We start from the raw sequence: 136,771 nt of genomic DNA on the forward strand, positions 1-136,771 counted from the left end.
CTGTTGAATACAAATGTGAGTGGAGCATGAATCCAAAAGCATCCGTCTCACCGTTAAGAGCAATCCAATCAAAACACCCACAGACAGCAATGATCTGTCACGGAAATTGCTTTAAAAAGACACGAAGCTCACGAAGCTCAACTTTTATGTACTTTAGATTCTGGTCTCTCACATAATTCCATCACGCCGGGGTCTAACTGCTCCCAGATTCTTTTGGCAGCAGGACAACAAACTCAAAAATACAGCCAGAGTCATGAAGACTCACAAAAAGAGTCCTCGGCCCAAAGACAGAGACCTGGTCTCAGCTTCACGGACTCCATCTGGAGCTGAGCCGGTCGAAAGTCGAGTTCATCACACTTTATATGAAGCCAGCTGTGAAGAAAAATTAATCAATAAACACAACTACATGCAGGTATTCACAATTTAAGCTCTTTACTTCCTGAAACATTTCCACAGCACAAATTACTTTAAAATCCAATCTGTAATCATCTGCAAAGTGAAATTATCTAAGTGTTTGTTTTCATAATAGAGACAGCAGTCATCATCTATGTCAACTATAGTGGTACTGGTAGTATTAGAAATGTTGTTTATAATATTAAATAGTTTATATAAAAGTTGTTGTGTTTGTGTTTGTGTTGTGTAACGTTCAGGGACATTACACGTTGTGTAACGTTCAGGGACATTACGCAACTCCGCTGCTAACGCAAAAGTCCGGCCAACCGAAGAGAGCTAACCGTCTCCGGGCTTCAGGAGTGAGTCTGCCTCGGTGTTGATGGTTTCCTCCTCCAGGCTCCGACTGGTTTGGCGTCATTTTGTCAGCAGCCGGATGGGGGACATGGCGGCCAAAACCCAGATGCCGACCCCGGAATCGGCGCTTCCCGGGCGGACCGACGGCCTCAAAGTGTCCGGTAAGAGTCGCGGAGCTCCGGTTAGCATTAGCATGCTAGCTGCCCTTCACGTAACTTTCAGACAGAGAGACAAATAACCCGTTTTGTGTTTGTTTGCTGGGTTTGTCCTTTTTATTTTGTGCTCGATGTTTTGCTCACAGATCAGCAACAGTTTCAGTTTTAAAACAAGAAGTGACGTAATTTAAAGGGATTGTTAGCTTTTAGCACCAGCTGCTAACTTCAGGTGAAGTTTGTCTCCTGATAAAAAGGAAAATAAACCGAAATTTGAATTTATTTACTGTTAATATTAACTGTTGGAGCTCACAGCCAGTTCCATGCACAGTGTGCCAATGTATTCATTGATTTCCATAAATATGGAAAATATAAGAGAAATCAGCCAATAAAGCTGCAGTTAGTGTGTGTTTCAGTAATAATAATAATAATAATAATAATAATAATAATAATAATAATCTGTGTGTTCATCACATTAACCAATACACACACAGTGTCACAGCGACTGATGTCATTATCACAACAACAAACTTTTATTTTAACTTTTTTCTACCTGCTGATTCAATACAAATACCCAGCCCTTCAAAATAAAAGCCTGGAAAGCTAAAGATGAAGGTGATAGATGTAGATCAGCTATAATAATGATTATGATCATACAAAAGTCTCTTATGAAGGTGACATGTGGGGAGGAGACAGAGGGAGCGCCTCTCAGTACAGGACACACTGCAGCATTTTTCTGTTTAGACCTTTATCATTCAAAAGGAGGGAGCAGAAATGGGACAGAGAGAGGAAAGGACAAACCAGAGTGTGACCTCATACGCCCTGACCACTCAGCATATCTGTTTACCTAAGAGTGAGGTAGGTGTCACTTTTGGTCCCAGGTCATTATGACCTTCACCCACCATAATGGTGTTAGACTAAACGGGTAACTGTTTACACGTCGTCCTGATTTAGAGTGGACATTAGGAGACACTTTCCTGATCTGTTCCTCGGGGTAACCAAGGTCTTACAGATCAGGAGGAAGAGAAAAGCATGATTTGAGCTTATTTGCTTTAATCTGTGCCAACCTGACGAGACTCCTTCTTCACTCAAAGGTTTAACAAAGTAGTTGTAGTAGTAGTTTAACAAACTAATCTTTTAATTATACGTAAAACAACAAGTCATGTTGTTAATGTGTGACAACCTGTAAAACCAATCCAAGCTCACTCTTACCTTCAAATCATAAATCCACAATCACAGTAAAGACTTTCAGTTCAAATCATTCATCAGCTCAATAAATTATTATATCTAGTGAAAATATGAGTGCAAAAAATGGCAACGACAAGATTCTTGTTTTATTTTATGAAGAACATGATAGTTGGATTTTGCTATCTGATATTTTCTTAGGAACAATGATCAGACACTTACTGAAAGTTAAAGAGATTGTGTTTAAGTGTTTAAGGATAAACAAATATTATGTAGTAATATATGTTGTCTCAACATCCTAAGATGTCCTGTAGTGTGTCTTCTTGGCAGCGAGACAACAGTTAATTGGTCTGGTGTGTCCCGCTCTGAGGAGGCAGGCCAGATCTAAGTAGCACCATTCAGAGACAAGACAACGCTTCGCTTCACTGAGGCGTACATTAAGAGCACGACATTAGAATGATATTAAAGTGGCTTTTATAAACACAATGAAAACACGGCCGTTTAAAGTTGCTTTTCAGAGGCACAAAAAATGCATTAAGAATGCATTAAATTTGAATTCAAAAGAAAATGAAAATGGAAACGAGAGAAAGGAAATAAATAGTTAGTCTAATTAGAAATTAGGAATTTGATTCATTAGGAAGCTTTAATTGTAGACCTTGGTTAGAGCTGCTTCTCCTTAAAATCCATGCTTTGATACAGACAATGAATTCAGTCTGCTTGTTTTTTTTTTTTGGTAAAAACCAAAAACACCTCAACCTGATGGACTGGTTTAAAGATGATGAAATGAAGAAGCAACAGACATGCTGACTGTAAATCTCCCTTGAATGTCTTTCAGCCCGGGTTTTGTTGGTAGATTGTGTTTTCCCCGTTTGCTTCCTGTCTGTTGAATGTGTGATGTACATGCGCTGCCGAACGAGCCAAACAGATCAGGAGAAGTCACAAATTGGAAAATTCAGGCCTAATCGGTTAAATCAGTCAAACTTAGCTCAGTTCAGTGATGTAACTTATCAGGCTGTCCTTCATTATATCAGACAATTTTTTTACCCATCAGGAAAAAACTTTTAATGATGTCTTTAACAGTTTTACGATCATTTGCATTATCACTTTTAAATGAAGACTTATCACTATAATCATGAAGGATAGTACTGAATGAATAAGGCAATAAATATCTGATATTAAGAACATCACTTCATAATTATCAGTATTGGCTTTTATTAGATTGATTAAAGGGAACTTTGGATTTAGGATGTCCCACGTCTCACTGAATAACTTACTTTTTTACAGCATGTGTCCACAGCCCAGATAGTCACAGCTTTGTTACAGCTACTAACATTTAGGACGCACCAGTTAAGAGCCATCACTTATCAATAAAATATTAGGAACTAGTTTAAATGACTTTTCTTTGTGCTTGCTGGAGATGATGGTGATGTTTAATGATTTATCCAACCAAAAGTGCACATCCATAATCAATACAGCTGTTGATTTATTTATTTATTCTGAAAGTGTCAGTCCAAACATGCAAATGGTGAAGATAAAAGTGTGTTCATGTGTGTGTGAGAGGGAGTCGGAGAGTTTTCTGTGTGTGTAAACAGCACTAAGTTGGCAGTCGGGGCGATTGGCACCAACCTGGACCCTCTTCACTACAAGTGAGGGCACTGAGTCTTGGCACATGATGAATAGATCTGCACTGGCACTGAACAAAAGACCCAAGACACACACACACTTGTGCACTCAAACGCACACACACACAGACACACACTGCCCTTTAACATTATAAAGAGGAAGAGGAATGAAACAAGCTGTAAGGGTTGTGTGGTGAACACGTTGAGGATCCTGACTCTGTGGTATTTGGTTGAACGTTGAAAAGACGGAGAGAGAAACGGTGAGAATGAAACGTCTGAGTGATTTTCTTTAAGATTTAGTTTGTGTGTGTTTCATATTTTGGCATGAGTGGAGTGGGTTGGACCGAGGGAAGGAGGATGTGGGTGTGGAGGGGTTAGGAGGGTGGGGGTCCACCGCGAAAGGACGATCGGGATGGATGCAAGGGTTGAGACGGTGTGGCAGACATGCTGGAGTATCGCCAAAGCTTCTCGGGAACGCTGCCACAGTTGAGAGAGACGACGAAAGAGCAAGGGAGCAGGGAGGAGAGGAAAAAGCCAAGCCTGGAGTGGAGAGACTTGGCAGGGCTTCCGCTCCTTTGTCTGTCTGGCTCAGGGCTGCAGCGCCAGAGGAAATCAAAAAATGTCCAGGCATGGTCGTGGTGCTGGTGGATGGGGACAAGCTCTGCCTCGACTCCGAAAAGGACAAGAGAGGGGAAAAAGTACTTCCAACCGACGGAAAACTCTGCTTCGGAACGCGCTGTGGAAATCAAAAATACAAACAAAACGAGCGATTTTCTCCTTTTAAATGAAATTCCGCATTGGAGCGATTTGGACCCGACCAGGTTTCGGAGACTCAATGTTACGTGACCACAATATCACATGAGCTGACCCACAATTTTAAAGGTAACAAAGAGAATACTGTATTTGTATTTTTTGTCTGGACAGCCAAACAATTTGATTGAACCAGATAAAGACGGATGTTTGACTTCCAACGAGTCCACTAGTAACCACAGGAAGGCCAAGCCTGCACCATGCAAGGTCTGTGTATTCATGCTTGTTGGGCCATTTGTCTAGAAGACTTGAATTAAGGTTTAGTGGTTTTGCGGAAAGTCTCGAGTGCGAAACATTTTTTTATGAGACGAAAAGTCGGGTACGTTTTTCATTTATCTGGTTGTTTGGTGTTTTTGGAGGACACGAAGGATCTCAAAGCAGCCTGAGTGAGGCCAGAGTCGTCAAAACGAAATATAAACCACTGGATTGTCAGGATTTTTTGGTCTTGGTTTTTTCCATCTGGAACTTTTGGAGTTAAGGTTCAACAGTCTCGCCTTAAAGTCCATTTAGGGGCTCTTCTGGGGCGTTTCAGTTGGCTCCCCTCAGGCACTGGAGGAGTTTCTCCTCTCTGAAGTTTGAAGAAGTTTGATTTCTAATTTTCTCTTAGATAGCCAACTTTGTTTAACACCTTTACACCGAGTGTGCCGGTAACTGCACTTCAAATTACCGTAATTTCGCGAATGTTTGCTCCATCTGAGAAAGCTGAGAAGTTGCGCTTCGCAGCCAGTATTTAGTCATTAAGTAATTCCATTTCCACAGCCAGAGAATCTGCTCCTTTGTTGTTACTTTTAATACATTCTTTCAACCTACAGTAAACTGCTGGAAGTCGAAGGATCTAGATGTTCTGGAGAAATGGGCAAAAGCTTTTACTGACACTTTCTGGCCCTTTTTGTGGGCAAATTAAGCAAAAAGTGGTGGACGATATGAATCTTTGGTGTCTTACACAAATTAATGAAAATGCTTTCAGTTGGGCTGAACTTCTCTGAAGGAATTGCTTTGTCTGCAAAATATGGAAACCATTCGAACATTTGTGACACTGTCACCTGCAAAAAAGCAGTTTATGCATCAGGGCATGGCCACCGTCAGGAAGGAGCACAGATCCTCACCTCCACTTTCAGGAAATCAGGGTTGCGCCCAACATACAAACTCGAGGGACAGTTAATGACGTAAACATTCCCTCGTTTGTTACCCGAGTGTTACTAGATGTTGTCAGCTGCTCTCTGATCATCCTCCACTTCCCTGTCTAGATGGAAATAAGCAAAAGAAAGAGCTAATGAAGAAGGTAATGTCTTCCTCACCACGGCCTAATGCAGATGTGTGCAGACATCCAACAGCTGCCGTGTGCGACTCTCTTAATTAGCAGGTGTACTTGTGGATATAAATCATTCTTCCTGCAGCTCGCTGTCACAGGACTTGTCGTTTTGATGGAGAATATTGAAAATAAAAATTTCAGGCTGATAAAAATATCAGGAGTCATTATAGGGACGTGATATGAAGAAATCAGGTTTATTTATAAGACAAGTCATTTCTTGGCACTGCAGGCTGTGAGCTGAGAGCATCACTGACCAAATATCCGCTCAGCTCTAGCTGCTGAAGATAAAGTGGACATATTTCTTTTTATTTTTTGTGTTTGCAAGCAAAACGCAGGAGTCGCTCAGAGTGAAAGACAAAAAAACAAAATCTCGGTTAATCTCGGTAATCAGTCAGTTCTTGGATATATGGAGTATACAGTAACAAACACCAAACATTTGTTTGCGGCAGCGTCTCAGATGTGATGATGTGGTATTCTTTCTCTCATATTGTTGTTAATGGAACATCTGTGTGTTTTCACGGCTCTGATGAATCAGCCCGTTTAAAGACAGCCATTTATCAATGTTTGTGACAACTGAAGGATTCAGGGATGGATTGAATAATTAATCACTGTCGTCATAAAAATGGAAATGATAGCAGCTGCTTGTCTGCCCCCCTTATTTCAATAGATACAAACCATGTGCTTCAAACAGCCATTCACAGTGAAGACGTGCTTTGTTAGGCGTTAGATTAAAGACCTTTAGTTAAGATGGTTAACGTTTTTACACTTTTGAAGCTTTTTGTAGTTTGAGCTTGACACTTCAGTTCCACTTAAGGAAAATCTTCATTCTTATGCATCAAAATGAAGTTCCTGAAGTAAATCGCAGTTGACTGTGTTGGGCAGAGCTCATTGTTTTACACTGAGAGCATCAGTAATCACGCTAACGCTTTTGTCCACATACTTTTGGCTACATATCGCATTCAGAGATCAGGTGGGTCCAGGTGAGGCTGATGTTGTCCATCACATCTCTGACACGTGCTAAATGACCGTGCAGGGTTATCGGGTTCAGGCTGGCTCTCTCCTCTCCATCTACCCTTGTCACAGCCGTTACCACGACAACACAGAAGGATGTCGGCGAACGAATGAATGAACGAACGACCGTGTGTCTGTCTATGATTCCATCAGCGGGGCTCTTTGTTGTTTACACAGTCTCTGATAACCTTGATGGACAAAATGACGGTGTGAGTGCAGCGGACGACCGAAGGAGGAACAAGTGAAAACGCCGTGGTTCAAAATAAGCAGTTAGGCCCATGAATGTCTGGGACTTCTGGGAAATGGTGTTTATTACAGGTCACTGAAAACTTCAATATTTAATAGACAATTCTATCTAAAAAAAACAAACATTTTCTTAATATTTGTGGCACAGGACGTGCTGTTGGGAAAAGATGCTCCGCAGCTTCCAGATGAATAATTCTGGAAAAAGGATTCTGAGTGAGCTTCGCTCTTTTCTTGCTTCATTTCTCCGTCGTTTTGGTTTTACTGCAGATTTATTGTCTTGTATAGTCTCCTGCTCCGAATCAGCAGGCGTTACATCCAAAACCGCTGTCAATACCTTCAGATACAACTCAGAAATATTAATGTTTCTCTGCTGCTGTCGGATGTAAAGAGCTTTTTGCCAACACATTTTCTGCATTAACGTCGTGATTAATGAGGGGGGGGGCAGTAATGAGATTCATACAGCTTTGAGCTTCCAAATCTGCATACAGTGACATTTATTTGGCTCTTAAATCCAACACTGTTTGTATCAACGCTTAAAATGGGCTCTCCATAGGCCACTGCAGTTAGGACTAAACTTCTGTGGTACCTGCTGCACGTGCTGCGCGACAGGGTGCCCCATAACCGCTTTTTACTGGTCTGGCAGGAGTTGTAAGCATTAAACAAAGGAGCTATTTGGCTTTTTACAAGAGAGGGGAAATTAATGTGATGAGGAGCGCTCACGTATATATTGATGCTAATAAAAGCCCATAGACATGTTGTGATACAGTCTCCTGGCTTGTTTGTATATTAAACACAATTCACAGGCTCGTCTCGTATGTCTGATGCTAAATATCACAGAAGCTGAGCACCTCAGAACTACATGACTTTACTGTGAATCCCCCAAAGCAGTTTTTTTTTTTTTTTTCCTTTACAAGCAGTCAAGTCGTAACCAGCAATTTCACAGAATCCACGTCTGAAAGGGTCCAATCAGTCCATCTTTTAAGTGCAAAGTGCATTAAGTCCTATTTCCTTCCCCCAACCCTCAGACCACACACTGTCTCACTGTTAATGGCTTGGAGTGATTGATCGAGTGAAATCCACAGGGAACACACACACACACTCTCACAAAACCTCATATTAGGGTTTCACAAAGCATTTTCTTAGAGTAGGATTAAAATATATATTTAAAATACTGCTATAATATTGATTCACTTCTGGATTCTGGGTACGTTTTGGATGAATGCAGTAACTGCAGCTGCAGCTGATGGCCTCTGATTCATCTGATGATTATTTTCAGCCCATACTGAGTCAAATCCCGTTTTGTTTTTTGTTTTCTTCTGACCAGCAGTCAAAAATCCAAAGGCATTGAGATCACTGTCATATTTTAGCGTAACCAGTACATGTTCAACTTCACGATTGTCAGAATAGTTTCTGACCTATCAACAAATTCATTTATTGCGCGTAGACGCGGCTGCCTCGAGACGGTCTGTGTTGTGAGAAGAGCAGCAGAACAAGTAAGGATAATGCTGATGGCTGTAATGATGCGCAGTAATAAAAATGACGATGGCAATCAGAGCAGCTGATTGAGAGGCTCGGGAGAAATGAACGGATGGAGGGATGGGCGGAGGAGGGAGATGTAAAGGGAGGATGGTACAGAAAAGGAGGAGCATGAGGAGGATGAAGAAACCAGGCAATCAGAGAGAGAGGAGGACAGAGTGGGGGGAGGTTACTTTGTAGATTTAATTGCAGCTCAGTTGAGGCAATCTTTTTGTGTGTGTGTGTGTGTGTGTGTGTGTGTGTGCAGACTCTCCAATCTCCCCAAGCCAGACATTAGCTGCAGTGTTCATCCATCACTGTCAGGTCTGGAGCTCCAGGGGGAGGAGAAGGGGGGAGTCCCGAGCGTTAAGCCCAGGTCGTGGCTCCTCTCCCGGTCTCAGGCAGCAATGGGAGGCCTCGGCCTCTCCGAACTCAGCTAGAGGAAGAGATGTAGGAAAGCGTGCCGCTGATTTTTACTCGTTTTGACTTTCAACAGCAGAACGTGTCAAATAGAATGTGAATCAAACTTTAGGAGTGAATGTTAGGTTGTTAAACGTTATGAATATATATCTATTAATGCATCCAGCAAGCATTTCCGTCATCAATTAGGCCTCAAGGATGTAAAAAAGAATTTGGTAGAAATTATAAAATGACAAAAGATGAAAGATGATTTTCGCACAGGCCAAAGTCGTGTCAGTTCAAAATAACGGTTAAAACCAGGTTCATGACAAAATAATGGATTGGTGCCGTTTGTGAGGAGGCAGAAACAGGAAATATTTGATAATTAAAATGGCTGCCACTTAACTGAGCCATGTGTCTCGGTGTCTTAGTGACTGTGAAAACTTTTCTCAATCGGAAGCAGCGGAGATCCGTCCTGACTGACTCATTTTGTGAGGGCGACATGGAAAGGAGAAAACACGCCGGCCATCACTCCCTCAGTCGTGGACATTCACAGAAGTAACCTGGATCATGGCGGCTCCGTCCAAAAATAGATGAAAGAGCCAGTGATGGAGTCTGACTCAGCACTCTGCGTGCAATCTGATGTGGAGACTTCTGGTTTATCTCTTCCTGGCAGAGACGTCTCTTTGGGCCGATAATCAATGTTTACGATGCAAATTCAGAGTCTAAACCGTGACGATTTGTAGATTTCGTCTATGACAGAATTCAGTGCTGACCTCTTTATTTGTCTGCGTCTCTGCGTGTTTTGTTTCTTATTGTTTCTCTGCAGAAAATCAAAAAGTCCTGAAGGAAACAATGAAAGTGCGCTGAGTCTGTGATTGGCTCATTCTGGAGAAATTCTGCCTGCCTTCACACACGTCGGCCTGAGCTGAAATAGAGCAGCACTAATGGTCTTGTGTGTGTGTGTGTGTGTGTGTGTGTGTGTGTGTGTGTGTGTGTGCGTGCGTGCGTGTGTTTGTGTGTCACAGATGTCACCATGGATAAAGGCCTGTTCTGTGATCAGGCTTATTATTGTGACAGGATTTAGGGAGCTAGAGAGTAGACTGGGAGGCATGCTGGTTAGTCACACACACACACACACACACACACACACACACAAAGTGCGCCTGAAATGAAGTGGTTTGCTGTTTTATGTGAAGGATCCTGAAGTGTTTTCTAACCTCGTTCACCGCTCTTTACTGCCAAATAAAAGAAAATTAGCCGCCAATACAAATAGTCGCAAACTGGTTTTTGCAGTTGAAACAAACAAAAAATTCTGCTCATGGAGAGAAAAATAAATCTTTCTCTATATAAGTGGCAGATTTTACTGTCTTAACCGTCCTCCTAAAGTCTAAATGTGTGTGTAATACAGAGTATTTTAGCAGAAGTGGCAGTTGTGTGGCACGACACATGTTTTTTATTTTTCAAGTGCGCATCCTCCAGAATTTCTACGACTTTGGTCTGCTCAGAATGCTAATGCAAGGTTAAACAATCCTGTGAGTCCCACACATACACACACACACACACACAGTTGTGTTTGACCTCACAAAAGAATATGAATTCAATTAATCAACAAGAAGCGTTGTTATCATTCCCAGCGAGATAAAGGCAACCACGAGAACAGGCATTTCAAAGGAGCGCTGCTCGAAATAATTACTCTCCAGAAAAATGCTGCTGTATATACAGAATAAAACGTATGTGTGTGTGTGTGTGTGTGTGAAGGAACAGATAACTGTGGAATATTAATGAATATTGTAGTGTTATTAATTTTATATCTCTCGCTTTCTTGTGTTTGGGAAATTATTTATCCCTCATTTTAGCCTCATCGGTCTCATCACAGTTTTTCTTTTCATATTTTTATTTCACTTGTGTAATTTTTCTGGTTGCGTGTTTGGATGAGGTTGTGTGTGTGTGTGTGTGGGGGGGGGGGGGGGGGGGGGGCGGTGGTTGCGTGTTCTCACAAGCCCAAGACGTGCACGTTTAGGTTGATTATTTGTCTGGCGATCTCGCCGCGGTTTAGTTTAGCGTCAGCTGGGAATGGCTCCGGCTTCCATCTACGGATGAATTGAAAGACACAAGTGCACCAGGATGAGCTTGGAAACAAAAGCTGAGCCTGCATTCAGGCCCGTGAAGACCTTTTTGATGGTTCTGTTGGGTCCGAGGCCCGTGAGGGATCCTGGTTAGATAAATCAGGTGACCCGAGGTGATAGTCAGGTTTATTTTCTTATCAGTACTCAACACAGGTTCAGGAGTTTATCAGTTCTCTCTATTTTTTAATCACCATGCTGGAAAGTAATGAATTCAGAGCAGGACTAGAATTAATTCATCATTTCACATAACAAAATATCACTTGGAATCAGCAACAGTGAAGTTTGAAAACATCTTTAGTCTTTATAAATGAAAATATCTCCCTGTAAAGAAATGTAAAATGAATTGTCTTCCTGTAATGAAAGCGCTGAGTGAAGTTTAAAAAGAACAAAAAGCCAACAGTGATCATTAAAGGTGAGGCTGATGGGGGAAGGAGGGGGAGGTGTCTCTTAGACAAAACCTCGGCAAGAATTTGATAAAAAAAAAAAAGATCCATTACTAATTAGGCTTCACGCTCACAGCGTTCATTTTTTCTGAGGGTCTGAAAACAGGAAGTCTGCTTTAGGGTTTAGACTTGGTCGAAGTTAGAGAGCAGGGATGAGGAATGCACCAAGTCAGTGACGGGTCCCCACGGGACAGCCCTTCAGGAGTGTGTGGTTGTGCGTCCTGTGTGTGTTTGTCAACAGTCATTATCTTACTGAGGTGTGTGTATTTCAGAACATACATGTGTTAAGAGGTACAGTAGGAAACAGATGACAGACTGCTGATTTGCATCTTCTGCTACCAGCTTTTGTTTTTTATTTTGTTCCCTGTACACACAGACACACACAAACACACACGCACACACACACACACACACACACACACACACACACAGCAGTTACACTCATTAGTATTCTGTCTGGATGTATTGTCTTCCCCCACTGACATTTACATTTAAATTGTTTATCTCTCTGCGTGATTGTGTGTTTGCGTGTGTCTGTGTGCATGTATCTATGTGTGTTTGTGTGTAGCCAGTAATGAACATGCCTTCGCTTGTCCCTGAAGGCAGCCATTACTAAGACACAGAAGATAATGTGAGAGGAGGCAGAAGGAGGAGGCAGCGTATCTGTACCAGTATCAAGATGGAGGATCTTTAATTGTCATTTAAGATCACAGAGACGTTCATGTTGTTGACGGCCGACGCTTGTTGAGGTGAAGCTCGGTTTGTGCCGATTTTCATCAGGCTTGAATTGCTCTTAGTCAGCGTTCATCCTTTAAAGTCAAAGTTGTTTGTTGGTGTGTGAAAACTGACACAGCAAAGACCTGCAGCTGTGTCACAGTTAATGATATTATGGCCATTATGGAGCCATTTATCATGAAAATAGATATAAAAAAAAAAAGAAACATTTTTCCTGTACTGATTTTCTCATCATTGTTTTTCTTTAATTGATTTTAACTTTTCTTCAACTACTTTCAAGATCGGGAAGAAGCCTCATCGATCGATGTAGAATGAATGAATGAATGACTGCCTGTTTATAAACATGGATACTTTTGAGTGTGTAAAGAGATTGAGCTTTAAAATGAATCTCAAAGAAATGTTGAAAAATGTATTGAATTGAAGGATTTTGCTCATTTTAACATTTCTTTTGACCAAATGAAGTGGACATCTCTTCCTCCTGCGGACAGTGTTACTGTATGATGGAGGCTACATTAACAGGTCTGTGAGGGGACTGAAGCTGTTTCCTCCGAATGTTCCTCCCTCAGAGTTCAGAGGAAGATGAAGATGATGATGATGATGATGATGATGAAATCAACTTGTTGTCAGACTGATGATAAATATTTTTTTGATGATTGGTTGGCACTGTCTATCTGGCTGATTTTGTGTATGGGCACACTGCCTCTCGTGATGATTATGCTTCCATGCATGAAGATGGTGTGTGTGTGTGTGTGTGTGTGTGTGTGTGTGTGTGTGTGTGTGTGTGTGTGTGTGTGTGTGTGTGTGTGTGTGTGTAATAAAGGGGAGAATGTAATGGGGGGAGGAGCCAGATGTTGGGTTCTTCCTTGTCCTCCTCTGCCCCATTCCATTTATTTTATTCTATCTCCCTCCCCCCACAGCGTTGTACAGCAAGCCATCTGCACACTTACACACAATCACTCACTCACTCAGACACACACACACACGCACACACACACAGCCCCAAAGCATCCTAACACTGATGTGTGTTAGCTCAACCAGGTGGCAGGGTGGCCTCAAATGGTCCTCATGCACCTCTGGCTCTCTGCTGATTGGAGTGAATGCAGCTGCTATGAAATTATGCAGAGCTGCTCTCAACTGTTTAAGTGGGTCACTGTGTGTGTGTGTGTGTGTGTGTGTGTGTGTGTGTGTGCGCACGTGCACTTACCTCTCATGTGAATTCAGGACTGTAGTTTGTATTCTTTTGGCAGTGCAGCCATCTGAGTTCGACAATCCAACGATGGTATAAAACTGAAATTTCACCAAACTGCTTTTTTGTCCCAGAAAAAATCATCTCTCAAAACCTTCAACTGTATACTTTTAGATGCATCTAGTCAGAAAGTAAACAATAAACAGAATAAATAGTCCTTCGTCAGACACATCTATGGTGATTCTCTTATTATGGATGATGTCAAAGAGCCAAATTTGACGCCACACCTGCGATCATTAGAATATGTTTAGACTGAACAGTGCAGAGAGAGAATTTAGCAAAAAGTCATTTGTAAAAATATCTGCTTTATTCTTAATGTTCATTACTTCTGTCTCTTTCTCACTTTCTCCTGCAGACAAGCACGACGTGAACGGCAACAAGACCACTCCCCCGTTCCCTGACGGGACAGAGATGGTCATGTTTGGTGAGTGTTCGTGGGTCAAAACGCTGCACGTATGCGACAGTTTCTCTGGTGAATTAAATGCAGAAGGAAACTCTCGTAGTTTGATTGAGTCTCAGTCAACATCTGCTGCACTGTCTTTTCTTTACTGCGTAATTCTAACAAATTTGATATCACATTAGGAAAGCAATACTGAATGTGTGACGTTTGCTTTGGACAGATAAGACGTCTTCATATCTGTGTTCTGTGAGGGAAGTAACTAATCAGTGACTCAGGAAATAATGCCCACATTTATTTGTTTCTTTTTTTAGGGTAACCTGCACCAAACTGCATTTTCAAAAGCAAATATTTCTTATAGAGAGAAGAAGGATACAAGCATCTGCTCTCCAATATTCTCTGTTTCACCGTATTCAACGGGGAGTTTAGTAAATGAGTCACAATATTCGGCTGTAATTTGAGCTCAAATTTTTTTTAACCTTTCTGGGATTTCTCACTTTTTGCATGCAAATTAAAATTATAGAGCAATATAGTGTTTATGTTTATTTTGTAGTAGATTGTTATTTATTGTTCTTTGCCATGGAAGCGTTTCCTTTGAGGTGATACCTCTTTTCTCTGCTAACAAACTTGATTTCAGTTGCGTTAAACCTTTCTGTCTAGTTGGTCTCACTTAACAGGCAGTAATGAGGAACGGTGATTTAACAGAATTCAGTTTGAGAATTAAATAAAATTATGACATGAATCTGAGCTCCTTTAATGTGCTTAAGCAAAGACAGCCGTTTTTCTTTTTTCTTTTTGTGACGCAGTTTTTGTTTTTCCTGTCTTGAAGGCATGGGCTGTTTCTGGGGAGCAGAGAGGAAGTTGTGGAGACAAAAAGGGGTTTATTCCACCCAAGTGGGCTATTCTGGAGGATACACACCCAACCCCACCTACAAGGAAGTCTGCACAGGTAGCCGACACACACCCATACAGTAGCGTACGACGCACATAAACAGAAGAGTGACTCATTTTCCCCCAGGCCGTATTATACCGGGGCGCGGATTAGGCCGCTATTAGGCCTGACCGCTCTGAGCAGACTGTGCTGGTGTGTGTACGACCTCTCAGCCGGTAACGAGTCCATCACCGCCCGTCTCTCTAACTTCGTATTCTTTCACACACTCGGGAGGTACAGTGAAAACAAATGTCTGTCAAACAGGCTGAAGAGTTTGGGTGATTGATTGACAGGAAATGTCTCCGTTGCTGCGTGTGCAGCGTCACAATCAACCACATGAACGTTGGAGGCAGCAGGTGGAATTTCATTTCTTTTTTTATAGTTTTATTGGAAAATGTGAACGGTATTAAATGAAACACAACAAAATCAAAATTGGTGACAACAAAACAAAACATTTTGTAATTTGGAAAAAAAAATGGGGAGAGTATTTCGATTCGGGGAAAAAGAATTTGCTTTCTCCTGAATCTGCTTCATAAATGTAGAAAAACAAGCGTTTTGGGAAATAAAGAATAGGACTTAAGTGCAACGATTGATGCGACGGGCTGTAGAAGAAGCCCAACACACTGACTCAATCAATCTTTGTCTTCAAGAGGGAAAAAATGGAGAAAACGCTGTAATCACACAGATTTTTACCACCAAGAAGCTTTCTGATCAGACATTTTCTAACTTTCTATCTCCTTAAATCTTTCTCTCTCATTTTGTCGTAGTTTATGTGAAGACTGTCTGTTAACTGCACACGTTTATGACACAAACACATTTTGACTATCCTGTGGATTCTTTTAATGCACATTCACTTGTCATCTACATATTCAACAAGATATTCCCTTTTCCCTTTATGATTTTACACACTGATTAGACTTCATTCCAAACCAGCACACAGATGAAGTTCTAACCCCCCTGCTGTCACCGTCTCTAAAAAAAAAAAAAAAAAAAAAACACATTTAGTTACAAGAACTAGATGTGAACCTGGTTTGAACTGCTGGATGTGTTTTTTTTAATTAGCACAGCGTCTTGGCAGAGCGTTGAAAAAAGTGTGCTTGGATAATTGAAGTGCTCCTCACACCTTCACATCTCCACCAGAGACAGAAACAAACGACTGATCTGAATATTCATTGTTGGTTAAATATTTACACTTGGTTCAATTTGGGTTCAAGATGCGGTTATGAAATTTGCATGATTTCCTTTCAAGAGAAAAAAAAACAAAAAACAAAACCTAACCTGTATTACAAAGTTTAAAGACACCTTTTTCCTCATTTCCAGACCTGCTGTCTGCGTCTCACTCTTGGCTTTCTCCACAGAGAAAGAGTTCTTGTGTTTGACTCTCAGTGGTTGAAGGACTAAAACGCTGCAGCGTTCGGCTCGTTTGGAGCACGAAGGTCCAACGAGATCAGAGGGGTGAAAATTTGTTGCCTTGTTCAGCGCCCTGCGAAGGTTTGGATGGAGACGCCTGACGGCCTGTAGGGAGGGAATGTTTAGTCAGTTGTAACCGTCAACAGGATGTTGGGTGTGTTAGTTCAAGAAAGAATTAAGGCTGCTGACTTTTGTTATTGGATGAAAGCCGTGTGCACAAATGTCCCACAGTCAACATCCAGAACAATCACATTCATCCTTTACTTCTTCAGAGATACGACAGTTTTGACAGAATTTATTCAGACCAAGTTCCTTTTTGGCAGCTTGTGCAACATTTAACACTTTTAATAAAGCTGCAACAATAAATATTTTCATATGAAGAATATGAGATTGTAGCAGTTTATAGATGGTGGAGAGCAAAACAGAGCAATAAGATGGTCAGTAACACGCCTGCTGAATCTGTTACTGGCAGCTGTTTGCTGAAACATTAATACAGTAATTCTATGCCAGTGCTGTGCATACAGCCATCAAATAACAGGAAGACAAGACAGAAACAGCAATTTTTGAGGTTTATGTGGTTGTGATGTGGCTAGAAACATTACAACAAATAGGATGTTATTTTTGCTTCATCTTGTACCAAACAAATATTTTTCTTTGCTTGTAATCCGCGCAGTATTTATGGTCTATTAGACACATTTCACCTTAAACACACTTGACCCCTCAAAAATATGCTCTTGGACATTTTAACTTATGTGTGCAGTCCTTATTGTTATAATAAAAAATGTAAAGGCGATCACAGGTAATTATTTTATTGTATTTCCCTAAGAAAAAATGAAACATGTATTTGCATCAGTAAAGTAAAGCTCCAGTGTCATATCAGTGGGTTTACATTTTTAAACGTCATCAAACTTCCAGATTATTCTTAAACTTTAGCAACTAACAATTAAACCTTCTGTGGTTAACGATTGACATTCAACTAAAATAATGACATAATGAGAATGAAAAATACTTTTTTCAGTTAAATGTACATTAAGTGGGCAGAGGCTCTCTGCAGCTTTATTTTCCATCCTACTTTCAACCAACACTTTATTTCTCATCCTGCCCAAGATGAATTTATTCCTCCGAGATAGGCCGGGCGAAGTATTAATTTAATATCGACCGCTGCTTTGTCTCTGTTCGCCAATATCTAGCATAGGAATCCATAACTCCTGATATTAAAAAAGTAATAAGACAGGGAGAGCGATAAGAGGGAAAGTAGGGGGAGAAATGAGGGGGGCATGATGAGGTGCAGCCTAATGAGTCATGCTCATTACCAACACCAGCTGCTTTCTGTCCATCTGCAGGAGTCATCGTTTGTTAGCGCTACAATTAGCATTGGAATGAATTTAAGCTTTCTTTTCAGAAGGGGGAAGCTTTTTAAGTGCAAAAACTGTGAATTTATATCCACAATCAATTCTAAAAAAACTCAAGTATCATGAACTTGATTGTGTAAATTGGCCGTCGCTGTCTTGGTTTGAAACCAGAAGGAAACCATCTTTGGAGGAGAAGGTGGAGCTGAGGAGGAGCGTCATCGAGAAAATTAACATCATGTAGTATTTGAGAAAAACTGAAACTACAGCCTGAGACTTTAAACTCAAAAGGAAAACCTTTACTGAGAAAATAAATCAAGTAGGAAGAAGAACCATTTATAAATTGAAGATGTCTTGCAGGGAGGACCGGCCACACTGAGGTGGTGAGAGCTGTCTTCCATCCAGACCAGATCAGCTTCCCCAACCTGCTCAAGGTTTTCTGGGAAAGTCACGACCCGACTCAAGGTACACCGTCACGCACAACTTCAGGAAATCCTTCACTGATAGGAGGCAGGAGGAACGATTTCAGTGACAGACCAAGTTTCATTAACCTGAAGTTTACTGGTGTCTCTAAAGTTGTTGTTGTTTGCCGCATAGTAAATCTAAGTATTTTACCTCAAGTCGTGGTTTTTTTATAGCACCCTTGAGGGAAATCTGTAGGAGAACGAGATAAACGGTCCGCTGCTTTGCAGGCGGCGAGGCAGCGATGCTCATTACACACCAGAAAACTAGTTGGGTGTTAGAAAAGTGTAGAGAACATGTTGTTATTCTTTCCCACTATGGGGTATAAACATGCTAAGTTCAACTTAAAGGAAGTTTTTACTGAATTCAATGCAAATTAAAGACTCGGTTTGATGGATTGAACTTTTTTCAGCCTCAATCTCAGCTTGGGTTTAACTTTACATGACACTGAATCCTAACAACAGCTTGTTAGCAAGTTGTCTTTAGCCATCTTCTCAGCAGCAGCCATTAGCTCCAGTTTGTACCTGTTTTAGCACATATTTGAGTCCCATAGGGGATGAAAATCATCCTATGGGTTAAATTATAATTTATATTTTTTGAGATTTAGCTCTCCCCGAGTTGCGGCTCGGTTTCTGAATCAAAACAAAGAGGGCCTCCTGGAAGGAAAGGAAGCTTCAAAATTGGTTTAAAAAATCTTTTAGAAAGTAAAATATTTTTTTCATCTTGATGGTTTGAAGCATCCTTGAAGTTTCTACCAGAAACATTTAACTTTTTTAAACAGCGTCTGGGTCACTTGTTCATTATCAGTCCGTCCATTTTCGTGCACAGTCTGTGCATGTTACATGTTGAGACAGCTGAGACAGCTGAAGTCATTATCAGTCCTGGTTCCACGTGGAACAGAGTAAACAGGCAACATGAAGAATGAAGATCAGAAAAAGAAAATGCTAAGCTGTGAGATAAACATTCATTATTTTATTTGTTAAGTATTACAGTTGTGATCTGTCAGTAGTTTGAGTCGAGGACTTTGATCTAAATCTCAAGGCTGCCAAAATCGTTAGGATTTGTACCAAAAAATATTTTTCTTTTGACTGAACTGTGGGATCAGGCGACACACGCAGATACGGCTAAAACCTTTGAGCTAACGTGGTCGACAATCTGCCATAGACATCATAATGAGATGACCAGATCACACTGAAAAAAAAAAAAACGAAAAAAAACCCAAAGCAAATAAATAAATAAAAATTTAGTGTTCAGTTCTGCCAAGATGAGTCATATTTTTGGAAATGCTGTCAGCTGTTGCTTTCAGATGACGTGATGCTCGCTGTGCCAGGACGGAGCCGCCTCATCTCAGCTCAGATCCTAGAATCTGAACGCTCACGTTTTATTTCTGTATATCTGCACAGGGATGCGTCAGGGGAACGATGTTGGGACATCGTACCGCTCTGCCATCTACACTTACACAGAGCAGCAACTCCAGGAAGCTCTGGCCTCCAAAGATCAATACCAGAAGGTACAGAACCATCAATGCTTCATCATCCTCTCTGCCTTTGAGCTGTTCATCTGTCTTTCCTTCCTCTGACTCAGTTTCCCAGCATCCCTCTCTGCTGCTGCTTGCCCCGCTTCCCTTCAGTCTGTATCAGAAACAGCTTTCGCAGCAGCAGATGAAAGCAGGAATATAATGTGTCTGTGTACGAGGAGCATTCGTTGTATTCACCAATATGCTTTTCTGAAGTGAACACAAACACACACACACACAAAAGATGTTCACACACTCGCTCTCTTGAACTGTCTCCTGCTGAGACTTCTGCACCACCATCCCACCAACAGGGCTTGTTGCCATGGAAACTGGAAGGAAGAGGTTACTCTATTCTGTTCTTCGATTCTTTTAAATTCTATTCTATTTGAGTCCGGTCTTCTCTTTTTTTCCCCACGTTTCTTCTTCGCGTTAATCGCTCCTTTTTGCTCTAAAACCAGCAGGATTCGTCTCTTAGAGCCTCAGCAGCAAAATCCAGAAAAAGAAACGTCCCGTTTTTGAAACAGGAAACATAGAAGTCTGTATAATAAATCTTTTTTTTTTTTTTTCAATTTGGTGTGACAGAAACAAAATGAGAACCAACTTCACGAAATAACTCATCTCACCGCTTCCTGCTTAATTCTAAACACTCAATCCAATATCATCTATCAACTTTTATGCCTGTTACCTAGCAACTAATGCTACTTTTCTCACCTCATTTCAGTAACTCATCAGATTTGTTATTGAAACATACAGAAAAAAATGTCCGCTGGACTTCAGCAGAAAATAAATAAATGAGGCACATACACAGACGAGTCGGCCTCTTCTGAATTTCTCTTTTTCTCTGTAGAAGCAGAAAAAGTTAGCTCAGCGGTGGAGAAGGAAAGAAACTCCATACAGATTAAGAGTGATCCTGAAGTATCATATAAGTATTAGAGATTTTAGGAACAGCGACACAGGAGACTGAACATAACTGGAAATCTGATGGGAAGAAGTGAAAAAAAGAAAAATCTGTATAAAAATAACCAAACTTTTGAACGTGCTGCAATAACTGTTGAATTTTGGTATTTTTGATTGTGAAATGAAACGTTTCAGACAGCCACACAGTATATCCCCACTAAGTTCAATTTTACTACTGTGGCAAAGACAATTATTGAATTGAATGTTTTTAAAACTGAGAAAAAAATTATTTTACCAACTTTGTACACAAAGTATGAACTACTGGTTCTGGTAAAATGACTGAATCTGTCCTTTGGTCAAAATTCAGCGCGTCAACAACAAACATCAACAAACATCATCACCTTCAGTGAAATTTAATGTTGACGTTGACAATCTCAACTTCCTCAGCTCAGAGACATCTGTTATTTTTTAGTGTTTTCTTTTAACCTCTCTGCTGCTGCCGCCTGCTCATTTGCATTATTTAACGCTGTTAAATGTTTTTTTCTGGGAGAAGCCGAAAGACAAACTTCCACTGAGTTACGCAACAAAGCCAGTGACGTTCAGTATTGTGCCGTCCTGCCAGCAGTCATGTATTGTAAAGTGAAGCATTGTGAGCATTGTTGTCTATGTACATACAATCTCTTTAAAAAAACAAACTGCACTCTCTTTTGGTTTCAGAGAGGATCAAATTGCTGCAGCTGCCAATAGAAAAGCAACGATTGACATTTTAGTTTTTTTTACGCAGTGGATATGTGTGTGTGTGTGTGTGTGTCTTTGATTAGTTCTGGCCAGAAGCTTCTGCCCATTCTGGCCATAGATGGACAGATGCTCATCATCTCGATCCGTCTTTAAACTGCGGTTCTCATCCTGTGGACAGACGAGTGGCTGCACAGATAGTCTCCTCATTGAACCACCGTGTCTAAAATCTCTCTCTAGGTTTTGTTTCCTCTCTTGTTTTTTTTTTTTTTTCTCACCAGATTGCCTCCCCCTCCCTCTCCCATCTGTGTGTGTGTGTGTGTGTGTGTGAGTGAGTGTGTGAGAAGTTGGCCTATAGCAAACACACTCCATGCCAAACCATCTGGGCCTTAAATCTGTCCTCCACAAAAATCGCTTTAGTTGCAAAACTAACACACACACACACACACACACACACACGCACACACATTGACTGTTAGGCTTCAGATCTCGTTATGTTTTTTTTTATGTTCTTATCATTATATCTGCTCTGAGGTCGTCTGTATCCAAAGTTAAAACCTGAATCCGAGCAGAGAAGACGAGACATTTTCCCCCTCTGCGTTTCGTTTTCAGTTTTTTCTCCGTTGAGAGTAGAGGCACCTCCACTCACTGACTTCTCTTGTGCAGTCCCATCGTTAAAATATTAATGAGTTTATGCTCCCAAAAATCTTGGGTGGAGTCTTTCTTGTCGATGAAGCCTTTTTTTTTTATCCCTCCTTCTCTTTGTCTCTGCATTTGCGATGACCGTGGCGGCTCACGCTCAGATGCCCTGTTGTCCTTGTTCTTTCCCAATAAACTGAAAATGTAAAATTCATCACAGCACGGAGGATTTTCCCAGGGCACGCCTACATAGACACTTCCTGAATACTTATTAATATCCAAGCTAATCCTCAGAGTCTTCATCTTTTCCAGCCACATTTCATCCACGCCAACATAAAGAAATGTAGAAAGAAGTGAAGGAGGAGGGAGGGAAAGTTCAGGTGAGGAGAGGAGATGAAGACACACAGGAAGGTGAAAAAGAGAGAATAGTGTGTTTAATTTGGAGTCAGGGCACTGACTATGTTCGCTTCGCCGCCTGGCTTGATTGTATTGTTCACACACAGAGAGTGATTGGGGAATTTGGTGTGTATGTGTATGTATGTGTGTGTCTGTGTTGCTCTGTGTGTGTGTGTGTGCGTGTAAGGTACAACAGCACTGCAGATAATTACCTTGCAGGCGGCTGGCAGTTGTCTGCAGCATGAAAGGAGCCTCCCTTTTCTTCTCCTGCCTCCTACCCATCATTAGGGTGTGCACTGCGTCTAAAATGGCAGGTGGAAGTGGAAACAGTGTGTGTGTGTGTGTGTGTGCGCTTGCTTTATGTAATAATGTGTGCTCACTCTGTAGGTGCTAAAGCAGTGTATGCTCATTGTTCTGGCATCTCTCCCCCTCTCCTGATACACCTTTCTGGCTCAGTTTCCTTTTCATGAAGGTTCATGTATCTTCTCCTGAACACCAAACAGCCGCTTTTCCTTTATTTCACTTCTCTCTCTATTTTCCATCTCTCGTGCTCTCTAACGTGCCAACTTCACCTTTTTTCCAATCCATTTTTTTTCTTTCCTTGTTCCTCTCTCTGTCTCGTGGGTGCTTATCAGTGGCGTTCACGTTTCTCTGCTTTACCAGAGCAGTCAAGGTATTTGCATTCCAAATGAGCAATCTACTTCTCTGACATGCAAATTAATGGATGTGAATTATGCATTTATAGCAGGCTGCTAACACGGCAGAAGGACTGGTCCAAACAGACACACACTGAAACACTGACAAGACGGGGAGGAGGTTGAGGATGCCATTAGACCAGTACAATGGAGGATGCAGCCATTTTGGTTTGGTATAATCATGTGTGGACTCATCATGTTAAAGGAATAGTCCGCCAAAATGGTTATAGAGTAAAATCCCCTGCTGACTTAAAGATAGGCTGCTACAGCAGTTTTCAGCGCCGACCTAGAAAAACATGTTAGACGTGTTCAGCTGTTTTTCTGGATGTTTTATGTTCTTCGTGTTGGTCCATCTTCCCATTCTTGTGCATGTGAAAACCTCATTAACGCCAGGAGTGAATTTCTTAAGCAACATTTAAGAATGAGCTGAAGTGAATGTTCGAAGGTCACGTTTCGACACCATGTGTTCTCCCCCCCCCCCCCCCCCCCAGCTCTGCTCGGGCTTTCGGGGCTGATGTCGTAGAGGTGTCGTGCTGTGCAGCCCTCAGAGGGGCGTAACGTGAACTCAAACTAGGATGAACAAAGTGCTGACATTTTAAACCCTAAAGGTCAAAGGTGATGTAATTCAGGAGCGCCTTGATGTGACAGATTCAACTCAGGTTGAAATAAACCGGATTGAGTCGTGTGGTGTGTGAGATAAAACCTGGATGGACCAGAGCAGAGTTGAGCCTGTACATCCCCAACATTTCTGTCCTGTTCTGACACATTGAAGTTCATTTTCTGCTGCACAGCGTTGCTTTGTTCGTGGTTGTTCTTGTGTTTCTGCAGCATGAAACGGGGCCCGATTGACCCCGCGGTTCTGTATCTGCACTGGACTCGGTCCAGGCGACTCACTTTGGAGCTGAGAAGTCAACAGCTTCGTGCTTCAGAGTCGCAACTGCTATTATTGACACCACTGACACCATCTTATCAGGAGAACGTTTGGTATTTCCTCTGTGGCTGATGGTGCCTCTTTAAATCTCATTGGCTCTGTGTTCCCATGAACTGTGAGTGGCAGCCACAGTCATCGGACGTCCAGATGGACTGAACAATGAAACTGTGCACTCCCTTGTCTTGTTTTTTCACAGAAACACCTTGTTGACTGTAAAAGTTACGTGAAAGTGCTGCAGGCGTCTGCATGCTGGGCAGGAAAGCGCGTTACTCAAGATGACAGCGGGGACAAGTTGTGTGTCAAAGAGTTTTGATTTGTAAATATTCCAAAAAAATGTTTTAAGCCTAAATGGTTGAAATGATAATAAACCCTCCGAGCACCCAAAGCCCTCAGGCACAAGTTTGTTTTTGTTCAGAAGGTTACGCACCAGCAATTTGTACAATCCACAAAGTCTTACTGAAAGAACTCTAATCTGTCCTAAATCAAGGCCCCACAGCATAATGTTTTTAGGGCTATTTATTATTTTGTGTTTGTGTTGCACTATTTTTATTTTACCTGATTATGTTCTATTTTAAGTTGCTTTGTCTGGTCTGTCTTCTGAAAAACGCTCCTCTTTCTTCGTTCTTTGCCTTTGAAGGGTATTATATAAATGAAAATGGCGCCTGTATGTAAAAATGTGTCCAGCCTGAATGAGAAAGTGCAGCTGCAGCAAAAAGAAGGGATTCGTGCTCTAACTGCTGCGGTCCACCTCCACCCTACTTAGTCAAATTAAACTGTGGTGTCAGTACAGTCATGGTGGGAAATCTTTACAGGAACTGATGAATCAAACAGCGGGGAGCAAACTCTCTGTCCATTAGAGGCTCAACCTGCCGACGCTACATCTTTAGTCTCAGTGTCTCTTCGGTATTTCTGCTATAAAAGCGCCGCAGAGCCTCCCGGTTGGTTTGCTGACATCCTCTTCAAAAACTTCCGAACGCTGACGTCAATGAAGCTAAAACGGTTTTCTAACAATTAACCTCTCACAAACTATTAGAAGCACCAATGTGTGAAATTACCCAGCAGAGCTTTAGGTCTGATTGTTTTAGTGCTAAAAATAAGCAGAGAACTTTTTAGTGTTTCCCTGGGAGGTTCGCTTCAACTGCAAGTGCAAGTTTAGATATAAAAATAAACCTGCATCTCTGCAGCATGATGCCATCACACGTTCTGCCATGTTTACCACACATCTACTTTTAGAACGGTTTGAAATCTTTGACTGTTGTGCGTTGAATGTTTATTTTTGCATAGTCGTCGACAGTCATGTTGTGATTCACTGGACTTTACACTGTCATTTGTTGCAACTGAGAAAAGAGAATATGATAAAAACAGCAAATTCAGTCTTCAAGATGATTGTTTAGAAGATGATATTAAGACTGCCTCATCCATGGATGAACACTTGCACCGTTGCAAATGTTGAATCTAATTTATCAAATCAGAAGCTCTGCTTTAAACACGCATATGCACGTGCTAAAAAATAATACGTTCCATCCTCCATCAGGGATGAAAGTTTCGTAAATGTGTTTGTCTTTTCATGTGCACAATGTCTCTTTGTCTTTTAATTTACCCACACACCATCTGGTTGAGTAATTTCTAACACACGGAGAAGAGTTTGTCATCACCGACTGACTCTGCTGTGAATGTGTATGTGTATAGGCAACACAAACGCTTCTCTGTGTGGTGACCGCGTGTCTTTGTTGCTGCTTCCTCCAGGTTCTAACGGAGGAAGGTTTCGGTCCGATCACAACAGAAATTGTTGCAGCCAAGCCGTTCTACTACGCTGAGGATTACCACCAACAATACCTGAGCAAAAACCCCGACGGGTACTGCGGCCTGAGCGGGACCGGAGTCTCCTGTCCAATGGGAATCAAGGCAAAGGTTTAAATCTCCAACAGCAGCCGAGAACCATCTTATAATCTGTGCAATGATGATCCAAAGGAGTTATTTTTCTGCTTGGGGGTGCTTAGGGATGCAGTACTTCAGGGTTTAAAATATTACTGTTTATTGTATTTTCACGGCGCATTAAGGTCCATCTGATAAAAAAAACTCACGGGAGCTCCAGTAATTCTCAGAATTCAGTTCATATTTCTGCTGATTATTCCAGAGAAATGACAAACGCACTTACATCAATGCACCACAGATTTCATCATCTGTTCTTGTTAAGAAATGTGATGATTTTTAGCTCAGCTGGTGCTGCAGGAATTAAACACTCCTTTAGTTTTGCAGAACGGTCAATGGACTGCACTGGAATAGAGCTTTTCTTGTCTTATCGACCACTCAGAGTGTGAACAATGGAGGCCACGTTCACCCAAAACTACCAGCACTCATATAGAAGAAACGTGAATCCAGTGAAACATTTGCTGTCTTTGCTCAGCTCTGTGTCAGCACCTGAAAATGTACGTTGTTTGTATGCTTTGGAACTGATGCAGTTTGCTTATTAAACCTTTTGCAGACAAATATACCATTAAAAACTGCTGAAATTAAGATGTGTGTGTTTTCTGATATCTGTAACTATACACGCAGTACAGACACCATTTTTAGTGCAGTGTCAAATTTAACAACTTCACTTCAGTTGCAGTGATGTCACTTTATAGCAGTCAGGACCGCCCACCAGTATTTGGTTTCTTTCAGTATTCACCTCAAATTTTTCTTTAAGCACTCAAACAACAAACATTCTATAATTCAACCAAAAGTTCACGTGCTGATGTGTGTTTGGCCTCCGTAGTGTCACTGGAGCTCACCGGCAGGTTCAGACAACGGGAGCGGGAATCAGGAGGAAGGCTGATACGGACAGCTGGGTGATGAGAGAGCAGGAACAGGTGGGTGCTCGGCTTCAGGGGATCGGGAATGGTGGGAAAAGTTGACTGGAGCAGGTGGGGCAGCCAGAGGGCATCTGGTGGGCAGGTGGAAAACAGCAGGCCTGAAATCACAACTGAGGACGAACTGTAATAATATTTTTCTTTTTCTGCTCACTGGCCTAGTTAGATATTAGATAGATAGGACACGCAGGAGGGCGAAGGTTTGTTGTTAGGGAGCAGTGATAGTTTGACGTTTGGTGTGAGTTTTAGAGTCTGGTACTTTTTTTGTCGCACAAGTTTCTTGTGTTTACTCTAAATTTTCTGATTTCAGTGGAGAGTTTGTGATGGAAAAAAAAAAAAAACATTCATGCTTGTGTTTGCTCTTTGGTCAGGATTCTCCTTCCTCTGCTCTTTGCCCAAAGCCATGTTTCAGCCCATGACTCATCTGTCCTCGCTGCTAATCTGCATACACGTGTGTTTGTACGGTATATGTGTTTTCATTGGTACAGCATCCAAACACACACATCAGCAGGAGGAGACTGCTCAGTGCCAGGCCCTCCAAAGTTAGGCATCGTCATCACAGAGTGGAGAAAACAAACAAAACAAAAAAAACAAGGAGGAGATCAGTCACTTTGGAAACGGCAGCGCGCCACCTTGGCTCTCTGCTGTGTTGGACCGCCTCCATGATGCAGGACTGCGGCTCAACCAGGCCTCGGAAAGGCAGTTTTTTGGAGGAAATTCTGCTGATGATGGTCGAGATGGCTTTTGTACATTAAATATGAAACACAAAATACAACAACATCAGTGAAACCACTTTCAGAAGAGCTGAATTTGTCTTCAGACTCGTTAAAGTGAGTTAACCCGACTGAAACATCCGCAGTGTGTGAAACAAAAATGGGATCATGAGAGTCGAGGTCAGAGTCAGTTTCATAAGCAAAGAAAGAACGGACACATGCAACAAAGACAACGACACAAATCTCTTCCTAACCTGCGCTCACTGCCCACACATGGAAATGAGGTGATTTAACAGGTTTACAGCATCAGTAGAGTCTAGAAGGGTTAAAATGGTTTTCAGAGACCAAACATGAAGTGCATTGAAGTGGAGAGGTGGATGTGTGTGGGTGAGGTCAGTGAACATAACACTGTGTGTGTGTGTGTGTGTGTATACACAGTGTTATCTTACCTATTTTATTCATATTACTTATATATGTGTTTATATAGATACTCTGTGTGAGAAATGAAACCATATAATCTTTAATATAATGTTAGTAGTCTTATTCAGTTCTAGCTGATTCATTTTGGATTTCTTTTTTTTTTGTTTATTGATCACACGATTGCTGTAACTTCTGTTGATACTCACTGTGAACATTCATTTAATTTAATGTTTTAAGTTGACTAAAAGTTCAAATAATTCAGATTGACTTGTATTTTCAATCGCATGACTAAGTTGAACTTATTATTCAACCTATATTTCAGTAAGTCATGTTTTTAAGACAGCAGAAATAATAAAATTGTGTGATTTCTTCCTAATCCTAATAACATAATGTTGCTTTAAAATTATTACACATTTTTGTGAGCTGCAGCTGATGTGGACGTTTTTTGAGCCCTGACTGACCTCAGCTGGTGAAATGGCTCTACTACAGCCTCAATACAGTTAAATCTAAATTTAAAACTAACCTATTTCATTCTTTTTTATCAATAAAATAAACTTTGTAAAAGACTTTTCAGTGTGTGGGTGAAAAACAACAACAACAGGCTGCTGTGTTTGTGGTCGTTTTAGAAGCGCCTTCCGTCTGTTTTGTCCCTCCGCAGTTTCCGTACTTCAGTTTGAATGTGCGGCGCTTTTTCTGCAGCGTTTTTTCTTTTTACGGCAGAAAAGCAGAAATAAAAATCAGGTAAAAGCGTCCTTTTCACCAAATTATACATTTTACCGGCTTCCTAACGAAAGAAAAGACAACTTTACACGAAGTCTCGACGTTTTAGCTTCAGTAAATCAGCTTTAAAGCGGAATTTACCGTCGATGGAAAATCTGGTGGCTTTTTTAAAAACATTTGGATTAAAATAATTTAGTCGATCGTGTTAATTCATTATTTTAAATACAATTTAATAAAAATGACTGTCGGAAACTTTTGAGGCACAGAAAGGTGTTCCGTCCAGGCTCCGCTCACAAATGTGCAATTTCTGGATATTTTCTTGTCGTTTCACGAAGTTATTGACAAAATCACCTTTTTATTTACAGAATAGAATATGAAATACTTCGGTCTTTAATTCGGCTTGTGTCATTACACACCAAAGACCACTTCTTTTCCAGATTTCCAGTTAACCTCCTGCCACTTCTTCCATCTGAGGGAGTTTGAAATGTTGACTGCATCACAACAACAACATGTGTTGGTCCGTGTTGAGTGTTGTGTGTTTGTGTTTTGGACAGAATGGCCTCCTCCACCTCCAGCGCCGACGAGGGCGCATTTAAGACCCCCAAAGCCTGCAGGGTGAAGAGCCTGGGCGTCCAGGGAGGAACCCCCATCACCATCCCGGCCTCCCCCTTCATGAAGAAGCTGGGCTGTGGCACCGGGGTCAATGTGTACCTCATGAACAGGTCTGTGGTCTGAGACCACACCCAAACCTAAACAGAGAATCAGTCCTGACCTCATTTGATCATCTTTTCTTAATTTATTATATTTATTTGGGGGGGGAATCATATCGATATTCCTCCGCCTCAGCCGTCTTGGATCAGATTTAGACTGTAGAATATGTGCATACATAATGAACGAAGCGTTATTGATCTTACTGTATCAGGATGGAAAAGCTGAACGCGTCTCCCTGGGCTGTGAAGAAGATCAACAGTCAATGTGCATCCAAGCAGGTGGCTGTTTATCAGAAGCGCCTGAACGAGGAGGCGAAGGTCCTGAAGGGAATCAACCATCCCAACATTGTTGGTAAGAAGTTTTTAACCAGCTCCTGAGAAATGCTTTTTAGTGACGCTGTCAATGTCAGAGTTAATAATCGGATGTTTTTGTTGGAACGCATCACTGTCACATTACTGATTCAGTGTCAAACTGGAGAAATCCAAATGATCAAGGTGTCTCGACAGTTCAAGGTCCATTTGTAGACAGGATTAATATATAAAAAAACAAAACAAAAAAAAGTAGAATCATCCGTTTTTCCAAAGAAGCAGCAGTACAAATGCTTTTTTTTTTTTTCATGTTTAAAGATGCATAAAAACAGAAGCTTCACTGTCACTTATGAAGACTCGTTTGTGGCAGAAAAGTCATGGAAATAATCGTAAGAGTTCATTTGTAATGTTTTATTCTCTGTTCATTCTGCGCCTGTATCTCAACATCAAGGTTTCCGGGCCTTCGCCACGGCCAGAGATGGCTCCAAGTGTCTTGCTATGGAGTACGGAGGCGAGCAGTCCCTTAATGACCTCATAGAGGCGAGGAGAGAGAGCGGCCTGAAAGCTTTCCCTGCCGCCACCATTGAGAAAGTGGCGCTGCATGTGGCTCGTGGCCTCCAGGTAAACCATGGACTCTCCTATCTGGTGTTAACGTCTACATCAGACATTCTTACTGATATAAAACAGGTAGAATAACTCCTGCACCTCAAACAGCACCATTTTAAAATGACCATTAAGATGAATCAGTGTGTCTGGGCGGAAAAAAAAAAAAAGGCTAACGAGTTAAACTGGATTCAGTTCAGTCTTGTCTTCAAATATTTTTTATTCCGTCTCTATAAAATAAAGTTATTAATCTGACCTGTTTGTTAACATCCGGGAATATGAAAGGGAAAAAAGGGATTTAGTTTGATTTGCATGTGATTATAAAATACTAAAGGTTATTAAGTTATTCCCAAAAAACTGCATTTGGCTTTTATTCATCCATCTTTTAATATCATGGTAGAATAACTTTTGTCTTTCTCTCTGCAGTATCTTCACAATGAGAAGAAACTGCTGCACGGCGACATGAAGTCCTGTAACGTGGTGATTAAAGGCGACTTTCAGACGGTTAAGATCTGTGACGTTGGCGTGTCTCTGCAGCTGGACGAGAACATGACAGGTCGAGACTTTCTTCAGTTGTGGCAGTCCTGATTTATTAGAACTGCTCAGTGTGAGAGGAGCAGTGCAGTCAGGAACATCTCAGAAACAGGAAGTGTTTGGCCGTCTGTCCCTGTTTTATTGAAGATGTCTGTGTTCCTCTCAGTGTCGGATCCGAAGGCCGAGTACATCGGCACGGAGCCGTGGAAACCGAAGGAGGCTCTGGAGGAGGGAGGAGAGATCAGCGACAAAGCTGACATCTTTGCCTACGGGCTCACTCTGTGGGAGATGATGACGCTGGCTATGCCTCATCTGGAGATGCTGGAGGATGAAGGTGAGTGTGGCTACAGTGTTTTTTTTAAGGCATTACAGGCCGTGAAGTTTGCATTTGTTATAATTAGAGTCCAAACCTTTAGCTGAATAATCGGTTATTGATCAAGGAAGAATTTATCCACAATTTCTTTCAATTATCAATTAATCATCAATACACTGTAATGGCCTTTTTCTTTCATGCACTATTTAATTCACTGAAGAAGAATTAATGGCTGTTATTATGTCAGCTGCAGCTGTTTCATACATGAGGTTCGAAACCAAAGTCCAAGTTTCTGATGAGTAACCTTTTTTCTTGAATCCTTCGAATTAAACAGTGAGGAGGAAAAGTGACTCTGGTTAAACTGATGACTCGTCTCATCAGTGATCATTTGTTGCATTGAAGAAAACCCATTCAGATCTGACTTTGTTTCAGAGGACTCTGTGGACTCTATGGATGAGAGTTTCGATGAGGACGCCTACTATGAGAGGTTGGGGATGAGGCCGGCGCTGGACGTGGAGGCTCTGGGCGGCTCGTACCAAAGGATGGTGGAGCTCTTCTATCTCTGCACCGAGGAAGACCCCAAAAAGCGGCCGTCAGCCGCTCAGATTGTGCAGGCTTTAGAGAACAACGCCCCGCTGGAGAAAACCCCCGAGGTGATCGTTATCGACTGATCTACGCATCTGAGTGAGCTGCTTTTTATTTAACTGATTATGAAATACAGCTTGAGGGTTCTTTTTCACTAATTACTGAGACAGAACTTAGAAATATTGTTGACTGGAGCTACAGAAGCTTCATCTTTATTTGTACGTCGCCTTTTCTCTTCCTTTCCTGTCGTGGCTTTCACTGTAACTTCTTGTCACATTCTGTTTTCTCTGAATATTTTTGTGGATTTTTTTTCTCCTGTAAACTGATAAAATTCTTTTCTTTATCAAACTCTCAACAACTGTTTTTACTTTAGCTTTTATTTCTTGATGTCTGGTTACATTGACGTTGATTTAAACAGCAGGATTTCAGTAAGAACTTATTTTACATTGATTTTAAATATTTAAAAATCAAAGTGAAGAACCAATTCTAAGAAATGTTGACATCACTTGGTTTTCATCAATAGATTAAGTTTACTTGGTTGTCAAGCAGCTGTAACATGTACAGCTTCACATTTTTAATAGTTGACACTTAAAAGAAGTCCAAGCAAACTTATTTGGCTGATGAAAACTGTTTGATACTGAAACCTGACCGCCTCCTGTGATACTGAGACATTTTTAGGAAACAAGTATTTGTAAAACATTTTTATTATTCACAAAGCAGGATGCTCCTAAACAGCGGTGTCCACCTTTCAACAGGTCAGTCTATAAACATTTTCTGAACGCCTCCAGCTAGAAAAAAGTTTCCTTTAAACAAAAAACTTGACTAAATTCTGAGATTTGAACAATCTGTTTCCAGATTTAAGAAGCCTATTCAGTAAAATATAAACACCTGAAAGCTCTGCCAATATACACACGACCTTCAACAGCAAAACAGGCAGCGCTGGGTAAATACCAGATGAACCATAAAAATACAAATCCTTCCGGATCCAAACTTTTAGTCAAACTAACGTGAACAGTTTTTGTTTTGCGTACGAAATATCCCAACAGCAGCCTGCAGATCCGTTAACAGGCTGAGCTGCAGCTTCAATCCTTGCACTGAATTCCTGCCAAACTTCATGCGATGAAGTTGTAAACGAGGAAGGCCGGCGTGTTGCTGTACTTGGTTGCGAACAGTTTGCCATCAGGTGTCGGGTCCGAGAAGGCGATTTCCTCCTTGGTCAGATGGCTGCCATACGTGAAGGTGCTCCTGAACAGAAAGAGGTTTGGAAACAGGAATAAACCGTCTCATTATGCAGGCAGCAGTCAGTGCTGAACATGGCAGCGTTGGAAAACAAAACAATTAGAAAAAGACAACTTACATTCTGACACGTTTCTATTTGAATTAAAGCTCCTGGTTTTTATATTTTAAAACTGCACACACTTGATTTGCCATCTAAGTGAAGTGACAGCTCATCTGAAAACCTGCCGCCTTTTTTACAAACTGATCAGCTAACATCTTCAGGTTAAACCAGAAAATGAAAATTTCAGAACAGTTTTATGTGCCGACAATGAGACAGATTGAATGTGACGTCGTACCTGACGGTGTCCAGCATGCGGGTGGCGATGCCCTGACGTCTGGCCAGGCTGAAGACCCAGATCCGACTGATTCCACACACAGCGGCTTCTGGGACTGTGGAGCAGCACCAGGCTCGGTGTCGCTCCATGAAGTCGTCCTTGGTCATGTCCTTCTGTTGATCTGGCTGCTCGAGGACTCTGAAAGCCTGGAAGGAACGAACAGCATCAGCATCAAGGTTGACTTTTTTTCTCAAATAAAAGACCAAAGCAAGCCGACCTGTCGAATGGATTCTGCGACGAGACACCCAACCACCAGCTGCTCCGTGTTGATGAACAGGTAGGTTTTGGCCTGTGTGGGTCGGCTCAGAGTCACCTGCTGGAATCCCAGCTCGTTGTCTGCTACACGACGTACATCCTCCGCCTGAAGCCACACAAATTCATATTTCATATTTATAATCATTTATGTTACTGCATGTAATATAATTCATATTAAAGAACAAGTGGAGAAAAAAGCCCAACATCATGTTGTTGCCAATCAGACTACATTTTACATTTTTTGCCGACACACACACACACACACACAAAAAAAAAAACTGGATAATCTTAAAAAGAAGTGAATTGACGTGATTCCTTTTGATTTGTATCATTAAAATAAAAAGTGGATTATAATTTCAGGGACTGAAGTTGGGAAAAGCTCATCTGTGTATTCTGATGTGTAAAAATGCAACAAGCCCACGATTGGATCCAAACCTTTTTGGTGGCATATTTGGGATCATCTGGCATCACCAGGAGGATTTTTCCATCCCAGAACTCAGCCACCACTCGCTCTTTCTTCCAGCCCTGGAACACACACAACAAGGAAGAAGCTGCAGTTAGAGCCAAACAAATATCAAACTACTTCAGAGAGAAACTAATCACTGCAGCACTTCAGTGATGGAGGCCAAAAATATTTGGTCAGGATTCATCTCGTAAACTGACATTTGTTGGATGAAAAACTCCAGGTTGTTTCGCTGTTTGAGACTTCACATTTGTCAAAAGCTTTTTCAATTTTCTTTCATCAACCTGGTCACATTTTCACAAAAATCTTCATTGTTCCCCAGATGGATTTTTGTGCCCTTTTAAGTGTGCAGGGTCTACATGAGAGAGCTCAGATGGAGCGAAGGAGGAAAGTTTTACCACAAACTTGATGGAGTCCAAGAAGCGCTGGTGGAACTGAGTATGCTGGAAATTGTCCTCTGGATTGTCGGCGCTGTACACCATCCCACACGAGCTGCAGGCCGTGGCTCCAAACTGCTTCTGACCAGCGTCCTGATGGGAAATACAGAAAAACATTAACCAACAAAAACCTACTGTCTACTCTCTGCTTGTAAGTGTGCTATTCTGCACGAATCAAAGGTGGCATGAAAAATCAAACCAGAACACAAAGAAGACAAAAACAATCAGTTTGAATAAAAACTATTTGTATCGGTTTTCAGAAATGTAAGCTACATAAAAGATACATATATAATAGAAAAATGTTGGCGTACGATGATGAGCTGGTCGTCATCTTGCTTCTCCTTCCTCCTGCGAGCTCTGCGATCTTTGGCTGAAGTGGGCGGAGTCTGAAGTGATGTCACTGGACCAGAGGGGGTGCTGCAGGACACTGGAGGCCTTAGAGCTGCTTTCTTTGACCTACAGGACAAAATCAAAGCAGCGCCTTATCTATCACTGTCCTTCGTCATCAATCTTTTCCATTAAACATTTAAATGGAGGGAAAAAACGGTCTCACCTCTTGGAGGCGGAGCCAAAGATGGGATACACTGCTGCAGTTTCTGTGGAGGTGAAGAAGATACGGTTAGTTTACAGCCTGAAATGAGGACAGGAAGGTGTTTTGTGTTGGTTACTGTTGGTCTGGTGTGTGTCAGGTGTTCACCTTTGGGTGGGCTGCAGGTGGCGCTGGTGGGATCGATCTCGCTCAGGTCCAAGACGGGCTCAGAGCTGCTGTCTGTGGAAGAGCCCGTCTGTAGAAAGATCATATTGAATATTTTAGGCATCAGCAGCAGAAAGTTTAAAAACTTCAGCCTACAATCACCAAACCCAGTCCTGATTACACAAACATGGCTGTTCCACTGCTGTACCTGAGTGTTAGTGGACAGGACTCTGGATGCAGAACTTGGTATTGGAGTCCTCGTCAGCACAACCGCCAGCTCTCTGGTCATCCTACATTTCTCTGTCAAGTGTGACGGCGATCTGAGGGGAAAATAAAACCGTCAATCACACAGGACATTTGTCCTCACGCCCAAAATCTACTTTATAGGAACAGAAAATTAACATCAATCATCATCAATGTTTGTGTTCACAGATAGAAAGGTAACTTTTGGAAAACAGTTTAATTTCTTTTTCACCTGAAAGGCTGCGGAGTTCTAAGCTCCTCATCAACAGAGTCCATCCAGTCTGTGGGATCGAACTTGGCTCTCTGTTTGTTCTCTTCTGCCTGAACCGGCTGGACGGCCACCTGCAGGAATCAAGCACGTCTGCATCAACACCACAGGTGATGCATCTGAACAAACATGACAGCTGAAGCTCCAGAGTGAGACTGTTTGAAATGTGACTGTTTTTGAGTCGCAGCGAATCATCACACATTCTGTTGATTCAGTCTGTAGACTCACACACTTTCATATAGAAATCAGTGAATTTCGAGCCAAAGCACAAACACATTTGTGCTCACCTGTTGAGATTTATGTTGCTGCTCCATCACCAGAGCAGGTTTTTGTTGTTGTGTGCTTCTCTTGCTCTTAGTCTGCTGCACGGCAGCTCTGTTTTGCTCCCGGACTGAAGCAGTCCTGTCTGAGGACTTCGGTCCACTTTTCTTGTACATGGACGTGGCCTTCTTTCCCGTGCCGAAGAAAGCGGCTCCAACAAAGATCTTGAGTTTGGGCTTCTTCAAGCTGCTGAAAGTGAGGGTGATTGCTTTCTTGGACTCTGGGAGCTTGGAGCTACTGGCAGGAGCAGCCGGTGTGGTTGATTCTGCCTTAGCGCCGTCACTGTTGAATTAAATAGGAAAACTAGATGAGAGATCACAACGATTAATGCAAAAGACACCAACTTTGAGCCGACCGATAAACAAACCTGTTACTAGGTTTCGTCAGCCTGATTGTCTCAGTAGACGCTGAATCACTTTTGATTCCCGCCTTCCCCATTTTACTAGATCCAGACACCTTTCTCGACTTGCTGTCTCCTTTCACATTTTTTTTATTCTTCTTTTCAGGCTTTTTTGCCTGTGAGGGGGGCGACGGAAGAGGAGGAGGAGAAGGCAGAGACTCCTTAATGGCCTTCCTCTCCAATGGAGTCAGATAGACGGGCTTCTTTTTGCCATAGAAGGAACTTGTAACCACAGTCGGTTTGAAGGGAGATTTACAAGGCGATTTGGACTGCAATGCTAGAAAAAGAGGATCATAAATTGATAGAGAAGGTGAAACAGTGAAGTGTCTCAGATTTCCAATCTTACATCCTTTCAGAAGACGTCCCTCTCAAACATCGACTGAACAGGAAGTTGCCTCTCACCGTCGAGCCTGCCTGCTGCTCTACGGGGGGATTTCTGAGGTGACGGGCAGTTCTCCTTGTCCAGACGTCCAGCTGACTTCTTTCTGGCTGGAGACTGATGGGACTCCGTCTTTCTTGGGGACATCTCCTCCCTCACTCCCTTCTTGGCTGGGTGACTGACATTGGAGCGACAAGATGACACATAAAGCCACAGATCCAACACAACTTACATCAGGCTTCCCCTTTATGTTTGAATAACTGGGTCTGTGTAGCATTGTTCAGTAAAAGTGTAAAAACTACAAAAAAATACAGTTGTACAGAGGCTGACAATAAAATTTAACACAAACATCACATTAATTGTCAATAAAGTCAAATATTGTTTCAAAATGTTCTATATAAGTGTCAATATTATACTCAACTGTTAATATCAGGGTTAGTGGATTTCCAAATTCTTTTCTATGGAAATATTTAGTTTTGCACTTAAACATCAGTTTAAATAAACGTGTTCTGAACAGACCTGTCAGAGTCCAGAGAGGAGAGTTTTCTCTTTCCGGTCATGATGGGCATCATTTCCACAGCAGTCACCTAAACACAGCAGAACATCATCAGCTGGATGAAGATACAGAGCACTTTTCACCCTAAATATTAAAACCAGCTGACATTTCTAATGTCATAGTTCACATGAAACAAGCCTTTAGAGTTACAGTGCAATATCTTTTTTTTTTTTTTTTTTTGCAGTAAATGAAGGTCACGAAAGGTCACAGGCCTAAACGAGTCTTTTAGACGGTTTGTGTTTGTTTGACACCATCTTGTCAGATTTCCTGACGGAGTTCGTCCCCAAGAGTCGCAACGACAGACCGACACATCTCAGTGATCACCGACATTAATGTCTAATCTCTACGATCACCTCTGATCTGGTTTTGGCAGAAGCTTGATCCACACGACGTCCACGTTAGCCCGAGTTAGCTTAGCGCTAATTTATCAGCAGTGGTGTCGAAGAAAGGCTAATTGGCGGGATGGTTACATCATAAAAAGAAGACGTTCGCTTCAGATAGTTTATGTCTGTTTAGTTTCCATAGTTTACATCGATATCAACAGACAGACAGATAAACATAACAAAGGTCGGTGGTTTTGTTCGCTGTGTGTTGTTTTTGTGTCTTTTACTGTTCGTGACTGAAGGTCACCTTAAAAACATCAGAGAGAGAAAAGACGTGTAGCAGCTCTTACCGGACTGATTTCTGTCTCTACATGAAACTATGAAAGGTGGAAGAAAAGCTGAAAGCTGTTTGTGGCGGTTCAGCTGCTCCTCCTGCCCGCGTTTCCTCCTCTTCGTGTTTTGAACAACCCGCGCTAGCTTTCCGGAAACGGAAACGAACTGCCAACGCGTGACAGGGCTCCTGGTCCCGGCCTTCAAAATAAAAGGCGCTTGTTTTCATAAGACAAGATAGGACTTTCTTTATCCCACTGATGTAACCACAGGTTCAGAAATACAAGAACAGAACAAGGAATAGAAGTACAAGAAACATAAAGTGACAGATCTAATGATAAAGAGACACCAAATATAACAGAATCCAAAAATACAAAGTATGAGGTTCAGAAAGGACGATGAACAGAACAGAACAGTGTATGTGGATGAGGTGGTGATACCTGCAAGATAGAGCATAAAGCCTGTCATTCCTTCTTTTCACTCATCTGTGGACGCAGTAAATTTCACTTACTGGTTACCAGTTTGCTATGACGGAGCAACTTCACATTTGGGTTTTTATTTTTTTTCTAACCAAAAACAAATTGAAACAAAAAAAGCTATTTTAATGTGTTAACTTGGACTTCAGTTGATCATTTTCTGTCTTCACTCTTCAATATGAACAGCGAATTCTTGGATTGTATTGATAACGGCACTAAGCATGTAGTCTTACAGTTTTATGATGAATTAGTTGAAACTTGCCCATTTAGTTTTATATCTATAATCTCAATGGGATAACCTTTGCCCTTTCTTGGGGTTATAAAGCCCAACGAGGGCAGTTTCTACTAAGATGATATAATAACATGTACAGCAATGATTTCAGCTGCAAACTTATAAAACCCACACTAAGTAACACCAAGCTTTTATTCTGAAGATGGGACCGTGTACTTCCGGGGTCAGCCTGCATCCGAGAAAAAGTGACAGCCCGCACTGAAGTGACAGAAACACCGAGCTGTGTGCTGGAAACTCTCCGCATTCAGCATCACCCACCGTCAGCTGGCTGTCTTTGGCATCTGGCGCCGTTTCTCTCTTAGTGGGGTCGTTTATTTGATCTAAAATGGTTTTTTACTTCACGAGTGCCGGTGAGTGGAGCCAAACGGCTAGCAGCGCTGTTAGCATGTAGCCTGCTTAGCCTGGCACCTTTAAAGATGCAGCGTCTTGTTTTTATTTGCTGTGACTACTATCGGCGTGTTTTGTGTGTTTTATGAGTGTCTTATCCTCTCAGTGGTGGAGCCTCCCTACACAATCTACATGGGAAAGGACAAGCATGAAAGTAAGATTGTTAGCACTTTATGATGTGTGTTTTTGTGTCTACATCCTCGCCTCACTAATTGTTCCAGATTAATGTTGACTCGAAATGGATCTTTTGTTAACAGATGAAGATCTGATCAAGTACGGGTGGCCTGAAGACATCTGGTGAGTTCATGGATTTATGTCTGTTCAATAAGTTTCATCAACAAAGTGGGTCAGATACACAATAAAGTCTATAGCTGAATGATCCCGGATGTAGTTTGGACATATCTTCAACTTTCACTTGGGGGGGTAAGGTGTGGCATTAAAAGTCAACTTGGGGTAAATGTTTTTCAATATCTAAATAATAATAATCTAAAATGTTAAACCCTACCCTAACATCCATCTATAAAACTCTTTGTTGAAGTTTCAGAAACACATCTATTTATCTATTCACTTATCGTCTTGGTTGAATTGAACTGATCCTTTTTTTCGTCTATTTGCAGGTTTCATGTGGACAAACTGTCTTCAGCTCACGTTTACTTGAGGTTGCCAAAGGTAAAGAGTCAACACATCCAAAGACAATGGACCGAAAATACCAAGATTTAAAAATTTCAAGCTGTGATGCCTGACGCTATAAGTGGCACATCTAATAATTTAAATGTTTGTATTGTTAACAACTTTGACCTTTGACCAATATACCTTTAGAAAACACCCGACAGTATGACTCGGACTTGAATCTCTCTCTATTTAGTGAATGACTTTAACAGTGGAGACATTTCTCTGAGCTGCCTTCAGGGTGTGCTGCTGCTACAGTTGAGCAGAAACATTGTTTCCCTACGTTCACTGTGTGTGTCAGCTGACCATTATCACTCATCTACACACTGCTGACTGCTCTGCGTGTGTTTTTTAGGGTCAGACTATAGATGATATTCCTCCAGAGGTGCTGATAGACTGTGCACAGCTGGTGAAAAACAACAGCATCCAAGGTAAAGACCTGCTTTATGAGCAAGGAGCACTGACTCCTAGAAGACCTGGAGGCTTACAAATATACAAACGCTGTATGTGTCAAAAACAATCAACAGTAACAGTGATGTTGTGTATTCAAGGCTGCAAGATGAACAACATCAACGTGGTTTACACACCATGGGGCAACCTGAAGAAGACCGGAGACATGGACATAGGACAGATCGGCTTCCATCGACAGAAAGAGGTCAGCAAACCACAACTGAAATAAAAAGCTTGACTCTTTGATGATGCAATAAGGACGTAACAGACGCTAAAGTAATGTATTCCATCTCACAAGTGATTGATTCATGCAGCAGCTTTATGGTTCTCGTGCCCATACTGTGTTTCACAGGTGAAGATTGTGGCGGTGGAGAAGAAGATCAATGAGATTGTTAACCGTCTGGAGAAAACAAAAGTAGAGCGCTTCCCTGACTTGGCGGCAGAAAAAGAGTTGAGAGACAGGGAGGAGAGGAACGAGAAGAAAGCTCAACTCCAAGAACAGAAGAGGAGAGAGAAGGAGGAGCAGAAGAGGAAAAAAGAGATGGAGGAACTAAAGTAAGTTGATAGCAGTCAAAATTACACTGATTTGATTGTTGTTGTTATTAATTTAGTTTTTTTCAAACCTTTGTTTTTCCCTCTAGGAATTATACATCACTGATGAAAAGTGAAAACATGAAGACTAATGAGGTGAGGATTATTGACCTAAGGGAGAATGTTGTTGGATTTTTAAGTTTTGATCATATCTTTCACTGTGTCTTGTTTGCAGGATGGCTACGATTCAGATGACTTCATGTAGAAGAGCTGAAGACAAGTCAGGAAGCAGACAGACTCCTTTACCTCCGTCACTCAGATCTGCTGTCAGGACACTCCCCTGCTGCTTTTGCTTGTAACTCTACGCTGACATTGGGGGAAAACACAATGATACCTTGAACTCTTGTAGCAGAAATCAAGCCAGTGAGGGACAGCGCCAAGGCTTAATCCGCATGCTGACTGGTTCAGACTTTGCTTTCAAACCCAACTATGATGGCTGACCTCTTCATCACATGGTGTCACTGGAGAAGAAGAACATGAGAGGAAAAAAATGAGGCTCATTCATTTTGGGGAGAGACGCTTAAATAGCTGAACAGTGTTTGATTTTTGGTTTTCACTGCCAGTGTCGGCTGATATCAATGTAAGATAAAACTGGTGTCTGGATGGGTGTTTTCATCACCCAATGAAGCTGTCTGCTCATGTGTTCATTTCTCTGCCTGTCAGATTTTACTGACTACAATTCAATTTATGAATTAAACACACAGTAAGTTGGCATTCTTCACACATTTTTTGACAAATATTATATTCTTTTATCATCAACCAGGGGAAAAAGTGAAAATATTATTAATTGTTTCAGCTCTACATTATTTCATAATTTTTTTTTTTTTAATCTTGAGGACACGAGATAGGTAAAAATGCCAGAGATCTTAATTTTTAATCATTTTAACACTTCTCTTACAGTTTACTAAAAATTTAAGTCAAAAATTTGGATCTGCATATTTTACACAGTAAGGATTAAGGAAAGCTAAAACCGATGCCATCTAAAAAACAGTTGAGTCAACTGTGATTATTTTTTCATATGAATTAGTGCAACGCAGTTCAACAGCACTGAGAACACCCCAGAATTTACCCAGAATCCTCTGTATTTTTTTGGAAGGTGTGTCACATTGAAGATTCAAAGTGTTCATTGTCATATGTAGAGTAAAGAAACACGTTTCCCTGTCCACTGAATTTTTTTTGGCTGTCCACAGTGAATGCCAAATGTATATAGAAAATAGATAAATAGAATTAATCTCAAAACAGCAGTAGAAATACAATACAAGAGAATACAGAAGAAACAGATTAGATAGAAGCTGAGTGCAAAACGAAGCATGAAACACAACAGTGTGTGTTCCTCACTGCACAATGTGTTGGTCCCATCTTGAGTGAGGAAAAGGTTTCTGTGGAGGATGCGGGCATCGATCCCGCTACCTCTCGCATGCTAAGCGAGCGCTCTACCATTTGAGCTAATCCCCCGGCACGAGGAAACCCAGCTGCTGCAGCCTTATGAAGCTGCTGTTACAGTATACAGTTCCTCCGTATTGAACAGGTAAGTATCCATATTTATCTAAAAAACGTATAAATACAAATAAACCAAAAAGAGTAAAGTGTCCAAACTTCTGCAGACTAGTTTCAGAAATGTGAGATAATTTGTGAGACTTTAACGATATGTATGCAGCTAAAAGCTTCCTGTGGAGGATGCGGGCATCGATCCCGCTACCTCTCGCATGCTAAGCGAGCGCTCTACCATTTGAGCTAATCCCCCGGTGCTGATGCGATGCTAATGTTAGCTAACACAAGCTAATGTGAGGCAAATGAAGCTGAAACCTTTTGAAATGAGTCCAATGAGAACTAACTCGAGCTAATGAACATTAATACATTAATGAAATGTAACCAAAGATTTAACTCGCCGAGGACTCAGTGTGAAGATAAAGGTCAACAACCGGAGTCAACACACCTGAAAAAACTCCGGAGCTAAAACAACCAGTCAGTTAGACTGTGACTTAATTATGTAGACCTCAGTCAGCACTTAAACCTTCAGTCTGTTTATTTTTCACTCATAATCTTAGTTGGTGCAGAAACTAAAAGAACTCACCTGTTGGGAGACATTTTGAGGTGACGGCGTCTCAGAAGGTCCAAAAAAGCCGGAGCCGTGCACATTAAAAAAAGGTGAGGTGGGCGTGTTAAAGTGAATGAAAGGAGGGAAAGGTTAAAATATATTCTGGAAGAGGAAACAAAGAAAAGCTGTTGGAGGATGCGGGCATCGATCCCGCTACCTCTCGCATGCTAAGCGAGCGCTCTACCATTTGAGCTAATCCCCCGTGATGCACCGCTCAGCGTGGCGTCGCCTTAAATAGACGTCATTCGGTGAAGCAACGCTGTACCGATTTTTAAATTATGACAAAAGCACATATTCAAGGAGTTGATTGGCTGGTTGTTGCATTTTTATTCAGTATTTTCACTGGTGTTATAACCCCAGATTGATCGTTAAGTGTTTTTTTAAGGTACGGAAGCCGGAAGAACATCTGTCTAAATAAAAAAAAAAAAAAAAAATCCACCTCCTTCGAGCCGGATTCGAACCAGCGACCTAAGGATGCCTGATTGAGCCACTACAGTCCTCCGCTCTACCAACTGAGCTATCGAAGGGGCTGGAGGACGGAGGACCGCATGGCGTCCTATGGGTGGACACACACTTCCGTCAACATGAAGACAAACACACACAGGCTGCAGGAGACGATGTGAGATCTGATGTAGTTTACATGTTTACTGTTGACTGAGGACACATTTTAGAGGTTTCAGATTAACACCAAGTCACTAAGATTGTTGATGTCTGTAAAGTGCTAAGTGAGACTGGCATCACCTTAATAACTTAATAACATCTGCTTTCCCAGATTTGTGCATATTGGTCAGGTAAATCTTTTCACACGTGTGAAAGCAAAAACTGCCTGGCAATGAGGAAAAAACAAACAAACGTGGGGAAAAAAAAAATGGGGTTGAAGTGTTTATTATAAATCATTTACATTACAAAGTAAGACATTAGTCATCGCCAAATGCATCCGCACATTTTGTTTACAGGAGAGGTTAGTGAATCAGCTCGCCAGCTGCTCTTATTTTGCTGTACAGGATGTTGGCACAGCGCTAATCATACTACTGTTAAACCATGTACACGCACGCACACACACACACACAACATCATCAGCCTTCAGGTATGAGGACACATGTGCCACGCTGATTATGAGCCATGATGGCAGATGAAGAACAGTGAAAATAAAAGCAGCAAAGAAAAGAGAAGATGATGTGCCAGACAGTGACCAGAGTGAAGATTCCGCTTCTTACCCATAAAAGACTGTCTCATCCAGATTCACACTTCATGAAGGCTTGATTCGGCTTGACACACACACACACACACACACACACACAAAACCGTATTGCATCTGATGTGATCATAGTGAGTCGGACAGAGTGGAGGTGATGAAGTAGGCCCTCAGACTTTAATTGACAAAGGTTTTTAACCGTTTTTTGGTCATTTCCCAGCCCTTTAGCAAGCTTTCACATAACGCTTTTTTTTTTATATATTTAAATAAAAATTGTTTAGAAATCATCTACAAACCTACAATTTTCTATAAATTACAGAATTTGTTAAAGCAATAGTTGAAATTTGCAGTAGAAAACTCAGGGAGAGAAAAAGAGACGACCTCCATATCCAGCAGTGACAAAAAGGATTGGTAGAAGAAAAAAAAAAAATAATAATAAAAAAAAAAACATCTACACAACAGCAAACTGATAGAATTTAGCCAAAAGAAGAGATCACAGGTTCCTTTTCCTGTGAGTCTGTTTGTCTGACCCCACAGTGTCCTATGATGGCTTCAGAGAGGAGCTGCTGCACTGAAAGGCAGCCTCAGACTGGGTCAATGTGTGTATATCTTCTCGTGTTTATAGCGTGTGTGTGTTATCATGCTCGTGTCAGAAGCTCCTGAGCCCACGTCTTGATGGCAGAGGTTGTATGTTGGAGCAGCTGCCACGTTGAGTTGGTGAAAGACAACGCGTGGCCCTGCAGACATGACACCGACACCTCGCCGCTGCAAGAAAAAACAAAAGGAACATGAGTTTTCTGTCCATTTTCTGCCCTTCACATCACAAAGTAACCAGGAAAACCTCGGAGTACTGACTTGCAAGACTCCTGTAGGTTGGTCCATGCTCGTTGTAGGAGGTCTGATATGTAGGCCAATGCAGGGAGGATGTAGTTCTGATGGAGGTAGAGAAGCAGCTCCTTCAGATATGCCAACACCTGGAACACACTGTCTGGTGTGTTGGTGTTCACCTGAGAAGACATACACACACAAAAAAAAAAAAAAAAACGTCCAAGGAAAATATTAGTGGTTACAAACATCATCATCAGTGAATGATAGTTTCATGTTCATTCATACACTCCTACCCATTCTATAACCAGTGGCGTCTTTTCTTTCACCCAGAGGATCAACTGTGTGGTGTTCTCACAGACGAAGGTGGCTGCTGTTTTGGCATTCTCCAAACCTTTTTCCATCAGTGGCCCCAAGACACGTGCACACTCAGAATAATAATAAGGAGTATTTTTCTCCAACCAGCTACAAAGGATTCAACAAAGGACAAAATACAATTTATTTGCATTCAGTTATATATAACATATTTAAAGATGATTCCTGGACCGCTTTGGTCATCAGGTCTGTGAAGTTAAATTGTTTATTGTACTGCAAACGTAATCTAACTTTTACCAAGTTGCCAGAGCCTTTTATTAGTGTTTTTAAACTTGACATTCTCACTTTTTGGACCCTGTGAAAAATGTTGTTGGACAGTTTAAAAACTGCTATCAGCTCACTGTGTAGTATTCCAACTGACCCTGATATAATTTAATCACCAGTAAAATTTACAGGCATCATAAAATAAGTCTATGGCAGGACATTTGTATTGGACTGCATTACATTCTACAGGTTTACCTAATAAAGAAGCCAAAAGTTGTTTTATGCCAGCTATAATAACTGTTGGGAAGTGCTTTGGGTCAGACTGAGCCAGTAAACCACACAGAGAACAAACTACTTTGTGTAGCAGCGTTATCGGGAAGTGAATCAGAAGTCTGTTTTTATCGAAGGGGTTGACTGGCTCATGAGTCAACAGGCACAAGAAGGGACAGGGACAAAGTCTGAGAAGAGCTGGAGACGTATTTTACTCAAATCTCTCACAAAGGTCGTGGAAATTGTGAAATGGTTCAGTGTTTGAGGGTTAAGTCGTACCTGAAGCCCTGTTTTGTGTAGACTGTTATTTTGCCCCAGGCCTGCTGAGATACAGCCGTGATCCCTGAATTGTGCAGATACATGGCTGTGGTGGAATCTAAAAAAAAACACAGAATGACCATTAATGCACACAAAGCAAGTAAATGAAAGAGTTGTATAAGCTTTGCCTTGAATATGAAGAGTTGCGACAAACCTGCGAAGGAGCCTTGAGATCTGATGTCATGTGCTATGAAACCAGCAGCAAACACCAGAAGAACCATGAGTAGTTTCGACCAAGGGATCCCATGACCACGCATCTTCACCTGCAGGTTCTACAGACAAAATAGAAAACTGAGCACAATATTTTTTTGTGTCTGGAAGCTGAAGTGTTCAGTGGGTTTGAGTTATGGGTTTCTGCCATTGTACAATAAATATTTGACATCAGAGAATTCAAATATTTGTCTTCAAAAGTCATTGATGTTCAGTTATATTTTACTTCATGAACACACAGGAACAAATACACTGTGTCTGTTGTACCTGGCACAGGTTGTTGCACTCCTGAAGGTCATTAGACTCAACAGTGTCTCTCATCTCCTCATTAGTCACTCTGAAAGACTGGATTGTCTCTTCAAGGTTCTTCCGCAGCTACAAAAACAGCACAGCAGTCAAATATGAGATTATATCAAAGTCGCTATAAACAGTGTTTAGACAATAATATGGTGTTTATATTTCTCCCTGACAATAATGCTGTTTGTTTATGATACTACATGCTTTTGAATTTACATACATTCATACAGTAGCTTATCTCTGTGTAAAGAGAAGTTTTTTCTTTTTTTACAGAAATAAAATTGGAATTAATTACAGTATTTACAGGTGAGCTTGGCTTTTAAACAATCAGAGGTCAAGTCAGGAGTTATACCTTTGGTGGCAGGATATTCCAGGACTTTAATAAATGATTCAACAGGAGACTAAAGAAAGAAAGGAGACAAACACTCAGATCACTTAGCCTTGATAAAATCTCAACTTTAACACATTAATATTAAGTTTTAAATCAGTGATGTGGGTCTTTCACTCGCCTGGATTGGGGTAAGTGTTTGGTGTAGAGTTGCCTCCACACACCAAGACTTTGTACATCAATACACAAACACTCTGTCATACAGTTAAGCAGCTGCAAGAAACAAGCAGAGAGAAAGAGAAAAACTGATGACTTCAAGAAATAATTTTTAAACACACATCCTACATAGCTTTCTGTACAGAAAGGTTTTCTTATTTTTTTGAAGCCGAGCTGGAAATAATCGTATCAGTCAGCCACAACACTTTTTGAGATGTTTCCCACAGAAACAAGTACAAATGTGCAAATCACGTGTTTACTCCCTACTTCCCATACTGTACTTTGACCTCAAGCTTAGCCACATCCCAATATGTTATTTTGGACTGTTGATGATGTTGGTCACCACATGGGGGCAATTAACCACTAACATACTGTATAATAGGTCTCTTATCAATGTTATTCACATGCAGCTGAGGTTAAGTACATTCAGATCTTAGCAGCAGACATCTGCAAAAAACGGGCTGGTTTAAAATTTATCATGAATAAATTAGTCTACGTATGTTGGTGTTACCTCTCTCTTCATGTCATCAGGACAGTGTGGTGTGGCTCTGGACAAAAAGGATGGCAGGTATGTGTGTAATGTGCTCTCAGGCTTGGCTCCAAATGCAAGGACTTTAAGTCGAGGATACAGGCGTCTCAGCTGCTCCTGCAGGCTGAACACAAGCAAAAAGACGAAAAAATTATCAGTGTGTCCCTCCTCTCCTCCCAAATAAAAGATTTATCATTGTCTGTTAAGGTGCAATTTGGAGTTAAGCGTCTGGAGAAAATTCTCAACTATCCATTTTCTACAACCACTTAGACTACACCACTATATAATCATGTTGTGCATTTAAAAATAAATAACAAGGGGGGGAAAAAAATGAATGAAAAAATAAAACAAAAACAAAAAACATTGATATGAGTTGCACCACTTTACACTCACCTTGATGACAGAGCATTCTTAGGCATGAAGGCAAAATCCAGTAGAGGAAAGAACTCTTTAGGACCCATGATGCCGAATCCCTTTGTCAGGTTTGCATGGAGTCTGGAAGAAAATTTGAGAATCAATTTAATCAACAATTTAATTAGAAGAAAAGCAAGGTCATTGGTGCATGGTCGCTGTCTCTTCATCTTTTCATATGAATGAACATTTGCTATAGTTGTAGTCAACCTGAATGAAGTATAACTTATATTTCTCAGTCAGACTTACAGGAGAAGTCGCTCCAGATAGGCAATGGCATACGCAGATAAGGACTTCACTCCGAGCACAGGAAGCATGATACCCAGCCACACTGAAACACAAATAAAGCACTTGATTCACCGCACACTGGAGGAACATTTAGCGCTGACATTAGCTTAGTCATCAGTCGGTCTTTTCAGTGCTTTAAAAATAGAAAAAAGCCCAAAGCAACATAAACCATGAATAAAAAGAAAATTCAACACGATTAAAACTGGAGAACAAAAAACACTAAACCTATAAATAATATTTTAAACTGTGGTTTTTAAATACATTCATTACATATTTTAAATATTTAAACATCAGGGAACGCCTTTCCATTTTCTGATTGCAGGGTCTCAAACAGGAAATACTTCTTTAATTTCTTTTTTCCTGAGTTTTCACTCACATTTCTGAGAAAGATTCAATTTTTATTTGGCTTAAAAGAAATATGTGCAAAACTGCTTGCACTTGCAGCTTTGAAAACAGCCTAAGAACAAATCAACTGTGACTTTCTTGCCTTGAGGGAGACAAACGGTGCACAATAACTTTATTCTGCAGATAAAGGTCGTTATATAATCTTCTAAAAATGTTCATCCTCCCACGTCCACATGCTGACACCCACTTCACTGCCGACTCTCCCGACAAACAGCCTCAACAAACACCAGGCAAAGACCTGGTGAGTTTTGTCTGTTATCGTGTTTAATCTCGCAGATGGATGTCGATGTTACAGCTCTAAAGTGCACTGTTGCATCATTACCCACAGCTCGGAATTTCTGTCTACACAGACTGTTAGGAAAGTGGGATAAAGGACAAACGAAGAGCAGGAATGCTCAGAGGACAAAGAAATACTGCATCTACTTATCTCACGGTTGTGTATTTATATGTGTGAACAGTATTTTACCTCTTAGTCCCTGGCTAAGGTCATAAAATCCTGCTTGGCCCAGAGTCCACATGATAGTCAAACACTTCACTGGACGATTCTGAACTGACCGCAATAACTCCAAATACTAGAGAAAGAGGAAAGGTAAGCAAAGGGGTATTATGACATGTAACTGTTAATAAAAACTAAAAATCCTCCATTACATCGGACAACAGAGCTGAAAATGGCAGTATGTTTGGCTGCTCAATTAAAATCCAGTAGCCATTCATTTTCTAACAAGTACATTGAGAGTACACAGTGAAACAGGAATGTGGCAGTTATCTGCAGGATTCAAGGTCAGACACACAGACCTCTGGCAGGTTTTGGGTGGCTATTTTGGGTTTGTCCTGTAGGACTGCCTGGATGCAAACTCTGTAGCCATACAGCGGTTCCCCTAAAAAGACAAAGAAAATGTTGTTGTCGGGAAGGATTGTGTTTTTGTCTGTTCTTTACAGGATTGCAGGGGGAGGTTAAAAATTTTACTAACGAAGTGATACTGGTGTGAGCAAACATCTAGGCAGATGAAGGGTCTTGTATTTACCTGACTGTCTGTCCAGCTCCCTGAGCATGGTGTAAACACAGTAGTCAAAGAAATCTGGCAGAATATCGCTGCAACGTCCAATGAGGCCTTTGATCACACCCTTCAGCTCCTTTCCTATAAGGCAGTATGGGTAGTCTGGGGGAGAAGACATTAGGTGGATGAGTGAAGTGCTGGCATATAGAGCAACATGTCACTGCAGAAACTTCTTAATAACAGATGGTTTGTTTACAAATGAGCAGAAGCTCGTTAACTATATTGAACAAGCATTAAAAAGAATGGTTTTGTTGACCCACCGTGAGCATAGCTGCTGAGTGTGGGCTCAGTCTCTGGTGCAGTCAGGTGGAGGTTGAGGTATCCTGCCAGATCTTTGACCCAGACCGATGGGTTTTCTGGGAACAGCGTCTGACTACGAGCCAGCTGCTGTTTCAGGTCCCCAACATCCAACTAAAGAGAGAAAAATCGTCTATAAACTCAGGAAACAACATGTTCATTATGCAGCAGTTTCAGCATGTGATAGTGTGCTTTAAAGATGTCACAAAGCTGCATTGTTTCTGTATTTGAATGAAGAAATTTCAAGAGGTTTAACTAAGACATATCTATTTTTGTCTGTCAATTCAAAGAAGAAAAAAATAAAAACAAAAATCAACCAAGTTGTTGACCAAGACTTTATTTTAATTAAAAACTGGCTCAAACATAATCTTCAAATCATCCAAAATGTTCTGCCTCACAAGCTCATAAACAACGATTGTAAACTAAAATTTTCTCAATAACTGGTAGTTTTTATGTCCTGATATGACATAGTTAATCCAGAAAAGTATCCTGGAAATGCAAGTTACTCACATTTTTGACAGCTTCCTCAAGGCTCTTGTGTGTTGTAGGGGTGACGGTGCTGCTGGAGTGCGATTTCTTCGATGGTTTGCTTGACGAGGGCTTCTTGTTTTGAGGCTCAGCTGGCGGTGGAACTTGCTCCTTGTTCTGTTTCTTCCCCATCTTTTCGAAGCCTTCAAACACAGTGTCCGACATCTTCAATGGCGCTGAAGGAGGAAAGGCAGCTCTGGATGAGACACGTACACTGCAGGCTCTTCTCAAACTTTTCCCCTTCTTCTACAACACTTCCTTCTGGCTCAAGAATCAAGTTAATCCATGAAACCGATGGCATTCTCCTCCCCAGCTGCTCCGTCTCCTCACATTCAGTGCCTTACTTATCCCTTCTGCCCGCCCTCCTTGGCTTGCATAATGGGCTGTTATTACCCGAACAATATTCAGGCAATGCTCATTACAATTCACAGAGGTCTAGAGTTAAGAGCTAGCAGCCCTTCAAGTACACCCCTGTGTGCCATTTTATAAAACCTCTTGTAAACAAACTATGTCCAGGTTTAACACATTTAGGTGAGGGTTTTAACACCCTAACAGACACTGTGAGGGTGAAGTTAGTGCCATTCTACATTTAATTTTAATTTTGTCGACAAAGCCTCTGAAAAGACCAAAACCCACCAGTGTGTTTCTTAAATACTTTGCTCTCCTTTTCCAAGAAAATGCACACATATTTTTGGACAGATTACAAATGCATAACTTAACTTAGATTTGTTGGGTACAATTTTCAGCGGCAGACAAGTTTATTTTAATGAAGAAGAATGTCACCAACTAATGGTTCATTGGTGTGTTTCTTATAGTTTGAATAAAGGAACTCATAGTCCGTTTAAAAGTAGGAAGGATTAACTATTTATTTAAATATTTTTAAAATGGTCTCAATTTAAACAGCACGCGACAGCACCCATGAATTCCAATGAGACCAACCCACAGACTTGAGTAGTTGCTGACAGAGGTCATCAGCTGTTCACCAATCATTCATCTGTACATGCTGCTGAGAAACTTAAATCTAAATCTGGTCCATATTTGATATATCCATATCGGCACAAAGCAGAATGGTGACGCAAGGAAGTTTCATCATGTTTCTGCAACTAAGTTTCACTTCTGTTACAACCCCCAAAACTTCTCCAAACAAAAGGGATTACTCTTCACTTTGACTTAACTAACTTTTCTCATGAAAGGCCAGTTGGCATCTCTGTGAATGATTCAGCTCTGTTGGCACCACCACAGCTGAACAGTGAGGAAAATACTGAAACCTGACAACCGGGTAATCCAAATCTAATAATACAAAAACAAAAAAAGAACAAAACCTTTCCAGGAAATCCTTCACTTCTCCTCTTATTTAGGTTAAAAGTTTTAAACTAAAACAAATATTAGATGAGCAACATCTGCATTTATTGTTTGTCCTGGTGAAGACACCACTTGTGAGGATGCGCTGAAAGGTACAAAAGCCTTCAGCTGTATTTGAAATGAGGGGAATATTTTAAATGTGGCAAAACCAAACTGGTCTCATGATTAAAATACTGGAAGCCTGGAAGACAGAGACAAACGTAGGTTGTGCAAAGACTCATTGATTGTGTACAGATATCGATTGTCTCATGGAATTCAATCTTAATCAACTTATTTTTAGAGCTGGGAAAGCACCAAGAATGGGCCAGGTTTCTCTCTGTTACTTAAATATTTCAGTGGATTGGTTAGAGAGCTTGTATAACAAAAATAGAGCAGCATTTCTTTTGGATAAAACATTTATTACATTGTGGTCCAGGCACACTTTGTATGGTCCAGGTCACTGATAAAGTTGGTGTACAAAAGGTTTGGGCTATTCAGTTTTGTTGCTAACAGCCACAAGATTGCTACAATCTGAGTCATGCACACCTTTGGGGGTTATTGATGCGTATCAGATCTCGTTGAACTATGATGTGTTGCATTCTTATTTTTGAATTTTGTGAAGTTCGTCAACATTTAATTTACACCATAAATTTCCCTTTGGCCAGTCTATGACCTTTACCATGGTCTATTATAAAATATTCACTTCCGACTGTCCGGGGTTTATTAAAGTGCTACCAATGATAAGAATTCGCCAGAGTCTATTAACACTGCATCTTATTTGTAAACCTTATTCACCAGTCTCTCTCCCAAAGCACCAATCACTACTAATCCTAATGCTCACATCATTCATTGTACAGCACAAGCTTCTATTAGTACATTTATCAATTTTTGTTTGAGTCATTAGTTGGCTGATTGTGAAATATTTTGCAACATTTTCTAACACACCAATTTCCCCAAACACCAGCTGCTGTCCTCATCGAGCACTTACTCAAAAAGCTCCTAACAAAAGAACCCTTCGAGATTAAAATGTGCAGAAAGGTTGGAACCTTACTTCAGCATCAGAGCAAGGTCACATCCTCTTCTTTAGCTTACGACCCATAAATTTACCACACAGTAAAAGAAGTGAAAGGGAAGGGAATCTGACAGTTTTTTTTTTTACACTTTAGTTAAAGTGGCACCTTTGTTGTTAAACCATCCAACTCCCCCACATCAACAGCTGATCCCTGAGACGTGACAGCTGTCACTGCAGGCTGACTAGTGATAAGCCGATGCCCAACGTAATAACGCAGCACAGTATCGTTAAGATCCGATCAGACAACGTGGTGGGCGAAATAAGTTTTAAAAAGTGCAGGAGGAGCAGAAGGACAGAAACACACGTTTCACAGCCGGACCTGCTCAGCAACGACGACCCTCCTGTTCCTGTTGGCAGCTACGTGCTAGCTAAGTGCTAATGCTAATCGACCAGCAAAGCCTTCCGGGTGTATGTGGAAGGGGCAAGTTGTCCACGGAGGGAGGGTGGCGATTATTAAAATAATAATAATAATGAGAAGAATGATAAAGATAAAAATAATGGCTCAGCAGGGAGAATAAAGTCCGTGAAATCACACCGGGACAACATCCAGTGATGGTAGGAAGTAGTGCGTGAAGCTAAGCTAAGCTAGCTTGTCATATTAAATAGCTTTTTTTTTTTTTTTTTTTTAAAATAGCAACGGGTTTTGTTTGTTTGTTTGTTTGTTTTTTTGAGGACACGGTAACGTTTCGGTTCAGTATGCAGCATGAACACGGACACACACGGAGGTGCCCCCCCTCTCCTCTCCTCTCCTCTCCTCTCCCCGGGCTCCGGCGGTGAGGTGGCCGGCGCACAGCGGGCCGCTTCACTTACGTCTGGCCGGCTGGTTGGACTCTCCCAGGGCTTTCCTGGCTCCGCCGCCGGCCTTCTGGCTCTTTCCTCCGGCCGGGCCGTTGTTGTTGTTGTTGTTTTTCTTCCCCTTCTTCACCACCTCCCATTTCCCGGCTGAGCCGCTGTTCGAAGCCATGTCTGCTCGGTGAAGACGGGCCGACGGAGGGGACTCCGCCAACGGCTCCGAGCGTTTAAACGTCCGCGTGCCACGTCTCTTTGTCGGCGTGACGTCAGAGTGACGACACGTGCGGACCGTTAACTTTCATAGGTGAATGAGCGGGGTTGAATAAAAGTGTAAACAAACAACAACAACAACACAAATAAATAAAATCAACGTTAACAGTTCGGTTTAAAGTGGCGTCAGTCTTATTAGTCTGACACTCCATGTTACCTTCAAATAACCCCCCACAGAAAAAGTTAAAAACTTCACAGTTGCATGTGGCAGTTGTTACTTTGGCAGGTTCACATTGGCTCTTAAATTAAAAGAATTAAAAGAAACGTGACTTATTTCGTCCTTCAGAGAACACAGGAAATCTTTTAGCACCTTTAGGGTTCAGTTCATGGTCAGTTCGGAACCTTCTTCCTGTTAAAAGTCCTGTTTCTGAGTTTGAGATGTGAGGAAAACACAAAGCAAAAGGAAGAAAACCTAACGAAACAAATCATGCTTTTAGCAAACTTGGATTGGGAAATTTTAATGCAAAAATAAGAATCCTGATTTCTGTATATCTCTTGTCAGTGCCAGATTCAATTAAACCTGGGACCGGCTGCAGGTTCTGCTGGCTTTTTATCTGGGAACAGACGGTGGCTGTTAACTGCAGCGCCTCTCAATAGAACCACTTAATTTTGCTTAAATGAGTCACTTAGTGTTTGGCAGAAACCTCCTGGATCCCTCTCAAGACCTCCTCCATTCACTGAGTGGAAGATTAACCACTGAGCACATTGGATGTCCCACCGAGTCAATATGTTGATCTTTTCTGTGCTTTTGTCTCCTTAGTGATACATGTTTCTGTCTGTTTTTGCATGTTGGACTTGGGACAAAAATATTTTGACTAATACAAATAATTTCTTGCCAAGAATTACTGTCTATTCTTTCGGTTACACTGTGTCTGATGTGAAGACAGAGAATAACTCTTGATTTGCATGGGGGATAGAGACAAGATAATACTCCTCATAAATGTGAAATATACAACAATATTTTAGTTGCTTTTTTGATCCTCAGGACTTTATTTCATTCCAGGTAACTCCAAATGATGCACATTTATCACATGGCTGCCGACGGCAACAAACGGTGAGAGAGGGTTGGATGTTTTGTTCTCTCAGACTGGTCCAACTAATGTCAATCACACTCAGCCTGGCTGTCACTCACAATAAACCCCACCCACAGCTCCCTGGCAGCCACTGTGGTATGCAACAAAACTCAATTAAATACGGCAACAGAAAAGTAATTATAGCAGCTAAAATGTTTAACTCAATCAACACAGTCAAACATTAGTATTTAGTAGTGTCTGTCTGTAGTCTTTACCTTCTTTATACATTTGTTCATTCATAGAATTCAAAGCCTGACATTTGTCTGATAAATAACTTTTACATTGACACGTCTGACTTGGTCATTGAGGAATTCAATGCAAATAAAAAACAAATCTCTTTAAAACAAATCTACAAAATATAAAATTGCATCTTCCTGTATCTTCCTGGCAGCAGCCAGTCACTGCATGTTGGCATTTTGGATCATTTCTGGTCAGTTTGTTTTGCTACATTTAGTGCAAGACCTTCAATTTCCCCAAATCCAAAACCACATTTTTTTCCAGAAACTGTATAGAGCAGATTAAAAAAAGATAAATAAATAAAAACATAAATACATCATGCTAGCTCATAAATAAGCTGTCAGAACAGTTTCAGGAGCAAACCCTCTCTGGTGGGACAACATAAATTTTTTGCTTTGGAATGAAGATTTTTTTTTTTTATGCATGGACATGTGAGCAGTTCAAAGTCTGTGATATGTCTGCAGGATAAATGTACGTTCACGTGTCATCTTATGCATATATCAAATATATGCATGTGCAGGCCTCTGTCCTAAGAGGCATTTCACTCTTTATAATATCACCCTGTGATTTCAATCAAAAATATTCCAAACTGATCACATTGTGTGGTTTCATATATAAACTCTACCCTGATGCATGTGTGGGTCTCTTTGTGTGGTCACCAATCACAGTGCGTGGTAACAGAAAGTGACCTGCGTCTCGGACAGACAGACTGGTAGCACTATTGGCTCCAGGCTGTCACTTCTCGATCGTTGTAATCTCACTGCTATTAACCTTAAGCCTTGGACAGACTATCAAGGCTAAACTAGCCCTGTTGTGCAGCTGCTCCCTCTGGAACCATGTTACAATACGTTGAATTAGCCAAGCCAGGCTGATGGGACCTAGTCCAAACATGACTGGGTTAAGTGGCCTTTGCTAGTAGGAGTTTGGGAAGCTAGGCTGTACAAGTATGGACAACTGGACAAAATAGGAGAATGAGGATGTAAAATGTAAAGTAAAAGGGGAAAAAAGAGGAGGATAGTTGAAAATAATGATCAGGTATGTTAGAGTGTGAGAGGGGACAAAAATGATAATGATGAAGTCAAGAGGAAGTGTTCAGAACTCCTCCTGTTCTCCCTGTGCTCCTTCCTCTATCTCGTCATCCTCTGGTGGCGCAAATCCTTCCTGTAAATGAATGAATAAAGTTCGGTGTACAGATCATGATCATATTTAGTGAAAGATACTCTGATGAACATCTGACTCTATGCAAAATTCAGACACATTATGACTGTGAGGAAGAACCGTCTGCTCTCACAGCAGCGCTTGACTTCTTCCTGTGCTGTGTACCCTTCTGAAACAGTCAGTAACGTGTAAATGTAGTATTCATGAGCTTCACCAAGCTGGTACTGAGTGCAGGCCTATTGCAATGCACTAACATCATCTTTAAAGTGACTTGTCTTACTGGGCCAACTGAAAGGCAACTAAAGCCTATGTACACACATATATGTGATCCGGTATAAAACTGTAAAATGACTTGGCTCTGTGCATCTGCTTCATTTACCTCTGTAGCGTATAGTATGTCTATGATTTTGCTGAGTACAGGGTTGCTGTCATTTTCGTTTTCTTGGCAGATGAGCTCGATGTCTCTCAGCTTTCCAAAGTAGAAGTCTCTCTCTTTCTCCAGTCCGTCTACAGTCAGCTTCAGATCAAGCAGCTGTGCACAAAGAAAAGCAAGGAGAGGTTAGGCAGCGGGCAGGTTTGAAAAGACAGTGTGACTGCTAAGAGCAATATTCAAAACAAGGAAATAATATATTTAAAAAATGCCAGCATACAATTTCATTCCTATTTTATAAACAAGCTTTAAAGAGTACACCAGACTTCAATAATAATCACAACCAGTGATTATTTTTGCCATGACACAGCGATATTTGTTCACCCTACAACCATCTGGCATCCTCAACATGACACTGATATTGCTGAAAAGGACTCACTATGAATCCAGTGCCATGGTGCACTTCAGACAAGCATTCAAACACAGATCACGGCAGCGGTACCTGCTGGTTAAGCTCTATGAGCTCGGCGTCTCCTCCATTACGGGTCACAGGAGCATGCCTGCGTCCTACTGCCAAGTTGATCTGCCTCTGCGGGGTGGGGACAGTCTTTGGTGCTGTGGGAGATGTTCTCATGGGGCCTAGAAGACAGAATGACTTGCACTTAGTAATTTACTGACACTTGTTTTCTTCCTGATACAGACCTGTGTCTACAGTGGATGAGTCAGCAGGGTGATTCTCAGTTGTCCATCCAACTGTGTAATGGCTCATATTTTACTGGAAAAATGTGTGCAAATATAATCCAAAGCATGCATTTATGCTTTACATCCATTCATGTGTGTTTGTATATGACCTCTGTGAGATCTGTGTACAGTATGAGTGTGGCTGAGCAGGTTTAGTGCAGACTGTCACAATGGACCTGTAGCAGTTTAATTTCTATTCAATTTCATTTCTACAGCGCTGAATTTATAATATACATTATTTTTAGGCACTTTAGAGGGGAGGTTACTTTATCAGAGAGAACCAGTCAACTTGCTCCTTCAGGAGTTGATGATTCCCTAAAATGTCCTAAATTTGTCAGCGTCTTCTCGGACTTCTGCTGATGAAAAGAGCTTCATCGCTACATTATTTCTAACAAAGACGAGTCAAAACACACACACACACACACACAGCCACCATTTTAGGATGTCTTTGCAGTGTGCTTTAATTGTATTACCTCAAACAAGAATACCATTGCTTTGGTAAGTTTTAGCTCATTTAATACAGAACACAAATACTTCACATTAATGTCTGATTTTTTGGTTTGCAACCAAAACAATGACAATAATGAACATATAAAGAGACTTGTTTTTGTCCTTTTTTCCCATCTTTCCCAACTTGAGGTAGCATCAATCTGTTTCATGCCAAATGTCCCGTGACAGAAGCCACAGACTGTCTGTAACTTAAATTTAAAATGTACTGTGTGATATGCCTCTTCAAAACTTTGTATCTGCATGCTACGGAGTTGACTAATCAGAAAAAAATCACAAGTATGAATGTTAATAAAACATTGCAAAGATGAACATGCACACACACACACCCGGTGGAGGGGATGTTACCTGAGCGAGAGGGTCTTTTAGGTTTGTGATGAATGGGTTCACCTGAGTTAGAGGTGGGGATGTGTTTGCATGAAGAGGTGAGAGCAATGAAATGAAGCCTACGAGTCCACCTACAGCTCACACACATGCATACTGTACATGCACTGTACCTGGGTTGGGTGGAGGTGGTGTTCCCTCCTGGCCCTGTCGTGACAGGAGGGGGTCGTACTCTTTACCATCATAGTTGGCATCGAAAAACTTCTTAAACCACTGAAGGAACTCAAAGTTGTCCTGGAACTTTCCTTTCACCAATCTTTCAACTGGGATGATCTGAAATATAAAGAAAGACACAGAGAAATAAATAAAGAAAGAAAGTAAGGAAGGTGCGTTTTGGTGATTTCACAGAACCGTGAAGTTTATGTTATGTTTTTTTAAAAAGGACGGACAACAACATACAACTCCTGAGAGAAAACAATAAAAATGCTTCCTGGCTGACTTTGACCAATGATCTTAAGTGAGCTATAAAATATTATCAAATGGCACTATGATTGGTATGAGAAGGAGTCAGATATCATGTATGTGCTTGAATTTCACTGACTCAACAACTCTTTATGCCATGAGCTCAATTAATGTGACCTAATTTTGAGTGCAGGTTCTCACCTTGTCCACATTCATTCTTTTGAACCCAGCCTGTAAGACCTTGAAATTATGGATGTATTCATGTTCCAATTTAGCATTGAACTTAACCTTCTTCAGTAATATGCACCCTGGAAACAACATATCCATGAACTGGCAGTATGCTGAACCTACAGAAAAACATATTTACTTTTAGAGCATAATAGTAACATTTAATTGTTTTATTTACTTGTAGGCAGAACATTCAAGTGTTTACCTGAGCAGAGCTGCTCGATCTTTGTGTAGGTGAGCTGTAGAGAGTCGTTCACCCAGGCTAACATGTCATGACGACTCAGGTTCTCTATGGTCATAGAGGTGGAGTAGACATTCACCGCCATCCTCCTGCTTCACAGAGACGCACACAGCTCAATGATTTATTTCTGAATACTTGCAGTTTCCAGTTGTTACTGCCTTTCTGATGTTAATGCTACAGTAATGTAGACTGCTATGAAATAGATTGGGCTGAATACATCCACTGTAAGATTTACCCAATTTGCTACTTTAATAGGCAGAAGATAAAAAGTAAAAACCATTCAACTAAACATTCACACACCAAACTCACCTGCCCTATGTGTGTTCGGTGTGAACTTTTTCAATCAGGTTGTGCCGGACCACTTTATAGAAATACCTGGAAACAGAGATCAGATATCAGTCCTGTTAACGTTCAGAGTGCACAGTAAACATAATTAGAAATCATATTGAAAAACCTGAAAGCTGACTTTTCTCCAAAGGTAACAGGTGCAGACACTCCATAGATAAACTAGCTAACCAGTCACTAGTTCACTCACTCGGCCACTAATCTCTGGCACAGTTAATCCTTTTAGCCAAGGACTAACTGCTGTATCCCATCACAGTTCACGCAGGCAGCTAAGATCACAGGAAGATGTAACCAAAAGACATGCAAACCAATACGACAGCGATTCATCACACTGACAGCTCCAGATAAGGAAAAATTCAACAATATCAAGGCATTTCCTGTGAACTGCCTGCCTCCAACATAAACACCATACAGGATGTTCTGCTGAACAATCACTTCCTGGCTGCGGGGCTTCACAGAGGCAACACTGTCCACCAGGCAAATTCTGCTAATTTGGTTATCCCTGATTAATCTGTACCAGACTTTCCCTGTGAACACACAGTCTAAAATATTACACAAACCTGTTTTGACAAACTTGTTGATTGGAAATGGCAAAGTGCCTCTTGATTATCTAATACTCTGTCCAAATATGAAGCGAACTGCACACAGACTTTCTGATCAGCGTGGCCTGTCCAGATATCTTAGAGATAAATGGTCCACAATGTACCTAAAACTATCATGTCTAAAAGTCTTGACAACTGCTGGTTAGTAGAGTGAAAGAAAAAGTTTGAGAACAATTCGAAACAGACAAACAACATCTGCTTGGCTTTCTTTAAATCACTCCAACTATGACGATGGGCAATTCATATTTGACTTTAAAACACTACATGACATTGATCTTTTCGCCCGACCTCCCCCATGGCGTCAGCACCTATAATAAGATGCATGTTTAGAGCTGAATGTAAGAGTGTAACTGAAAACCTGGACTTTCCTTGCTGCCAGCCTTTCTATCTATTTTTATTCTTATTTCCAGAACATTTCCAAAACATCTACAACCCCACACAGTTCATGTTGTTTAATTATAGTAATGTACACCAGAAAAGCTTTATTTTTCCATCGGCATGCATTATATTCACATATGATGGGAAGTATAATATGATTTAAACTATCACAGCTGATTACTTTGGTGTATTCAACTATCCAACATCCAACCACATGTAAGACTCAAGCCTTGATTGTAAATCTGACCTGGATCATGCTAACTCTCCACTGTAGTGTGTTGACAGTTGTGTCGGTCTATTTGTGTGTTTTTAAGGAAAGAATAAAGTAAAAAGGTACAAAAAAAAAAACAACCTCTGAAGTCCAGCTCACATCAGGGACGGCTTCCGTGAAGTGTGTCGGTTCGTTGTGCACTGTGACTCGGATAAAGTCTTTGTGATCCAACTTTGCCCGTGTTGTGACAGCTGACGCTGCGGCCGTTTAACGGTGCGACAGACCCGGGCGGCCAACGCTGCTAGCTCCCGGCTAACCGCCCCGGCTGTCCCGTCGGCCTGAAGTGGCCTCACGTCCGTTAAAATCTGCGGCGGGGATCCGCCATTTTATTTAATTTAACCAACAGCGAAGTGGAGAATGAAACAAACAAGCGCGGCTGAAAAGCAGACTTTTGTTGTTGTTGTTTGGAGCTAACGTTACCCCCCTCTGGAGGCCTCCTCGGTAATACACACGCACGTTACCGGCGGAACCGGGACATCGTTCGGCTCCTCGTCTCCACGGCTAAAGCTTCAGAACGGACGTTAACGGCGGTGTAAGAACGGGAGAGGCCGGTTTTGAGTGAAGTCGGGCGGGTTGTGCTCACCGGAGGGGCTCCTCGGCCGGTCCCGTTGTCTCCGGTGATGAGCGTCTCTCCGTTGCTGTCAGCCCGACCGTTGCCGCGAGACTGACACACACACACATGCACACAAACAAAACTAAGCCGTCGGTAGTGCGCAGGCGCGATACAGTTGCAGGCTTCCGCCGTCTCGTGCTGTGAAACTGGCGCCCCCGAACGGAGAGCCGTAATGGCGGCGGCCTGCGGCCCGCTCGGCGGATTAACCTGAACAGTTTTACTCACCTCTAATTTTAATAGCTGCTTGTTTCACAACGTTCGTGAGAGCCTAATGTTTGTTTGTTTTTTATTGTGACGTATTTAATGTTTTTTTAAAATGGGAGTTTAGTGCCATTAAAATCTAATTAAAAAAAAAAATCACAGCAATTAGTGTTACTTTGATTACTAATTTTAGATCATATTAAATGACAAACACTAATTTCACATCACTGAGACGAAAAGAAAAAGAGATTTTCAGCATTGATTCATTAAAAATACCAGTAATAATAATGTTGATAACCAAAGCAACAAGATCTGGAAGATAAATCACGGGGAAATGCAAATTGTGCTGTTTTTATGTGAAATGAATTAAGAAATATTGCAAACCTGCTGGAAAATGTGGCATAGCCACTGAATAATGTTTTTGTGGTGTTACTTTCTTTCCAACCTGTTTTTTTTCCACCCTCTAATTGCAGTGTCATATCCAGTGATTTCATCTGACTTGCATCTTTTCTGCTGTATTTTTAGTTGTCCATGAAATGTATTTATGTGTGTATATAAACATAACGTGTTTAAATCTGAACAGTGTATTAAAGCTAATACTGTCTGATGATGATAATCTTGTGGTTTTTTTCCCATAACTTCTTTTCATAAACTTATTTACTTTTTGCTAAATTTAACTCAACTTCATTTAGAGATGTTGGACTGCAGATAAAAAAGCTTGTATAAAAAAAAAAAAAAATGCTATTAAAGAGCCGTGAAAAGATTTTCTTTTTTCTCTTTATTCTTTGCTGTTATTCTCGTGGTAAGAAACAAGCAGCCACTTACGGATTAAACAGGTTCACTGTCCAACACAACAAGAGTCTACAAACACACACAGCCACTGACCAGTCACAGTGCCTTCAAAACAACAAACCATCCAACAATAAAATAACGTTGTTGTCGTTAATCGTAAAAAAACAGCACCAGTTGTTGTGAACCTGCAAGAGACTTGACTTCTCCATCTCACTGTGGTGCTCTTCATGCATGAGTGTTTGTGCGGCACGGGTGATTCACATTGGCACATGTATTCTTTCAACTAAAAAAAAGAAAAAAAAAAAAAACTAAACACAAACATACTAAATATATAGTACACAGGCAAGAAGACGTGATCATGTATAAATATAATACTGTTAGGCAGGAATGAGACATCATCAGGAGGTGAGAGGATCAGTGCTTTTCTTCAGCCTGTGCAGCTCAATCTTCCTGCTCTGTGGAGACACACTGTCTGTCAACAACAATCCCACTTTATTTCCCTCCAAATAGGAAGTTCACTTTCAAAATGCACTCCATGAGATGCTACTGAAACTCAATGCGTAACATTATTTCTGTTGTTTATTTTCAGATCAGGCCTCGTTTATCCACTGTGTGCACCATGTCACTACATTTTTCCAAATGTTTAAATATTTCTCTATAAAAGACTAAAAGCAACAATAAATTAGTCTCATTTACAAACTTTGTGTGTAGCCAAAGTTTGATATTTCTTATCCCTGTGACAAGGAGCGTCTTTACATTTCAAAAAGCATTAACAGAAACAATGACCCAAATAACACAATGCTGGGTATGAACAGACGTAGTATCTTATTCTGAGGTAATCTCACTCACACTGTCCTGTTGGTCCAGTTTGAGCAGCATTTTTTAAAACTACAAACGTCATTTATATCTAATAATTATAAGGACTGATATCTTTAAAAAGAACCAGAGAAGCTGGGTGTGTTGGACGGTATTAAAAAACCTTTACATGGAATCTGTTAACAGAAACAAAAACATAAAATAAGGCCATATTTAAAAGCTGCTCAGCCTATTAACAAAGTAGGGTTGTTGTTATGGAGAATAGGCAGGATTTAAATTTCATACTGCACAACTTTAACATTCACACACATTTTGATAAATGAGGCCTGAAATGTTCACAGCAGTCAAACATCGCCTGTTTTCACATCTCTCAGATAAATGACAAGGCACTGATTTAACCTTAATTAATTAAATTACAGCACCCATGATTTTTCTATTGAGCATGATCAGTAGCAAAGCAAAAGACAACTTTTCTCCACTTACATCTTTAAATCACACACTTGTCACTCTTCCTTTAAGAAACGGAACAAGCGCTTTGGAAAGTCTATACATACCACAAAGATGACAGAAATGCCAGCATGAGGCTGTTGTGGGAGCAGAACTGGGACCAGAATTAAAATCCAAGGTAAGCCCACAGGTTCCTGTCACTCACTCTAAATTACAGGTGAGGCTGAGATATTTGTGGGACTTGTGTTGTTTCAGTCAAACGCAGTGAAAGTACAAGAATGGATGGGACCAAGTGTGACTCTGTTAAGAGAGTGTAGCTGGAAGATCATACAGTGTTTGAAGCAGTTGGATTTCATCACCACACAGCACATTTTATCCATTGGAAACAAAAACACTGTTAGCGGAGCCCACGGTGCAGCAGGCGGCCGAGCACAGCGGGTGGTTAAATCACAAACAGAATCCACACACATCTTCATACGAGTCTAAAACTATGGTGTCTACAGTGAACTGTATGTTTGTGTGTGTGACGGGGGTATAATAGATATTTCACTGGATCCAGTTGTTCTATTTTTAAATTATTCAGTCGACATCACTTCAGTTCAAACCATCAAAAACTGTACTGGTTTTGATCTTTCACAGTTTGTTTAGTTTGTTTAGAGGATAGGAGCAGGGTGATCATGAGCGGACTTTATCAATGTTAGTATGATCAGTTTGAATTTGGAAAAACATTTAAATTCATAAATAGCCCTTTACTCTCATGTAATTAATCAGGTCAGTCACTCCAATTAAGACACAAATTAGATTTGTAAAAGTCACTTTGGTAAATCACTGATCATCAGGTCGTCACTGGACACACACACATGCTTCAATTTATGTTCCCCTCTGAACTTTAATCCTGTGATTTTAAATCAGTGCAGTTTTCCTGGTTGCTCAGAAATATACAAAACACGGAGGCTCGGATGGTTGAAGCTCATCGCCAGCTATTACCAGATACCACTGGAGCGACCGCCAGGAGGGGCCAGGATCCGAGCCGAGGACCTCTTCGGGATGTGGTCATCGACCTGAGACCCTGGAAGAAAGATGACCAAAATACAGTTACATTTCTTTCAGTTGCAACATTAATACAACGAAAACTGGAGCGGGGCTTAGACTGAACATAATTCCGGGCTACCTGAGAGGCTAAAGGACGACTCATGGAGGTCTCTGACCCCCTGGTGCATCCGAGCAGAACAGGGCTTGTTGGATGCATCTCCATCTATTGGGCCCAAACCGAGCTCCTTCTTCATGGTGTTTGCCACTTTGGCGACGTCTCCAGAGTATGGATCCCTGACGACTCCTTTATAAGCCTGAGTCTAATGCACAGCATGAACATTATTCACAATATATTTAATTGACTTGACAGTAATGGATAAAGTAACAGTAGATTGATAGATCGATTACTGCTGAGATACCTTTGCACCTTTTCTACTTATTCCTGTAATCAGTATCAAAGCAGGAGGACAACAAATGCAGCTCATACATTTTTTTTAAATAAACAGGAAAAACAGGGGATAAAATCAAATAATAAGTGACGAGAAGAGAGAGCTTAATACGTACTTTGGCCCCAGTTAGGATTAAACCGTTGAGTGTGGGGCAGGACCAAATTGTGCAGAGGCCTTTTGTAGACAGCAGCAGCAGAAAAACAGTGTCAGCGTCGAGGGAGAGCATTAAATCCTTTTTAAAGACTGTCAAATCAGTGGAGTTACACACAGTTTGATGGGTTTGTTTGCTGCAGGTTTGCTCTCAGCTGACACAGCACAGCGTGAAGCTTGACTCTCTGCTGGAGCTGGTTTACTTTTTAGGAAATGCTTCTATCGTCTGATCAAATTCAGTTACACAAAGTATGTAGATTCAGTTGTCATAGTGACGAAGGGGAGGACAGAAATAGAGAGGTGAATGGATGAAAGTAGGCACACCTTTTCTCTCTGCACCATCTTCTTATAGAGGAAGTCAGGGAACGTGCGCTGTGGGTAGAACTTTCCAGAACCCTCGGCGCACATGAAAACACCGTTCTCACACACCAGACGTCCTCGGCTAATGGTGACCAGAGGAACGCCGTGGCAGCGCATGCCCTCGTACAGGTTGAAGTCTCCGCCCTGCACCTGAGTGCTCACGGAAATTGTCCTGCACAGACAGCAGAGCCAGTTTGTTTGCTTGTGTAACTCAATCAACTCTGTGCTTGTGAGGCACATTTTCATCTTTTAAATATAATTATGTACCTTGTTGCATCTGGGTCCCAGACCACCACATCAGCATCGGCCCCGGGGATGATGCGGCCCTTGCGAGGGTACATGTTGTAAATCTTTGCAGCGTTAGAGCTTGTCACTGCCACAAAACGGTTCTCATCCATCTTTCCTGTAACCTGCAGGTAACATTGTATTAGAAATATCAGGATAATTAATCAATGATTTTCAGTGAACTGTGTACGTACCACTCCCCTCTCCCAGATGACACTCATCCTGTCCTGAACTCCAGCCACTCCATGAGGGATCTTGGTGAAGTCCTCTTTGCCCAAAGCTCTCTGCTTCATGCTAAATGGACGGTGCTCCGACGCCACAACACTCAGAGTGTCACTGGAGACAGGGCATACACGTTCAGTTAAGGACAAACAATGACTTCTCACATGATAACAATCTTTGGTATTTATTGTTGGGCCATTGTTTACAAGCAAGTATGCACATACTTTCCCAACAAGCCCATGAGGTAGCTGGGTGTGTTGGGGTCCAGGCGAAGAGGAGGGATAATGACGTGGGCGGCAGCATGAGTCCAGTCCTGGTGGTAATACTGCATCCCATTCAGCACCGCGTGAGCTACGGTAGTTTCTGCATGGACCACCTTACCCTGCATCTTAGCAGCAGCAATCATGTCTCCGGCAGACATACTGGATACATTCACCAGGTAGATTGGACAGCGGGCCTGCAGTCACATTCGAATCCACTGATTTATCAGTGACATCCAGACATCTGAGTGCAGACAGGATATTAAAATGTTTTGTTGTGCTTATTTACCCTGTTGGCAATGGTGACAGCTCTGTGAGTAGCCTCAGATTCCAGCTGTGGGTGAGAGAAGTAAGTTATAAAATGACTCAGGCCTTCCTTTAAATGGCAAACTGAGCCCCAGATATCATCATCCATATGATACAAATTTCAAATTTTCTAAAAAAAAAAAAAAAAAAGAAAATGTGAGAGATAGTATAGAACCGCTGTATTTTTACCTCCTCTGGCCGACTGATCTCAATACCTTCTGGTCCACTGATGCCCAAATCCAGAGCCTCTTTAGCACCCTAATGGAACACACATTCCGGCATAAATTCAATTTTGCAATTGTCTAGTATTCAAAAACTCACACTAATTCCCCAGACAGGTGGTGGCAATCATCATATTCAACAAATACCTGACTTTCACGACGGTGTGTACATTTGTCACCTCTCACTATGTTGAATATCTCCCTTGGATTACGTATGTGTGGTTATTTCAGTGTTATGCACCTCTGCCACCAGCTCTCCATTCTCGGCATGGACACGTGCGATGGCCCCGATGTCCTTACAGGTCTGCAGTGTCTGGTAGAGCTCTGAGTCTCTCAGCATCATCATGTCTTTGTAGGCCATGAACATCTGGAAGGAGTTCACCCCATGCTCTCTCACCAGAGTCTCCATCTCATTATGGACCTGATCACATGGAAGAGGTCAGAGGTCAAGGATATGATAATTGCTAGCAGCCGATCACAGCTGCAGTCTAGCAAGTGTTGGTTCGAGCTGTCAAAGGCAGGCAGACAGTGAAGTGCGTGAGGCAGTGTGTGTGTGTGTGTGTGTGTGTGTGTGTGTGTGTTTGTGTTATATGGGGCATGAAATGAGCTGGGAGAGCAGCAAGAATGAGATCACATTATATTCACATTGGTGACAATCACAGTCTCAAAGAGGAATTTGCAGCACAAAAAAAAGCGTGTTAAATGCACTCAAAATGCAAAGAGGTTTAAATGTCATCATAAATAACCAATTTATGTGTTACATAGTCATGAAGTATTGGTGCTGGACCCAAAAATTCAAATAAAGAATATTTTGCCAACTCTTTCATATCCCTCCATTGTTTTAAATATAAATATGAGATCTTTCTAGTCTATGCATGGGTGTGATTTTAATTTTTAATATTTAGCTTCTACTGGTTATCAATAGGATTTTGAATACATCGATATTTTCTAATAATCTCTATCAATTTTCTGGGTAAAGAAAAAAAAAACCAAAACAAAACCAAAAACATTCTTCGACATTTCAACAGTGAACTGTCTCAGTTGAGGTGTCTGTTGAGACGATTGTTAAGCACTAGAAATTTTACTCCATATAATAAGATGTGGCACATGCACAGATTCCCCAGATGGTACAGAAGAGACCTTAAAGCCAAAGGCTAAATGAGGCTCGTTGACTCATAGAATCTGCCTAATGTAACGTGTTAACCTAGTTCATGGAAAGTTGAATCTAGGTCATCACCCATTTCACCCACATATGAAAGTCTTTGGCTGCTTTATTTTTCATTCTGTAAAACAGGAAGGTATGATATCGATTAATAAAAGATGTAAGGAATGGCTTTTCCAGACTGTTCAGTGGTCCTGTTACATGTTTGAGCCTTGACCTCTCTGCGTGTTTTACCTTTGCTCCCCACCAGGTCACACCAACATGCAGAGCGTAGTCGCAGCATGCCTTGGCATCAGCTTGAGCTCGGCACTTCTCATAAGCATCCAGCAGGGAACAGTGTTGTTCAGGCAGAACCAGAGCCATCACCATGGTGGTACCACCCATCAGAGCAGCCTGGGAGAGGATTACAACAGAAAATAATAATTCCACTGTCAAGCACTATGTGTTCGTGATGAACTGTTTAGTCATCATCACATCATCATGCACTCTACTAGTTGAAGCTGATGGATGAATGATACATACGTAATAACTTTCTACTCAAATATGACATTCTACAAAGACATGTTAATGAATTAGATTAACAAAAAGGCTAAATGTGAAGAAAATGGAAAGTCAGAGAAGGATACTGAGAGAAAAATGAGGAGATGACAGGCCAGAAAATGAATGCTGTGAGGCGAGTGCCCTGCGGTGAGTCGTCTCAGTTGGCTGAATGAAAAATGCACTTTTTTATGTAGTCATGACAACAGATACTGCTCAGCAAGGCCCGCTACATGTCCACACCCTCCTCTTCCTCCTCTCACCATCTCAAATCGCACTGACATGCAACCATTCAGTATCCTCCAACAGTGTCTAACTGGGATGTCGCACAGTGAGTGGAGGGAAAACAGGCAGCAATCATTTACGAAACAGGAAACAAACACAAAGAGAACAGAAAAAACATTGTTTCTGTTATTTCCTAGTTATATGCCTATAATAGACACGACACAGACTCTCTACTCTTCTATTTCATTCAGTTTGAGCTCAAGTGAGACAAAATACAAAGTGATGTTTATTCTCTGGGCTTCACCTGAATTAAGCTACATTTCACTGCATAGATATGTTCCTAAAGACCAGATCATTTATTTTAGAGTAACAGATCCTTCAGCCAACAAGTTCTTAGGCTTCACGTTGCCCTAATAACCAGCCTGAATCATCTGCAGCGTCAGCATTGAAGATATCTTCATATGTGTGTGTGTGTGTGTCAGAGATCAGAGCATGTAGATGCACAGCTGTGGATTGAGGGATTTACACCGCTTGTCTGCAAGACCTAAATTGAAATTTACTGCCGGTAAACTTCTTTGAAAATGACGGACTGTGAAATGTGTTTAATGCGATCTCTCCCACAGCTCCAGCTGAGGTTCCTGTGTATTCAGCATTATGAGCGTGCATTTTCATCAGTGTGCGGTGTCAGTATTAGACTTTTGTCTGCCACGCTGGAACAAAGGAGGTCTTCTGGTTGGTTTGCATTTGTAACAACAGGTACCAAATAACTTTTTTTTAGCCACCAAGTGATAAAACATCCAATGAGGTCTAAGAAACACCAGATCATCACAGTCAAGGTTCTGCTCTCATGAGGCTGTTTTTAACCGGTGTTGTTCTTTACTAACAGTGATGCATTCAAAGACCCCAAAGATTTTACTTTCATTACCACCTAATATGGAAATCATGCAGTTTTAGAAAAAACAGACAGAATTACCTACTTTTAAAGAGCTTTAAGGAGAAATCTAGTTTCAATTAATTCAAATTCAAATATATATTTTTTAAAGGAAAATGAACTAACTTCATATTTAAGTGGATATGAAATTGTTATGACTTTTTTGCAGCTGCAATAATGGTTAAAGAGGCAAGTGGTATTAATTTGCATGTGCTATTAGGGTTAGGGTACGTCTTTTTAACTTAACAGCTCGCATGTTAACCGACAGTAACACAATCCACTCCCCTGTTTGCTTCCTTTAACATATTACTGATCATTGACAGCAGAGCTAAAGTGGATAGACACTCACCCGCTGAATTAAAAACCCCGACCCCTACTGTCAAGATAATCCCCTGACTAGAAAGTAAAACAGACAAAGAAGAGACATAAATGCAGTGAGTGAGAGAAAGCAGAAAGTTCAACATCAGAGCTTTCAATGTTGTGCAGAATGGTCAGAAAATTTAGATAGCTGATCACTGTAGAAATTTACTAAACTGAAATTCAAAATTTCACTAGATCCCCCGGCCTCTATCGTGATAATAGATCTGATTCCTGACAAGGAATGTATTAGTTAGTAAATTGAAACAACAACATTAACCACAAAAAGGAATAATCATTACTTGCAGCTCTGGTTTCCATGTAACTCAATCAATAAAATTGTTTGCACTATAAATCAGAAGAAGGGCAGAAAAACATCCACTGTAGGTACAGGGGGTGTGATCTGAGAGGATGAGAGGATCGCTGTTTGGTAGACTGTGGGAGAGGCTATCGGTGTCAGGCAGATTAGCACTGCAGCTCTGTGATCAGTCTCTATCAACACCACTCATACATCACACTACAGCTGAACACCTCGCCTTCCTTCAGCTCTCTTCTTCCTGATTTCCCACTCCCTGTTCAGCATAGAGAGATATGAAAATGATCTCTGCAGTACCTGCTGGGATTGATGCTGCTCAGTCTGGACTGTCTGCTCAGATGCAGTGCAGTGCAAAAACTATGTAAATTAGTGATGAGGACTGAACTGAACAGACTTGTGTAGTGTACTATAACTACATCATATCGTGATCTGTTAGTTGTAATTCTACAAAGCAGTTCATTATACTTATGATATTTATGGAGGTTATTGTAGTTGATCGTTTGTTGTTGCTGTTTGCCAGTTTGTCCACTTTCTTCCAACTGAACACTATATTAAAGCAGGCAACATCTTTCCCTAACCAGTGGAGATGCTGCAAGTGTCTAAATATAAACACAAAAAGGTTGCAATGCTCATTACAAATGGATTGTGCTGCATGAGCAGGTACTTTGTTGGAAATAAATTACTTTTATCTGTTAACGGTTACTGATATGTAGCATTTGTGAAGAGACAAAAATGTCAATTAACAACATATTCTCATCAGATTAAAAGATGTGATGTGATATGCTTGCAATTATGTATTTACCATTCTAATTTAGTAGTAGAGTAACATCATTTTTAGGACAGAGGCTTTGTCACAGAAACCTAAGATTAAAGTAACCACAAAGCAAGATCTGAATTAATGCTCATATTTCTGTCTGGTAGGAGATTTGTAAAATAACTGTAAAGTTTCTGCAATCCTCCAATAAACACAGGTCAACTCCTGGGATAATAATTTTAGTTGAATGCCATGAATTGTATAATTAAGCATTTCCAGTTTTTATTAGAATGCAGCCAGGATTTTTGTTTACCCTCAAACAGAATAAAACATTAACTTTCTCCTGAGCAAATTCTTTATTTATATATCCAGTATGTGTTGAGATTATTCAATACAGCTCAAAACTGCAACTTGGAAACAAAACTTCCGGTCTGCATATAAACTGCACATTACTTCTACTTATTCTCCACCATTAGACTCTGTAATATAAACTGCTCCTTAGTGCAGATCAGTATGACGCTTTCCTGAGGAGGAACATGGAGGGAGACAGCGTGGGGGGCCGGTTGCAAAGCAGAGGAAACAGGAGAGCAGAAACAAGACAGGAGGACGTAAGGAAAGCAGGAGAGCGAGCAGACTGATACAAAAAGATGGAAGAGGAAAAGTAGTTTGGGGGTTCATCCCAATTCCACATGAGCTGCTGCCTTGGTAACACGATCACCATAGGGACTGCACAATACTACCACGGTCATATGCTCTCTCACTCACACACACAATCACACATTTCCTCCCTTTGATTACCGCACTAAGAGTGGGGGTTAGTTGTCATGGCAGCGAGGTCAGTGGGTAGGGGGTTAGTAACTGGGGGGTTGCTGGGGTAAAACTGGCATATGGAGGATTCAATCCCCCCAAATTCCTCTCACCACACTTCAGTTGGCATTCCATTAGACTCAGGCCTCATTTCACTGCATCACTGCAAAGTCCCTGCAGTTCATATGATTTTCCATAAAATGTTCACAACTCAACAAGTGTTTCTAAGATGGAATCTACGAGGAGAAGATCCAGGTAATTTCTGGGTATAAACCAGTAATTGAGAATGGATAGACCAAATGTCACAGTAACTGGAAGCCCTTTTTATAACACTGACATACATGACATTGTCAGATGTGTTCTCTGCTAAATGGCCCCGATCACATGGCGTATTCATTATTCTGCTTTCTGATACCTATGTGACAAAAATAGCAAATGCATGCATTAAACAGCTGCAATATTTACTTTAATACTAAAATGGTAATCAAGGAAAAGTTTCAAGATGACTCATGTCAGTCGTGCAGGGAGGGAAAGCTTGAGCAGAGTAATAATTGTGACTGCCTGTCTTCATCGCGCTGACCTCTTGTCATCAAAACCAATGCTAGGCAACAATACAACAGCAGCCAACAACAGTGTCCATGCATGCTACAGGCAGCACTCCTTCCTCTGACATTTTAAGTCAGCAATTCATTTAATCAGCTCCGAGACTCAGAGGATCACAGGAAAATATGTCCACAAGAATCGAAGTAATAAACTGAGTATGAATGAAGACGGAACAGCTGTGAGTCAATAACAATGGTCTTTGCTTTCGACAAGAAACTTATGACAGCTGTTCAGCTTCCTATATGAGCTGCGTGGAAACATGTCATCATTGGTCTTAATGAACATTTGAAATTAGACAAAACAGAGAGTGAGTGAGAGATAAAGTATTTCCATGTCTGACAGCTGCGTCTCGATTCTAAATGTGTTTAATCACAGGCATGCTGATGAGCCCAGTCATAACACAGCCGCGTGCACAAGCGTATGTGTTTGTGTACCTTGGTCCCACTGTAGAAGTCATCCTGGATGCTGGCGTTCATGAAAGTCTCCTGCAGATGCACGCTGGTGTCTATTCCCCCTGGCATCACCAGCTTACCAGAAGCATCAATCACTTTGGCCCCGCCTGGTATCATCAGTTCTTTTCCAACCTGCCAAAGAAAACACAGCCACATAAATGAACCAACTTTATTAGTATGTGTTTTGTCCACAGAATCATTGTGTTGGTGAATGAAAAGGTCACTGGGGTTTGGACAGACCATCAACTTCTAAACAGACCAAAAGGCATATTAAAGAGTAAATTTAGGGCTCTTTGGTTAAGAGGGAGGTTTTATGTGGCATATCATTCTACGTGCACAGTGAGTTCTAGCCATGCTGTGGTATGGCTGGAGGCATAACAATGTTGGTCAGGAGAGTTGGCCTCACCGAAATGAAGTTTCCTCACATATATCATTTTTAAGGCAACAAAATAAGCTGATATTAAAAACTTTCAGATAATGATTTCTCTTTGACTTTTTCAGTTAGACTATTATTCCAAACCACAGAGTGGCAAAAAGGAAATCCTTGTTTTTTCACAGCATAAAGACTGTGGGTGTGATGTAGATGATTGACAGAGAGAACAGGAGCGCTCATGGCAGCAAAGTGTTTCATTAAAAGTGCAGATGAGTCAATGCATCCTCCTCACATAGTCCACATATTTCCATGACAGGACTCTGTGAACCAAATATAGTGAGAGTTCACTGAGTTATTCTTTCTCTTCATACTGTATTATTGTGCAATGAGTCATACTAACAGCTGGAGGTATGCTGGATGGTGAATGTGAGTGCAGTAGGAAGGATGTAGCATGTATTGTAATGTTAATTCAGTTGCTTTGCATGTAAAAGTCTACTTGTCTATAGAATGATAGTTTGCTGATATGATTTCACCTGCTGAATGATGCCATTCTCAATGTAGACATCTGCTTCCTGGGTGAAATCATCATTCACCACCTTCCCTCCCTTGATGAGGATACGCATGGACCCCATGTTGGCAGCCATAGTCCTAGCAGAGAAACAAAAGGGCATTAACATAAATATATAAACTTCTGTTCAGGGGTTAGGGTTAGATTAGGATTCGCTTCTTTTAAGAAAAGCACGTGATACAACCCTGAAAATGCAGCTGCATGACTAATTTGGCATCTTTGAGTGGCAGCCCATCTGGAAACCCGTAATTTTTTCAGTACAGAGCACTCGTTCATCAAGGCCATGTCTGCGTGCAAATACATTTCACCACAAAGTAAATGGTATGTTGCTTAATGGTAACCACTGCTCACACTTTCCTTCCAAGTCTTGGCAATATCTTGAGTTATCCATTAACTCAGATAAACACACACACACACACACACAGGAAGACTGAGTCTTAAAAAGAGGTATTATTTGAAAGAAGGCAGATGAAGAGGTAGAGTGGAGGATCAAGCCAGGAAACAGAAGTAAACCAGGAGGTGGATATTTTCACTGATTTAAAAAACTGATTGGTACAACTGATTTGTCCAGAGCACAAGAAGACAAACCTTCTATTATTACAGTGGTCTGCTCTTATTTATTCTGCTGAACACACAGTCCAGGTTCTGAGACATATTCTGTCTCAGGAGACAGAAAACTTCCTCTAAGCTCTTACTGAGTCAGCTTAGTCTATGAAATATTAAGCGTTCAAAAGGGAATCTATAATTTACAAATCTATTACAGCATGTGTGGGAATATGACAGATTATTAGAGTCCTGCAAAGGCTGGTGGAAAGAAGAGGGTGGAGGTTTAAAAGCCGGTTTAAATGACCAATAACTGTTTTGCAATTTCCTGCGAAAGAACAATTTCAGGGAATAACACATAAATTCTGGTTTTAATGGACATGTTCAAGTAGACATAACTGTCTGGGGCTAAAATGAATTGTCAATCAATCAAAAATTCCAGAAGCATTGATTACATACTTTTTCCAGCACTGTGTGAGGATTGGCTTTATGCAGCATCAGGTTTTGGAGTGAAGCAACTTAAGATTTTCACTACATTTCACGACATTTTATAGATCAAAAATAAAGAAAACAAAAACCAGCAGATTGATAAATGAAGAAAAATTATTTTACCTTGCAGCCCTGCTTTCTATGAATGAATAACGCATGGGTTTTCTATTAAAGCAGCATGGATGTAATTAACCTAATTTAATGCAATTTCTGCTGTGTTTTGTACAATAAGCAGTTTTTAAAATGAGCGCCTGAGAACATTTCCTGCCCCTGCCTGCTCCCTTACTAGAGATAATTATAACTTCTGGCAATGGTAATTTTAGGTTGGGCTATTGTGCATGTAGAACCCATTTTATGTTACCATAGACTTAATCCAGGAATCTGATCTTTCATTTTCAAAAGGTTTACACATTTCATAATTATAGTGATAAAGCTTCGTCTTGTATTTTGGCATTTGGAGACAATTTTCAAAATTGTCTGCTTGTTTAAGTTCCAAATGAGAGTGGGATTTTTTTTTTCTTCTCATTTCACTTAGAAGGGTAAGCATAATATTTTGTGTGGGGTTGAAAGGCAACAGTTTTGATTTGTTCCCAACAAATTAAATACATTTGGCACATAAATGGCAAATTATATACCAATTTTATGAAAAAAACATTTGACATTTTAACCTTTATTAAAAGTGTCCATGTGGGTTTTTTGGGTAGGGCTTCAATATGTGATAGTTTCAGATTGTCTTATGAGATACACAAACTGAGAGGACCCTCTGCAAACATTCCTCTGTGTGTATGTGTGAATTCTGCATGGATGGCTGTATGCAATGTGTTTGATGACAGGACACAATAGCAACTCAGTCACAGAGAATTACCTCAAAGAGATGGAAGAGAATGAAGACAGGAAGAGAGGAGAGAAGAGTCGTGACAGTGGATGAAAAACAACAGTGAAAAGAATAATGAGGAGAAAAAGATGTGGGGCCTTTAATTTGTATCCAAACCAGATGAGGTTAAAATGGGTCCAATGAGGGGGAGAATAGATGGGAATAAAATCTTATTGAAAGGAATTTTATCAGTCTCCATTTTGTTGAGTTTATTTTTTAAATAACAAAATCATGCAGTAGGTACTTGGGATGCACAATTAAAATAAAATAGAATCCAAATCACAATATGAACACATCCAATATCAAAATCACAGGAGCAAAATTTTTTCATCATAGCAAAAATTTTCCCAACAGACCATGAATGAAGCTTTGAGGCTACAGAGATCCTTCACAATTTATCACAATCTACCAAGACAATCAGATCAATAGTCACGCAGCCATTATTGTCACTACCAGACAGTAAGCCTGGTAGTGACAATAGTTATTGCTCCAAACGCAGAGGTGGGGTCACACACAAATGCAAGAAGAGAGTAAGAACTGAGCATTTAGTTTCAAACCAATATTTATACCATGTGGCTGTAAGCCATATCACGAGTCATTTCTTCAAGATTGAACAGAAATCACCTGAGAGCAGGTCAGAGTCCAGTTGAACTCAGAGAAGACTGAAGGAGAGATAGCAGCAGAGACAGGGAAATAAAGATGGCCGAAGAAGGAGATGAGTCCAAGATGAATAAGAATATTGTTCGGAGATGAAAGAAAAAGTGATGGTGGTAAACATGGTGGTGGTGATGAGGGGTGTGCAGTATGGAAAGTAGTCCCCTAAAGGCCTGGCAGCCAGAATAAAAGATTGGTTTCCCAAGAGATGGGAATTGGAGTGCTTTCAGTGGAAAAAGGCCACACACACACACAAACATACAAAATAGGATGGCAGGGCATTCTAAAGTAGTTGATCATGAAATGAACAAATGGACAAAAGAATCACAGTAAATATGTTGTTCTGTCATGGACGGTGTAAAAATTTCTTTCTTTCCTTTCTGATGTTTTATGGATGAACTGATGCCTAAACTATGATAATCAGAATGACAAGAACATACTAAATTAATTTGTTTTCACGTTACAGAAAAGATCTCCACCATCCCCTTTCTGTTTTTGTACTATCTGATACTGATGCATCTGGCTGTCATTCAAACGCACAGAAAGTGATCTGCCACTGTCCAACCACTGACAAACAACAAATTCAATAGAAATTGACACCAAAATGCAAACAGTGGAAGATACCTGATCCAGCAGGACTGGTGCCAAATCAGAAGACTAATTCAGGACTTCATTCAGTTTAAACCCAGATGTTATTACAAAACATAAACTGACAGCAACAGACTCAAACTTGCTTCTGGCAAAAACAAGTGCTTTAAATGAAACTGATGCATGACTTTCACTTTTTAACATATGGTACTGAATGTTTGGTACTTTTTGGTTCTGTTTCAGGTGTTGGCGTGTTAAACATTTAAATACAGTCCACTTGTTACTTAATATACAGTCCAAACATATTGTTTACATTTGAGCAGAATTAAGAAACACAGAGTACTGGCTACATGAAATTATATATCACTCATATATAAAGGCTGGAGCTGTTGTCACTATTTTTCCAGTCAGCTCTGTCCAAGCCCACACAGCTGACTGACTACATGTGTGGGAATGGGAACGCTGACTAAACAGACACTGCACAGGACACTGGAGGCTTTGTGCGTCTGTAAGGACTGTAAAGCCAAAGGAAATTAAAGTCATCTTATATAATTGACTTTATGGACAATGACAGCTTCAACACTCACAAACACACACTAAGCCCTCCAGCTGCTCAGAGGACAGGAAAATAAAAATCATGGGAGCCACTCTAGGTCATCTGTCAATTACTTCCTCTTATATTCTCCATTCTTCTTATGATGTAATATTTTCCTCGATCATAAGCTGCGGCCCTAAATCATGATTGGATCAAATGCATTTCAGAGATATTTGGTCATGTTTTTGGAATAGAAACAGACTTAACAGATCATCTTGGTGAGCATGAAGTGATTTGCAGCAATGTGAAAATATTTGATGCAACTTGAGTTGACCTGAGAGATGTGAAGGCACATGAAGCACAGCAAGATGTTGAGAGGTAAACAGGAGCTGTGAAGTGACATGATGCAATGTGAGGCATCATGAAGTTGTGTGAAGGACTGTCTGGAGGTGCACCCATTAATGTGCGTTACTATTTGATATGTCATGGCCCTGAGATTAGGATCACACACCAATGGTCTGACTCTGTAAAGGTAATGACATCATGCTAACAGAAAGTTAAATTAAAAAAGATTAGTTCTGATCTAAAAAAAGGTTGACTGTGTTGCTATAGTAGTTGCTAGGCCACACAAACTGCCTCTGAAAAATTCAAGCTCCAAAGACTTTTTGGCTGAACATCACAGATCTATTTTAGACTGTTTTTAGTGTAGGTCTACAGTGGGAGTGTGTGTTTGCTTTCTGCTGTGTCATAGTGTGTAAGACAGACAGCCGGAGAGAAACATACACATACACAGACACACACACACAGACACGGACACGGACAAATGGACACGCAATAAAGACACAGTAATTCCCAGTGCACACACACAAACACCTCATGCATGCAATTTAGCACACATGCACAGACACACCCTTTTCTCCCTTCTTGATGCAGGCAGTTTTTTTAAATGGGGTGATAATTAATAATGAATGAGAAGAAGCAGCCCAAACTCACAATGTCACACAGACACACACCGTCATGATAACGCATTGTAGTCATACTAGACACACAGCCACTTAACAGTCTGTGCCAGTTGTAAACTCTAAATCTAATGTTTTGTTGACCTTGAAAATTCCTTTTCTTATATTACCTCAACAATATTATTTCAGCAATACAGACTATTAAAAAGTGAAAGGTAAATTAACTTTATACCAGAAAAAAAAACATGCTATAATAATCAAGAAATTTATTATTACAGAAATTATGTCAAAGAATCAAAAAGAAAACGCAGCTGAAGGAAAAAACCTCAGCAATGAGAAGTCAAATGTATTAATAGCAACAAGGCTGCTTCTTTAAAAACTGTTTAAATTTGACACAGTAGCTGTTGACGTCCTCAGATGTCTGTTCCTGAGCAAGTGCAGACTACATGTGTGGCATGGAAAAATGTGTGTGTGTTTGTGTGTATGTGCGTGCATGTGCACTGATGCATGTAAGTGAGAAGAAAGGGGTAGACAGCTGCTGACTCCTTGCTTGATCTGGACACTATTCACCAGAGGGAGGGATGGCGAAAGGTCTACTTGTGCACAAGTGTCAATATGTGTCTGACTATGCGTTACATTGTATATGTATGTGTGAGTAAGTGTGCCGAGCAGAGCTATTTTAAAATCCAGGATAAACATCCATCAGACAAATTTACAACCTCCTGGAGATAAGAATAGATATGAAACAGACACACACACACACACACAGTGAGGTTTGCAGAGTTGTGGGTTCTGCTGGAGGGTCATGAATGAATAAGCCATTAGTGAATAATGCAGAGATAAACAGACAATATGAACAGGAGCCATATACTGAACTAGGGCATCACCCTAAGGATCAGGAACATTTCACTCTCCTCTCTACATTAACTCTCAGGCTTTATGTTGTATTTCACTATTTTTTTTTTACATCTAACCTTTAATCTGACGTATCTGTTAATGTCTCTGGGTTTATTATGGGCACTATATTAGTTTTGATGGGCAGATTTATGTGACATTTACTGAGCATCACTTCCACTCAGATGATTAATTGTTTGATTCTAAATGACCTGATGAGGTTTCACCAGTCAAACTACCTTTACATTAGTAGCTCTGCAAAGCTAATGAGGGGAACAATAATCATAGCAGCCCCAAGGGGTCATTTATGATGCTTTAAGCATTGGTACACCTCAAACGAATGGGTTGTCAGATGGTCCAACAGCACCACAACCCACACCTTTACAGTCTTGTGACAGGAGTGCCTGCTTGCAAAAAGATTTGTCAGATTCAGAAAGCATAAAAATCCTGCCCCACGAGGAGGCATCAGGGTGGCACAGCCAGGTTTACAGAGGTGACAGTTATTTGATAGTCTGATTGTAAAAGTAAATTTGGGATCTGTGATGTGATTGGGATGTGATTACATTTGTTGAAGTGGAATAGACTGAATAGAAGGAAACATACTTGAATATAGAGATAGTAGGGAAACCATTGCTTCATGTAATTAAGAGCCTTTCTTGTGTATTTAATTCAGTGTGCTGCACCGAGGACACACTCCAGGATCCTCACACTGACCGACATCCCTTCAACCACAAACCACAGCAGGAGGAAGCCAACAAAGAGAAGCACATCACCTGTTCAGTGCAAATGCTGGGCAGAACTACACACACACACACACGCAGACTCGTTTGTATGCATGACGACACCTGCACACCCTCCTCTTCATCAGCAGCATAACGCAATATAACACAATATAAACGACAGCAGACTTACATAACGGCAACACACACACACACACACACACACATAAATACATACATACAAACATAAACATACATAAATTGCACTGATGGCACGCAAAACACACGCAGACACACACACACACACATTTTGTCGCCACACGATGCTAGCTTTCAAAATGCGAACAATATTTGTTTTTTTGTTTTTTGGTTGTTGTTTTTTGTTTGTTTTTTTTTTTTGGCTTTTACTGGATTTGTGTGTCACTCCTTGTGTTGTTATTGGAAGAGAAGACTCGCATTGATTTGTAAATTCCTCGTTCAAACATAAATCCATCAGATATATTTTGAGAAAGCAGAAATCGGATTTTAAGCTAACCTGCCGTTGACAAGTGGAAAAAAAAGGCGTTCATTGACGTTACACGTGAAACAACGCAGCGTTTAATCGGTATAAATGACACAAAATCCGCATCGATCCCAAAACGAGCCGCTGACAGTGCAGCATTTCTTCGTATTATGGGATGTTTCTTACCTTTTTCAGAACCTCGTTCTAGCTCTCGCTCTCCGTTGCCAGGCAGCAGCCGAGTGCGCGCGGACAGCTGGCTCAGCGCGAGCCGCAAGATGCTCTCCGACCAACGGTCCGCCGGCGGCCAATCGGAGAGCGGCTCGGCCCGGAGCGATGTAAAATCCGACCAATAGGAGAAGAGAGGTGACTCCCGATGGGATTTCTGATGTCAGCCGGCAGGGGCGTGTCTCCTGCCGCAGGTGCTGCCTTCACATGCTGTCGGAAAAAATAAACATCAAGCGCTGTTTGTCCGCCGAAGATCGTTTTTAGTCGAATTTAATTAGTTTTAATTCGTTCAGCAGAGAATTCTTATTTAGTCACACTACTGGAAGTCATTTTTATTGTCGAGGATACCGCGATTTTTAATCGTTTTAACTTAATTTGTGGATGCTCATAGTTTATATTATATAATTTATATAATTATTTGGATAATTTCTTAGTATTTCTTACCTCTTACCCGGTGTCTTCTGCTATTATTACATGAACATTTCCTCCATCGGATTGATAAAGTATTTTCTTTTGGTTAAATAATATTCATTATCTAGTCCAAATTGTAAAAACACAAGAAGAAACTCCCAAATCTTATAACCAAGGAAAGAACTCCCAAGAGTTATAACCACATTTTCTTTATTTTGGCCTGCCCTTCTTCCACAGAATAAAAACTGCACTGACTGCTCTCTCAGCTCCAACATCAGTTATCTAAAGTTGTTGCAGCAGGGAGCAGGTTGTTGTTTTTTCCCTGCAACACTTCATTGAGTAACAAGTGTTTTCCATGAGCACTTGAAGGCAACAACATGGAGCCTAAGAGCCCAGTATGGAGGACTTCAGCACTCAGCAGCAAGGCTGACTCCAGCTGGGGAATAAGTGGCCATGCATGTGTGCAGACTCCAAATATCACATTCTAGTTCATTAAATTAATTTGTATTCCATATGAATTAATTTCAACTGGCCTTTTCCCATTGCCTACTTGATTTATGGCTTTTCATAGCTCAACCTCATTCATTATAAGGCAGAAGCACTGAGACTTGTCAGTGCAAAATTTTAGTCTTTTACATTCAAGTAGTGAGGTAAAAAAAAGTTAAATGGATGCTTTGGAGTCCAGTTTCTGAGAATTGATGGTTGATTAAATCAAATGAACCCTACATACATGTGAAAGAGGAATATAAATTCTGATGGCTTTGCACCATTAGCCACGGTGACATCTCTAATCACTGCCTGCTCTTTTTGCTGTGATGGTAAATCAAAAATTTCCTAAACGTTTTGATAAAAATGGCCGCTGTGGTTAGATGTTTGTAGCATATGCTGAGGTTGCGGCCTCACATTAAAGCACGGCCCCTGTCCACTCCTGCCGACCTCAACAAACGGACTAACTGTCACCATTAAGAGTTTGATCTGTTCTTCACAAACACACACACAACAAACGAGGAAGATGCTCATCGAGTTGATTTGATCTCAGCGAACTCTGCTGAGCCACAACGGAAAGATGAGGACGGAGCTGACACCAAAGACAGTTAAATGAACTGTTAGAAAGAAGAAGAAGAGAAAAAAAAAAAGAAACTGAAATGGAAATTCAGCTTGGATCTGCCACTTAGTGACATAAGAGTTGGATAACACTGAGCCTTCAGGCTGAATCACAAGAAACAGTCCTTTTTTATTCACGGTTCATTTCTTACATTGTTCAAGTACAAAGTTAAAATGCCTTTTTAATTAGTTCATATTCATACAAGAGTAAAATAATAATAGTGCCTTTTCATTACTACGACAAACTTAAATACAGTCATTGTAAAGACAAACTTGATTTATATTCCTAACAATATATTTTTCTTATTTTCAGATAAAATTTTAGCACCTTTTGAAACACCACCAGGTCCTCCTTTTCCTAAAAGCTCATCTTTCATTTAGTCCATGAGATGAGTGTCTGCATGCGCCACAGCATTGTATTTGTAGGTGTTGTGCATGTATCTCTGCGTCAGAGCGCTGTTGGCGCTGTGTGTCAATGACAGTGTTGTCTGTGTATTTGTTTGTAAGTGTATCAGTGTTTAAAACAGCGCGTCACTCAGCCTAAAAGTTGTCGATAGGCGAACAGAAACATCATCACCGTGTCACCCATCATTTAAAAATATCGTCTTTATCTGTCATGCTTTTTTTTCCCAACTGCACTCTCAAACAGATGCATGTTGAAATAACACAACCTCAGTTGTTGGTAAACACAAAGAAAACTTGTGGATTTGTGTTTTCATATTTCAAGACTAATCTCTGATATTTATGTTATCCAAAGTTATAGTTTTACTTAGAAGATAAAACTAAAAGCAGAAAAGATCATTCATGTATTTTCAAATGTATTCAGTTATCTGTTTTACAAACTCATTCTGCTTTTTCATTGTTATAAGGTTTATTTGTAGCCCTCAGTGGGAGGCTTGTTTATTGTATTTGGTTTTTTGAAGCGCAGAGATTGTCAGAGTATCTTATGTTTCACTGACTAATACGACTAAAAGTACCAAAAACTAAACTGTTTGCTGGGAGACTTATTTCCCTCTTTAATCGTTGTGCCCCCTCAGGTTGGTCTTAATAACCCTGGAAATGTTTTGGACCACTGTTGAGGTTAAACTTATATTTTACAGAGAAGTAATCAAAAAGATTTTTTTGTCTCTATGCTTTTTGTGAGTCAGCTGTTATTTTTGATGAACTATGCGTTCTGATTTTCCCTTTTCTGGGGGGTGAAATAGTTATTTGTTCAGTCTACTGCAACATTAAATTCAACATCTTATTTCCTATTTAGTTGTTATTTGGTAAACAAAATTTTGGATTTCAGTCCAACCTCTCTTGAAATTGTTATCTGCTTTCAGTGGAACAGAAAGCTGCTATGAGGCTGTGATTTCTGGCTATTCACATCTCAGCCTGTTTCACTCCGTCGAGTGTTATTCCAACTGGTCTGCTGTTTGAGAGTGTCCTGCAGCTCGTCACCTAAAGAATTTCTTCTGGCATCCTCCGATACAAAAGAACAAGTCACTATACTAACTGTAATATATGCTTTCTCTAGCCTCTCTCTCTCCCCTCTAGGCTGAGACTGAACTGAACTGAGCACCAACCTGGAACAGTACACACACACAATAACAGATTATTATTGTAATATTATTACCATTATTTTTATTATCATTACTCCCTAATCTAACATGGAATTGGAGATTACACTGACTGACTGACATGCAGCACCTGGGGGGGGGTGGGGGCGGGGGGGTTAGCTGGGATGGCGGGGGGAGGGGGGTTGGGAGCACCAAGTGACGCAGGGCGGTGATGTCACACCCAACGGCACCGTGGGAAGCCTGATGGCAACAGGCGGCCGGCTAAAACACAGTGTGTATGCTTATATGTGCATGTATGTGTGTGCATTTGTCTTTTTTGTAGCTAAGGTTTGGAGTTTACAGTAGCGTGAAAGTCAGCACGGAGATTTTGTGTGTGTCTACGTGTGTGCGTGTGTGCATGCGTGTTTGAATGGCCTGCAAGAGCACTGTAAAAAAGAGCAGAGTTAAAAAGCACCTGAAGGTTGGTTGTATAAACTGAGAGTAAACATGATGGAAAACACTTCGAACCTGCTGGTTTATTGTTGTTCTTTTCTGATGTTTACTTGTGTGTTTGTGTGTGTGTTGACTGCATGTGTCCAGTTGTTAGCTGGTATCTGAGGAAGGTCAGGAGATTGGAAGGCTTCCTGTAAAAATGCGGTCGTCTGAGGACCAAAAGCACCAGACTGAAACAGCTGTTTGTCTCCGTCTTAATAAAACAGACATCAATGCACACGAGCATTTACACACCTGGTAACAATCCGTTTTCCTGCCTGTTGCTAAGCGAGGTCACAGATTTATCCCAGCATGCACTGGGGATGGAATGGCGGCGGTGGCTATGCTGGTGTGACTGTGTCATTCATTCAGGGCTTTCTGTTTCAGCCATAGGGAGTAGCAAACCGGCATAGTGTCTACAGAGTAAAAGTCTGTCTCTGGTTTCAGTGGATGTCGCTGTGATGATATCAATGGAGGATCCCTATGATGCAAAGCAGTGGCATAACTGTTGGACTGCGACTTGTTTGCTGGTCACAGTTTGCTTTTTTTTTTTTGTTTGTAATCATTATTATTTTTATACGTCATCACCAGACACAAGACGGTAAGACTGAGGACGACGGGGCTGAGGCACAGGAGATGTTCACTTCTTTTACTCTTCATCCTACTGAAGTGAGCCCGTCTTGTCTTTGACCTTTCTGTAAACGGCAACGATCGCACCTTCCCAAGCTGAATTTGATTTATTACTCAGATAGAAAGCTGCTCGAGAGGAAGAGATAATCTCACAGAGTGAGTTAAACCTCATTGGATGGAGCCAAAGATCGAAATGATGTGGAGAGAAATATCTTTAATGATTTATTACATTTAAGTTTTTTTGTATTAGATGTTTGAGATTTTCACATTGTTCCCTAAACTAGATTTAGGAGAAACTGTGTAAATGTTAAGGTGACGTTAAGATATATACAGTATATAGTATATCTTTAACTGCCATTAACAATAAATAACCCTTTAAATTACAATCTCACAAATTCAAAATTGTCAAAAAACGACAATGTTGGATGGCATTCATGATTTTAGAGGGTCGGCTTGGGTAGAAATAGAGACAGTGCATTTGAAATTGAAGCTACGCTCATGATGGGTAAAAACAAGCACGCCAAAGTCAGACAAGCGACAAAGAAAGACCATCTTATCTCGTCAATTCACAGTAAACAGTAACTGATTCTCAGGATGAAAACACTCCAGGCTTTAAGAAAATGTCCTTCCTCATCTACCGCCACCTGATGAACGCTTCAGGGTGTTTCCTGGGACTAATGCGATTTCTTTTATGCAGACAGTAACGGTAACATCCAACCTCGGCCAAAGTAACTTGTCAGACAACTGACATACAGTGTTGTTCCAATTTTGCACCATTAAGATGAAAATCACAGTCGTTTGAGTAGAGTCATCAATGCAACACAACAGCGCAAGTTTTACAAATGTTACTGAGTAACAACCGGCACACACTAAACATGAGGAAATACACCCATTATTATAATGTTACAGCATTTCACATTTAAAGCTTCGGCTAACCTTAATGCACAATCTGCCGCCAGGAAATAATCAAAACAGTCCAAAACTTTAAGGCAGGACACAAGTTATTGTACGGGAAATGAATAATGAGTTCATACCGTGACTCAGCACTAACTCAGGGATAGTTTTATCCCAACATGAGTGTGGGGTCATATCATGCACTCTTTGTATACTGCTTGTATTGTTTCATTCTTTTATTGTCGTCAGAGCGATGGTTTCCTGCTATGATCTCGGCTATGATAGTATAAAAAAATGATTTTCATAAGTCACATGATCCTGTATAGCTTCTCTGGATTGTATTGTATAATTTCAGTATTGTTTGAATTTAAGAATTATGCTTTTTTTTTTTTTTTTTTTTTTGGTGTGTATTCAATGTCCTTTGTGTTATTTTTCGTCTACTAATGTCTAGGCTATGTGAGTATAATTACAAAATCCCAGTAATACGAGCAACAGTAACAGCAGACGCTGATCCTGGGGATCCCGGGAAATTAGGCATTAGGTGTTGCATTACAGACATGAAGAAAGGAGGAAATGACCTCAGACTGCAGTGGCACGGCCAAAAACTCACTCTTTTGTTTCAGTATTTCACGTTGCAGGCATCACTGACCATAATTCAGCGAAAAGCGAAAAGGTAAAAATCATTTTTTGGGTGTTTCTTTGTCATGGGCTCAGCTCACTGAGGTTTAACTCAGGTTCTGAGAGCTTTTTTCTGTTTTTTTTTTTTTTTTAAACTTCCAGAGCAGCATTTCCTCCAAGAAAAAGAACTAAGTCCAATCTGGTTTAGTTATAGTCACGATTAACAACCCTATCTGCCTTGGCTTGGTTTTTTGAGGCTGCACCACATAAATCCTTTTAAAAAGCTCAGTCACCGCTCATGGCTGGTGTTGCCTCCACCTGCCTGTAATCGTTTGGTTTGAGTCAGTTTGGGACACAAAACTGCAGCGACTGGACAACCAGAGACCATTCAGTGTCCATAAGCACCAAAAACTGTAAAAGTGTTGTATTAAAGTGGCACCATTTGGACTCTTGTCACTGCCTGACCAGCACCATGAGCATTAACTGGTGTGTGTTAATGTGTGTGTGTGTGTGTGTGTGTGTGTGTGTGTGAGTGTATTTGTGTTCACTGCACTGTAGTACAACAGGAGCACTATGAATGAATACAGTTAAGTGTTCAGAGGGATTCATTGGTGTTGTGCTGATGTACGTGATGATATTAAACACAAAAATGTCAGGGCATCTTTGCCAGTTTTGCGCCCCCTGGAGGTTTGAACTCCAGTCACTGCGGCACAGTAAAGCCAGAAGACATCGGTTTCAAGGTCGGACAGGAATTATGAGTATGTGAAGAGTTACAGTACAAACTACACCAGTGTGTATGTGTGTGTGTGTGTGTGTGTGTGTGTGTGTGTGTGCGCGCGTCCAGTCATCTGTGTGATCCTGCCAGCCAACCTTCATGTACTAGCTGTAGCTGTACATATTATTTATGTGTTTGTATGGACGTATGTGTGTGTGTATGTGTGTGTGTGTGTGTGTGACAGAGAGAGAGAGAGAGTTGGTGTGTGACTAGTTGCAGGCGAAGTACTCCTTGAGCGGGGCGAAGAGGTGCCTGATGACGGGGACGCTCCAGGAACGCCCCAGAAGCCTTTGCCTGGCTAGACGACTCATGTTGGACACGTCAGTGTAGTGGACGGGGAAACCAAACACCCTGGAGACACACACAGGACGTTTCGTCATTTTACGTCTGATTGGATGAAGCTTAAACAATCAGTCTCTTCATTCGCTCCTTTCAGTTTGTTTGCCCATCTAAAAAGTTACACTCTACACAAAAACACACAAAACAATTCAAGAGAATGTTATTCTAAAAGAATGAGTTGTTAGAAATCAATAAACGTTCCTGAAAATAATGAACATAAATCTATTATTTATTGACTTACATAAAATAAACAATTCATTTATCCGATTGAAAAAGAGCTGCTTAATTGAGTGTTAGTAATCTAAAATTAGTGGCAGAACTGGAGTGATATTTAAAAGTTAAAATCAAATTAATATTATTTCCTGAAACCTTTTAGTCTCAAGTCCAAAAAATGGAGGGGGGGGGGTTCCTAATCAATCTAAACTCAACATCACTTAATGAGAATGTGATAACACAACGGTTTCAACAAATTTGAGGCAAAGCTAAGGTCTTGTATGCACTGAGCCAAAGACTTTAGTGGTATCAATTTATTTGTGTAATTGCGCTCCCTGTCCCTGCCTAAGTGTGTGAGTCATCGATTAGCTGCAAACACACACTCCACACACACACCACTGTACCTTTCCATCTCGGTGCACCAGAGGATGTCCTCTTTGCTGTCCATGTAGACGGGGAAATGCTCGTCTTTCCCCTGCTTCACAGAGTTGGAGCGTGTCGTTATCGTACGCAACTTCTCAAACTGGAATTAACATCCAGAACAAAACGCACACACAGACACAGACAAACACAAAGCAGGACACACACACACACACATCCTTTTTAAATCCTACAGCTATTCCTCTTTTACACAAGAGCTTTCTGTGATGCATGAAGATTCGGAAAAATCTATTAATAGAAAAAGTGAAAGTTATGAGTTAATTATTTACAAAACAGACTTCTCATACTGGAAAAAAAACAGTAGCAGCAGGAAGTTTTGAAAAATATTCATATGGATTTTAGACACTGCACACTCGTCTGGTGCTCAATATAACTGACCGATTTTAGGTCAACTTCAGAATTCGTCCCATAAAATGTGTTTGTTTTAATTTTTCTATTGATCAAACAGACAGTAGTAATTTCCCATTTGTCTGTTTTAGGGCCTTGTAAGTTGTCTGAAGACTCAATGTTTTTGTTTTGCGCTAGTTAAAAAGATAGATGTTGTGATGATAATAATCACGCATACACACATTTCACACACACACCACACACACACACACACACACACACACACACACACACACACACACAGGTGGATACCTTGGCTGTGCGCCCGTGCTCAAGACACTCTTGAAGATCCAGCTTGTCATTGGCCATCGGTGTCAGAGGTCTGCAGCATGGAGAGACAGATGAAAACCTAACCCTAACCATGAAAGCCATCCTAACAGTGGTGTGTATGTGAGTGTTTGTGTGTGTATGAATCACCTGGACATGCCTGGCAGGTTTCCCCAGAAATAGCGAGCGCGGTGAGCAGCGGAGACTTCCTTGGCGTCGATCATCACTGGGTTACTCTGTAGAGACAGAGCAGAGTTAAGTTCTCCCCCTCTGAACATCAAACTTCGTCTGTTTCAGGATGAGACTCAGCCAAACTGAATTTTAGAACTTCTATCAGAGTTAATAATTGACTGGTACAACTTAAACTTTAAAATATTTCAAATTTTGATTTAAAATAATTTTCTAATATTTACTAATATTTTACATTTTTATTTCAAAAGGCAGATTTAATTGGTACAGGTAGTTCAAATGAACTCCACCTTGGCATTTGTATTTTATAAATGTGTCACTGCACCTCTAAAAAGCGAGAGATGTCCCGTTTGTCGCTCACTCCCATTGCGACCACGTTCTCAAACAGCCAGAAAAAAGGCCGCTCGTCGCCTGGTTTTGGTCGAGCCTCATGCAGCAGACGGTAAAACTCGAAAAACAACCGGCCGGTTCCCTCTGCAGGAGGACAGAGTTTAGTTTAGAGTAAAAAAGAGCTCCGACTAACGTGAATCAAAGATGTTTTCTTATTGACAACAGAAGAATCCTGGAGCTATGTTGGAATAATCTACTCAAGGCCACTTCTGACCGTAAAGGCCTTTCCGTGCAGGGTTAACTATGGAGAGGTCGTTGCAGGGGCTTCCTCCGATCACCAGGTCAAATGGTCCCCACTCTTCAATCTAACAGGCAAACGACAACATCAGTGGACTAGGCAGCATTAAAAAAGAAAAGAAGAAGAAATAGTATCCCTACAATTCTACGACCACGTAGATTCAGACTTTAACTGACTTTAACTGTCTTTATTTGTCTCAGAGCAAAGATGAGAATTTCACTTACATGTTTGCGAGTCACGTTGCGAACATCTCCCACGTACATGATGCGGCCGTGGTGTCGAACCATGCCGACAGTGATGGAGTCTTCGCACACCTCCGACGCCACGTACTTGTCGACCTGGATGCCCAGATCCTTCAGCACCAGCAGACCTGGGTGCCCACACACACACTCATTTAATCACCATCTGCAAAATGCTTCCAACAACTCTTTCAGTCCTACAACGAGTCAGAAAATGTTGTGATCATGTTTAACAGTCTGCTGTGGGAGTGAGATCGTTTCATGCACATCTGCTGCAGCTTCACGCACTGAAATGATTCATCCATAAACTGATGAGTTCATTGACAAAAATCTGGCATTTCAGCGTCATTAACCAAATAAAAAACATAAACTGCTGTCAGTTCCTCTCTCCTTTTTAAATTATTCATTATTTTTGAATGAATATTTCATTTATAATTTGAAGAGCTTCAGCCAGACATTTTTCAGCCATTTTATTGTTATTTAAATAATAACTTTAACCACAACTCATATCACCATGCTGACGCAGTCACAATCACAAAGTTAACAAGCTGATAACAAGAGTAATGTCATAAACATACATCATGAGAGGTCATGCATTTGAATTATATCATCACCATCCATCCGACAGTTGTAGAGAGGATTCATCGGACCACGTACCTGTGGCGATGCCATCGAACAGAGAGAGGACTCTGATTGGTTGTCTCTTCTCTGCTGCAACGGGAGGATACAACTTGGCCGGCTCCTGAAACAGAGAATAAAGAAGAAGACGATATTAACCTGAACAATATGTGGAGGGAAAAGAGCAGCACATGATATATCCATTTTGAGATCATCATTCAAAAATGTATCAACAATTTATCTTTTCATGTATGAATGTTTCCCGTTAAACTGTGATGTATTTCATCTCATATTTATAGAAAGGTTATGGTGATAAATTAGATCTAGGAGGACAAAAAAGATTTATTACACCTGACTGACTTACAGCGTGGGAGGTTGTGGAAAGAACAGAAGCAGAAAGGAGGTCTGACGGCTGCAAATTTAATGTTTTAGGATGCATGTATTTATTATGTGCATGAAGAAATATAAAATGCCTTCAACAATCTACAATTTAATCAGGGTAAAAACAAATTATTATTAAATACTAGAAAAGTAAAATATACCTCATGCAAACCGATAAACAGCTGATTTATAAAGTTTATCTGCAAACACTGTAAAGACTAATTTACTAATCAGTATGATGAGTTAACACGTTTATGTGAGACAAACAGAAAAGAAGTAAATGGGGTCGAGACGTACGAATTCTTGCTCGTGGTTGTTGGCGAAGAAGTGTTGTAGCCTGCAGGGCCAGTCGTCCCGTCGCCGCAGCAGACCGTAGGTGCTGCGGGGGCCACACATGTAGCAGTTCCAGGGGTCTTCTTTGATGGCTGCTGCCGCCGAGCCGGCTCCCACCAACAGATCCACGCACTCCACGCAGAAACACCTGCAGACACACACAGAACGATTCATCATAAAGTCTGAGGGAAATTGTACCTTTTGGTCTTTTAGTTATAATCCAGCTGATGTTAAAGCAAAAAATAACATTGGCATTATTGTAATTTTCCCAGACTTAACCGCAGATGACTCAAAAAAAGAGACAAGCACATCAAACGTCTGATGATGTGATGACACAAAAGAAGTTATAGGTCACTATTTCAGATCAGGAAATGCCAAATGAACAGTTTATGAGATGGTTTTAACAGCAGCCATCATCTTTTGAATTCACGTAAAAAAAAGCTGCTGTCTGTCTGGTTGAGCTTCTTTTCCAAGTCAAGTAAATTTTTGGTAGTATGCTGCCCGCTCCTGAGAGAAGTTTTCTTGAAACATCTTTCAAAAAAAAAACAGGTCCAGACTTTCTTTTTGTATAATATTTACAGACTTAACAATCTCCCACCAAGAGGAAACATATGGCGACAATCTTAAGAGGCCAAAACCTCAAGCAGGACTAGACAGGATGTAGGCGGCCATCTGCCTCGACTGATGGGGTTAAGAATGAGAGTCAGCACAGAGGAAGAACTAACTATTTAGTTATAGTGATAATAGCACAGCAACAATAATATTAATGATATAAGAATAACTAAAAGAAAGCTAATAGCAGTAATAGTTCAGGAGCAGACAGTCAGTCGGTCTGTGAGTCTGCAGCTGTGATAGATGACAGTTCTCAGTTGAGAAACAGCCACATTGGCTCTGATGCTGGCTTCAGGTGAATGTTTTTACTGGGACTCCTGATCCCTTCAGTGTTTGCAGTAATGAGGTCAAAGCCAAAATCAACTGTGTACTCTGCGTTCATGTAAATAAATCCGATCCACGTGAGCCGGCTGACTCAGTTACCACTAACGGATCTGTACATCACGTTTTGACAGTTCTGCGTAAATTGTTTCTGTTGCGGTGGAATCTGAGACCTTGTCCTGGCCACAAAAAAATGAAGGAACCTCTGCCTGCCAATCGTGAGCAGAGCGGTGTATACAGACGGCGGTGGACTGACCTACAGCAGTTGTTGTTACCACACATGAGCACTTCCCTGCCTCCACAGCAGATGGTGCAGTAGGACTGGTAGCCGTCGTCATCGTACTGGTAGGCACACTCCAGGAACGAGTTCTGACAGGAGGAGAAAACAGGATCAGGACAAGGGCAGTGGTCTTTGTGAAGGCAGGGAGGAAACACAAACAGGTCAAAACAGGATGACAAAGTGAGGGTGCCTTACTGTCTGCATCGTGTCGAGGTGTGGTCGATGTGTAGAAGTGTTTGTTTGGTCAATGTAAGCAGAGCTGAAGCTAAAGGCAGTTTGTATTGTTAATTAATCTCAATAATGATTACATGAATCAATTAAGTGAATGATTTAGTTTATAAAAATGTCAAACGAGGTCATCATCTTTAAGTCAATGGTTTTGTTGCATTAAAATAAAAGACGGAATGTAAAATTACATGAAATAAAGAAAAGTAGGACGACAGAATATTTTACATCTCTGTGAGTTAGTGCACAGAAATGTCCCAAAAACAAACAAACAAACAAACAAACAAATTAGAACTGCATTTATCACTGATTAAATTGAAATATGGTGATTTTGTCACATACAGCAGACATGTACTGGAATGACGTGTGAGATCAGCAAACTAATAAAATATGAATAAAGTGTTTCACAGAATGACACGACTGCTAAGATGGTTCGATTTAAAGTTGATAGAGAATAAAATTTAAAACAAATAGTTTTTTTCTTACTTTGCAGCCCTGACACATGGCTCCCATGAAGAGAGGATGCTCCAGAGAGACATTGAGGCTTCCGCAGGAGATACAGATATCTTAACAAATGCAGACAGACAAGCTCAAACATCCTTCACATTTTAAAGGTGTGATGAATACGGCTTTCACTGACCCTCAGGGACACATAACCATGATGAGCTTATGGTTAATAAAAAGAAGTGTATGACAGGACTCACAGATATTTGACCGCTGCTATAGTTTATGACTTCAATAAACTTCAATCCAGCTCATCATCTATTTTTCACTCCACTCAAACAGTAAAGATTAAATTCCCTCTAAAACTGGAGGTACAGAAACAAGTAATTTAAAAATGAGCTGAAATCTTAAATCTGACCTTAAATTTACAATAAAAACATCTGTAATGGGCCATAATTGAAATTATTGTCTCTACAGAAGAGTAAAAAAGAAAATTAAATAATCGGCCAACAACAGAGTAATAAAAAGTCAAAAATGCCCTCCAAACATGTTCTTGATGAACATGTTTAAGATCTGGATGGCCAAGTTCAGTGAATTTTTAAACGATCTATTAAACATTTAAAGATGCGTTTAATTTCAAAGCTATTCTCAGAGTTATTTTCATTACTTTCCTGGCAAATCATTTTTCATCAGCTTTTACATTACTACTTAATGTCAGGGTCAGTATTCAGAGCTCCAGATAAAAACATTACACGATACAGTGTAGTACAATAACATGAAATAAAAATTCAAGAATAATTTTACCTTCTATATTCCTGGTCTTCTTTTTGATCTCATAAATAAGTCTCTCTGGAAAAACACAACACGTCATAAAAACTCATCACTCTAAATATGTACAAACACAAGCAGCACATAAATAAATGTTCTTTTAGTGTGGGTGCACTCCAACTCAACAGGAAGTGGTTACCTCTGGTCCCCTCATCGATCACCTCTCGGATCTTTGCTTTCTCGGCTGCATGGTTTTTGCGCGGTTTCTTCGCAGGTGGAGGTGTGTACGCTGCTTCAGGCTCGGCCCACATCTCCGGGTAAACCTCTTTATATGGATTCTGCTCCTCTGAGTTTTTAACATCATATCGGTACCATTACTAACAGTTGACATTTGGAAGAATGAATCATTTCATCAAAAAGTTACGTTGTCAGTTTGTCCCCGCTGCCTAAATCAGGGACAGTCAGATACACATCAATGCCTTTATCCAGTTTCTACAGTGACACGGGCCAAGAAAAGAAGTGAATAGTGAGTTTGAGATGGTAAAACTGTCTCACTGTGTTTGGATTTGAAAACGCTGATTGGATTGATTTTTACTCAGCCAGTAGCTTCATTCAGCTGGGTTTGTGGTGGTTTGAGGTCTATTTGGTGGTAATTTCCGAGTCTTCCAATAGTCAAGCATAGATACATAGATAGATGGATGTGTGTGTCGTTGTGTGTACCTTCTGGAGGGTCCAGTGATTGTGGTCCGCTGGGCAGGAAGCCGGTCATGGCCCACTCTATCATCTGTCTGGTCTGAATGTCCACGCCTTCTGCATCATCACTGGCATCACAGGAAGGGACTGGCCTGCCCGCCCGCACACTGGCCACCTAACCACAAAATAAACACACACACAACTTAATCCCATGTTACAATGTAACGCAGTGGAAATAAGTCTTAAGTGTGGCTCATAAGATAAACACATATTTGCATGTTGATTTAAAAAAAATCCAAATGATTACATCAGATTTTCTTTAGAATGCTGAATGAGTCTTTTGAACTAATCAATGGAAAACAAATAAATGAGTAAGAAAGTGAACAAACCTGCCCACATGTTACCACCTTTAAGTCGTGGCCAGAGCTGGATGTTATCAACACCTCCACAAATACAAAATACCAAAGTTGCATAAGAGCAAAATGAGTAAACCATGACCTTTACACGTGCACATTCATATTTTGGTCTTTTAGATGAAAACTTCACCCAGAGTGATTTTAGAATAAGCGGAGTGGCAGACTATAAACATTTTACCGACTTAAAAGTGAATAGAAAACCACACACTCCCTGACACTGGGGAGTTTGGATGGTGGCTTTGTTACCTGCAGAGCCTCAAAGATGGCTTTCCTATACATGGACTGTTTGTTGTAGGTGGGCTGATGGAAGGCAGATGAGAAAGAGCTCAGGGGCATCAGCTTCTCCACACAAACCTGCAAAAGGAAGATTTTTTTTTATGTTCGTGTTCAAGATTGAAGAAAAAACCATAACTAAACACAAGGTTAAGAATGTGGTGGACATCAAAGTTCAAGGTATAAAAAAATCCATATTTTCTATGGTTTTACACCTTCAGAGGATCTGTCTTGTGTGTAAAAGAATAAATTCAAGTTCATGAAAGAGGAATGCAGAAAGATCAAGGTCGTCTTTCAGTAAATCAAATTAAAGCTCTTACTCTCTTACTTAAGTTTCTACTTAAACCAAATAATCTAATGAGTAAAATAAGTAAATAAATAAATAATAAAAAAATAAGTAAAATAATTAAAAATAAAATAAACTAGAATAACAATCAAACAAAAGAAAAATGATTATAAGATCATGAATTAGAGCGCGAGTCAAATGAGTCTTCGATGGTGACTGACATCTATCTGTGAAAAGTTTCAGCAAACTGCCTCATGATCTGTTTACTCACCACAGAGAACTTGCCATCCCCGAACCACATGACCCAGCGTGTGCCGTCAGCAGCTCGACTCCGGCCGCTCATCCACCAGGAAACGATCCTGCCGGGCCACCAGGAGAAACCCCGCAGCTTCCCGAACACCAGAGTCCCGATGCCAAAGCCCCGGCCATCCTGTCGGCGAGACAAAACAGAAGAAAAGATGGCTGTGAAGAACAGCAAAAACCTGGACACAATAATTCACCGTCAATGAGCGTCAACACACAATCTTCCTCAGCAGATGGAAGAAAAACAAACTGTCACTCAACTTTTAACTCAGAGAAATGAGAACAATACAGATGTGAACATCTGCCCGGTTACGGCTGAGCCGAGGCTCTGAGGACAGACTCAATCAATGCGTCTTAGTCAATGTTGTCTAGACAGCTGCTCATTTTTTGTCTAGTTTTTCTGTGAAAAATGAAGGTGACCTCCAACACTGTGGCCGGATGCCTGAAGCGCTGCTGCTGCCGCTCCGCTTTATGTTTGAGTCTGAGCTCTGCTGTATCTCTCTCCACCTCATTTCCTGTTGCTGCTCCATCGAATTAAGGCATAAGTGGCCTGAGTCATCATTTCTGTTCTCAGCAGCTAATGAGACGATCCAGGACTCGTGTGTTTGGTGGATTATTAGCGTGCTAATTGGCTGGGGAAATAACATCCCATACTAATTTCTCCTGCTTCCTGCGAATTCAAAGTTTGGTTAGAGAAGGACAGACACTGCAGACATACGAACAAGTTTGCTTCATGCTTCATGTGTGTAAATGTCATCTTGAAACCGGAGCCACGGCTGCACCTACAGCAGGAAAATGTCATTGAGGGGGGAAAACACAGATTTTTATTTTTTTGATAAATAAAAGATGGTCTACCCGAGGAGTGGCTTCGGACACTGCTGACATCACTGGGGGATGTACCTGGTACTCTATCTCACTGGGTGTGGCCTGCTCCCCCCGAGCTACGGGCTCAGGCGTCACAGCCACCGTCGGGGAGGCGGGGTCTGTGTGCTGCTGTGAGGGTGCAGGCGCTGGACTGGCCGGCTCTTCCTCTTTTTGGAAGTCAGCATCCGATAGGTCGTCCATCATGTTTATCTCTGCCTCTCTGTACGCCCGCCGCTCTGCCTGTGAGGGAAACACACACAAAAACAAGCAATGAGAAGAAAAGCAGCGAGCGCTAACTGTGTGTTTTCTGGTCTCAGACCTGTTGAAAAATATATTTGAATCCATGTTGAGGTAACAAATGAGGCGCTACTGTGGGACAAGAACAGAAACGATATGAAACACATTCATTCTGGCATTTCCCCTTCATTCCAAGTGGTGAATATTTACTCTGGACTGTGGGCTCCTGCTGTGGGAACCAACTTTTGGCATTTTGACCTTATCTGTGCATAATTACATGGTTATACTACTTAACTCCTACAGTATGTTTGACTTTCCAGCTCCAAATCCACACGTTTCACCATTTATGGCTGTCAGATTTTACTTTGGAGGAAACTCCTCCACATACATAACCTCCTCCACTACAGCTCATATGATTAGATAATAGATTAGTCATACAAATAATTTATCATGGGAAAAAATGCAGAGCCCACAAAGTGGCTTCTGAAAATCTACTGCTGACTTTTGATGAAGAAGGATTTTACTTTTTAATTACAGAGCTGGTGGTGAAGAGGTGAGTTGAAAAAGAAAAAGAAATGGGGAATGAGTTAATTTTTACTGTTGATGTTTTACTGAAATAGTTAAGTGAGAAAAAAAAAAAATTTATTAATTATCAGCATCCACAACCTTTCATGTAAGAGTAAGGATAATAGTTCTTTATGCAGAGTGACATCAGTTTTTAACGTAGATGTTTTCTGGGCTTCCCGTGTTATCCGGACACACCATATTAGAAAATTTGCACATTACAACTGATTTTAAGAATATTTTTATATGAGTGATTTTGTTTATTTTATTCTGAATGGTACCAGTGGAGTAAACATTTGCTCTCATAAATTACTACATGTCTACATAAATTATAAGAATCGAGGAATGTCCAATGACTCAATAAAGTATCCTACTTAGTTACAGTCGAGTGGCTTTGCTTTCTGATATAATCGATAAAGGGAGGCCAGATCTCCTCCCAGGAAACAGGAAACCAGATCACTGAGTGCTTTTATAGGCGCTGAAGTCCGTTGGCTTCAAGTCTTATCCTTTTTAAGTTATTTTCTTCGGGGTGATGTGATGTGTCCATAAAATGTGAGAAATGTGCACATACATAACCACTTAAACACGACTCTGGCGGTGTCTGGGATCCAGACGGAGGATTAGAGCTTCACGTGACAAACGACACACTTTTTACTGATTTCACTCATCAGATAGCTTTAAGGGTTGATATAAAACACTGTTTCATCATGTGTATATAAAAGTGGATGGAATCCCAAAGAGCCATAAAACCTGCATTCTCCACTGGCTGTAAAAAGTCAAACTGCATTGAGGTCTATGGGAAAACGACCCCATTCTCACTTGATTTATTAGCTCAGTAAACGTCTCCCTATTGAGTTTGAGGTCTCAATCGCCACTTTCAACTCTTCTTCAATACATTGATGGGTTCATTTGGAGGAAAATGAAGCAGGGTATGCATTAGGGGCGTGGCTGGCAGGTGATTGACAGACTGTACCAGACAACCAGGATAAAGGACAGATCAGCCCCATCCTCACTTCTCCTCAGCTCCACCTTCTGGAGGCTTAAAATTAGCTGCTCATAAACCAACGTGTGATGTCAGAGGGCCTGATCACTGATCACTAAGCTGCAAATATGTGATACCGTATAAGTTCATCATCTCATTCATCTAAAGTTCAGCAGTAAGACGGCCTTTTTGTCAGTTTTCACACATCAACCCCAACTATTACTCATTAGGTGTTTCCTCAAAAGTTCCTGCTCTGTCTTAACTTTCTTTTGACCTCCCTCCTGCTGGTCTTACAAGCAATCGGAGTCCCTCCAGGAGGTCCTGCAATTGATGTTTAACGTGGCTTTTCTGCAGCTGATGTGGTGGCTGCTCTAGATCAAGGCCTTAGTGCCCTGGGCTGTAGGAACAATCCTTTAATTGTTCCTCTAAACAGGAAGTTTGAGGGGAGTGGAGCGGCAGGGAGGGAGTTCAATGGGTTCAGCTCAGGAGAGAAAGAGCGAGAGAGAGAGAGAGCGAGAAAATAAATAGGATTATATTATAAAACAGAGGAAAGTAATACAGACAGAGAGAGAACATTAAAACGTCTGATGAGCGACAGGAGCAAAACAGGAGGATGCAGGAGGCTACGTTTTTTTCCAGCTGAGGTCTATTTTTCTATTTTTGTGCTAATTTTTTCACGAATATAACTTAACCTAAAGTTCACAAAGCTCATGAAAGTGTGGCAACAAACCATGACACATCAGATTGACCAATATCACAAGTCCTGCATCAACGAGAAGGTCCATAAAGGAAGCGCTTGGCATTTTAGAAAGTATAAGTAACTTGTCCCCACATCTGTGGGATAATGGCAGCGAAGCAAAAATTGCAGCACATGAAAATATAAATACTCGTGAAGAAGAGCCTCAATTATCTTCTTTTAATATAAAAATTATATATACATACGTTCAAATCACAAATCAACACACAAAAAGAAAGAGCCTCATCTGAAGAAAAGAGCCATTTCAAATCCAGTGCAAGCTTCCATAACAGATTAAATTAAAAATAATCATGACCTCACTGGTTACTACACTGCAAGAGTCTCACTGTGGCCCAGATGTAAAATCCCACGACTCCACCAGAGCATTTCCATGACCTCAAACATCGGCCCCTTTTGGTTTTTAACACTGGGGAGAACATTTTGGTTGCCCTTCCCTGAGCTGAAACCGTACCGTGGAATGACATAAATTCAAGTGAAAGAGACGGTAAAAGTGAGGGTGTCGGGTTGTGACAGCTCTCTCCTTAGTTTGACCCTGAGGTGAGCGGGTCACTTTTTCCTGCTCCTGTTGACCTCTGACCTCATAAAATCCAAATCAGCCTGTTACACGGATCACAGGCAGACCACACACACATACACACAGACGCACTGTAAGGGAATCTGCACATACCGTCTTTGGTTTTAAAATATCTGGAGTGAAAAACCTGGAAGAGTCTCCAGAATCTCATCAGACATATTAATTGGTGTCTGATATCTCACATGAGGGAAAATCTGGTTTTTGATTGATTTGATTTTTTGAGTGGGCTGTTGATGGAAAGGAGCCACGCATTATATTTATATATATATAATTTGATTTCTTAAGTCTCAAATGTTTCTATGCTATATGTACATCACATTTCTCCAAACTCGTATTTAATGAAGATGCGACTTTAATCGATAGTTTTGTCACTTAATGTTGCAGTGCTTTTCTTTTTTTAGTCTAGTTAACTGTTGAAAATGTTATCAAGCGTTTAGGGAACGGCATCTTTTGTTGAGCTTCATTGCAGGTATTTAAAGCGTTTAAGTGTTTATTACTAATTTACTTTATGTCCTCTCTTTTATGATCTGTGTTTGTTGAAGCCTTTACAGAATGATAAAGTTGATTTAAATTGAACCGCAGCACACATCCTGTTCCCATTATTATACTTTCACTGAAACTTTGCACTTTTGTTATCACAGCATTAGAAATATTACTCCTTGTTACATGAAAGAATGAATTTGAATTGAAACTTTTCTGCTCCTGCTGCTGTTGTGAAGGAAATGAGTTAGTTGCTGTCAGCGTCTGGACCGGATCATCTCATTAGAAGACTTGGACCCGACTCGTGTTGCTGACAGATATCAGCCAAAATCATGCTTGCTGGATGAAACTGTGTTTGTTGCCTGGCAACATCAGCTGATTGAAGGGTCCATCATGAAGCTTCGCTGCTTTCAGCGATGAGCGTGAGTCAGTCATCTACTGCTATTTCTGTTAAAGCAGCACTCATCTTCATCCAATGGAGGAATAAAGGATGAATAAAATCCTGTCTGAATATATTTATACTGTGGAAGAAGATTTATTGACTGTAATGAAGCCACACGATAATTAAGATCAACATTGTAGCTACTACGAGTCTATAATGTTTTTTCTCATTATATTAAATTTACAAAGCTCCATTTTACAGCCGAGTGATAAAATCCTTCAGCTACATGTCAGCAGCTTTTATGTTAAACTGTATGATCACATCTTATCCTGAATCCTGACCCAGTAACATATATTTTATTATTGTAGGAGCTAAAATTAATTCACTTGAAATATTTGTGAATTTCATGATGTCAGCATACAGTTTCATTCAATACCTGCAAATATTCAGTGAACGAACCCGTAAGTGTTTGCTCACAGGTTTAGTTAGACTTTCTAATTACTTACTCACCTATAAAAAGGGCAGTACAAGGACCATTAACAGAATATAAACTGGGAGGCTACGCTCAAACCTCCTGGCTTGTGATGAGATGCTGAACTTTTTTCTGGGTTAACCAACTAGATCGCATCCAAAGTTCAACACTCAAGCATTTACTTTTAAACAAATTTTGAAGTAAAAATGAACATGAGTAGAATTTCTTCCCGTATGTGTTGAAGTTTATGATGCACACAAATCAAATGAAACCATCAGCAGAGTCAAACATACTTTAAATGTCTGCACATGTTACAGGACAGCATGTTCATCCACTGTTCTGTATGATGTTTGGCTGCTGGTACACATCAAAAGGCTCCGTAAATAAATAGGAGCAGCTTGGTTATTATTCATGTTGTCTGTGAGTCTTTAGTCTTTTTCCTCTGTGTTTGACTAAACTGAGTCCACAAAGTCGCTCAATATATTACGATGACATGAGCCAGAGTAGAGTTATACACAAGAAAACTGAATAAAAACTTCATGTGGGGTTCATGAACACACATTAAAACTGGTCTAAAGAGCTCTGAATTGTTATGAAACTTTGCTTTATTATTTGGAAAAAACGTGCCCACCCAACTTGAATAGGCCAACTTATATACATTATATAGATGATTGTGCAGACGTTTTACACACTACAGAGGCTGAGTGCTCTCTAAATGTCCACATGATGTCCACAGTTTCTCTGAAGGACACAGAAATGGATCAGGTCTTGTAATGTTGGGAAAACTTAAGATGTGATGTAACACCACAGTCAACAGAAAACTCTGGGGCCCTGCTTGCCCCCTTTGTTTAAAATCCTGTTGCACATTAAGCAGGTAAGTAATGTGAAACCACACCCACATGGCTCCTGCCAGAGGTGATAAACAGAATAATGTGCAGCTGAAGGGAAAATCCACATTTTGGCGCCCACAGATGGATTCTCATCCATCATGTAGCGTCTTCAATGAGGCGTCATGCCACAAAATATTGATTTAATTATAAGTTTTTCACTTTTACTGCACTAAATACAAAGTTATTTGTTTCCCAAGTTTATTTCTCTGTGCCTAAAGCGTCTACATGGTACAGCTGGTGCTGGTAATTGTTATCACAGCCACGTTGTTAGGAAAGTGATCTGTGGAGCTGCTTTGCATCGTGACAAAAACCCAAATGTGCAGATGCTATAAGGCAGACGGCAGCAGAACAACACAGTATGTGTGTTTTCCTGGGACAAATAAAATCAGGAGGGGGGTCGAGGGATGCAGAGAGGCTGTAATGTTGTGAGTTACGTCTTTGAACTTTATTGAACCCCGTGCCCTGGTCAGTGTTTTCACTCTTTGCACCGCCCCGTTGACATCTGACCCCTCACCCTCTGACCTAACCAATGAGCTATTTCTTAGGCCACGCCTCCTTTATGAGTGTGACTGACCCTGACCTCAAAATGAACCCAACGCTGCTCAAAACACACACACACACACTGCAATTAAGACAGCAGTTAATAGCCTCTCTTGCATTGTCAATAGGAAACACACCAAGCGACGGCTCTTTCATTAGCATCGATCACAGCCGTGGGACATGTTAAAGAAACACAGTCACTGCTTTTCTATGAAGTTCTCCTGAAATCTCCTGAAATGAAATGGGCCAAACATCTGCCTGATGGCTGTGGAGAACAATACCCAAATGTCTGACCTGACTCCGCCACAACAGTTTGGTGACTTTGTTTTGTTTTCCAATCATTAGCAATATTAAGTCACCATTCAGATGCTTTTCCAGATGTTTTAAAATGGCAATCCAACCAAAATGAATAAAAAACAAAACAAAACTGGAAATTGATAAGCAAATGGATCAAGCTGTTGTTTTCTCCTTGTGAACATAGTTAGAGCACTTAGAAGGTAAACTACACAAAGTCTGAGGTCAGCCAAACCTGATTTGATATAATTGTTCTAATTGTTAACACCATGGGGAACCATTTTCACACTACACACAAAAAAACTAACAGAAACTCAGATAAAGTCTCAACCAAAAGAAACATCAAGTAGCTAGGAGTAAAAAAAAAAGAAAGAAATAAAATAAAAGAGCTCTTGTAGTAAACAAAATGGACCAAAAATGGAAGTTTGATAGATGAAAGCAAACGAAAACCTGATGTTCACCTTAAAATATAAGACTTCATTGGCTTGGTGTTGTTTTCCAGCCGTTAAGATAATTTAGTGACCGTATAAGTGTCGTTTTGGTTGATCAAGGAAAAAAAAAAAAAAAAAAAGGAGGGGGGCAGCAATTCTTCTCATCACACTTCCTGCACTTTTAGTTTTAGGTCACAGCTGTAGTTTTTCTTAGTGTTACTTATTATGGTTATGGGTTTAAACCGATATATGAGTGCATTATTTAGGCAGAACAACCCCAAAATAGTGCCGGTGTTCAAATTAAAATGTCAGGGATCCATTTGAGTTTCTTTCTTACTTGTGGAAATAATGTTAAACTGTTCATCATAGTCCTTGACCTCCCACGACAACAAACAGCCCAACAGCAAATAAACAAAACTGACCTCTTTTTGGTCTCATCCAACTCTCTTTCAGATCTTTTACTTGGAATGAAACCACCAGCAGCAAAAAAAAAAGGAAAGTTTGCTACCAAAAAACAAACAAACAAGCAAACAAAAACTTTTGGAAGCGTAAAAAACAACAAACTTGCCATGAATTAACTTTCTGGCCAAAAGAGTCAGCTTGTATTCTTCTTCTGTTAAAAGGAAAATCTCAAGCTGATATTTCCTCAAACACACACAGCTACATACTCTGCAAGAAAAAAGGATCAAATCAAATCAAATCACTTACAGACCGGACATGGCAGCTCTGCAACTGCAACTCTTCCTCCCTGGCTCTCTTTCTCTCCGTCATTTTCCTCGTCTGCCTGTCTGTCTGTCTCACCTCCTCCTCCTCCTCTTCTTCCTACACTTTCCTTTCTGTGCGTCTCCACCGCCTCAAGTCTCCTTTACACTCGGCCTCTTTGCTGATTGGCCAGCAGTGAAGTGTGTGATTTACTGGCTTCTTCACCTAACAGATGTTTAGGTGAACTTCCACCACACACACACACACACAAACATCCACATCCAGTTATGTCTGGCTGCCCCAGGGCTTTAAGGGTGATGACACACACACATACACAAATCCAAGCCGGTGTGTGTATGAGGTGTGGACATGCACTGAAGTCAAAGGTTAGGTAAGCCTCAGGGTTTGACAAGCCAATAGGATGTGTTAGGGTCACGACCTCACATTCACACACAGGCCCGCACGTTGCTTTCAAATGCAGTTCGACTTCAGAGTAACTTTAGCGTTACAGAGGAAAACAAATCGTCTGTGAACTGCAGGTTTGGGTTGAAGTGGACGAATAACGTCTGTCCTCATGTGGCGCCTTGAGGAGGAAACGACGTCACTCCTCTCGGCCACAGGGGGGCAGAGGAGCGTCAGCCGGAGCAGCAGACACACAACCCTGACAACGGAAGTTAGCAGCACACACACACACACACACACAAAAAAAAAAAAAGGGCGATGACCGTTCATAAAAATGGAGAACATGAAGTCAACAGCGAAGTGTCAATATCCAACGACCATCACACAGGGCGACTCCACTGGTTGTCAGATTGTACTGAAATCTATGGGAAAATGGCCCAACTTCTCACTCGACTTATTACCGTTTTTCCGTACTGATTCTCAAATTGGAGACGGCTGCATTGAAGAAAAAAAATCTGTATAACTGTAGACTGCTAACCCTGTTGACATGTGATATGATGTGATGCGCAGCTCAGGTTCAAACACCAAGAAATACACGAGAAGATTACTGCATCTAATTCGTCTGGTGCAGCTGATCTAAGGCCCGAGACGTCCCGGATGCATCACATGTGCCTGGAAGCTGTGGATTGTGTTCATTTCGATGCCCATGTTAAAGAGCAAGAGAGGACACACTGCAGCTGCAGCACATGATTCAACATCTCACCTATTTGTTGTGTGATGAGCAAGAATAGATGGAGAAAAGACCTGTTAACACTCATCCCTGCAATCTATGTCTACAATGAATCTGCAAAGAATTTAGCTGGCAGTAGCAGCAACACAACAGACACACATCACACATCGAGTGTGTTCATCAAAAGTTTCTCTGTAAAACCAGACCACAACCCCCCACACCCGTGTGTGTGTCTGTCAACAAGTTTCCTAGATCAACACATTGAGGTGTTTTCTTATCTCACCCAGTATGTAGCACTGAGTGGAGTACGAGTAAAAACAAGGTCAAGGCTAAGTGTGTCTTTGGTGTGCGACTTGTTAAACTCAATTAAACTGCACCCTCCAGTATGAAAAGCAAACTATACCCCCACTCAGTATTTATTTATTTTCTTTGCTGTAACCTTAAACGTGAAGGGAAAAGACGCCAGATGTTTTTACCCTGAAATGGAAAAGAGTTTGCTGAGTTACCAGGTTTCCTCCAGACTCCAGTGAGATGGGATATTGATGGGGCTGTTAACAGCTGGCTGCAGTTCAACTGACTGACAGAGTAAACACACACACACAGGCAGAAACCTGGAACTAGTTAAGACCTCCGTCTCCATCACTGATTTCTTCCCGCTCTCTCTCTTTCTATGGATATTTCTGTTTTCATTCCACCACATTTCTTTCTTTCTTTCTTTACTTTACATCTCAGTTTCCTTCCTCTTCCTTCCCTTCCCTCCCTTTCTCCTTACATCCTCTTCTTTATTCACATTCACCCTTTTCTTTTTTCCCTTTCTGTGGAAATCAGCCGAGTCCATTCACTCAATCACTGTGCTCAAGCACTTTTATGGCACTTTGGTTTTGTATTTTTAATTCATGTTATTTTCTACTTTTCATGGTACTTGCTGCACAGGATTCACCTCATAGCAGTAGTCACTCGAGATTAAGATACTACATAGAAAATTTATGACATTAAAAAATATGATACAATATTAAAGATGAATCCAGCTCAGGGTCTTCTCAGTGCCACCTGCTACAAAAAGTGGTGTCTGGAGTCACTTCCATTCAAAAAATCTAAAATTATTCCATTTAAATAACTTTTCAAGGCCCAAAAAGATAAATATCATTGTTATCATTATTCTTTATTTGACACAAAGCATTAAGAAAAGAAAAGCCACGTTTTTGTTATAAAGTAAACCTTCAGCTTTAACATGTGAGCCCGAGTTTGAACCACACTCACCCTAACCTGTGTAAATTAGTTATGTATGTAAATTACTTTGACCTGAAGTTTCATTCTTAATCCTGGCCTTTATTACATAATAGAGTATCTTTTAATTCATGTACTTTCATTGAAAAGAGGAACCATGTCCTGCCCTGCACTTCCTTCCTTTCTTTCTTTCATAACTTTGATTCTCTGGTCTTGTTTTCATTCACTGCTCACCATGTTGCTCAGCGTAATTTCTTTCTCCCTAATTTAAATGAAGTTATCAGAACAACCTACATTCAGGTATCAATTTCTGTCACTACTTCAGAGCGTGTGCTAAGACAATTTCAGCTTTTTACACCATCATTTAAAATGATTTAATTCTAAACCTTTTATCGGTCCCATGTTGATTTGTGCTTTGTAAATATATTTCAGACTAACAGCAGAGTAAAAAACAAACTGTTAATGTGGTTCGTCAAGTTGTCACATATTTTCTCTCTCATACATTTTCAAGGTTTGCGTCCATCAGACGCTGACAAGAGCCGAGTAAGTTCAAACTAGAGAACGAGGAAACAGCAACCGCACTTTCTCACACTCTCACATCCCCGGTGTTTCAGCCGCCCGCTCTGTCAATCAGGCTGAATGACTTTTTCTCCCCTTTTCATGACCACACACATCCTGTCTCTTTCAGTCATTCTGTCTTTTGTTTTTTTTTTTTTTTTTTTTTTTACGTCTTCCTTTCTCACACACACACACACACACACACACACACACACACACACACACTTTGCAGCATCTACAAACACTTGCTCACACACACACAACCATTCTTGGCAACAGCACAAACAGCACAGTCTTGAGAAACAAGCTGTTGACACAATTAAAGTGGCATACTGTAGTATTTACAACTTGATTACACATCCAGATTATTTTATGATCTGGTTATGATCATATAATTGAATGGCCTCTCTCTTTTATCTCTGTTTTTGGTCTCCACCAGATCCCAAAGTTTCTAACTATGTCTGTCTTTCCTTTGTGCTTTATTTGTGGCAGTTTTAGTTTAATTGTCCTTCTTTTCAAATGCAGAATTATTTCACTAATTCTCTGTTGTTTTTATTTGATGTAATGATTTTGCTCCTATTTCATCAAACCAGACTCTTTTGAATTGGTGTTTTAATTTGTTGTTTTGACTCGAAGAAGAATTAGGACAAAGATCCAAATAGAGTATTTGTGAGCACTTGTTTTTTAGCTGAATTTGGCTTCCTGCAGAGTTAATGAGAGCAAAGAGACTGAAGCAAACTGTAATGTTTTGGGTCATAAAAACAAAACAATGATGCTTTAAAGTTCTCTAGAGCGGAGTGGAACGAATGATGAATATCTGAGGGGTTTGTGACTGTGAGTGACCACTTGCACATAGAAGTGGTCATGTGATCCATTGTTAACATAAAAATCCTGATTCAAGTGACTTCAAATAAATGTTTAAAACATAATGTGTTTAGTCTGACCCCCCTCTGCACCAACTTTTAATGAGGGCCTGCTTTGGTTCTCTTTATAGGAGTGGAACACAGGGATGTACTTCTGCAAATAAAAGCCTTACAATAATTTGGCATGAAGTTGATCAACACTGTATTTACTGTCCCAAAAAGCAGGAAAAGCCAACTGCACAGGACACACCTCAGTTCCCCACAAATCCCTTCTGGCTTCAACAAACTGCGAGTGAATGAAAACTAGTTGGCAACACTACTCCAGCTGAGTTAATGAGGTAAAATTCCTCCATTTCCATCAACTCAAAATATTTCTGACGGGCAAGAACCAAAGTAGTAAAAATGAATTTTAAACTAAATATTTCTAAATGATGTTTTCTTCATGCATGTAGTTTCACCAGAGAATACTAAATCCATAGATTGCCAGTTTCATAGTTAGAATTAAGTTTTTGATTCAAAACAGCTTTACAGATGCAGCTGCAACAAAAGAAATGTGTAATATGTGAAGGTAAGCTCCCAATTTCAAGAAATATTACATGTACATGCCTTCAGTGGTCTCGGTCGGCACTTCAGCTCTGCTTGTCAGTTAGAAAAAAAATAAAAATTGACAGTTCAATGATTGAACCATGAAAAAAATGTCTTTAATTCACCAAAGCCACTGTGTTTTCTCTGGACTGAATAAATCCTATGAGGGGTACGATGAGGGAGCGCTCAGACACACTGATGAAAAAAAGGTTGGGAACCACTGTTTTGGAACAATATCAAAGTGCTCAAATCCACCACTGGGGCACTTTTGGAGGAATGAATGTCAAAATAAACCAATGGTCAAAACTCTTTGGGAGATAAACATTTCACAGAGAGAGGCCTCTGCAGCCAGAGAAAGGGAAAGCACCATTTTCACTTTCAATGGCACTTCACTGTGTCAAGTGCTGCGTAAATGTCACTGAAAAAGGCCAATCACATTGAAAGACCACAGATCATCTTCCACTGGCTAGTTTGGTGTATGTGTTTGTGTGTATGTTTGTGCGCACATGAGAGGGAAGTCCGCTTCCCTCCAGTGTAAACAAATGTGCTCCCAAGAAGAGGAGGGCAGGAAAACTGAGAAACAGCGCTGTGCAACAAAGCCAACAGAGAGTGCATGTTTAACCAAACACGAGGATGATGTTGGTGAAAAATATTTTTGGATGTCAGTGGTTTGTGTGATGTTAAATATTTATGGTTTGACCCAAAACAGATGAACATCCTTCATGAGAAACTGTTCCAAAACATGTAGGGAACGATGAACGTCGGCAAAATGAGCCAGGCCTGAAGAGAGAAAGTCTAATTGCTCTTGGAGATCTGTTTTCCAAGAAAGAATGAAATGTATAAGACAAAACTCAGTGAAATGTAATGACTTTATGAAATATGTTAATTCCCTGCTCAGTTAAATTTAAAACCCTGTTAATACTACACAGACTGCAGTTTAACATCACTGTCATAACCCGTCCTGCCAAAGTCTTCAACTTTTACAACTACAGTAATTTACTATCAGACACTATCCTAATGATACAGTTAATTAAGTTATCACTACTTGGACCTTGATGAGTAGCATAATAATGAATGGATGGATTAACCGTTTAAAATAGATCCATTTAAGATAAGTTTGTGTTTAAACTGAAACTTGACCATTATGGGGAATTAATTTCCTGCTGCTCTAACACAGACGATAACTGAAGAAGGCAAAACAGTCTAACTACTCATTTTCTGTTTTCTGTTTTTAGGTTTGTGATGTCCAACAATCTGATTCTGACATGTCAGTTGGACTCTAAGATGGCAAATTTACCATCTATGAGCAGCATAAAAACATTTAATACTGTACGTCTTAATCTAACACACTAGAATACAATTGTACAATAAGCAGGGAAAAAATTGTGTTTTAATTTGTGATTCACTTTCTGTTTAATCACCGGTTTCCACTTTCTGGTCCCAAGTTGTTGACAAATGAATAAATAAGCATCTATAAATACATTATAGTGTCTTATGAATCATTTATTATATCATATATTTACCTAAACTTTTAATGAGTAACATTACTGCCTACAGCAGGCAAGGGAAAACATTTAAGGTATGTACATCAGTTTTTAATAAGGGCCTTTTTTGTTTTTACTCTGTCTTATTCAAACCTTGAAGATATCTTGACATTTTTATTTCCCTTGAAATACTTAAGTTTACGTTATTCTGATGGAATAGATGAAATAAGTATTTATGTTAGAAAGAGAAAGCATGTCTCTAAGTTTAGTGGTGGAGCAGCAGAAGAATACCTGCATGAATAAAATCGTACATTGGCTCAACATGCTGTGAGCGCCAGTGTGGGCTCGTTATACATTTTATAATATATTTTAAATGAAAATAAATTACACCTGCAGCAAACAGACATTTATATGGCGTGTCGCAGTGGACTCAAGCTGCCTGAACAGTTTTCTGCAGCACAAATGATGTTCAGAAGTAAAATTTTATTACTGCTATCTCATTTTATTGGAGTTAAATGAACATTTAACAGAAATGCCATATATTGAGTTAATAACCCAAACGCATGCAATCGTGTTAACATTTTTATCAGTGTAATACTGCTGTGAAGGTTGATTAAATTTCCCACATGGACTGAGTCATCAGTACTACAGCTGATTTCCACAGGTTCATTGTCAGCTAATCTAATGTTTACAGCGTAATGGATAGATATCCAACAACTAAAAAAAGACATAATGCAAAGGGGTATTTATGTGAGATATGTCCAAAGCCTTGTTAATTCTGACTGACGCGCTGACTTCGGCCGTTTCATTTTGATTCTTAAAGGAAACACAAGCCCCCATTTCACTGTTTCTATAAATTCACACAGACAAGAGACCTGAATCTCTCCCACCTCCATCTTCCAGTGGCTCAGCCATTCTTCCCTCTGTCTCCTGCTAATGTAGTATGGATCACCAGCCTGGAAAGTCACTCTGGGGACCGGCTTCCTCCGCAGCCTCCCAGTCTCACCCTGCATACACAAACACTCACACGTATAAAAACCTTGTTATACACTGACCGTAGTCTTAAATCTGCTTGCACTGCTCTTTGAGAGTATTAAATAAATTTTTTAAAGTAAAAAAAACAAACAAAAAAAAAACCCCAAAACTAAACAACACAGATGGGGTTACAACTGGTATTCTCACCTCTCTGGGGGAGTCGCAGTTTCTGTCGTCTGGCTCTTCTGCAGGAAAAGAAAAGTTACAGGAAATAGCCCATTTGTACAGATTTAACAAGAGGAATAATGAGGAGGTAGAGTCATGGTTTTCATCACTTTGTTCGTATATTTGACGCATCAAAGCAACAAGTTAGCAGTTGCGTTAAGAAAATGTAAAATTTAATGCCCATTGAAGATAAATTTGCCGCTTATATTTCATCTGATTCGAAATAACCGGGCTTTGCATAAAATCTTTACCCTTATTCCTCTCAGTTTGATCAAGTTTCCGACGCCCTCGCTTCTTGCGAGGGGAGGGGGAAGCCTCCGGCTCCTCAGGCGGGGTTGGGGGGGCGTTTGCGCAGGGGTCAGAGGTTGCCATCTCCTGGGAAACAGACAGAGCAGAGTCTATGTCTGAGAAAAATCTGCCACTCGCCCTCGTCTAGACAAAGCACCCGATAAGCATTATAACTGTACACACACACCAATTTTTCTGCCCTTGTTAATACAACACAGAGCAGGTATGTTGAGCAGAGCATGTCTGCATAGGCTCAATAATACACACCATCAACTCCCATTAACATACACACACACACACACACACACACTCCTACTACTGATATCATTAACAGTGCAGCTGATTAATGAGCAGGGTGATTAAATGACACTAATCCCATAACATTAGACTAAAATTATTTACTATGTAGCTGGGCGGTGGAGCGGCTGGGGTGGAGGGGTGGGACGTAGAGAAGGGGGTTGGATGGCCAAGAGAAAGATATGGAGTCAAACTGAGTTGAACAGTTTTTTGGTGCTATGGTTCAGCTTTTTATTTTACTAAAATGTATCAGTCCTTTTCTCTGTGCTTGTTAATGATTCATAGTTTATGAAATAATAATGCGTAGTATGGTGTCGGACATGTAAAAAACCAAAAACTACTTTGTTAAACTCTGATCATGTGTCAGCTGTAAAAGAGACCAGCAGGTTTTTTACGAGTGTGTGTCACTAATAGGCTAACAGATTTTACACTCCAACAGTTAAAAAGTGGAGAGTCGAGCTAAAAGTCAAACTCAAAGGCTACACTAACACTAGCCAGCACTAACAAGCCCACAAAGCCTGTAATGAGCAGGTGAGAAGGCCTGTAAAAGACAGAGAACGCAAAAGGTGACTAAAAGGGCTCCGGGACAGACTCAAGTCCACCAGCACACGATTTCAACACCGGACACTCCGACATGAATTTAACATAGGCGGAGTTTTGGTCCTCAAAGGTTTTCACTGGCCAAAACATCCAACCTCCGGGCAAAGCTGGCACAGCATTATATTAATGTGTGTTGTTGTCCTTTTTAAAAATGATTACAAATCAAGTCACTTCATCCTTAAAGCCACCTATTTGAGAATTAGTTGAGAATGTGGCTCCAAAATGCTGCAGGATTTTTACTAGAGCTGCAGTGAATCAATGAATTTATCATGATAAAAATAATTAACCACTATTATACCAAGCAGCTCAGACGTAGAGAGGGTTGTCCACTAATTGGCAGGTTGGTGGTTCAATCCCTGGCTCCTCCGGTCCTTTGGGGTATTTTCTTGGGTAACATGCTGAAGCATAAATTCTCTCTGATGGATGATCCATCACTATACGAGTGTAGGTCAGTGCGGGAGGCGTGAGATATGAGAAGTTGTTGTATGTGTGTATGAATGGGTGCATGTGGCTTTCATTGTTAAATGTTTTGATTGGCTGAGAAAAATACGACAACAGTCAAAGAAGCACAACTCTTAAATATGTGCTGTTCCTACTTTATCACATGTGAACAGCTGAAGCTTTTTTTGGTCATATGGACAGTAATCTGAATACGTGTGCATATATTTGGCATAACCTCTGTCTGTGGGAATTTATAAGCATTTTTCACTGTGTGATGTCACTTCATCGGCTTTGTGTGTAAAAGGAATTATCATTATTCTCCAATATTTGCCTTAAGCTTTAATTTTTTTCCTAATTTGTTTCAGGATTCATCAGGTTTTATGCCTGTCCTACCGTCCTTCATATTTGGAGAAAAAACAGGGAACTTAAGGGACACTAAATAAAATCGTGATCTTGATGATACAAAATTAGATTGCAGCTTGAAGCAGATAATACTTTAAATGCTGATGAATGTTATAAAGAAATCTTATGTGACATGTTCACTTAAAGTGGGAAATAAATAAAAAAATAAATTTACAGCATTTCATAGACATCAGGAAATGTGAAACACACAACACATTAAAACTAAACAAATCAAAGCATGAACTAAATTCAACCACTTGAGTCAAGTGGTTGAAATCAGTGTAAAACTTGCTATGTAAAAAAAAAATCAATCATGTGCTTAGCGAAGTATACATTCGGGACACTTACAATTACAGCAATAACTTAGCTTACATGATTTCTAAAACTGTGCGCACAAAACAATCAAACTCATGGTATGAATTAACTCAGATGAAAGTAATATGTTTCTTTAAAATTAAATCAAAATGAGTACACCAGCACATGAAATACCATCATGTGGTCTTGATGAGACCACATGGCCTTAACATTTGTAGTTTTAACCCCGAAATGAAATTAAAGCTGCATTAAGCATTTTTTTACCATTAGGAGCCGAAAAAATTTCAGCTCCTATAGCTAACTTTTTTAAGCAAACAACTGACTACTTACACATTCAGCAGAAACAGAGGAATCTGGACTTGCAGTCATCTTTTTGGCCACATGTCGAATGTAAATTCAAATCAGCCCTGGTTTGGTCCACAGACTCTCGAGAAAAAAAAAAAAAAATATCTGGATGTCTTTTGGTTGCTACATGTTCGACGCTCTTCAGTCACTTCGCCTCCCCGCCATTTTAGCGCTAAACAGGAAGTGTACAGTCAGGCCTGCGCGAACTGGTTGTACACTTCCTTGTGTGAGAGCAGGTGCATTGGTCGGCTTTTATTTTTCACACTTTTGACTTCGTGTGACAAGATAAAATAATTGCTTAATGCAGCTTTAAACATACACATAGTCCTTTTTGGTGCTGATTATTTGAGAGTAGTTATAAGTTGTACACAGTTACACACAGAAAGTACCTCCTGCAGCTACACTCGTGGTTTTTGTTGACTTTGTTGTCTTTGTCTCTTTCAAAGAGTCCTCACTAACATGCACTTCCTCTCAACTCAAAATTCAACTATGATCTTGAATGACAGAGAGTTTGGAAAGTACCTGACTTTTTCTGTACAGCTGATAGAATCTGATTAACCTGAGCTGAATGAAGAGAGAGACAGAAGAGTGGTGGTGGTGGTGGGTGGGGGAAAGTGTGTGTGTGTGTGTGTGTGGGGGGGGGGGGGGGGGGTCAGGTTGGATGAACGTTTGATGATACCCAGGGGGGCTGAGCAGAGAACAGGATGTGGCAAACAATAAAACAATAGTGCACCAAAAATAAGAAATAAAAGGCAAATCTGACACAGCAGATACATGCAGGATAGTTGATTTATACATGTTTAAGTCCAGTTATCTGAACTACAGCAAACACAGCCACATTTATATGTGCGTCCAGACGGGCAAATATTATTTCTGGCTCCTTCCAATATCAACCTGACCCATGAAAGTGACACATATGGGCAGAAATATGTGCACAGCAGGCACTTCTTTTTATTCCAGTTATTAATAATAGTTCACGTCAGAGTAGCCATGAATCCCGTCCAGATTGTGTTTGGGACAAACTGAACAAGCCTCAGCTTTAGCTCTGTCCTTTTTGTGTGTCAGTCAGAAAAAAAAAAGAGTTCCTCTAAAGAAAATGGCTTCAGCTTTCAGACTCAAGACTCCGTATCTGTTTTGATTAATATTCCTTTCCTCCATTTTTGCTAGCTAATACTACTAGAGATAGCTGCTGTACTGTGGGGACGTTGGTGAAAAGGAGCTATCTCTAGTCCAAAGAACAACTTTTAAACTCTCTAACAGGGATAACAAATCAAGAAAAACCTGGAAATTTACCTGGAAGGTCACAAAATCCTACTTACCTATAGATTGGTATTGCTTAGGGTCATTTATTATCTTTGTATTGTCGAGGTGTGATTATCCTCAGAGTAAAAGAAAGACGTGGGACAACTTTAGCTGCAACTATGAGCTTAGCTACATTTATACTCCGCTGGAGGTTTAGCAGGCATACACAGCTAAAACTAATAAATCCTGGAACAAATCCTCCTTTCATCGAGGTTAAAATAATCAGGTGTTGTGGAAAGTCTTTTAAGAAATTATCACTTTTGGAGGATATAGCTTATTTTTCTCTTAAACTGTATAATCTTATGGTGACAGCTGTTTCAGTTGAAACTGGGACTAATTAATGAATCTGTGGCTTATATTTCTAATTGTTTCTTTCACTGAACAATTTCTGACAGCTCAAAGTAAGATCTAAAATATTACTAAAACATATGTTGCATCAGCCAAACTTGACTGACTAATCAATGAAATGTCCTCCCTCCCATTTCTAATGGTAAAGATATAAACCTGGTATTATTATAGATTAAAGCTCAACAGCACCACAGACTGCATGCTTCAAAGTGATTAAACTGAATCCAACAGATGTATCTAATAAACTGGCAACAAAACACATTGTGCAGTAAAAATCAGTTTGTCCTAAATGCTACGGACAGAAGAGGGCTAAATAAAAAGAAAGAAAGAAAACATAAGGGAAAACTACAGTATTTGTGGTTTGCACTTTGTGTTGAATTTTACTGCAGCACAAGGGTGTATATTAATTCCGTAAAAATATAAATGCATAATATTTGGAAAAGCAGCTAAATAAATAAGAAATAAGTAGAAATAATGATGCATATAATCGATGTGATGAATCATTGGCAGTAGACAACAGACAACTGTGTATTTTCTCTCATAAACAGGAGTGTCAACTACTTTCTACCACACCTGCACTAAATTAAAACGTAATAAGCTGTCTAATAAGGACATGGGAGCTCTCATAAATAGAGCTTTTAAATGCAAAGATTTTTGATTTCCACTGATTCACTCAAACACTCCGTTTACAAAAGCCATTTTATGACACAGAAGGGGCAACAACCGAAAAGAGTCTGTTATTTTTGATTATAACACGTTGGAACAGATTCCATTTAGGCATGTTTACAGCCTCAATGGAAATAAATATAACACCCAGATTAATGCGTTGAATAAATTACATCCTTCATTTTGTTTCCAGTAAGGTGAACTCCTCAACAATCATTTCTACTACTGCAATGAGTCTTATACCACATTTATATCACCACTATGACTGGATGGAGAACTACAACCACTATAACTGCAATAACTACAGTCGTACCAACAGCACAACTATAGCTAACAATTTTACTACTATTCAAACATCAACTGTACTTTTCTGAGTACTTTTACTGTGACTAAAATAACAATGGTCCTGCTCCTATCAATACAGCTCCAAAAACTTTATTTCAATGCAGAAACCATTTTTTACAACCACCATTGCTACTATTTACACACTGCTGCACATCACATTAGAGTTACTAATACAACTACTACTAGCTTTACTGTAGTGTTAATAAATCTACCACTACGATTAAAAACTACGACTATTATTCTATTTCTACTGCTAAAAATGCTGCTATAACTAAGGACGATAAATGCTCCTATAATTTTAAAGGTTGCTTTATTACGACTACCTCAGGCTCAGAACATATAAATAAACTAATAATGGACCATAACTCTCACACTAACTTACTTGTGCCAATAGTTAGAGTATGATGACATTTTTGATCAAATAAAAAAATTTTTGTCAACCAGCCACAACTTAATAAACTTTCTATCCAACATAACTACAAATTTTCCTGATATCTTTGTGGCTTGGCCAAATAAAGGGAAAATTCCCAAAGAAGCAGAAAAAATTGTATATTTGATGAGAGCAGTTAAGATCTTGACAGTTAAAAATTAGAGTTCAGCCGTTGTGCAGATAAAATCTGGTTTTAGTGTGCAAGAAAAGTTTCATCATCTAGTAGACTTCACAGCTGACCGAGACTGTGTGGGGATTGCAGGCTACTTCAAACTACTCTGAAGTGTTTAAGCAGAAGCCACAAGCTCAACACACACATATAAAAAAGCCACCAGCTGCTCCACACATGGTGCCATTGGCACACACGCAAAAAAAAAAAAAAAAAAAAAAAAAAAAACCCGAGTAAAGAGGAAGAGACTGACACCGACCTCAAGTCAAACGACTGAGCGGAAAAGAGAAACTTAAGAGCCGTCAGCAAGAAAAAAAGAATCAATGAAAGCATGAAAGCAAAAAAAATATGGGAGCTTGAAATAGTCAGGGAGCACGTAGCTAATCCAATTATCCATGAAACCGTCATCATTACTGTAATAACGCCTGTACAGGCAAGTGCATTCATGTGTATTTGTTTGTACTTGTGTTAGAGGTGAACGAGTGAGCGAAGGACAGAAGTGAAGGAGACAGGGGAGGAAAAAGTGAGGCTCACTCCCCTCCCTCTCTGCTCTCTATAGTTAGTGTCACTGACAGCTCCACCCTGAGCTCAGCGCCACACAATGGCTCTATTCCTGGATACGCTCCACACTGTGTGTGTTTGTGTGTGTGAGGCAGAGAGAAGCTGAAGACAAACAGACTAATGGCAGTGTACTGTTCCCTGGAAAAGAGGCCTCTGTTTGGAGTACATGTATGTGCACCTACATGTACTGACACTGCACGCTGTTGACAACACTACCAGTGGCCATTGTTGCAGTCACTACTGCTACAAGTGTCTCTAATATTAGCACAACCGGCCATACTTCTACTTCTATTAGATTACCTCTAATAACACTACTGCTGCAACCACGTCCACGAGTACTTGTGCTGTTATTGCTGCTTTACAACTACTACTAGTACTTCTACTAATTCAATTTACCCTACATCGCTTATTCTGCTAATGCTGTGACAACTATAACTATGACCACCTGCACTATTATTTTGTATGTAAGCTACCACTTCTTCTGCGTCTGCATTACTGCTACTGTTATTACACAGCTACACAACTGCAGTTACTGCTACAGCTCATTTTTATATGACAAGAACTATTGTACGGCAATCACCACTATTATACAACAACTGCTGGTACAACTACTATACTATAATACCAACACAACTACAACAACTACTACTGTTATGCTAGTAAATCTACTGTTACTACCAAAACCTCTTTATTACACCTATTTCTACTTACATTGACACTGCTATTGCAGTAATTGCTGCAGTAACTGTTACTGCTACTATCGATGCCAGAAATCATATATTATTTAATGAACACAGCACTTCAACACTTCAACAGTCACTATTTTTACTATTGCACTTTAACTCCACTGCAGATTACACCATTACATCTTCTAGCACGACTTCTGTTATGCTACAACTACTACTGGTTGTACAACTATGTTACTAAACCTACTGCTACTATTAAAAACTCTACCTGTTTATTCAGCTCAAACAGCTGCTTCTGGAGCACTATGGCTGATATTGCAGCTTAAACTACTGATAGCACTGAGGTACAAACAAACACAGCGTTTGTCAAGCACTTTATGTGTAGCCCCATGTGTGTTACATATGCGTGTGTGGTTTGTGTGTGTGTGTGTGTGCGACAGGGTTTTACAATAATCCTGCCCATCTTGTCAGAGCTCAGACATCAAAGCATGATCAGACCTGCTCTCATCACATGAATACCCCCACACACACACACACACACACAGTGGGGTGGTTGTTTGATCAGCTATATTGACTTGCTGATCCCACATTGGAGTTAAGTCAGCAACAAAAGGACCCACACATACACACACACACACACGCACACTGGTTAAGTGATGAGCGGATGAGTGAGGAGCAAAATATGGAGGAGAGGAGCTGCCAGAGACCTGAAGTCATTCAGAGTGAATAAATACATTGTTTGGTGCCATTACAGTCATAATGCAGCACAGATTATTACTGCTGGCCTAAAGGTGATTGGAAGGTTGCCAGTTCAAACCTCCAGTGGCGCAGACACAAGGGAAGAATAAGTAGGTAACACTTTCACCTTGTAAAAATAAAAACACTCATCCCGAAACAAAAAAAAAAAAATCTAGGTTTTACTCTGGTTTCCTTAAAAAAGTTTTGTTTTTGTGCTATCCAAAAAAAAAAAGGTCACCTAGATGGAGATGCTTTTCATTTTTAAGTGTGTTTTGAAATAACCACAGTTGTGTGGATGTTGTTTTGGTCATGTGTCTGTTTTCTCCTCTCCGGCTCACATGTTTCTGATGTCAGACAATGGAACAAGTCTAAAATAGTGACTGCGACACAGCCCATTAACATACATGTTAACCGGCAGACACTCCAAAGCTGTTTCCAATCTGCGGCTAAAATCCTGATTTCATATCACTGACGTCATCTGACAAACTCAATGGCATCGGTTAAAAGCAAAGACTGTGCCGTGATTTTGGCTCACTATATTTAAAATGATCAGAGAAACAGTTAGTTGCTCCATTAAAAAAACAACACAAAACTCTGAATTTGTTTGGAAGTAACAGGAAAGAAGAGGATCAGTTTAATGAGTAGGAAAAAGAAGCATTAATTGATCCAATCAAACTTCCCTTGGGTGTTATCAAGTATCTAACAGAGTAATGTCATCGCAGGAAAGCGTGTTAAAATATCACAATAACTTTCAACATGTTTTCATTTCTAATCCTCCTGAGCTAAATCCAAGTGATAGTGGTGTGGGTGGAGGCCAGTGCTCATCCAAAGTTAATTATCACTTTGTATTGAAAGCCATTTTTATTATTTTCAAACTCAGGAATTCATCATGTGGCTTTAAGCAAAGCGATAAGGAAAATACAGGTGATGAAGCCATGCTGATGTGTGAAATAATGGCAGATTGACAATGAGGAGGTGAAGCTGTAACCAGTCAGTTCACACTGCGGAGGGGAGGAGGAGGAGGGGGGGTCACCACTGTCAGTGCTGGTAAAAAAAATTAAATAAATGTCTCAATGTAACGTACAAAAAGAAGAAAAATGCTTTTGTGAGGAGGAGAGTCTTCTCTCACGCTATCTGTCAAACACACTCAGATGTGACACCTGATTGCTGCAGCGTGTCCTCAGATTTCTGTGAAAAGACGGAGCTGACTGTGGCTGACAGTCTGAGTTAACGTGAATTAAAGTGCCCTTGGTATCGGTGCATGCATGTGTGGCGTGTCTTTTCATGTTAGATGGTGGGGGGTGGAGTATTTTGTTTCGATGAGCAGATCAATCCATCACACTGCTGTGGTTCAAAGCATCAAAGGCCAATGATAGGGCATAATTACAGTACTCACAGGAAGCAGCTGTTTGCGTTTCCTGCCTGGGCGGCCCACTCTGCGCTTGGTGCGGGGGCTCGCTGGCGTCCCCTCCTCTGGACTGTCTTGGTCTGCTCCATCTTCACTCTGGCCAGTTATAGAGAGGCCACATCAAACAGTGAGCCAATGAAATGACTGTATGAAGTTATAATTGATGTCAGCAGTCAGGCCGCAGTAAATCAACAGTGATCCAAGGCAGTGTGGTTAAGAAACTCTCCGGGGGAGAAACTCGAGAACAGAGAAAAATGAATAAAGGTTAGCACCATACCATTGAAAGTCTACAATAAATTGGGTATCTGCAGCTTGACAAAGCCAAATTTCACAGTTTGGATGATCTTGTCGCAAGAGAAGAGAAACTAAGTTTGCTGACCAATTCAAAAACAAACTACTCTAAAAACAAATCTTTCAAAACCCAGCCATGTTATAAATGAAGAAATTCGTTCTAGTACACTAAAAATGGGCAAAATATGAAAGAGAAAACCAGTAAATTATATGTTTACAGACATTAAATCCAGCTGTGTTTAGTAAAACAAGATAGGACAAATGTTGTTGAGTTTCTGTGGATTGGTATGTAGAACAAAGAGATATTAAACTCTCTTTCATTTGGATAATTCATGAGGCCTTTTAGAAACCTGTCAAGATCTTGATAGCATCGTGCTATTCTGCATTTCTTTATATTGCTGCCTCATGTGAAGCTTTGAACTGAAACAAATAAGCCTCACCGCAGTCTCCTCTGCTCAGCTCGCAGCAGGAACATTGTGGAGTTGTAGAACAGCAGCGGTGTGGTTTTACAGTTTTATACGTAAAGGTAAAAATACCTTTCTGCACCTGCGTTTTAACTAGGTAGTGTGTCGACAAAATCAATGTAAAAAGCCACCTCTGAGAGGCTTCTTACCGGAGGGACTACCTGATGAGATTACAGTGTGAGCTCAGATAACCGCGGGCAACATTTTTTACCGTCCACACATTTCATTTGTTACATCACATCAAACTAATAAGCCCTCCTTACAGCGTCCTTATGTCAGCGCCATTGGCCATTCACTGGTTTGCACGCCCACTCGCAGCCATGTGCAGTTGATTTCAATCAAAAGAGGCTTGAAATTTTGACTTCAGCACCAACAAGTCATGACCTTGGACTTGCCTGGCAAGATTCCTGTCATGTAAGTATGAATAATGGAAAAGGATGAATTTAATAATTACCTGTGAAAAAACTGCACATATGGATTGATCCCATGTGGCTAACACCAGAGCCACTTAGTATAGTCAGAATGAATAAATATTACTTTTTAAAAGAACCTCATTATTTCTGGTGATTTACTAAATGAACTTCAAGACTTTTTTAGAACCTAAAACATCGGATAAAGGATTTACAATGAATTTATTCTTCCTCTGTGCCTGATCAAAGTGGGTGTTTTCTAGCTTTAATGGCATAATTATAAATAATTAATGCGTGCAAAAAGAGCTAATATAGTGCGGAGAGAGTGTCTTAAAAGGCCTGAGTGGTGTGAATGAAGATCAGCATCACACATCACATTAGCTGTGAGTGTTTTTTGCGTCTCCCCCCCAGCTTTAATCTCGGCAGATATACAATCGCTGGTAACTTGAGGGTCTGACCAAACACTGTCAGGTCCACACTTTCTATTTTTATATTAGCACTGGGCAAAGTTCAACTTGCTACAAGTCTCAGGCCTGTGCAAAATTTTCATTACACCCAAGAGGACACGTGAAACAGCCAAATAAAATAAGCAACACCTGCTGTAACTTTAATGTGGTTTCATCATGTAAGAGATTAGACCAGTTTCTTTCAGTGTATTTCAGTATTTTAGCCAGGAGGCAGGAATGTGCTGGCTGCACTGATTTCTACAACAGGCCTTTTTACTCATATTTGAACACTCTTTATGTGCATAGCTGCCGCGGGCAGAAACTAAATAAAAGTCATTGTTAAATAGAAGAAACATTAGGCTGGTGTATTGCTGAAATGAACCAGGCAGTCAGAAGGAACACTGTTTTTAATTGTCGTACTTGTTCACTGTTTCAAGAGCGGCAAGAGACGTAAACAGGAATAAACCCAATGAGGGTCATCAAAAATGGCACACTGGAAAGCAACTATCAGGGCCAGCGACATAAAAATAAAGACAACAATGAAGGCAGCAACAAGCTGACCACTCACAGTTTCTGTGGTCTCTATAGCAGATGTAAATCTGCATTAGCTGAAATTCAGGGGTACATATTAAAGGAAGCAGAGCTGCTGTGTGGCTTTGGTGTCAATGTGTGTGGCCTCTGAAATTCTGCTGTGACGATTTAACTGTAACAACGAAAGCAACAGCAACTCTGCTGCTGTCATTGTAGTTAGCTGATTGTTATTTTTGTTGATCATATGTAGTGATCAGATTTCTGAGATGAAAACCTGGCACACTTCCAATTCTTCCAGTCAACATCCTTAAAATGTCCAGTGTTTGTAATTATTGAATAAAACGAGGGGGGGGGGGCATTCCTACCTGACCCTGGTAATTCACGTAGGCTACTATAATTGCTGGTATAAATGGAAGGGTGGTCGACTCAATTCAGTGTCTGTGTGGGAGATAAACGTTGTAGGTTTGATTCTTGGCACCAGAAAACTTCCTGTTCTCCCCAGTCTGACTCATGACTCATGAGCAACATATCTGTTGTAAAACCACCTGCTTACTTGTGAACGCCTTAAAGGTCACGCAAAAAAGTAAAGCAACATACATTTATATATAAATGTTTAAAACTTGTGTCGATATTGATGTGATACCTCTTATTATTCAGGAAAGATATTGTTGTGCAAAGTCTGGCAGCCTCTCCTTTTTTTGTTCTTCTTCTATGATTTTAGACGACAGCTGACATCCAGGTATTAGCACTGCTGCCATTTGAGGAATCACTCTGCTGCTACACTGTCTGGTCCACCAAATGTTTTTTTACACAAATCCTGTTTCCCCTTTTTTTTACTTTTTCCAAAGTGAAAACAAATTTTCAACAAGTTCCGGCAGCAGGACTTTAGGTATGTTTTGTTTTTGATAGTTTGCCAGTTGCGTTTCTGAACTTCTAACCAGTGTGTGAGGCAGCTAACCTCTTCTCTGCCTGGAGACAACACAAAAGAAAAGAAAAGAGCTCTGATTGGCCGTCTGCCGCTCTGCTCTGCTGCCCATCACCCTCTCCGGCCTGTTTTTAATTCCCAGTTAAAAAACAGGAACATCTCCAGTGACAGGAGATGTCTGTGCTGCAGCTTGGTGGATATGTAGTGGAGTCTGCGAGGCCAATGTTTTCTTGTGTACGGCTCAATCGTCCAACTGTGAGCTCTTTGAGCTTAATAACACAACCTGCTCTGTTTCCTTCTCTTTCCTGTTACAGTCGGCGCTGCCTGCCGTCGGCTCGTTTCCACTGAGGTCTTCCTCCCTCCGTGGTGGTGACAGTGGAGCGGTTACTAGGGTGAAGAAACTGCTTAGCAACTGTCTCCGACGGGGCCGCTGTGCTGACTAAACAGTCTGATGTCACTTCCCTGACGATCAGCATAGCAACCAGCTAGAGCGGGTAATGGCCTTGTGCCTAGTCGGCCTAGTGTGCCATCCATATGTCTGTGTCACGACACACATTTGCACACACACATGTTTTAACAAGATGGCTTTACTGTTACTTGATGAAAGTGCTACTACACGAAAAAAAAAAGAAAAAAAGAAATGAAATGCGATTAATCTCTTCAAGAATATGTCAACACACACAAACACCAGGCGATCTGTCCATATAGCTTTGGTCTATTTCTGTCTCCCGGCAGGTTATTTTAGGCTGCTGCAGTTGCTAAGCAACCAGACTGCAAACCAGGCGGGCAGAGGAGGATCCCATCCTCAGCAGTTTGTCCCCTTCCTTTCTTCCCCATCCCCAGATCCTCCTCAACCTTTTCCTTTCTCGTGCTCCTTCCTTCTGCCCCCCCCCCAACCAGACTCCTCTGGTTCCTTTCTGTATTTCACTTTGAATCCATTACTTGCTCAAACATTGGCTAATAAAGCTGTCAGCAGAACATACACAAGACACTTTCATCCAAATTCAGCCTCTGTGCAGCCCTAATACATGTTAACACATCTGTATTTCAAGCAATCCCGTCTTTGGGGCAATTAATATTTAGACATTTAAGTGCTGTAAGACAAAACATATGAACTAGCTTTATGTTTAAAGCCTCAAACAGCGCAGCTCACATGATCTAAATGTTTGTAGTTTGTAACGTAAGTGTGAATAAAATAACTGTTGGCACTTGACATCCAAAGCATTAGAGAGGAGGGATGACCTAAGTTGACAGAGATGGTGCTTCGCTCTGCTCGGGTGCATTAAGGGGAAAGCATCAGATCGAGTTTCAAGTTATTAAAAAATGATAGACATGTATGAGCTAAAATAAGGGTCAATAAAGTCCTGAGCTTGTGCAGTGAGCTACATAAATCTCCAGCGCTGTCACTGTATATTTCACTCTGCAACAGTGAAGCAAAGACTTTGGTTGTAAATATGAGTTTGGGGTCTGAATTTTCCAGCTAAAAGCTAATTTCTTAAAAGTTTTTGAGGTCAAGCTCATAAATACAGTTGCAGAAATAAAACAAAAACCAAAGAGAAGATTTAATGTTCAATTTTGTTTCTGTTTCTTTGTTCTGAGGGATTAAGACGTTACCTCAAATGATTGGGTGGCACTTTCTTTTTTCCACTATCTGAACCCACCCATTTCTGTTCAACTCTAACGTTTGAACAGTAGCTTCTGTCACGTCCAGTGGATTATAACTGAAATTAGTAAAAGCCTCCCACACCTCTATTCTCCTTCAGTAACTTGCCATGGCTTTTCCAAACACCATGACTCACGCTGGTTTCTCTCCGTGCTTTTCTGACTCTTTCAGAAAACACAGAGACAGTCAAGTCTCAGGAAGTCAAAAAGCACCACAAATTCTATAAGGGAAACTTTGTGCATGTTGGCTCTTTGCCACCGTCTCAATGTGGAAGTAAGCGAGTAAGGCGGCTCTTTATATAGCAGCACTATAGAATGAACTTCAAACTTCTCACAGATTTACGAGGGCTGCCCTGGGCTCTAGGGGTGCAAATGAAAGGAGCTATTTTTCACCTCCTGTATGTCTGTGTGATAATGTGTGTGTGTGTGTGTGTGTGTGTTCATTTGTGTAAGGTAAAAGAGAGGAAAAAAAAAACCCAGACTCTCCAAACCCTGCAGTAGTCTCAGCTACATGTGGTCTGAAGAGTGTGTGGAATGCAGAGGAGCCAGAAGTGAATGTAAATAAATAACTGTAAGTTTAATTATTACAGACACACATTGTCTGACCTGCCAGATTTTTTTAATTTTTCTTTTGTGGGTTTGTTGGCCAAAATAAGCTCTCAAGTGCATGCTGAGAGGCCAAAGTAGTAGTGGTAATGATAGCTGTAGTAAAAGGGGTTGTGGTTGTAATAATATCTGTGGCTACAGAATATCAGTAGTAGTATTTCAGTATGTACAATAATAGAAGCAGCAATAATAACAGTAATGGCAGCAACAGCAGCTGAAGCAGAAGCAGTGGCACTGGTTGTGTGTGGAAAACTAGGTATAAATATATCTTAAGTGCTACATTACAGTAGCTGTAATGAGTAATCCAGGATGGATTTCATTTCTACTTATAACACTATTTACAGAAGGAAACATTAAACATTTCACATAAAAACATTTATCTGACGATTAAACGTCTGTAGCTGCCAATCTAAATATAATTAGTATTTGAATATGTGTAATAAGTGCAGCAGAGTAGAAACAGTAGAAGTTTTAAGGCTTGGAGTAAGAGCCGATGATGGGGAATACCAGACTGAAGTATAAATACTTCAAGCATCAGCCATATTTACACTGTGTTTACTTGATGCCTTTGAGATCCCGCACACAAACCAATTAGCTCCGCTCTGTAATGACCTCCATAAAACTGATGTAGTGCCATGATTCAAATAACTCAGCAGTATATTGATTAGTTTTTTTTATCACTTGCACTTACTTTGCTACACTTAAAAACTGATTATACATTAATGCAATTAACACGCCAAAAGGGACTAATCATCAAAATTGGCACCTTTACTGTTGATACTTGCAGCAAAACTAAATTTTTATGGAGGCTTGAGAGTGCCAATTTTGTGGCCCACTGAAACATTTTTTTAAAAAAGATGCGTGATGTGTTATTTGTAAATTAAACTTAAAATAGAAATGAAAGGAGTCCTGTAAGCTACACTGAATTTTATTACTATTTCAATGTTAAATAAAATCTGCTATGAAACATCTTTTATTTGTTGTTGATAGTCTGACATTTCACAACCTAATTATATACCATATAGACACTAAATATACAAATGGAGTTGATATATTGTCCAGTATTTGTGCTTGTATGTGATTTTTCGAAACCTTTGAAACACGTTGTATTGCTTATTTCATACAAAAAATATCAATGATCTTTACCATTATAACATACATTCAACGGTTATCTCCTGCTTTAACATTTGTTAAAAACCTAAATGTAAAGTTTGGACACACTCCTGGCTCCATATCAAATCTTTACACTACTATAAATGTTTTATACCATTTTTTATGGACGTTCTTTCCAATTGTGGTACGGCTGGTTTCAGTCAATTAGAGGACTTTTCTGAGGTGCTAACAGTAAAATCAGCAGTAGAACTAATGTTTGCAAATAAATAGAATATAGAGCGTAAAAGAAAATTTTTCCTTTCTCACCACGTCATTGGAGGCGTCGTTCTCTGGTGTCTGTGGCGGCTCGGTGGCAGCAGGACTGTTGGACGGCATGGCTAGGAGCAGCTCGGTGAAACGAAGTGTAGAAGGGGAAAAAATGGGGGGAATAAAATCAAAACATGGGAAAGGCCCTCAAAAGCACCAGGTGGGGCTTCATTCAAGCTGCCTGTCGGTCAGTTGGTCGGACAAACAATCACTCGCTCATTGAGTCCTCCCCCTCTCCTGGGAGGGAAGAAAAAGGAAAACATACACAGAATGACATGAGTGGATTTACCTTAAGAGGAAACTTGCAAAGTTTTAATAAGAAATCATTTCCCAATATGTGGCTGACACCTCCTATCCCCTTCTTTCCTTTCCTCAGTCCCTCCACTTAACACTCAGCCTTTCACACAGACACAAAAAGAGTCAGGATCACGACTGCACAACAGGTTTGTGTGTCGATCCCCATGAACTTCAGTTGATGGATGGGACCCCTGCACATGCAGAGCAGAAAAATTTTCAATACGAACAAACCCAAACACACAGGTATGCAGGTGTTCTCAGAGGAAACATGGCTGTCACACTATGATTGATGTGGCCTTTGTGTGTTCATTTCCTTAGACAAAATGGCTGCAGGTAAGAAGTCGTGTCTAAAATCAGATTTTTTTTTTTTCCCCCCACTAGCATGACATAGATGTGTTTTTTAATCAATATAAAAAACACACTTTTGCCAAACGTATCAATTCTGAATTTCCTGACGGACACTCTGATTTTTTCACAAAGCTGAATGCTCATTTAAAACAGTCCAAGGCTGCAACTGATAATAATTCCCCACAATGATTACCCAATTAATCTTTTTTCTGGATGCTTTTCTGACAACAAACAACAGATGTAGGGAGAGAGAGAGATGGGGACAATGACATCCCAAGATTGTTGTGTTTTAAGGCTGCCAGGACTAAATACTGAATATAATTTATTTGGAAGCAGTTGTTCAATTGAGAGGTCACATCTTAATGCTTTTTTTTTCTTGGACTGATGCTCCAAATATATTGATATATTGGGATTTGATTTAAAATGAAACAAAAGCGTCTTCTAATTTCAGAAGCTGCAGGAAGCATATTATTGGCTATTTTGAGCAATAAATTTGACACTGGACAAAAATTTTCCATGTCATTGGAAAAATGAGCGGCTGCTCTGAGGAAGGAGACCAGCCATGTGTGACCTTGCAAGCACCCGGCCTGATCTTGGCTCTTTTTTTCTTCTTGTCATCCTCATTAATATTATTTAGTGTGCAAAAATTTGTTAATGGCAAAACTACTGAGCAAGAACAAAAGATATTGACAGTAGTCAGCGTTCAGGAGGGCACAGATTCAGAAGCGCAGAACAAGTTTTGAGTGTAAAACCCCAATTTCATAAACATTTGGTTTGACATGTGCTCTCACACACAATCTTCTCCATTTGTTTTGGCAGATTTTGGGCACTCGAGAGCGTCAGAAGCTGTTGACCAGCAGTTATTGGCAAACAAACTTCAACAGAATGTGCCCATATCTGTGTATTAGGCTCATATCTGCTCAGAGTCTTTCAGGCACACGAAGAAGCTGACTGATCGCACTGGGAGGCCGAATGTTGCTGCAGTCTGACAAATACGTGGGTTCACTTTTTGGGCAAATCCCAGACAACTTGCTCTGCTCTAACTTAGTTTGGACCCAAAAAGGGCAAGCAGATATAACAACAACAAGCAAAGGGTTACTGTTACTGAAATTTAACAACACAACTCCTTCTGGCAACAACATTAATGCACTTACTGTTATTGTTGAATTTTTTAATTTGCTAATTTTTTAAAACAATATTTTCATTCATCCATTTTTAGTTTTCGTAATTGTAATGAAGTCCAGTTTTCTAGTTACTTTTTTTGCTCTGGTTTTGCTCTCCACCATGCTCTCCACATACTCCTATGGGAAATATCTGGCCTTTTCATTGCTAAAAGCTCCACCATGTTCAGCAGCTTGTGTCTAACTGTGCTGTTTGATGCTGAGCAGCGAGCATACAGCTGATCTTTAGAGCCTCTTTTCTGAAAATATGCCCAAAATGACCGCTGAGAGTACGGTTGTGGCTAAACAATAAGCCACAAGCTCTGCTGATGATTCTCTTCATCATCATGTTGTCATTGTAAAATATCAGCTTTAGTCCTGCTGGAAAAAAAAAAAAAAACAAGCACAAAGCTAACGCCATATTACAATGTTACAACCAATAAGCTGTACCAGGTTGAAATACTAACTCATCTTTCAAAGATTGTTTGGAGCCTTTGGTGAGTGCTATTATCTAGTAATGTAGAATCAAGTGGAAGTAGCATAGCTAATCAGGCTCGAATAAGCTGCGACAGACTTTTGCCCCCCAGGGCAAAAGTTGTCTCTATGGACACCAGTTCCTCCCAGTATCTTGTTACTCCTAAGTACCTATTAGCACCAGACACACTGCGGAGTACACATGGCAGAATCCTTATGCTTTACCAAGAGAACAAGAAACCAACCAGTTCTGCCCTGCCACATATTTACTGTGAGTCATGTGAAACTAAATTTGGGGATACGCACCAAATGAGCGCAATATCAGCACCACTACACACAGCCTCTCATAAGGTCCTTAGGACTTTAGTTTATACAGTCCACAGTCACCTCAACCCAAACAAAGTGCCTCACAGTGTTTCTTGGTTTAATATACTTCATGTCGATTCAGATCAGCGTTTAAACTGTTGATCTGCTCTCTGTTTGTGATGTCGTTTCATAACATTTTAATGAATTTTCCATAGATTTCATCCATTTTTCCTCATCAAATGTTTTTATTTTTTTTAAGGTTGTGATTTTGGGACGGGTAAATAAAACTGAGGGCAGGGCTAAGCTGCACGTTAATATACACATTGCACAACACACGATGGCACAGCAGTCTCGATTTCATTTATTTGGTTCTGCACGAGCACGCCTCATAAAAGTTTTTCTGAGGCAGTTCAGGAATGATTTGTCCAGACTGGTGTCTGATACTGCTCCCAGTCTGAGCACAAAAGGAGCTTAGATAGAACATTCGCAAGTTCCTAATAGAAAACTGGATCTCAGCAGTGATCTGGATCTGAGCGCAGTTCGACTGCAGCCAATGTGTCTGGCTTTGCTCAAGATGTATTGTACAGTATGTCACTCCTCGAGCTGTGGCCTTGCATCACCTACTGTAAAGACAACAGGCAGGCGGCCAGTGTTACCAGCGGAAAGACAGGGGTGGAAACTTTGCAGAAATGGGTGTACAGTATCGGAGGGGGGGGGGTGGGCTCCCTGCTCGAGCTCCAGGCTCCAAGCCAACCAACTCCTCCAAGTTTTGCGTATTTAGGCCACACACACACACCTCACACTCCTATATCTTATGTATATACACTGATTTAAATTGTTCCAGCCTTTATGCCAGCAGTAGTTTAAATTAGACCACAGTCAAAGGCCCAGGCAGGAGCCTGCACTGGTGGGAGGAGAAATGGTTGCGCAGAGAAAAAGCTTCAGAGGTGAGTCAAGGTAGTGAGAGTCAGACAGTGACGGGAGAGGGAAGTAGGTGATGTGTCTTCACAATAAAAGCATAAAATGACTAATTTGGCTTGTCTTATTTAATTTGTGGTGCTGTAAGAGAATGCCCTCGTCAGTAAAGTCTTTTTCTATCAGGGAGGGATGATTTCAAAAATAATTACTACAGCTTAATAGTGACATTGTTACAGACAAACATTTCTTCAGTACATTCTGTACAATTGCAGAAATTCAGAGTTTGCCTGAGGTCATGAGTGAACATGCTCTCTGTACACGTTTGACATCATAGATAAACTATGTCTTCTGAAATGTTACCGTCTCAGCACTGCCAGAGACAGACTTCTGTTGGAGATACGCTGAATACTGTATTTACTGTTGACGTCACGGTATTTAAATCATAATCTTTTGAATCTATACATAATTAGATCAGTTTAAAAATAGCAACCATGCTTCGTTTTAGCCAGTACTCTAGAGATGAGCTTATCCATTGATTAAAGATTAGTAAATTGATTGAAGATTAATTGGGGACATTTTTTAATGAACTAATTAATTATACCCATTGGTAGCAGCTTCGCAATTCCATATATCTGACATTATTCCACAGTTTGTGTTAACTTTGTCAGGCTAGAAAAAAAAAAATAATTAATTGCACATATTAAATTGGGCATCGGGGAGCAAGTACAGACTTTTTTCACTGCATTTGACTTAATTTCATTATTCATGAAAATATTTGTTTACGACAATGCATCACAGCAAACACAAACAGTTAAGGTGTTAAGATGCGCAACAAAAGTTACAAGATGGATGAATATTATACTTCAGCAGCGGAAATTTCTAGCAAACGTGCAATTAATTAATTAATTAAATGATGATGCTAAATGCTTTAGCGGCCCCCACAGGTCAGGGGCCCCCGGGGCCCTCGCTCACTTTGTTACCTTGGTAATCCTGCCTTTCTCTGGGGAACTGTGATTCCTCTTATCAAACATTTCAGATCAAAATACCACTTGTGGAAAGAATTGCACCAATGAGAACAAAATCAGCCAGAACCACAAGTTTGGCCCTTCAGTCACAGCGCAGGAAAACAAGCTGCCACACATTTACTGATGAATCCATCCGATCGTGAACAGACATCAGCTCCGATCAAAATCAAATCAAAAGTGTGTTTATGAAGTCACCACAAGTAACAATTGGCCAAGCTTTTATTTTGTAGCGCAGGCCGGAAGCGTGTCGGTAACTGCTGCCGGTTTAACGGAGCTTCAGTTCCGTGACATTAATATTGGGAGCGACCTCACGCGGCCTTTACCGGACGGCCTCTCATAAACGGCCTATAATCCCTGCGGGGGTGCGTGCGGGGCGGGCGGGCAGTGCGGGACACGTGTCCGGTGGTGTGTGTCCGGTAATCCTCCCGGTCAGGTAAAAAAAAAAAAAAAAAAAAAAAAAAGAAAAACAACACACACGGGGGCGCGTTCTAGACCAAATGGACCCGTTAACCCCTGCATGCGCGCGCCCGCCGTGCTCGCGCTCCGCGGTTCCGCGCGCTGATGTGTCTGTCTGCATCTGGTGGACGGAGCGGACGGAGCGCTCCGGTTTAACGTTTACCCGCCGGTGGTGGTGGGGGGGGGGGGGGAGCTCCGTGTCCATTTAACGACGGGTCGTCCGGTTACCGTGATGTGTTTGTTGTTGTTGTTGTTTTTTTTTTTTTCTCCCGCCGTTCACAGGAAAAGTCGCCCAAGTTCACTCGCCCCGTGAACGCACCGCCGCTCTCCGTCCTCACGCGCACATCATCCGCCGGAACGGAACCAACGGTTTTTTTTTTTTTTTTTTGGCTCAGGAGCGCGCAAGCGGTGACTTTATGGAGATGACTGCTGGAAAAAAAACACGAACTTAACGGCGCTAACGGGAGCCGGTGAGCGCTCACGAGCCAAAATGTAACGGTTATATTTACCGTGTCGTCCGTCCCTCAGACACCCGGACCCGGACGGTCGTCGCTCTCTCTCCTCTCGTTCACTCTCGATCTCTCTCTCTCCCTCTCCCTCTCTCTCTCTCTCTCTCTCCCTCTCTCTCTCCCCCTCCTCGCGCTCTACCGGGTCTTCTCTCCGTTGCTGGCTCGCGCTCCCCCGCCTCTCTCTCTCTCTCTCTCTCTCTCTCTCACGCGCCGCAGAGCCTCTGTCTGCCGCACCGGAGGGAAAGTTTCCGCGCGGTCCTAAAGTCTACAGCCACCACCTCGTGCGCGCGCGCGCACACACACACACACACACACACACACACATGCCAAAGGCACACACGCGCACGGACACACAAACGCAAGCGGGACAGGTGTAGCGTCAGACGGGGACCGACAACCGGAAGGGACAACCGAGGCCGAGAGGGGTCAAGTTATCTGCGTGAGGAGAGCTGCAGCAAAGACACACAACATGACAAGAAAAACACAACACAACTTCAAATCAATGCAGCAAGGCTTCAGAGACACACAACATGACAAAAACACAACGCAACTTCAAATCAATGCAGCAAGGCTTCAGAGACACACAACATGACAAAAACACAACGCAACTTCAAATCAATGCAGCAAGACTTCAGAGACACACAACATGACAAAAACACAACGCAACTTCAAATCAATGCAGCAAGACTTCAGAGACACACAACATGACAAAAACACAACGCAACTTCAAATCAATGCAGCAAGACTTCAGAGACACACAACATGACAAAAACACAACGCAACTTCAAATCAATGCAGCAAGGCTTCAGAGACACACAACATGACAAAAACACAACGCAACTTCAAATCAATGCAGCAAGACTTCAGAGACACACAACATGACAAAAACACAACGCAACTTCAAATCAATGCAGCAAGGCTTCAGAGACACACAACATGACAAAAACACAACGCAACTTCAAATCAATGCAGCAAAGCTTCAGAGACACACAACATGACAAAAACACAACGCAACTTCAAATCAATGCAGCAAAGCTTCAGAGACACACAACGCAACTTCAATGCAGCAAGGCTTCAGAGACACACAACATGACAAAAACACAATGCAACTTCAAATCAATGCAGCAAGGCTTCAGAGACACACAACATGACAAAAACACAATGCAACTTCAAATCAATGCAGCAAGGCTTCAGAGACACACAACATGACAAAAACACAACGCAACTTCAAATCAATGCAGCAAGGCTTCAGAGACACACAAAATAACAAACACAACGCAACTTCAAATCAATGCAGCAAGGCTTCAGAGACACACAACATGACAACACTGAGACAACTACAAAAATGACAAGTTAACACAAACATGACTTCAGAAAGGATCACAAAGAGCCACAAGAGATGTGAAATAATGACCTCCAACACACAACTCGACTACAACAACAGCGAAAAAGACACATCATGACTACAATAAGACACTATGTGATTACAAAGAGGCAGAAAACAACAACAGAGACACAACTTAACTACGGCGGCCGAAAATGACAACAAAAGAACACAAAAATGTCAAAACCATAAACAGCTGCGAAGGACACAAACTTGAGTTTTTGTGTTCCTTTAGATCTTCAAAACAACACAACACAGCACAAAAGCAAAATCACACAATTTATCGTCATTAGATTTCCAAACACGGATTAAAACAAACATCTTAAAATAAACCCAAATACTCAAATTTCATGTGACTTTGTGTGTTCTTGCTCACTTCGCAGCTTTGTGTTTCAGTTACACACATCATCAGGTGGTATTACCCTTTTTTTTTTTTTTTACCTGTGACCCTTGAAGCTGAATCAAGTCACAGCTCGTCAGACGTCTAACCCTGCTGATGAAATGTCTTTTGTTTTTTTTTGTTTTTTAGGAAAAGTCGTCCAAAAAGCGGAGACGCAAACGTCTTCTCGGGTTTTCTTCTTGTTTTCTTCCAGTCCGACTCTTTTCTCTGCAGCTTTTGCAGCAGGTGAAGCTGATGCCTCCTGCGACAAGTTCAAACCTGCGGCCGTCGTGGTATTCGATGAGAGACAGGAAACACAAAGGTAAATATAGTGAGAGTGGGGGGGTGAAAACTGGAGCCGTACGTACGTGAAGAAAATTCTGTCTCTCAGTAAAAAGGTTGGAGATGAATCAGTTTCAGGTTCTTATTGAGAAGTTAAAGCTTCAATAACAAAATCCTTTGTAGGTTCCAGCTTCTAAAACATTCAGATTTGTTTTTTTTTGTCATGAATGTGATTAAACAACATTTTGGACAGAAGGTCATAAAAATCAGGCTCTTTAAAGGTGTTGTTGCCAATTTTCATTATTTTTTTGCCCCCCCCCCAAAAAAAAAAAAAATATGAAGATATAACCAGTGAATCGATGATAAAAAGACTAACTACTTTTGTTAATATTATATTTGGTTATTTGGAAGCAGTTCAGAGTTCATACAGGATGTGATGTACATATAAACATCGTTACCACACTTCTTTGTTACTGATGCCGAAATAAATATTTCATTATTCAACTTCTAAGAAACGTATTAATAATTGAATCCCTAAAATAGCGAAGAGAACAGATGGCTTCTTTAGTCCCAAACATTAGCTTTATGATGTGTGCACATATATTATTTATGATTAAACGACCAAGGAGATTATAGACTGTTGTGACTCGAACATACAATTTGGACCTTTTCTGCATTTTGACAGGTTGATATCAGTCTGCCTTTGGAGGAGAAGGTTAACCTTTGACCTGCGGGAAAAAGGGTCAGAACTGATGGTGTGTGTGTGTGTGTAGCCGTCAGTGAGGTCACCAACAAACAGACAACCTCAAAGGGCTTTATTCAGCCGATAGCTCACACCCCCACCTTCAGACAACACAGTCAGAGTCATGACCTCTGCAGGAAGCTCATGGGAAAAGTGAGAACTGCTCATCCTTACGAATAAGGACACTAAATCAGGGCCGAAGCAGAAAAGTCTGAACATGGAGGGGAAAAATTAGTGTATTTATAGTGTGTGTCTGTGATGCTGGGTGGGGGGGTATTTATAGAAACTGGGTTAGACAGAAAAGACTGGCTCTCAGGAGAAAATGAGAGAAAAGGCTCTCCTCAGACTTTTGGGACGATTTTGGATGAAAATGTGATGTTTCACTTATTTTTTATTTATTTTTTTGACGACAGGCTGCCGCCTTCATTGTGTATACTTCAAGTTCCTCGCATTCCTGAAGCTGTTGACTTTTGTCGACTTGTAGATTGATGGTGGATTGTTAAGACCCGCAAAACTTTTGTTTTCTAAATTCTGTTGGAAGAAGCTAAAACTGCCATGCAAAAAAAAAAAAAAAAAAAAAAAAAACTGCCTTTACTTCCTAACTTTAAATGAACTCGGCTGTCAGTCAGTTAAGTTTCCAGTATTCACGATACACCGCTTCATTGTTTTCTCATAATTATCTGGTATGACGACGTATTTAAGTCCTCAGTGGAGCTGATTCTCAGTACGTGTGAAGCTGTTTGGGTGTTTAAAGCC

General features: G+C 40.7%; 8 protein-coding genes and 4 non-coding genes across 25 annotated transcripts; 3 read left to right on the top strand and 9 right to left on the bottom strand.

Annotated features, from left to right (window-relative positions):
- Positions 1 to 677: 677 nt before the first annotated feature.
- Positions 678 to 26,441, top strand: msraa (methionine sulfoxide reductase Aa). Its single transcript, XM_029496960.1, has 6 exons — positions 678 to 908; positions 13,908 to 13,976; positions 14,779 to 14,898; positions 18,000 to 18,104; positions 19,505 to 19,611; positions 25,657 to 26,441. The coding sequence occupies exons 1-6, from the start codon at positions 773 to 775 to the stop codon at positions 25,825 to 25,827; spliced, it is 708 nt and encodes a 235-aa protein (XP_029352820.1). The 5' UTR covers positions 678 to 772; the 3' UTR covers positions 25,828 to 26,441.
- Positions 26,442 to 28,586: 2,145 nt separating this feature from the next.
- On the top strand, positions 28,587 to 31,991 carry pbk (PDZ binding kinase). Its single transcript, XM_029496825.1, has 7 exons — positions 28,587 to 28,636; positions 29,170 to 29,337; positions 29,538 to 29,677; positions 30,086 to 30,255; positions 30,664 to 30,793; positions 30,938 to 31,105; positions 31,517 to 31,991. The coding sequence occupies exons 2-7, from the start codon at positions 29,171 to 29,173 to the stop codon at positions 31,753 to 31,755; spliced, it is 1,014 nt and encodes a 337-aa protein (XP_029352685.1). The 5' UTR covers positions 28,587 to 28,636; position 29,170; the 3' UTR covers positions 31,756 to 31,991.
- A 101-nt stretch (positions 31,992 to 32,092) lies between these two features.
- esco2 (establishment of sister chromatid cohesion N-acetyltransferase 2) lies at positions 32,093 to 43,060 on the bottom strand. Of its 2 annotated transcripts, XM_029496199.1 has the most exons (16): positions 42,891 to 43,060; positions 41,151 to 41,277; positions 37,262 to 37,329; positions 36,766 to 36,920; positions 36,331 to 36,640; positions 35,930 to 36,245; positions 35,607 to 35,716; positions 35,340 to 35,451; positions 35,135 to 35,222; positions 34,991 to 35,033; positions 34,749 to 34,893; positions 34,399 to 34,530; positions 33,973 to 34,062; positions 33,500 to 33,643; positions 33,244 to 33,428; positions 32,093 to 32,914 (listed from the first exon to the last, which is right to left on the bottom strand). In XM_029496199.1, the coding sequence occupies exons 3-16, from the start codon at positions 37,312 to 37,314 to the stop codon at positions 32,782 to 32,784; spliced, it is 2,016 nt and encodes a 671-aa protein (XP_029352059.1). In that variant the 5' UTR covers positions 37,315 to 37,329; positions 41,151 to 41,277; positions 42,891 to 43,060; the 3' UTR covers positions 32,093 to 32,781. The 2 variants fall into 2 exon arrangements, with proteins under 2 accessions (XP_029352059.1, XP_029352058.1); XM_029496198.1 differs by lacking the exons at positions 41,151 to 41,277; positions 42,891 to 43,060 and adding an exon at positions 37,972 to 38,217.
- Positions 38,893 to 41,528, top strand: ccdc25 (coiled-coil domain containing 25). Its single transcript, XM_029496200.1, has 9 exons — positions 38,893 to 39,069; positions 39,213 to 39,260; positions 39,364 to 39,403; positions 39,724 to 39,775; positions 40,131 to 40,206; positions 40,327 to 40,430; positions 40,578 to 40,780; positions 40,867 to 40,912; positions 40,992 to 41,528. Exons 1-9 carry the CDS (start codon positions 39,045 to 39,047, stop codon positions 41,019 to 41,021), a joined length of 624 nt encoding a protein of 207 aa, XP_029352060.1. The 5' UTR covers positions 38,893 to 39,044; the 3' UTR covers positions 41,022 to 41,528.
- trnaa-agc (transfer RNA alanine (anticodon AGC)) lies at positions 42,199 to 42,271 on the bottom strand. The gene has a single exon. It is a non-coding gene; the product is annotated as a tRNA-Ala (tRNA).
- On the bottom strand, positions 42,488 to 42,560 carry trnaa-agc (transfer RNA alanine (anticodon AGC)). The gene has a single exon. It is a non-coding gene; the product is annotated as a tRNA-Ala (tRNA).
- On the bottom strand, positions 43,044 to 43,116 carry trnaa-agc (transfer RNA alanine (anticodon AGC)). The gene has a single exon. It is a non-coding gene; the product is annotated as a tRNA-Ala (tRNA).
- Positions 43,117 to 43,354: 238 nt separating this feature from the next.
- On the bottom strand, positions 43,355 to 43,441 carry trnay-gua (transfer RNA tyrosine (anticodon GUA)). Its single transcript is given in 2 exon segments — positions 43,355 to 43,390; positions 43,405 to 43,441. It is a non-coding gene; the product is annotated as a tRNA-Tyr (tRNA).
- A 347-nt stretch (positions 43,442 to 43,788) lies between these two features.
- Positions 43,789 to 54,107, bottom strand: tmem214 (transmembrane protein 214). Its single transcript, XM_029497010.1, has 17 exons — positions 53,892 to 54,107; positions 50,651 to 50,844; positions 50,104 to 50,254; positions 49,811 to 49,945; positions 49,581 to 49,663; positions 49,252 to 49,357; positions 48,342 to 48,423; positions 48,075 to 48,176; positions 47,664 to 47,805; positions 47,118 to 47,209; positions 46,961 to 47,009; positions 46,579 to 46,686; positions 46,256 to 46,373; positions 46,063 to 46,159; positions 45,231 to 45,399; positions 44,965 to 45,116; positions 43,789 to 44,874 (listed from the first exon to the last, which is right to left on the bottom strand). Exons 1-17 carry the CDS (start codon positions 54,043 to 54,045, stop codon positions 44,748 to 44,750), a joined length of 2,061 nt encoding a protein of 686 aa, XP_029352870.1. The 5' UTR covers positions 54,046 to 54,107; the 3' UTR covers positions 43,789 to 44,747.
- Positions 54,108 to 55,117: 1,010 nt separating this feature from the next.
- On the bottom strand, positions 55,118 to 61,730 carry LOC115037579 (microtubule-associated protein RP/EB family member 3-like). Its single transcript, XM_029496216.1, has 8 exons — positions 61,162 to 61,730; positions 59,794 to 59,859; positions 59,449 to 59,576; positions 59,217 to 59,362; positions 58,727 to 58,886; positions 57,484 to 57,620; positions 56,991 to 57,143; positions 55,118 to 56,614 (listed from the first exon to the last, which is right to left on the bottom strand). The coding sequence occupies exons 3-8, from the start codon at positions 59,567 to 59,569 to the stop codon at positions 56,546 to 56,548; spliced, it is 786 nt and encodes a 261-aa protein (XP_029352076.1). The 5' UTR covers positions 59,570 to 59,576; positions 59,794 to 59,859; positions 61,162 to 61,730; the 3' UTR covers positions 55,118 to 56,545.
- A 1,285-nt stretch (positions 61,731 to 63,015) lies between these two features.
- LOC115037448 (dihydropyrimidinase-related protein 5-like) lies at positions 63,016 to 81,306 on the bottom strand. Its single transcript, XM_029496006.1, has 13 exons — positions 81,263 to 81,306; positions 74,285 to 74,399; positions 73,361 to 73,510; positions 68,631 to 68,789; positions 67,476 to 67,655; positions 67,203 to 67,271; positions 66,997 to 67,041; positions 66,672 to 66,904; positions 66,420 to 66,561; positions 66,208 to 66,350; positions 65,905 to 66,112; positions 65,121 to 65,301; positions 63,016 to 65,018 (listed from the first exon to the last, which is right to left on the bottom strand). The coding sequence occupies exons 2-13, from the start codon at positions 74,393 to 74,395 to the stop codon at positions 64,933 to 64,935; spliced, it is 1,707 nt and encodes a 568-aa protein (XP_029351866.1). The 5' UTR covers positions 74,396 to 74,399; positions 81,263 to 81,306; the 3' UTR covers positions 63,016 to 64,932.
- A 5,431-nt stretch (positions 81,307 to 86,737) lies between these two features.
- Positions 86,738 to 135,204, bottom strand: dnmt3aa (DNA (cytosine-5-)-methyltransferase 3 alpha a). 13 transcript variants are annotated; one of them, XM_029495885.1, is made up of 23 exons: positions 135,054 to 135,204; positions 127,736 to 127,972; positions 120,970 to 121,077; positions 111,892 to 112,015; positions 111,623 to 111,660; positions 111,331 to 111,447; positions 97,278 to 97,526; positions 96,391 to 96,549; positions 95,807 to 95,914; positions 95,172 to 95,319; positions 94,651 to 94,797; positions 94,488 to 94,532; positions 93,726 to 93,805; positions 92,991 to 93,103; positions 91,766 to 91,949; positions 91,127 to 91,211; positions 90,455 to 90,600; positions 90,207 to 90,297; positions 89,928 to 90,076; positions 89,564 to 89,649; positions 89,399 to 89,495; positions 88,723 to 88,841; positions 86,738 to 88,117 (listed from the first exon to the last, which is right to left on the bottom strand). In XM_029495885.1, exons 2-23 carry the CDS (start codon positions 127,802 to 127,804, stop codon positions 87,976 to 87,978), a joined length of 2,604 nt encoding a protein of 867 aa, XP_029351745.1. In that variant the 5' UTR covers positions 127,805 to 127,972; positions 135,054 to 135,204; the 3' UTR covers positions 86,738 to 87,975. The 13 variants fall into 13 exon arrangements, with proteins under 13 accessions (XP_029351745.1, XP_029351753.1, XP_029351747.1 ...); XM_029495893.1 differs by lacking the exon at positions 135,054 to 135,204 and adding an exon at positions 133,229 to 133,363 and having other exon boundaries at positions 88,723 to 88,793; positions 89,399 to 89,468; positions 97,323 to 97,526; XM_029495887.1 differs by lacking the exon at positions 135,054 to 135,204 and adding an exon at positions 133,229 to 133,363 and having other exon boundaries at positions 97,323 to 97,526.
- Between the last annotated feature and the right edge of the window lie 1,567 nt (positions 135,205 to 136,771).

This window comes from Echeneis naucrates, chromosome 24 (assembly GCF_900963305.1).
Source record: "Echeneis naucrates chromosome 24, fEcheNa1.1, whole genome shotgun sequence".
Lineage (NCBI taxonomy): Eukaryota > Metazoa > Chordata > Actinopteri > Carangiformes > Echeneidae > Echeneis > Echeneis naucrates.

What these genes read in the sequence shown, in the direction of transcription:
- msraa (XM_029496960.1), top strand. Translation starts at nt 773, where the DNA reads ATGGTTTCCTCCTCCAGGCTCCGACTGGTTTGGCGTCATTTTGTCAGC. An exon ending in GACAGAGATGGTCATGTTTG is followed by an intron (nt 13,977 to 14,778) that starts GTGAGTGTTCGT and finishes CCTGTCTTGAAG; the next exon opens with GCATGGGCTGTTTCTGGGGA. An exon ending in CTACAAGGAAGTCTGCACAG is followed by an intron (nt 14,899 to 17,999) that starts GTAGCCGACACA and finishes GATGTCTTGCAG; the next exon opens with GGAGGACCGGCCACACTGAG.
- tmem214 (XM_029497010.1), bottom strand. Translation starts at nt 54,045, where the DNA reads ATGGCTTCGAACAGCGGCTCAGCCGGGAAATGGGAGGTGGTGAAGAAG. An exon ending in ACTCAGCAGCTATGCTCACG is followed by an intron (nt 49,946 to 50,103) that starts GTGGGTCAACAA and finishes CTTCTCCCCCAG; the next exon opens with ACTACCCATACTGCCTTATA. An exon ending in GGAGCTGGACAGACAGTCAG is followed by an intron (nt 49,664 to 49,810) that starts GTAAATACAAGA and finishes TTGTCTTTTTAG; the next exon opens with GGGAACCGCTGTATGGCTAC.
- LOC115037448 (XM_029496006.1), bottom strand. Translation starts at nt 74,395, where the DNA reads ATGGCTGCCAACATGGGGTCCATGCGTATCCTCATCAAGGGAGGGAAG. An exon ending in ATGGAGAGCTGGTGGCAGAG is followed by an intron (nt 67,272 to 67,475) that starts GTGCATAACACT and finishes GTGTTCCATTAG; the next exon opens with GGTGCTAAAGAGGCTCTGGA. An exon ending in CTGTCACCATTGCCAACAGG is followed by an intron (nt 66,905 to 66,996) that starts GTAAATAAGCAC and finishes ATGTGACTGCAG; the next exon opens with GCCCGCTGTCCAATCTACCT.
- dnmt3aa (XM_029495885.1), bottom strand. Translation starts at nt 127,804, where the DNA reads ATGCCGTCCAACAGTCCTGCTGCCACCGAGCCGCCACAGACACCAGAG. An exon ending in TGTCCGAAGCCACTCCTCGG is followed by an intron (nt 96,550 to 97,277) that starts GTAGACCATCTT and finishes TCTCGCCGACAG; the next exon opens with GATGGCCGGGGCTTTGGCAT. An exon ending in CCATGTGTCAGGGCTGCAAA is followed by an intron (nt 93,104 to 93,725) that starts GTAAGAAAAAAA and finishes TCCTCCTGTCAG; the next exon opens with AACTCGTTCCTGGAGTGTGC.
- LOC115037579 (XM_029496216.1), bottom strand. Translation starts at nt 59,569, where the DNA reads ATGGCGGTGAATGTCTACTCCACCTCTATGACCATAGAGAACCTGAGT. An exon ending in GATCGAGCAGCTCTGCTCAG is followed by an intron (nt 59,363 to 59,448) that starts GTAAACACTTGA and finishes GTTTTTCTGTAG; the next exon opens with GTTCAGCATACTGCCAGTTC. An exon ending in ACATACTATACGCTACAGAG is followed by an intron (nt 56,615 to 56,990) that starts GTAAATGAAGCA and finishes ATTCATTTACAG; the next exon opens with GAAGGATTTGCGCCACCAGA.
- ccdc25 (XM_029496200.1), top strand. Translation starts at nt 39,045, where the DNA reads ATGGTTTTTTACTTCACGAGTGCCG. An exon ending in GGGAAAGGACAAGCATGAAA is followed by an intron (nt 39,261 to 39,363) that starts GTAAGATTGTTA and finishes TTTTGTTAACAG; the next exon opens with ATGAAGATCTGATCAAGTAC. An exon ending in AAAGAGATGGAGGAACTAAA is followed by an intron (nt 40,781 to 40,866) that starts GTAAGTTGATAG and finishes TTTTCCCTCTAG; the next exon opens with GAATTATACATCACTGATGA.
- esco2 (XM_029496199.1), bottom strand. Translation starts at nt 37,314, where the DNA reads ATGATGCCCATCATGACCGGAAAGAGAAAACTCTCCTCTCTGGACTCT. An exon ending in AGCAGCAGGCAGGCTCGACG is followed by an intron (nt 36,641 to 36,765) that starts GTGAGAGGCAAC and finishes CTCTTTTTCTAG; the next exon opens with CATTGCAGTCCAAATCGCCT. An exon ending in AGCAACATAAATCTCAACAG is followed by an intron (nt 35,717 to 35,929) that starts GTGAGCACAAAT and finishes TGATTCCTGCAG; the next exon opens with GTGGCCGTCCAGCCGGTTCA.
- pbk (XM_029496825.1), top strand. Translation starts at nt 29,171, where the DNA reads ATGGCCTCCTCCACCTCCAGCGCCGACGAGGGCGCATTTAAGACCCCC. An exon ending in CAACCATCCCAACATTGTTG is followed by an intron (nt 29,678 to 30,085) that starts GTAAGAAGTTTT and finishes CTCAACATCAAG; the next exon opens with GTTTCCGGGCCTTCGCCACG. An exon ending in GCTGGACGAGAACATGACAG is followed by an intron (nt 30,794 to 30,937) that starts GTCGAGACTTTC and finishes TGTTCCTCTCAG; the next exon opens with TGTCGGATCCGAAGGCCGAG.